Source organism: Lepisma saccharinum, chromosome 29, assembly GCF_977018435.1.
Source record: "Lepisma saccharinum chromosome 29, izLepSacc3.1, whole genome shotgun sequence".
In the NCBI taxonomy this organism is placed as follows: domain Eukaryota; kingdom Metazoa; phylum Arthropoda; class Insecta; order Zygentoma; family Lepismatidae; genus Lepisma; species Lepisma saccharinum.
Window position 1 is genome coordinate 2,180,390 of NC_139257.1, and position 102,711 is coordinate 2,283,100.

Below are 102,711 nucleotides of genomic sequence, written 5' to 3' on the forward strand. Positions count from 1 at the left end.
ATTCTTTATGTGCAAACGATTTGTTACACGTTGAACACATGCACGGTATATATCAAATGTGAATTATTGAATATCGTCCAAGATGTCGTTTCTGTGAAAATGATTTGTTACAAGTTGACCACACATGGGGTTTATTTCCAGTCTGAATAATTGAATGTTGTCTAAGGTCTTGTTTGCGTGAAAATGATTTGTAACATGTTGAACACACTTAGGGCTTATCTCCAGTATGAATTATTGAATGTTGTCTAAGGTCTTGTTTCTGTGAAAATGATATGTTACAAGTTGAACACAGACAGGGCTTATCTCCAGTATGAATTATTGAATGTTGTCTAAGGTCTTGTTTCTGTGAAAATGATTTCTTACACATTCATCACACATACAGTTTATCTCCAGTATGAATAATTGAATGTTGTCTAAGGTGTTGTTTCCGTGTAAATGATTTGTTACAATTTGAACACACATAGGGTCTATCTCCAGTATGAATTACTAAATGTTGTCTAAGGTGTCGTTTCTGTGCAAATGATTTATTACAAGTTGAACACACATGGGGTTTATCTGCAGTATGAATAATTGAATGTTGTCTAAGGTCTTGTTTCCGTGAAAATGATTTGTAACACGTTGAACACAAATAGGGCTTATCTCCAGTATGAATAATTGAATGTTCTCTAAGGTGTTCTTTCCGTGCAAATGATTTGTTACAATTTGAACACACATAGGGTCTATCTCCAGTATGAATTACTAAATGTTGTCTAAGGTGTTGTTTCTGTGAAAATGATTTGTTACACGTTGAACATACATAGGGCTTATCTCCAGTGTGAATTAATGAATGTTGTCTAAGAACTCATTTCCATACAAATGATTTGTTACACGTTGAACACACATTGGGCTTATCTCCAGTATGAATTATTGAATGTTGTCTAAGGTGTTGTTTCTGTGAAAATGATTTGTTGCAATTTGAACACACATAGGGTTTATCTGCAGTATGAATTATTAAATGTTTTCTAAGGTCTTGTTTCCGTGCAAATGATTTGTAACACGTTGAACACACATAGGGCTTATCTCCAGTATGAATATTTGAATGTTCTCTAAGGTGTTCTTTCCATGTAAATGATTTGTTACAATTTGAACACACATAGGGCTTATCTCCAGTATGAATTATTGAATGTTTTCTAAGGTATTGTTTCTGTGCAAATGATTTATTACACGTTGAACACACATAGGGCTTATCTCCAGTGTGAATTAATGAATGTCGTCTAAGAACTCCTTTCCATACAAATTATTTGTTACACGTTGAACACACATAAGGTTTATCTACAGTATGAATTATTGAATGTTGTCTAAGGTCTTGTTTTTGTGAAAATGATTTGTTACACGTTGAACACACAAAAGAATTTTCACTATTATGATTTTGTATGTGAACTACATGTTCACATTTGTGATCAAACAAATTGCTGCCAACCTTGCAAACAGTACAACCCTTAGAGTTTGAAGATTTTGTATATTCCGTTTCCCTTGTAGATTCTAAATTAGTTTCACTATTCCTTGTCCCAGAGCAGAGAGTTGTCAGCAGTATTGAGCTGCAGGTAAGAGATTTCATTGGTAGTGATTTTGATCCAAAGATCTTATTTGCAACAAAGTTAGTCTGTCTAAGACATGAATCTTTTTCGCTATCCATTTTTTCGTGTATAAATTCACTTCTAATTGATGTGCATTCCAGTGATAACCTGCAAGAAGATAGATGTGTTTAAGAAAACTTACACAGGAATATTTCACCATATGCTACAATACTGAAGTATAAAACATGAATTCCAAATAATAATACTTCTCATAATGTGTACTTGTAACCTATAGTAAAACACCATGATATCACAAAAGAAAAGTTGTTCCTTCAGCAGGCGACAAGATGAGTATTTTACCTATATATTTTTGAAAGGGCAGGAGTCCATGAATATTCTTGTGTGATATTAGGAATTTCCAGCTGGATGCGTTACACTACTGTCGGATCAAAAATTATAGATACTCGAGGTGGACACAAATTCAAACCAGTAGACCTACATAAAACGAGTTACATCAAAATTTATCTTATTCAATTCTACGTTGATCTACAGCCTGTCCAGCTTATACGTATAATAAAAGAAAAATTCATAACTTCCAAATGAAATGTCAGAATGATGTGATTTTTGTTTCATTTTAAAGAATGACTCAGATTTTTTTTTAGCAACACATTTGTGGTAGTTGCACATGCGCAGTAGCCAGAATGTCTTGAACACTGATATTATCGTTTCTCAGTAGCTATTCATCAGGTGGTAGCCAAAAGAAAAGGTGCTTTGTGTCTTAACGTTGTCTGAAGTGAAGTCAGAGACACTTGTGCAGAGACGATTTTGTGCACATTATGGTTTGGGTGCTAAAGAAGAAGTTCCATCATACATTTCAATAAAAAAATGGCAAAAACAGTTACGCGAAACCGGTTCTTTGTTGCCGATAAGTGGTAAGTATTCAAAAAGAAAAGTGTCTGATGAGAATGTGGAGCGTGTTCATGCCTCATTTAGCCAGAGTCCGAGGAAATCCATATGCCAAGCTAGCAGGCAACTGCAAATTCCTAAATCTACGATACACAGGGTACTCCAACAAGAGACTGCACCTTCATGGATACAAAATTCAACTTCATCAATGCATAAAACCTGGTGACAAGCCTGCCAGGGTTCAATTTTCTAACAAAATGCTTAGGAAAATAGATCAGGACGATTTATTCTTGGACAGTGTTTGCTTTTCGGATGAGGCAACCTTTCATGTTAACGGTAGTTAACCGACACAAATGTAGGATAGGGGTTCCAAAAATCCTCACGAGGTTCATGTGAAAGAACAAGGATCTCCGAAATTGAATGTGTGGTGCGGCGTGATGAAGACCAAAATCATCAGTCTCTTCTTCTTCGCCAAGGAAACAGTGAATTCTAACAATTACCTGGACATGTTACAGCTTATCGTCCTACCCAAACTTCCACCTGGGGCCATCCTGCAACAAGATGTAGCACCATGTCATTTCTCAAAATCTTGTTGTTAGAGACTTCCTGGATGACCATTCCGATGGAAAATGGATAGAGGTTCGAATTTTATTGAATGGCCCCACGGTCACCAGGCATCAGTCTGTGTGATTTTTGTGTGTGTGGGTATGTTAAGGACAAACTTTACTGTACACCAGTTAGAGATTTGCAAGACTTGCGTGAAAGAATTGTGGTTGCAGTAAGCAAAATGACACCGCACATGCTTCAAAACATGTGGCTTGAGGCTGACAACCGGTTTGATATTTGCAGTGCCACTAATGGTTCACATGTAGAAGTGGCCTAGTTTTCTTGATTTGTGAAAAACATTTCTGAGTTGTTATATGTTTGTACAAAGTTTGGACAAAAAAACATTTGTAAGTAAAAAAGTTGTGATACTTTCTTTAATTATACATATAAGCGGGACACGCTGTATTCTAACCATTTGGGGGGAGGGTATGCAATATATATTTTATCATAATGAAAACAAAAAGGGCCGATTTTATTTAGTTCTGAAAACGATCACTCTTTTTCAAAATCTATAAATCAAAAACAGGTTGTCTGATCGTGATGAACCTTTGCATGGTGCAGGCACAAAGGTCTTAAACACAAATCTTAAATTTCAGATTTTTATAATTTGTCAATAAACTGTTATCATCAGTTTTGCAAATCAACTTCTTCTTCATTCTGGGTAGTCCTATAAATTCAATATTGATTGTGTTTTGAAGTTCTTTGCATCTGTTATTAAAATCCATTATTTTTGTGAATTCACATTGCAAAACCGATTTTATAGAGATTATTATTCAGCAGAGTAAAGATGTACGTGAAATGTGGCTGCACCACAGTTTCCACATATCAACAGACATTGCTGTGTGCCATGTTGTCACGTTCCATGTATAGCTTTACTCTGCTGAATAAAAATCTGTATAAAATCGGTTTGTCAATGTGAATCGACAACAATAATGGATATTAATAACAGATGCAAAGAGCTTCAAACCAAGACTAATATTGTATTTGTGGGACAATCCAAAACGAAGAAAAAGTTATTTTGCAAAATTGATGATAATGGTTTTTTGATAAATTATAAAAATCTCAAAATTAAGATTTGTGTTTAAGACCTTTGTGCCTGCACCATACTAAAATTTCATCACGATTGGATAACACATTTTTGATTTATTGATTTCAAAAACTGTTATTTTGAAAAACTCCAAAAAACATTCCCTTTTTGTTCTCATGACGATAGAAATATAAGGCACACGCAAAATAAAATTGGTTACCATAGATTAAAGCGGAATTGAATAAGCTAAATTTTGATGTAACTCATTTTATCGTAGGTCTACTCATTAATTTTTAATTGAAGTCTAAACTCGAGTATCTATAGTTTTTAATCCGTAAGTAGAATACATGAGCGTTGCTTACTGAAAACTGTTCATACTTTCTGTATCCCTGCCACATAGGATCATTCAACCTGGCCCTTCTATTTTTGCACTGGTCTATTGTTTTTTTTATAAATTGTAAATAAACCACATACGATTTTCTCTGTTATCCAATAATAAACATATAATACAAATGAATTATTTCTGATATGTGCCGTAAATATGAAAACAATGATACAGAATTGTATTTCAAGTCAAAGGGTGTAGGGTTTCAATTTTGAAGGCTGAATTCTTATCCACCTAGGTCCTCATGTGTTCTATAGGACACACAAAATGTGCACTGCTTCTTGGTTGAGATCTGCTGTTGTTGACAACACATCAGAATATTTGTTAGAAGCTTTAATAGAAACATTGATCTGCGATTGAAAGGAGTAGTGCAAAAACTTTTCTCTATATGATTAATTGAAAACATACTGGTGCACTGTGGTCATGATAAGTGATGATAAGGTCCTAGAAAATGTATTATTGCACTAGCAATTTATGTTTCTTCCCACATACCTATTAATTATCTCTATTCGGAAGACCTAGACATTAGTGTAAGTGCATCAAAAATTCAATGATATTATTAATTCCTTGCAAATTTGCATTGTTTACATTCACATGTCCCATACGACACAATGGGTCTCATGCTTCCATTCAGACAGCTAGGCGTGTGCAGTACAGAGATTTTTTGTCAGCATGAGATTGGCATGGAAAATATTTTTAATCCAAACATTTGGGTCGGGAAATGTTCGAAATTTCCAGACACTGTAAAAATCTCGAATTATACATGCTATTTTCTCCAAGTGATTGTTTTTGCATTTCTAGAAAAATTAAACGTAACAATTTCCGAGAAGTTTCATACACTTAAAAATAAATAATTAAAAATTGAACAGGAGATGAAGAATGGTCATCCATAGGATGATATCTGATCTGATGTACTAATTTTACCAACAAGGACGCTGATCGAAGTGGTTCTGGAGCTATCCCACAGAGGATGCCACAGTGGGGTGATGCATCATCAGTAAACCAGAGTGACTCTATTCCATTCCATAACAAGCAAGAAAGATAAAATAATTCAATGTACTTCACCTTTGGTATTTCAGAGTTATAAGCAATATGATTGTTCCCTTGAGCACATTCCTTCTCCCCCAGAAAAATTGTATTCTGCACTCAGGGTGCCCCTCTAGGACCATGATAAGATTCAAGAATAATTCCTGGTTTTCAAGGCAAACTTTCAAAAAATTGAAGGGTACAAGCAGATGTTTTCTCTATTTCAACCTTACGTATTACCGCCTCTCACCACCCACCCACCACAAACATATACACACATGATCTGCACGCACACACACACACACACACACACAAATATATTAAAACTATAACGGGTCAGTGTGATTCCAATATATCCAAAAATTCTAATTCAATTAAACGGTATAAGGTACGGAGGTTAGATTTCACATACACAGACAAGAAATGTACGTACAAACAAAAGTCACAAATGTTACACGATATAGTAATCTATATACAATTGTTAATTGCATAAAAATTTCAAATATACCTAATCAACTTCAAGATATTGTAACTTTCAATAATCTTCCATATGCCAGATAGATTGTTCTGCAAAGGATACTAACAAACCAAACGGATTGAGAGCTAAATTGTGAAACACTTTCCACAGGGCATTAAAAAAATATGAATAAATTGAATGGGATCTGGATTAAGAAAAGTTGCAATTTTTCATGTCTAGAGAGAAAAATTCAAGCAGAATTTACCCAAAATTCCTGGTGCACTGCTTTCAGCCTCTCACCAATGAATATCTAGGAGCCATGAGGAGGGAGTGATAAAGGCAACTGAAGGATGTTGCTGACTTCATGATTTTAACTATGGGCATTGGCTAATTTTGAAAATGTGTCAAGCCCTAGCTCCAAAAAATATTTGTGCCATCATGGCAAAGTGCAATTCACATGAAATAGCTATAACATAATGCATACATAACATAAAATTTCTTAGTAGTACAAATTCTTTGTTGTTAAATTTTATTGTTCCCAAAAATATTGTTTATGTTTTTATTCCATTTTTATCTCCGAAACCAGTTGTGGTATCATTAGTTATGAATGGCATCATGTGTGATGTCAACATTACAGCCTCGATGTTTATGCAAATTTCACAATTTATTGTCGACATCAATAATGTTTAATAATTAAATACTTCGGTGTGTTCCAAAGGAATTTAAATGTATTCGTGTTTTATGGGGGATTTTAAGGAGTCTGAGACCCAGTGTCCCACACGATGCATGGTGTTTTTCAATAACTGAATATTCAAGAACAAACAATACAAAATAAACTTTGCAAGAACTTAAAATCTAGAAACATGATTTCATGAAAATTGAAAAAAAAAGTTATCTTTGGCTTCGAGGTGGTTATGCTTTGGCGGTGGTTTCTACCCTGAGAGAAGGCCTCTTAACTTTGTCGCCTAGTGAAGCCTCACTGCACAGTTGAGGATACCAGCTGGCTACATGGAACATGGATTGTTTGGATACAATTTTTCAAGTGGAAGGCTCCGTGACTGACCATGTCAAGGTCACTCCCCTTCTTCACAGTCCCCTTCTGTATCCTCTATCGTATTTCCAATGGGGAAGGGGTTCTGGCTTTTAAAAGTAGGGTAGTGTGTTATGACTTTCATCAGTATCTAACAGTGTTACCACTATGTTCTCTCTCTCTCTCTCTCTCTAGAATTGTGTCCACATATATTAAGGTAAATGTTTTTATCTTTAACTTAGTGTAAGGTCCAGGAGCAATCAGTCAGTATTTGCTATTTTGAATTTTAATAATAAGTTTCAATGTGCATGTTAAAATGTCTAATCCAGTGTGTAAATAGACGTCATTCGTTTTGCTAAACTTATAGCAGATACTAGTCGCAAAAACAAACAAGAAATTGAGTTTGAGTTTTTGATTAAAGTTCACTTTTATGCACAGATAGGCTAATTGGGGTTGGACCAACAGTTTAAAGTGGGATCTAAACCACCATGTGCCTCCACTGGATACCGAACCCAGGACCCCTTGATTACAAGGTGATGACGTAACCACTATGCCATCGGGGAGACAAAGAAGAAATGTAACTGAGTTTTACAATAACGTTTATTATGATTTATTCAGTAAAAAAAACTAGGTGCTCAAGATAAATGAAAATGGCCAGCTCAGTGGCAGAGTGCATTGAGTGATATCCTTCACTATTGCCATGGGGTTTGAGTACCGTCATGTGCATCATTGTTCTCTGTGAGGGTCACATCATAAATTTCATTCAATCATGTCTTTCTTATCTATATCATAGCAAAAAGTCAGAAGTAGCACAAACGTGACATGAAATATCAAATTACAAATGTAACATGAAGAGTAAGCCCTCCATTGTGTATGTTCTTCATGTACTTCCATTTCAATTTCAATTTCCCTTTATTAAAGAGCGAGGTTCAGCATGCAGCTGTTCTTCCATCTAACCCCAGTGGATACATACACTACATACTAAATACAATTAACAAGAAAAGAAGAGAAGAAAAAGGAAGACACACAAAAAGAACAAATACAAAAGTGAGAATAAAGGCTCCCTTACACAGAAAAAAAATACACAAAGGATACACACATTAAGCAACATGATTGTGCTTGGTGTCATATATGCAAGTCAAATACAAATTATATAAATTATATTTATTGCCCGACTAACTAACTAACTCCCTAGCCTTCTTAAACCCGAAGGTTCATGGCTGCAGCAACACAGGCCTTCCATCTTTCCCTATCTTGAGCAAGTTCTTTATACTCTTTTCCATCCCTACCGATTTCCCTTAGGTCCATCTCAACGTTGTCCCTCCATCTTCGTCTTGGCCTTCCTACAGGTCTCTTACCATCAGGTTTCCCAACAAGAATCCTGTAAACTCCTCTTTCCTCTCCCATTCGTGCCACATGGCCTGCCCACCTAAGTCTTCTTGATTTAATTATTCTAATAATATCTGGACATGAATACAAATCATGTAGTTCTAAATTATGTAACCTTCTCCACTCACCTGTCTCCTCATCCCTTTTAGGTTCAAAGATTTTCCTAAAGATCTTATTTTCAAATGCTCTCAATTTATGTTCCTCTTTCAATGTAAGGGACCAAGTTTCACATCCATATAATACTACAGGCAACATTACTGTTTTGTATATTTTAACTTTTAGTTTCTTAGATATTAAACGAGATTGATTGATTTTGATTGATTGATTTAGTTTATTTTACTTCGCGTTTTGTGCCTCTTGGCTAATTTTCGAAGATGGGGATGAGTGATGAAATTATGAAATTGATGAATGGACATTCACAAACAACCAAGCCCGACCGGGATTCGAACCTGGGACCCTTGGCGTTGCAGCGCGATGTGCTAACCACTCGGCCACAGGGTCGGGCACAGTAGCGTACGCAGGATTTCATCAAGGGGGGTGTTATTTCGAAAACTTTCTACAAATTCACATTACCATCGTTTTATTATACTTTAAATAATTAATTAATAATATTTATAATTAATTAATTAGTTTAATTACTACTAATGCAGCTGCTGTTACTACTTATATCACTACTATTATTAAGTAGTAGAGATCTACATAAATATATTTATGAAAGCAATAGAACAAAATTACATTTTTTTTTGTTTCTATGTTACGAAATAATTGTCTAGTCAACGGTTATTTGTATATAATAGGTGAGACAGTTTAAGTGTGAAGAAAATCCATAAAAACAAGCAAATATATTAAATTTATTGAAATAATCAAAATATGAAACTCATCCAAGGAGCCGCGGTGGTCTAGTCTGACAACCTCGCGGGAGATCCGGGTTCGATTCCCGGAATTGGTTAGAATTTATCCAGCCTTGTCTCCGCACCCAGCCTCATATCAATAGGTACCTGAGAGCAACCCTGGGGGATAAAGGCTGCCGGAGCATGGTGCTGATCACATCACGTGCAAAATGGCTGAGATCGAGAATGTGTGGGGCCCACCACACCACTACGTGTGCCTTCATGGCACGGTGCTATATGCACGGGGAAATTTACATTTATGGATCTAGCCCAGGATGATGATGAGGCGCGAGAATACATGTTGCTAAATTGCACTGAGTCTATGTTTTCATTCAAAAGTAATTTTATAGACATTCGAACACATTTATCACTTCTAGGTGATTCACAAAGCACTTCTTCAACAGTATTTAATGATGTGGATGTAGACTCAGCATCACTTGAGAGTTCACAAGGGGATGTGAAATCAATACCGGGAAGAAAGTTTTACAATAAGGTCGGCACACTGCGACGAAGCAAGGAATTTTCACAATTCTCGCGAGAGTCACTGCGCGACTTTTTGCAAGAAAATTCCAAATTCAACTTTGCGCCCCCTTACATTGTGTTTGGAATGTTGTGTTTTTATTCATGCTGCATGGGAATAATAATTCAAATTATTATTATTATTATTATTATTATTATTATTATTACTGTCGCAGATCTTTGACTGTAATAAATTAGCCATTTTTAATTTTTATCTACAGCAATTTCCATAATTTTTCAAAAGTTCAAGGGGGGGGGTTTAAACCCGGCAACCTCCCCCTTGTGTACGCCACTGGTCGGGCATATTAAACGAGAAGACAAAAGTTTATGAAGAGAGCAGTAACATGCATTTCCTGAATTAAGCCTACTTTTTATTTCCTCTTTAATATAATTTTCATTTGTTAATATTACTCCTAAATATTTGAATTTGGAAACTGGTTCAAACTAGTTGTTATCAATAATTAGATTTTGATTATTACCTAACACTTGGTTTCGGCCTGTAAGCATATATTTAGTTTTCTCTTTGTTAACTTCCAATCCTATCTCTTTAGCAGTTTTGAAAAATATTTTAGCATTATTCTTAATTGTATTCACATCATCCCCCAGTAAGTCTACATCATCTGCATATGCTAACAACTGAGTCACACCATTTAATTTTAGTCCTTCTTTAGTTTCTTTTACCTTCCTAACAGCATATTCTAAGGCAAAATTAAAGAGCAATGGAGATAACGCATCTCCTTGTTTTAACCCATCATGAATTGTAAATTTGTCAGACATATTAATACCCACACGAATTTTACTTTCTGTTTCACTAGTGCATATCTTTATCATACTAACAAGCTTCTTAGGTATTCCAAACTCTACTAATATATTATATAATTTATCTCTTTTGACTGAATCATATGCTTTTTTGAAATCAATGAATAGATGATGGACATTTTGATTATATTCCCACTTTTTTTCAAGTGTCTGTCTGATGTGAAAAATTTGATCTGTTACATTTTAATCCACATTGATAATCACCGATAATTTCATTAGCATATGGGGTTAGTCTTGTTAAAAGAATGTTAGATAATATTTTATATGTTGTTGAGAGTAGAGAAATTCTACGGTAATTATTGCAGTTCATTTTATTACCTTTTTTAAACACAGGAACAATTATGGATTGTTTCCACTGTTGAGGGATTTCTTCTTTATTCCATATTAAACAAATTAATTTATGAATTTGACATATTAATGAATTCCCACCATATTTAATTAACTCAGCTGGTATTAAATCAATGCCAGGTGCGGACAAAAAAACAAAATATAATTAAGGGTTGGCAATCTGCAACGTCATGGAAGGAGGAAGTTCATTCCATGCTCTTGCAGCTGAATATGTAAAAGAAGATTGGAAAAGCACTAGTTTGTGCTTTGGAAGCTCAAGTTTAAATATTCGCCTTGTTCTATTATCATGTATTTCCCTTCTGAATTTTAATATATGGAACAGGTTTTCAGTTGGGGTTTTCTTTTAAAGATTATGAGTAAAGCAACACAGATGTAATTTTCGGTGTTGGGTCACGTTCGACATTTTGTTTGGGTTTAAGAATAGGAGAATACGATCATATTTTCTTATGTGGTACACAAAACGGAAACATGGTTTTGGACTTTCTGAATTTTGGTTTTGTTTCGAACGGATAGATTTAGTCCATAAATTACGTCGCAGTAGTCTAGTATAGGAGAGATCAGTGACTGTATTAACCCTACCAAGGGGGGGTTCTCAGTCCAACTGATTCATTTTTTGCATATTACATGTATATCCATCAATGTAAAAATTCATAAGAAATGGTAATCGTTCCTTGCAATATTTAGAATGACATCACATGATTTTTCCCAAAAATGTTCATTAAAAAGTTGCTTTATTTCGTTGATATTGTTTATGGGCCTCAAAGGCCCACCCCTTGATAATTCTAAGGGAAGATTTCGAAGATGTTTTAAAGGGATTTCAATACATGAGAGGGTATATTCAATTGCTAAACTATAGTAACAATTCGAAATAATGAATGTATGGGTAGTAGAAAAAGAAAAAAAATATAACTTCGCTAGAATTTTGCAGTTTAAGCATTGTTCCAAGTATCAACATTGTAATTGAAGAAAAGTAATAAATGTCACAGTGATTTACTATAATTACTTAAAAATCATTATGCAATTTATCTTTCATTTATAATCCATAAAAAAAACAAGAAAGTAGTGTCTAATTAGTTAACTTATGTGTACAAATGACACAAAACACACATCAGCCCCCCCCTTTAGCAATGAGTGTAACAAAAAATACCTTGGCATTGCTAGGGTCTTAATCTCTACATTTATGCATTCTTTGAAACTGTATATCGACCTTAGCACAGTGTAAGCTTTTTAAATTTGTTTTTAACATGAATGTCCCAGTTAAGGTGTTTATAAAAAATAATGCCTAGATTTTTACAACTGTTGAACAAGGGATTATAAACATTCAGTTTGATTCATATCTCATTAGAATTTATCAGAGAGAGACTATTTCCCAAACCAATAACAGAGAAAGTTGATTTTTGGGGGTTAATTTTTAGACTGTTATATTAGACTTCAGTATTAACGCTGGAAAAATCATCATTGAGCAAAGCTAACTTTGCATCCAGTGAATTCGGTGGAAAGGAAATATGTAGTTGAGTGTCATGTGTCATCTGCATAAAAGTGAACCTTACTATGTTTGATTATGGTAGGTGTTTACGATGTGCTTCAGGGGACGTAAGATGTGTGGTAGTAATAGTTTAATCATTTTTATAAATATTCCATCATTACCAGAGGTTGATATTTCATTTATCACTTTCATTGTTTCAGTTTAGTTTATTTCTTGCAAGTGGAAAGTTTGAGCACTTTCGTTAAAAGTGTTACAATAAAAGAACTCTCAAGTTTTGTTAACTGTATCTTCTAAAACATCCGCTTGCTGCTTACGCTAGAAAAATGTCAGTTAATTGAATCCACTTTTCTCAAGTCGGGAGATATCTCATTGTTGATATTTTTACTGTATACACCCCATGTTTTTAATTTTTCCCACAACTCTTTGCTGTTATTGTTGCAGTAGAGGTGATGATTAAAAAAGGTTTCCTTTCCTACTGCTGGACTGAGGTTATAAATTTTCTCAGTTATTTGTAATAGTCCAAGTTTGCCTGGGTTGTGTACTTATATTTTTTTAAGGCACTGTCACGGAGTTTTATAGTAGTTTGGTATTTTCTGATATCAAGGGAGTTTTTTTTTTCATTTTATATATTTACTTTCAAGGAACGCATGCTTGTCAAAGAGATTTATTACAATTTGAGTAACGAAGTGTACTTTATCGTTGATGGTGTCAATCCATTCAATTGTTGCAGCATCCCTATCAAATATATCTTTATCAAAGGTAGAGAAGCTTCAATATGTGATAAACTGTTTAAATAATTTTGGTTTTTCGATGACAAATGTTGCCTTTACGTTAAATGAGTGTACATGATCTTGGTCATCCGTTATTACTACGTAGATCGAGGAGTGATTTCTGGTTGGTCAGTTAATGATCTGGATGAAGCCAAAGGAGTAGAGTATTGATTGTAAATATACTGTTTCTGGTTTATGGAGAGAAAGGAAATCTGTGTTTATGTCTCCTAGAGCAAGTAATTTGTGAACAAGTGGGAAAACTTCCAAGATTGTGGTTTCTAGGCACGATAATTTTGTATACAATATTTTTGATGAATTTGAATTTAAAATTTTGGGTGCGTCAGCACTAAGGCTATTTTGCACTTGTCACATTATACGGGGTCCAGCCCTATATCGTTACACAGAACAAGTCTAACGTTGCATAATTAAAACCATAAAATATTCTGACATTCGTTAAAAGCTGAGGCTATAAAGGAGCACTTGGTACAAATAAGGACAAAACACAGGACAACACAAACAAAATTATACTTGCCATAGGGCCAGTTGCCAGAGCCTTGTTAGTCTGCAGCGCAGGGTATACTACGTGGAACTGAGGTTGACTATTGGGTGCACTACATGGAAGGAGCAACCCTTACACCCCTGTATACAATATATTAGGAGATTTGTACACACCAAATATTCCCAGAGTTAAATGTTGGAGCTTCACCGTTACACTAATAATTTCGACTTCGTCGTCATTTTCGTGATTGTTGCAAGAGGGAATGATTTGACATTCAGATCTTTACGGTGATACAGAATTAGGCCACCCCACCCTTTGTGCTTCTATCTTTACGGTGATACAGAATTAGGCCACCCCACCCTTTGTGCTTCTATCTTTACGGTGATACAGAATTAGGCCACCCCAACATAAGGTAATTCGGGTACTTACATGTTGCCTTCTTGTGAAGTTTTGGATGTTCGTGAATCACGGGTATACACACTTTCTTTGACGTTAACACATCACTCAAGGAAAACTGTTTGATATAATTTCCAGTAGTGCATAGAGAAACACTTGTGGGGCAATTGAGCCCACACAGAGGAACATAAACAGAAACATAAACAATCACATAAAGGAATAGAGCTGACAAGCACAACGGACACAATAAGGAAACAATTTCAAACACATGCTCATAATACATAAGTTGCAAAAAAGTTAGCTTTTTTGAATGGACCTTTTTTCCCAATAAAAAGCCAGCTTTCTTTCTAAAAAAAATGGAAATTTTGGCTTCTCTGGCTTTTTACAATTCAGATCGCAAAATCGTACAACTTCCAACTCTGCGTGTTGGAAATTGCTCCGCTCAAAATAAGTGATAAAATCACTCTTTATTTAATTCCCTGAACTTTTGACAGATGGCACCACTGGTCATTTGCGAGATATCTTGTCATAATCATTCCATCTGGAACACGATGTAACCAGGAAGTGAAAGAGTGGGGGTATGTGTGTGTGCACATGCCATTTGTGTCTTGTGCTTGATATCAGCCATTTGTGTCTTGTGCTTGATATCACCAACGGTCATTATTTCACGCGCTCCACGGCAAATGTTCCTCGGGAACGCAGTTTGAACTTTATCGTTTGGACTTGTTCTTCGCATTCGCGATGAATTGCCGAGGTTTGTTGAGTGTAAATCACTAGGCTTCGATGTAAAATACGCATCGCAACATTTTAAATATGGTAACAGTTGACTAATTGACGCATGGAATGGAATGCCACATTTAACAGTTAGCAGCAGGAGTGGTATTGGAAATGGGCAAATGAGCTACTTCAGATTCTAACCACCAGATACACGCACCCATGTGGATTTGTCTACCAAAAATGAAGGAAGTCGTCCCCTTTCAGAACCAGGGACTTTACCGCACGTAAAATGAAGGTAGGCAAACGAATATATTGTTGTTTTTGGGGAATTGTAGTGCGAGTGGAAAGTGCCGATTTTTACTTTACAAGAAACTATGCTAATTATGTAAGGATTGCATCAAGTTGTAAAAATAACTATTTTTGTCAGCGACAAAGTTCCATCTTACATACATCATACAAAATATATATATATATATGTTTTGCTAGATAAATGATAGCATTGAAATTTGTAAAATATCACAAAGCTGCAATTTGAATGCAGCACGTCGTAAAATTAATGGCATGTCACGTGCGTGTGATATACCTCACCCATTTTGAACATATAGACGAAAGTTAAAACGGCGATCCGAATACGCATGTGCAAAACTGTTTGACATTTGCAGTTCTATATCGTGTTCATTTTTTGTAAAGACTTGTTGGGTCTTGTGAAACACGTCGCAAACACATACTTCAACTAATCGCGATGAAGTCTTTCAACAACACGATTCCCCCCTTTTATCCCCCTTTTTGATTCCGTCTATTTACTGGCAAATTGTGCGAAGTAATTCAATTACTTAGTTCCGAATGAGCATCTAGGGCCTCTTCTACAAAAAAGGAATGAAAGGGTTAGTGTAAATTTGCCGCATATTTTCTAAGTATGGGCTTTTTACAGTTTATGAATCTATAATAATAATAATGATGGTTTTTTAAAAGAGTAAAATCATTTTGATTTAGTCTGTATCACTAAAATGGTTGAAGCCTAGATAGGAAAGTAAGTTAACAAATTGTAGATTGCTCAATTTAGCTGATTTCCAAAATTTTCAACCTCTTTTATTGAATAGTTGATTAAGAGTATTTGAACTACAAAAATAAGCATAGTGATAAATGCGGTAAAATTGTTCAAACAGGTTGTACCTAGTCAAGAAGGACGTAATTTGTTGTTCGATTTAAATTTGCCAATATTATCCTAAATGTTATGAAGAACGTTGTTAATGGTTCTCTTGACGTAATCTTGTTGTGGTAATTATGAAAAGATTATGTTCGCCTTGTTGTTAACCTTTAATATTGAATAAATGACGTTGTTGAATTGTTAAAAATTGGACATCTGCGTTTGACTTCATTTACGCTGAATTTTTCCTTAATCACTACGTGCTTCGACGATAGAAAATAAATAGTAAAAGATGCATTGTAACTAGTAACAATTATAGTTTTTGGTGAAGGTAGACAAATCTAGAACAACATAAGCTTTACTGCTTCATATAATACATTTTGGAAATTCGTGGCAGTACTACGTTTCTTTAGTCTCAGAATCATATTGTAAACAGCAATATTCTGGTGTTTTTCCCTAAATTGAAGTTAAGAATAGTGAAGTTCATAGGCAACTTTGAGGTGTCCCGAAAAACGTGACAATAACATCCACCCAATCCACCGGTGGATAAAGTGAGCAGGCGGAGATTCTGCACAAGGTGCTAAAACCGACCACGGCCTTTGAGGTAGTAGAATAACGATTAATCCCAGTCACGACTGTAAAAAAAAATATATATAAAGCACCTTGCGAACTTGAACGTTACAAGCTAACATCGAGGCTGTCCAACGTGCTATGTGGCATGCAAGAGACCACCATTTCACTGTTTTCACTGTATTTCCAGACAGAAGGACAATTTCCCAGTGGATAAACCAATTTCATCAATCTAGTTCGGTAATCAATGTGAAGCCAGGGCCTGAAAGGACAGTTTGAATGCCAGAGAATATCGAAAGTGCACGTATAGCTCTGCAACAAAGCCCAAAGCGATCAGTTTGTCATCATTCCAGAACATTACAAATCTCCCACACATCCCTCCAAAGGATTGTTAAACAGGATTTAAAGTTTCATCCTTACAAAGTGCAAATGGCTCAATTATGGCCGGTGGATAAAGTGAGCAGGCGGAGATTTTGCACAACCTTTTTGGACAGAATCAACCACGATGATGCAATACTGCCCCATCTTGTGATGTCTGATGAGGAAAATTTTCATCTTAACGGTTTTGCAAATAAACAAAACTTCCGCTATTACTCTGACACTAACCCACAACTGATTCACGAAAGGTCCCAGGGAAGCCTAAAGGTCTGGTGTGCTATTGGACTGTCCAGTGGAATCATTGTATCATATTCTTTTGAAGAAAACGGGCGTACAGTGAGTGTTCATGCCGTTCAATATGTGGACATGATTAACAATTTCTTCATTCCACAACTGCAGGCACAAAGTCTTCGAGACATGACATGGTTTCAGCAAGATGGTGCTACGCCTCATACAACCCATATTTCCATGACTGAACTGAGGCGTCACTTTCCACATTGATATATCTCACGATTTGGTGATATTGAATGGCCTGCAAGATCTGTGCCCTGATTTTTTTTTTGGGGGGGGGGGCTACATAAAGAACAAAGTGTTTTCATGCCGTATCCGTAATATTGATGAGTTGAAAACCACAATCCAGGAAATGATTGCGGCCATCCCTCCCGAAATCATTCAGAACATCATGAGAAGCTTTCACGAACGTTTTCAGCAATGCATCGATGCAGATGGAGGCGATTTGGCTGATATAATTTTTTAAAAAAATAGTGTTTGTCATGTAAGTTTAAAAGTGTGATTATAAGTAATGGCAATATGTGTACAACTGATATGTATGTCTGTTGTTGATGTAAATATATGCTACACATATCTATAATAGTTTTATATTGTACTATATCCTGTGGGCCACCCTGTATTTTACAACTAACTAAAAAAAACTTACATCATGTAGCAACCAAGAGACAGATATTGGCCAATCCCAGTGGACACATATTGCATATTGGTTTAGATACAATTTTAACACTAGCTAACTGGGGAGTTGGTGGGAGGCACTTTGAAGGCCCACCACATCTATTTTATTAGATTTTTCAACCGTTTGAAAATAATAAATTACATAGTTTCCTAGGATGTTCCCAACATTTCATTATTACTTTTGTTCATAAAAACATACATGTAATGTAATTGGGAGGCAAAATGCACTTGGTGGGCATATCAGGCCAGAGTGGCTACAGACAAGCAGAAAAGAAATTCCCTGACTTTTCCAGGTTTTTTAGGACAAAACTTACATTTCTCCCTGAAAATTATAAAAGAAATTCATGTTTTTGCATATGGAAATAAGAATGTCATACAGATCCAGGTATATTAAGTACTTATATTATGAGTAGCTTCCACGAAATTGACTTCATTTCTCTCTGATTTGCATTCAAAATGCAAAATAGTGAATTTGGAAAAATATTAGCAGGAAGATGGGTACCCGCAGACAGAGGGTAGCCATGTACAGTATGTGTTTTTGTGAATTGCGATGAGATGGCAACATCTACTTATCACTGTAAGACTTCCCTCCACTAGAGATTACGTGGCATTTCAGTTGAGTTGAATGTCGTCATAGGTGTGGTCACACCAGTGCATTTTGTGTTTTCGTTGAAGACTACAGCCTACACAGATAATATTTAGGAGCATCTGACAGCTCTCTTGGTAAGTGGAACTATACTAGACAGTAACAGTTTACAAGGTATGATGTATGTTTGTAAAATGCCGTATGACGTAACTCTGTAGTGATGTCATGTTAGGCTCTGAGTATGTTAAATGTGAAACATGCGTGACTGGTACCCGCGGACAGGGCGAAAAGGGGTAGCCCCAGACAATGCTGCATTGAGCCTATAATTAGACTTACTTCAGTAACAGTCCGTTTTATTTCATTTTCAGTCACTGAGCATAAGAAAGATTCCAAAATTCAAAGGAGAAACTACAACCTAGGGTTCGTTGTCCGAGGATACCATGAAACTAGGAGTGGATAATGCATTACAGTCAAGAATGAGTGTAAGAGGAGCAGCAGAGTATTTTAGCATGGCTAAAAGTTCAATTCAATACAGACTGAAGAAATCCGAAAGTGGAAATGAATGTAATATGCGACCAAAACTCGGACAAGAAACTCAGCAAAAGGAGAAGAACGTTCTAGAAAAGGAAATCTCAACAGGAGCGAAACATTATCATCAAGCCCTTATAAGGTGGAATTGGAGCACAAGATGCAAGCAAGGAGCAATGGTAAGCCTGTGAACTGTTCCCTCAATCTCTGCCCATCCAAACTACAAAAAAAGTGTCACACATCGTTTCACCTCGGTCTTGTTTGTGCATGTGTGGTGAATGCTTGCTTATAGACTGAAGGGGCCAATGTCGCTTGCCACTTGAATGTTACACCCCAACTGTAATGTATTGCTTTGGTCTGAATGTTCTCTATACTTAATGAGATTGTTAGTTACTTCATCAGAGAATAAGATATAATTTAGCCTGTAAATTACAAAAAACAAATTGCAAGCACTGCCGGAAAAAATGCTGGCGTTTTGATAGAAGGTCCTTTGATAATCATGTTACTAGTCTGGCCCCCCCACACTTTACCTCCGCACTCGAGGTTCGGTGCACTTCGTACTCGGCTCTGATTTGTCTAGGGGTATCTTTCTTTGTACGACAATGCTTTGTACAATAATTAACTACAAGAGACAACTGATAACCTTTGCGAAACCTTTATGATCAGGGGGATAAATTACCTTGTCCAGCATCTGTGAAATTAAAAACGGAAATTTTGGATATTTTCTATAGTTTAATTAACGTAAAATTTGAAGTATATACAAGTTGTATCCGAACGTTCATTTCTCTAATTATTTATCGGGCCAAAACTCTAATTTTGATGTTGGAATCTCTATTGTTTGTAACTGGATGCTTTACATTTCATGAATTACATGTGGAGTATGCTTGTCACAAGGTAGACTTGCGTTACTCCAAGAAACGTCTTAACAGGCGCGAGGTCGCCCGACGTGTACATTTCTCAACCTCAACAAGGCACTAGGCTGCCCGGCGCACCGTAATTACTTCAAAATAACATCCAGTACAAACTACCTTTTTACCTGTAAACTGGATACCAAGGCACTAGCTTGCCCGGTATTTAATTTAAATTTCAGTCTGTGTGAATTGTCTTAAAGTCATTGAGAAAAGTTAAGCGCTGTATCTGAAAAAGAAAAGTTCACTGAAAAATGTTATTTTCACTACACACCACAACCGTCTCTCTGAAAAGAAGAGTCTCGATTTCACTGCACTAAATATCCTATTTCCACACGGTTTCTTCTTCCGGGAATCCTGGAAACCTCCTGGACTTCTCGGTCATCTGGTCATCAAGACTGCTCCCAGGTGCAGACGTATTCAGCTCCTCCATCTTTCAAAGAACATGTCCGGCTCCCGCTCTAGGGTCGACTCAGCCTCTCCTCGGTCCATCCGAAGATCCACCGGCTCCTTAGTCCCCTAGTCCTTGCGTCTGGGACTTCTGCGGTACCTTGATTTCAAGGTTCTATCGTTCGATCACACGACCAGACTTTAAAATGGCTTTCTCATTTTTCCATCTATAAGGAAACTTTCCCTTCCTTTTCCGGGCATCGAACTGCCATCTTTCAGCATTCTCTTAGCGATGAAAATCTCGTGTGCAAAATATTCATTTACTTTTATCGGTTAAAGGTTTACATAACATGAAACCCAACAGTCCATAATTTAAATCTTACATTCACATGAAATAAATTTACCAGGACTCTAAAGTGTAGCGACAATAAATCAGGAACTTAATTACTACTGTACAAACTAGCAGGCGGTCACTAGGCTTCCTTTCCATCATTTTTCACAGCCCTTCTAACCCCTCCCCTTGAGATGGATTCTCAGAGTAGAAATTAGGAACGAGTGCTTTCCCTCACACTTCTCAAATTTCTTCTCGGAATGACCTTCAGCTGGTCAACGTTAGCCAGAACTCTCTTCCCCTCACCTTCCTTTTCCAAAACAACATTATTTGGAGTAGTGAAATTCAGAATTCTGTAGATCCCTTTGAATTTCGGGAAAAAGCAAGCAGTTTGCTTATTAAAAGCAGATGAAATCCTATGCTCTTGAAGCAGTACTCGATCTCCGACACGAAGATTAACCCTTCTTCTGCCCTTATTGTAGGCCCTTGGCGCCTTTTGCTTCGTCTTTTCCTCTTTTTCTCTTGCAAATTCGAAAGCCGCGCCCATTCTTTCCTTTAACTGTATGACGTAATCCATCTGTCTCTCCGCCGTGACGTCTTCCCCGGTTCCATCTTCCCTCTGAAGCTCCATTTTCCGAGTGTCATGCGGCGTGTACAAATCACGTCCAAAGAACAAGAATGACGGCTTCAAACCAGTCATCGAATTCGTTGCATTATTGATGACAAAACTTATCGCGTCCAAGTTTTCAGCCCACGACGAGTGTTCCTTGCAGAACTTTCCAAGTGCTTGCTTGATTATCTTAATAGCTGCTTCTGATTTGTTTCCCTTCGGTCTATACGGCGTAATATAGACCGGCTTGCAATTCACAGAACGCAACGTCTGTGAATACAGTTTGCTTCGAAATACACTCTGGTTGTCACTGACAACGTATTTCGGGAACCCTGATTGAAAACAGTACTTCAAGAATGCTTGCGAGATCGTCCTCGCCGTTGTAGTTCTAAGCGGTGTCAAACTAATGTGCCTTGAGAACTCATCTTGAATGACCAAGCAGTACTTGTATCTCCCCTTCGTACTTGTAGGCAGTGGTCCAAAAATGTCCAGAAACACTTTGTATCCAGGCGCAGTAGATTTTCTCGAGTTCATAAATCCCATCTTTCTGCTGTTGTCAGGATTATACTGAAGACAAGTTATACAACTTTTGCAATATTTACTGACATCTTTGACTACTCTACCCCAAGTATAATTCTCTAGGACCTTAAACAATGTCTTTCCATGTCCTAAGTGCGCAGATAATAAATCATCATGCGAAGATTTAAGTACTTCATTCTTCAACTTCTCTGGTACCCACAGCTTCAATCAGGAGCTAAACGGTGGATAAAGTCCAGTGTTTTCGTCAACGAAACGGTAAAGCAGTCCATCATCGTCGAGACAAAAATGTTGCAGATAAAAGTCAAATTTTCTCTTCTCTCCAGAATCCTTTATTTCAACTTCTTCTCCATTTAAACATCCAATTAATTTCGACAAATAAGGATAGCTCTGTTGTTCTCTTTTCCACATTTCTTTATCGTTAAGATCTACGGGCGGCGAAGTTTCTGTCTGTCCGTCCGTCTGTCTTCCATTTACAGTGTTGCCAGCTGCATCTGTAAACATCGCTTCCGTTTTCCTTTTCTGCTTCCGGTCGAATTTCTTCTTTTGCTCAGAAAGTGGCCTAGGTTTCGCTCGGAACGGCTTCTCGTTATTCACATCCAAACGAACCTCGTAATCCTTTGCTAATCCCGGTTTATCTTGAAAAACATCAATATGCCTTGTCAGTACTGCATACAAGTCCGGCTTGTTTTCCTCTGAGATATCGGTACCCTCCATCAGCATGGCAATCCTTCTCTCTTCGTCAACCCCCTCCCCTTTGATGTCGCTGCTACGTGTCTCCGCTCCGCAAGCAGAAACGTTCTCTCGGACTCCTTCGACTCCATCCGTGGTCGAACCCAGTCCCCTTGAACCAACAGCATCAACGCCGTCACGTGTCGGCGGCGAATGAAAAGGCACGATTTTCGAAAGATCAGGCTCAATTGCCCACCCGTTACGATGGATCATGGGTATAAGTCCCAGCTTAGCCATTAATGTCCTTCCATTAACATTTCATGATTAGCTTTTGATAACACAAATATCTGATCCCGAGCCTTGTGTCCGTGAAACTTAATATTCACGTAAGCGCTCCCCAAAGATTCCACATTTCCTTCCGCAAGTATTACTTTAGTTTTGCAACCCTTCAATTTTACTCCATTTGTCTTCATTTTCTCGAAGACCTCCAAAGACACAAAGTTATTGGACGACGCCGTATCAATACATGCGTGTACTTCTACGTTAGCCACGTTGCATAAAACAATAGGTTCCCTTACGTCTTTTGCATTTACATTGTGAGTTGAAAAATTTTCCTTCTGTGTAAAATTTGCAGTTTCCACGCCACGAACTTGACAAATTCGTGGCGGCTCTACGCGTTTCTTGTTACTTCTTTCCCACGTTCATTAATCTTGTTTTGATTTGATTTGTGATTTGAAGCTCTGCAACCTTTCTGTCCACAAGTGTAGCACAATTTATTTCTCTGGCAATCTTCCTTCGAAAAGCGGTTCTGTTTGTTTTCATCCCTCACTGCAAGCCGCGAGGGTGGAGGGCGTGAAACCAATGCTCACAGGGTCCAAGAAAATATCAGATTTCTTTCTCCCCCTCTCCTCTTCGCATTCCTGGTTAAATGACTTTCTCAAAGACCAGCTGCGAATTTCATCATCTGAAACGAAAGATTTGAATCTCTGCCTTTCCAAAAACTCCGCTTGTAGTTCCAGGGCGTACTCGCTCATTTCTCTCATAGAAGTGAATGTCTTGTTGTACAAATAATCCCTAAATACCGGATTGCAGTGCGACTTCACAAAGTCAATTCTCTCCTGCGCAGAAGCCGAATTCCTTATCCTACTAAAATGCCTGTCAACCTTGCGAACGTATTCCGCCAATCCCTCGTTAGCAAGTTGAAACCTTTGCGACAAAAATAACTCTGCTTCTCTCTGATAACACTGGGGAACAGTGAAATTGCGGCACAGTGTTTGAGAGCTAATTTAGGGAAATTTCATGCTTCTGAATAATGATATAATAATATATTTCCTGAATTGGCTCTAATTTATGAAATAAATGCAACTAAACCAAAATGGCGGAAATATAAGACATACATATAAATGAACTTCCAACAACAATTTAATATTTCTTTTTGTGATTACAATCATTATTATAAAAATAAATTTATATAGTCCTATGATCATAATAAGTAAGAAAATATGTACACAATGAAGTAACGAACTATGTGAAACGTTTTCTATCGGATTTCCTGCTGTATTGCTTTTTAGGACAATCCCTCTGTAAGCTCCAACAGTAGTCGGCCATCATGTGGCGATTCCACCTTCCCTGGTACCTTTCTTCCATTATCCTTATATCCTGATGGAACCTTTCTTCCTGTTCTTCACTAAAATCACCAAGGTTCTCTGTCAATGTGGCTATGCAGAAAATGTATCTTCCCACTCATATTAGCTCCCAATTTCTCAAAATTTTTCAACATATTTCCAACTATATCGCGGTAGTTTTCTGCTCTGTGATTCCCAAAAAGTTTTTGACGACGGACACAAAGCTCAGCCAGGCCTCAGATTCGATGTAAGACATGTAAGTTGTAAAATTGGAATCATTTATAAGTGTACGAATTTGTGGTGGTCCGTCAAAGATTCCTGCCTTCAATTTTTCAATACTTAGTCCTGAAAAAGTGTGGCATATATATTCGAAACAATCACCACTTGTATCTAAGGTCTTGACAAACTGTTTTATCAACCCAAGTTTAATATGCAGTGGCGGAATGATGATTTTGTCCCTATCTATCAGCGGTTCATGAATGATATTAGCTTTTCCCACTAATATTTTCCCTTGGGGGCCAAACTTTTATCGTCCAATGTTTTTCTCTAGCACGACTATCCCACAAACATAGGAAACAGGGATACTTTGTGTACCCACTTTGCTGTCCTAGTAAAAAATTCACCATCTTCAAATCCACACACACGAGCCACTAATGTTCAGCATATTCAATTTTTTTTCTAAAACCATTTTTATGTTTTGGTATTCTTCCTTAAGCTTTGTTGAGTGTCCAATATATTGCCTAGCAATGCTTCATAAGTTGCCTAGCAACAATGTACAAATAAATAAATAAGTGTCTTAATGGGAATTTCAGCCCATTATCAAATTTTGATATTACAGAGAAAAGCGTAGAGTAATTTTACCTCCTACATTTTCCATGGTGTGTTTATTTTTATAACTGGAGTCAATTCAACTGAACCAATCATACAATTGGCAATCACAGCTGTTTTGTGTTCTGAAACTGTTATTAAACTTTATGCCGCAAAATAAAATCTTTTTTTTGTTCCCCAGTGTAATCCAATCCATGAAAAGCCTGCAAGAATTTATGCCTGAATTGTGAAAAATCACCGAACGGTTCCGTGAACAAAAACCACTCCCTCGCTTCATTTCGCAACGAAAGAGGAATAAACTGCTTCAGATCATCTTCAGAAATTTTCAGCGTTTTCGCGTAATCTTGAATCCTATCCAGATACGAAAAAGCATCTTCCTTCCCTACATTTCCCTCAAATGTCGGAAGCGGCAAACGAATTTCCTCCATTGCTACTTTCCGAACGCACCTCTGTTCCTCAACAACAGAAAGCTCTGACGCGGTCGGGCTGGACCTACTCGAGTTACCAAGCGACATTCTTGTAACTTCCCCTTTTCTGTTTCGCAAGATCATCGGTTCGATCCTCGTCCGTTTCTCTCCTCAACTTTCAAGCAAAAATATCTTTCAATATCCTGCGACAAGACCTCAAATAACTAAGTTCAATCGCGGACAGAGTCCCCAAATAAATATGTTACTAGTCTGGCCCCCCCACACTTTACCTCCGCACTCGAGGTTCGGTGCACTTCGTACTCGGCTCTGATTTGTCTAGGGGTATCTTTCTTTGTACGACAATGCACGTGGGTTGCTACAAGTCAACATAATTATATAATTAACTACAAGAGACAACTGATAACCTTTGCGAAACCTTTATGATCAGGGGGATAAATTACCTTGTCCAGCATCTGTGAAATTAAAAACGGAAATTTTGGATATTTTCTATAGTTTAATTAACGTAAAATTTGAAGTATATACAAGTTGTATCCGAACGTTCATTTCTCTAATTACACTGGTCAACAATGAAAAATTTTCAAGAATAGAAATGGGTGTTTCTTATGTATTTTGACCCCCTAAGCACGAAAATGTTATTAGTTTCTGTGTAGCACCCACAGTTTTAAAAATATTTCATTATATAAGAATTGTTATAATAAGCAATGCTATACATACATATTACGCTTGACAGGAAGATTGTGTCGTTTGTTCCCGCATGTTAAGTTCCCCCAACTGGTACTGCTGGTACTGTTTAATACTGCGGGCTCGAAACGAATGCACTGGAGTCTTAGGCTCACAGGATCAGCCAACCACCCCCCCCCCCCCCCGCTCCTTTTCCTTTACTCGACAAATGTTTAACTTACATGAGAAATGTGATATGAGCCGGAGAATTGGTACAGAGTACCTTGAAAGAGCTTCGTGCAAGGCGTATCGATTGTACACAACATGGCAACAGTGCATCTGACTCATTGTCTATTGTTTCTGAACACCATGTTCTCAGTCCTGAGGAAATGCTTCTTTTGTTTGACTGTTCATTGACGAGTGTGATTAGTGCGATGTAAATATACCTTGTGCTGAGTGTTTCGTTGTCTATTTTTTATTGGTTCAGTTGTGTTAGTGTTTGTACAATGTCACGGGAATGTTTAAATCATCCAAATAACTTTTGCTACATCTGTGGGGAGTACACTATTAAATCATGCAGACAACATGTGACACCCGTACTTAAGAAATTGTATGATCTTTATTTCGGGTGCAAGTTAGGTGATCAGGATCGAAAATGGGCACCACATATTGTCTGTGTGAACTGTTCGTCTTGTCTGAATGGTTGGATGAAGAACAAAGGTAAAGTTGCAATGCCTTTTGCTATCCCGATGGTATGGAGGGAGCCGACTAATCACGTAGATGATTGCTATTTCTGCATGATTAAAATATCAGGGATGAAGGGCAAGGATAGAAAGAAGATCAAGTATCCCAACATCAAGTCGGCTATTCGACCCGTAGTGCACAGTTCCTCCTTACCTGTCCCCGTTCCTCCAGAGACATGGTCATTGGAAGATGAAACCCAGGTCGATGCTAATACAGACACGGAGAATGAAAGCTCTGATTTCGATTACGAAGAAATGACGCCACATCTCCTGACACAAAACGATTTGAATGATCTTGTTAGGGACCTGAATCTTTCTAAGGCACAAGCTGAACTTCTGGGTTCGCGTCTGAAACAGTGGAATTTACTACAGAAAGATGCTAGGGTTTGTTTCTTTCGAAATCGTCAGGCTGCCTTCACACCATTCACTCTGTTACTGCAATGATGTGAATGGTCTATTTAATGGTATGGGACTGAAACATATACCAGTGGAATGGCGACTAGTAGTTGATGCCTCCAAAACTAGCCTCAAAGCGGTACTCCTGCACAATAGCAATGTTTATCCTCCTATTCCCGTAGCTTATGCCACTAAAATGAAGGAAACATACAGCAGTATGGAACTTTTGTTGAATAAAGTTCAATATAACATCCACAAGTGGCAAATCTGTGCTGACTTTAAAGTAATTGGGATACTTACAGGATTACAATCTGGGTATACAAAGCATTGCTGTTTCCTTTGTGAGTGGGATAGCCGTGATCGAAAAAGTCACTACGACACAAGGATTTGGCCTGCCCGTACACAAATGGAACCTGGTTGCAAGAACGTAGAAAACGTTCCATTGGTGAACTTGAAAGATATTTTGTTACCACCACTTCACATAAAACTTGGACTTATGAAGTCATTCGTTGTTGCAATGGACAAAGATGGACCTGGTTTTATGTACTTACGTCAGAAATTCCCTGCGTTGAGTGAAGCCAAAGTGAAAGCTGGTGTGTTCGTTGGCCCTCAAATTAGACGGCTTCTTCACGATCCTGATTTTGTCACAGCTTTGAGCCTTCTTGAACTGGACTGCTGGAATTCTTTAAAAAAAACTGTGTTCTGATTTTTTTTGGAAACAAGAGAGCAGACAATAGTGATGTGTTTGTCAACGAACTACTACAGTCTTACCGTAATCTCGGTTCTAACATGTCTTTAAAAATGCACGTTCTCCACTCACACTTGAATTCTTTTCCTGCTGGTGCTCTTGGACAAGTCTCCGATGAATATGGGGAACGATTTCATCAGACCATATCTACATTGGAGCAACGCTATCAGGGGCAATGTGCAACAAGTATGATGGCTGACTACTGTTGGACACTACTGCAGGATAGTAGTGGCACCCATAAGAGGCGCAGCAAACGTCCAAAAGTAATCTAGGTATGTATGAAAAATATTTCACTAGCATTTTATGGACTTTTGTGTTGATATATTAGTATTTAGAGACAAAATCATATTGTTTGAGTATCATAGAAACCTAATAGCATTACATAGCGAATAGTACACTTTACACAAAAACTGAGGGTGCTGTGGAAAAACCAATGCCAGATTCGTGTTCAACAGGTCGAAATACATGGGGATAACCCATTTTGGTGCTCGAAAATTTTACAAAGTTGAATTTTGTAGACCAGTGTTATTTATCGGGCCAAAACTCTAATTTTGATGTTGGAATCTCTATTGTTTGTAACTGGATGCTTTACATTTCATGAATTACATGTGGAGTACGCTTGTCACAAGGTAGACTCGCGTTACTCCAAGAAACGTCTTAACAGGCGCGAGGTCGCCCGACGTGTACATTTCTCAACCTCTACGGTGACAAGGCACTAGGCTGCCCGGCGCACCGTAATTACTTCAAAATAACATCCAGTACAAACTACCTTTTTCCCTGTAAACTGGATACCAAGGCACTAGCTTGCCCGGCAATCCAATCTCTTACAGCATCCGTTTCGGGAGACCTGTCCTCCGGTCCTAGCTAACCGAAGCAAAAACAGCCTCTCCCTTCCAAGTCTCAGTTCCAACAGCCGACTTCCCCCACTCTCATCTGGGAGTTTATATACGTTTTGTTGGCGTCTGTTGCCAACGGCCCTTCTTTCAAAATTTTTAAGCCCGCCTTTCTTTTGAACGTTCGAAACACGAAGAAATAACAGAGCTACATGGTATTTATACATGGATTAATACGAACCTAAAAATACATAATACATTGATTTACACTAATCACACACACATATATATATTAATACAATATTTAAATAAGGAAAAAAAACACTGTTGCCCTGACACGGGGGCAGGGTAACAATCATGAATGGGCCTCTGGAGTGGGATAAAGTAATGCTGTTGCCTTGTAATAAGAAGGGCTCTGAAGTTCAAAACTCAGTGGAGGCAGAATGCTTCAGATCTCATTTTAAACTGTAGGTTCATTCCAGATTTCTTAAACAGATTTATTTTTGCCATTTGCTGGCCGGAAATCTTATTTTCTTCTGCTTCAGTTTTAGTGCCATTGTTTTTCAATTGCTGGTCTGCAAAAGGTCCATTGCCCCAGGGGTTGACAACTAATTTAAATCTAATTTCATATTTGACAGCAAGTCTATACACAATTGAACTATGATTATACCATAGTTGATATATTAGTATTAATTAAGGGTGCATATTAATTTCCATATAAACTTTAAAGATGAGAAATTTATTTATGAGTGAAATTGTTGGGATCAGGGCATTGACTTGTAAGAAATAAATTTACTGAACTGTGGTCTCACAAAGGTTGAGAACCACTGCAACAAACAGCAAAAAATACATCACTAGTTGCTCCGTGCCCAGGTTTAGTGGCCATTTAATACATGATGTACTGGAAAGCCAGAATACAAATATATTTTACTGAACACAAAATTTCATATAAAGAGATCTGATACTATATTTTCAAAATTTATACAAAACTACTGTAGTTATGTAAATAGGTTTATACTACCATAACGATAAATAGATATATTTAATAAGCCTACCGAAATATGAAGGTAACACTCGGAAAGAACCGCCCATTCAAAAAAAAAAACAGCTTTCTTGAGACCACTGTTTATGTCTAGCTACGAATTTCAGATTGTAAATTGTATTTTATATTTAGAAATGAGTGTCTATTTTACAGTAGGGAGATAAACGAAAACCATGGAACAGGAAAAATACTGCCAACTCCTGTATTTTAATTGATTTGAGATACTTTTGTGAAAAAAAGCTCAAAAAATCCCAACCAAAAATGCCACGGAAAAAACTCGGTTTCTTTTCTCTAAAAAAGCTGTTTTTTTTCCGACCACTTCCAACTCTACATATAACCAAAGAATGAAGAGAAAATGGTCATCACGGATGTACACTTGGATTACACACTAAAGTTTGTGGCAATACATTAATAATAATATAAAAGAATGGAATGATAAAAATTAAAGATATATTAAAAAGTATTGTAATGTTAATCTGATACTAATGTTAAAATGGCTACCTAGTCCGAAGTAGTCTTGTTTATGAATCCAGATCTGTTATTACTTTTTCGATATTAGCTTGGGGTTTTAAGAAATGAAAGAAAAAATAATTTGGTATTACTATAATATACTATATATATACTATACATAGTGATTAAAATACAGACCAACTAAATGCAAAAATCCTTTTGAGTGAGTCAACTTACCAGTACTGAAAACAGGAAAATAAAATTAAACCTTCATGTAAACTTGAAGGACCAACACCCACTGACTTTTCCTGTAATTTGAGGATGTTTGTTGTGTGTGTTTATGTTTTACAAGTATTTTTTTACTTTTCTTAGTGTGTATGCATTTTTTGTTTTTATTTTTTATGTTTTTTTGCATGTTTTTTTCATATCTTAATGTTCTTAGTTTTTATATATTTCATTTTTTTGGTATCTTAATGTTTATAGTTTTTATATATTTCACAAACAGTTAGCTATAAAAATCAATTTCTAAAATATGAAGTAGAGATGGGTAAGTGGAAGAAAAGGGTTGTGCCTTATCTTCGCCATTCAAAACAAGGAATAAATAAAATAAATAAGTGAAACAAATTTAAATGTAATTTCTTCAAAATATGTGTTGGAGTAATGTATGAGGTTTTAAACTAAGTGAAATCACTTGAACTCTGTGGCATTTCGCACTTCTATTGTGAGGTACGGAAGAATCCCTCGTCTAACACCGACAGTAATCTGCCATCACGGCCTCATTCCACCGGACTGTTCCATAACTTTAATGTCTTGGTGGAACTGCTCTCCCTGTTCCTCACTCAGTCTCCCAAGATTTTCTGGGAAGTAAGAGAAAGTAGAGAAAGTGAATCTTAACACTCATTCTACATCCCAACTTCCTAAATGCCTGCAAAATCTCTTGATATTTCTCTGCTTTCAAGTTTCCAAAAAAGCCCTTAGCCACATTCATAAAAGCAACCCAGGCTGACTTCTCATCTTCATTCATGTGTCCAATGAAAGCAGTATCTTCCATGAGAGTCTGGATCTGTGGTCCTTCAAAGACACCTGGCTTCAATTTGGCTTCACTTTTATTAGGAAACTTTGAGCTTAAATACTGAAAAGTGTTACGATCATCTGGAAGGGATGTCACGAACTGCTTCATCAGTCCGAGCTTGATGTGCAAGGGTGGTAGAAGTACATTTTCCCTAGGAAGGAGTGGAGGTCGCAAAACATTTTTCTCTCCTGGCACCAGCTGTGTTCGTGTTGGCCATGATGTAGTGTTCAAGTGAATGTACTTGCCTCGACTATTCCACTCGCAAAGAAAACAGGGGTATTTGGTGAACCCTGATTGCATTCCAAATAGTATACTCAATACTTTAAAGTCTCCACAAACAGTTCCCATATGTTCACTGTACTTGATTTTTTTTCAACAACACTTTCAAATTGACTTAAGTTTCTTTTAAAACAACCAAGTAGGCGATGGGTTTGGAAGGAATGTCAATCCAGTTGTGCAAAAGTGCAAAAGGACAGCTTTTAGACTTCGTACAGAACTGTCTATAAATAACCTCCAGTCTGAAGAAGTGTATAGTACACAAATAGCAGTGACCAAACCACTTACATCGCAACAATAAACAAGGTGTCCACTGGTAGAAAAGTAAGGCAATAATAAGGTAAGTAATATTCTTTCCCTGTCTGTACCAAGCGAATGTAGTCTTGGGAGCAAGTAAATGTTTCTATTTGAGATGTGAACCCAGTAGTTTGGCCCCACATTTTAGGTAGGTCAAGGTCCCTCACTAGATCATTTAGTTCATTCTGGGTGAACAGTTCAGGTGACTGTGATGACTCTGCACAACAGAAATTTTCATCAAGTTCATTTGAAAGCAACACATCAGAATCAGAGGACACAGTTTCCAGTGTGTCAGGACGAGACAGAATTGGTACATCATCACTATAGGGCACTGGCAAAATCAGTGACATTTTTTTCCAATTTACACCACTTACATTACACAAACAGAAGTAAGAATCACTTATGTAATCACGAGGTTCCATCCAGCATATTGGCACACCATAACACAAACTTTTCCGTTTTCCTTGCATCCACTGAGTCATGTTCACATTGCATGTACTGCAAATGTAATGTGGTGCCCACCATTTGTCCTGGTTCCCCAGTTGAGAACCAAATTAGGCTTAGTAGTCTCTCTTGGAGAAACTTGTAATGTTTCATTTTGTGGTGTTGTGGAATATTTACAAGTGTAACAGAGATCATTTTTGCATTTGTGGTTCGACCTAACAGCAGAACAGCTCGCACTCGATTCAATACACACTCCAATGTCAAAATGACGACTAGCTTACAGCACTGAACCTATATAATGCCATTGCCATGAATTAAATTTCAAGGTCATTCGCATTGCCCGGGACAAACCACGAGATGGGATGGGACTTTCACAGAGAACAAAAAGGAAGGCATCTCATTTGCAGCAACAATGTACATATTCAGCAATAACATAACAAAACATTGCATGAATGAAAAATATGAAATGTTATTTCTTTAGCTTACATTTCTTTCTTTTGTAATATCAATGTAATTGATGTATTGAAACATTTTAAACATATCTTATTAAGATAAAGTAATGCTGTAATGTACACTTCCGATGTATTAGGAGTACTATGAAAATTGGCTATTTTCTAAAAACGGGAGCTAATATTAAAAAAATTAATGTTGCTTTCCGTGTTCACTCACCATGAGGAGTAAGAAAAATATATTGTTACAGAAGCAAAATGGTTGCATACCAGTGTAACGCTCAGGGGCAAATTGTGATAGATCCTTCATTCTTGTTAAGGTGTGTTTCCTGCTGGTAGCAGTGTTTCCTGCCATCATCGGTGTACCACGTGTGGCACCCCAACTTCTCTTTCGCTGCCCGCAGCATCTCCTGCCATGTTGGAATCAGCGATTCGGTTATGTAGATTCGCACTAGACTTACTTATAATGTAAGGCAGTGATTTAAGAGCAAAGTGGATGAAGAGGATAGAAGAGCCCCTTTCTCATACGTAGCATTCGAATAGGTACAGTTAAAAGCACTACACAATGAAAAATGTCCAATTAACATTGGATGCCAAACAAAAGTTACTGTAGCATTCAATATCCCAATGTTGTGGCATGAACTTAATATCATACTGGCACACATTTATACGAGGGTCACTATTTATATTTTGAGCCTTGGCAACACTGATTGAAGTTAGGCGCGATTTGACGTTTGCACGGAATCGTCTGGCATTATTGACCATAACGTACTTCAAATGTTTTGTCAATAGCTTCATTTGTGTTGTTTATATTGCCTTGGAGATTGCGCGACAACAATAAAATGGAATTAACTCGTGAACATTTTCATGCGATGATTTTTTACAATTTTCGACGTGGATTATCAAGACAAAGAGTGCATCGATCAACTTACTTCCACATTTGGCGGTGAAGCCCCATCCTTTGCCACTGTGAACGAATAACGAATAACGAATTTAATCGTGGCCGCCATTCGCTCAACGACGAGATTCGCGAAGGTCGTCCAAAATCAGTTGTTGTTCAAGAAAACATTGATGCTGTGCAAAACCTAATACTGCAAGATCATCATGTGACATACTGTGAGATTGAGGCAACCATAGGCATTAGTTCCACCAGCATATATAAAATATTACATGATCATTTAGCTGTGAGAAAGGTATGTTCTCGTTGGATCCCACACAATTTGACAAAAACTCAAAAAGATGCTCGAGTCAATTGGTGCAAACAAATGCTCAATAAATACAATCGTGGTGCTTCAAAGGACGTATATACGATTGTAACAGGTGACGAATCATGGATATATGCATATGAGCCGGAACGTAAACAGCAGTCGACTGTATGGGTGTTTCAAGATAAACCCAATCCAACAAAAGTTGTTCGCGCTCGAAGCACATCGAAACAAATGGTCGCCTGTTTTCTCGGTAAAACTGGTCATGTGGCAACTGTGCCTTTAGAGGAACGTAGAACGGTCAACTCTGAATGGTACACGACAATTTGTTTGCCAGAGGTCTTTGGTCAAATACGGAAAACAAACAAACGCCGTCGGATCATTCTTCATCAATACAATACCAGCTGTCACACATCTCGTCTAACAACAGACTTTATGAACAGTCAAAAAATCGAATTGATGGGTCATCCGCCGTACAGTCCTGATTTGGCACCCAATGACTTCTTCTTGTTCCCCAATGTCAAGAATAAATTGTGTGGACAACGATTTTCGTCGGCGGAAGACGCCGTTGATGCGTTCAAAAACCATATTATGGAGGTGTCTCAAGAAGATTGGAAAAACTGCTTTGACAAATAGTTCGAACAAATGCAAAAGTGTATTGACCATAAAGGAGAATGCTTCGAAAAACAATAAAGCAGTTTTCAATGCCAAATTCCTGTTTTTTCATTGTTAGGCTCAAAATATAAATAGTGACCCTCGTATACTGTGTTTTTTATATACCATGAGAAGTTTCTATAAAACACGTTCCAATACGTAATTGTTAAAAGTCATGAACTTTAGGTATTTTCGTATCATTTGTAGTCTACAAATTATAAAATAGATCAATATGAAGACTTCACTCAGCTCATAGTTATGGTCGTAACATGGAAGTCAACAAATTTAGCAAAAATTTTACACACATGAAAATACAAAATAATAATAATAATAATTTCCACCAGAATCCATTGCCCTCCCACTATGAAATTTTGCACATAAATGGCCAATTGGTGTCTTCAAAAGATCCACTGAAGGTCGCTGTTGTAATATGCTTGTAACAAGTTACTTTCAGTGCTTCAGTCGGACCCTTTGTCGAAGTGTATAGACTATACAGCTACGATGCCAGGGGTCCTGGGTTCGAATCACGCCATTTCTTTAAATTGAAAGGTGTGTTTGAAATATTTTTTTTTTTAAAAAAAAGTTACTTTTAGCTTTGAAAAATTCCAATAGCACAGTTTGACCTAGAGAGCTTAAATAGTTTTTGATCTACAGCTATTCAACGATTTCAAAATGTCATCAAATTTTGGGATTTTTGCTTCTTTCAAATTTCAATAATTCAAAACTGAGCCAAAAAAATCTGAAATTTGGCAGTTTTCATGAAGTTTACTGGTACTACCACTGCATCAAAAATTATCTATTTCTGAGATGTCAAGGTTCAGGCCATTGGTTGATTTTACATAAATGACCCACCACACATTGATATTCTTGTTTGAGTAACTTCTTTTATTCCTTTCCCCAGATCATGGATCAGTCAGATTGGGTGGCATGCTTGGAGTCTGGATGAGGAAACAAGCATGCTTTGTTTTGGGGTATCATTACTGACAAAGGGTTACAATAAATAAACACTCCAATGAACTAACTATGTGTATGGTGAATATGACTATAAGTTGAAGAATTTAGGTAGGGAGGGTTTCTATAAGTTATATTAGTTAGTAATTAATTTGGTACTACATTGCTTTGACTATTCCCAATTTTAATTAAATTTTGCATTCACTTTAGTTTAGACTAATTAATTGATTTGGTATATTTTACTTCACTTTTCTGCCACTTTGGCTAATCGCGAAAATGAGAATGAATGGTTATACGATGAGATGGATGAAGAGACATATATGGCTCTTTCTGAAAATTCTCAATCATGTAGTAGATACTCACTATCCACTATCTTGCTTCAATAGCAGCTGCTTCGAGTTAAACATAAACTGGATTAATTTCCTTACTGAATTGTTCACAAGGGAAAGCTTTCATGAAACTGGGTGTTGCAAAAATAATTAATAGTTGGTTGTAAATTGATTGAAGGTCTGTTGATTGTTATACAGAGGTTGTTTCCGATCTATGGTGATAATTTCAAACTGCACCTACCTTCAAAGAAACCATGTAGACAACATCGAGAGTGCTCTATTTTGTGGCCCTGCATCTTGGCAATTGCCCGACAGCAAAGTTTCCACTGTAGGAGATTGGCACGAAGTGTAGTCACATCCAGCCTCAACCAGAGGTGTTCATTTTGAGTCAACCTCCCCTCACCCTCCGAGATCGCTCTCGCCCTCACCCTCCATCGCCCTCACCCTCCGAGATCGCAGTCGCCCTCGCCCTCCACCATCCTCACCCTCCGAGATCGCAGTCGCCCTTGCCCTCCACCACCCTCACCCTCCGACATCGGAGTCACCCTCGCCCTCCGAGATCGCAGTCGCCCTCGCCCTCCACCACCCTCACCCTCCGAGATCGCTCTCGCCCTCGCCCTCCACCGTCCTCACCCTCCGACATCGGAGTCGCCCTCGCCCTCCACTGCCCTCACCCTCCGACATCGGAGTCGCCCTCGTCCCTTCACCGCCCTCACCCTACGAGATCGCAGTCGCCCTCGCCCTCCACTGCCCTCACCCTCCGAGATCGCTCTCGCCCTCGCCCTCCACCGCCCTCACCCTCCATCCGCCCTCACCCTCCACCACCCTCCACTCTCACGTCATTACTAGTGGGTTCATTTTTGCATATTTGCATTTTTACCTTGAGGAAAATTCATATGCTTTCAACGGTTTCATATATATATATATATATATATATATATATATATATATATTGATTTGGGATACTCTGGCAACGTTTTAGAGTTCTATTACAGGTGTTAGTGTATATGAGCTTAAAGTGCTTATTATTGCATATACGTATTGGCAGTAATTTCCATGCAATCATTCATTTCAACTTTGCTTCTTTTTGTGTGAGTGTGTGTGTGTGTGTCTAATCTGTGCTATATGGCCTGTGGGCTCTAGTTGAATGGGTCAAGAACATCCAGTTATTGGAAACTACTGTTTATGCTAACATCAAGAAAATCTCCTCCCACATCACATCAACCAGGGACATCTAAAAGAATGAGTCACCCACATTTCTAGGTGCCAGAAACAGTGGCAGGGATGCATTATTTGTTCATTATTTGGTGATACGTTATCTTTGTAAATCTGTGCGTGTGTCCGTGCCTGAGTGACACCTGTTTGGGGGAAGGTTAAAAGGGGAATTTCTCTTTCAGCTTGCAAATGTTCATTCTTTGGGGATGACCCCTTCCTCCCACACACACATACATACGTAAATATACATGCCAAGGTGGGGGCTGTCGCCACCCATTTGAAAACCTGAACAAATTGAATAAATGTTTACACTTTATGGAAATGTGAATAGTTCATTAAATAAGTAGATATGCAGCAGACCCGGAATACAACAGAACTCTGTTCCGGCAAATTAGTTTGGTGGCGGAATTTAATTACTTCTATGGTATGGCCGTAGACATGGGTTGGGTTCAACAAAATTTTTTAGGAGGGATCAGACCATTGATCAAATTTCAGTAATATAAATAATAACAATAATAAGAAATATTATTATACAATGTTAATCAAAATACCATAAAACTTATATAATTTAATTCCATTATTATTATCATAATTTTCATTATTATTATTATTATTATTGTTGTTGGTATTATATCCGCGAGACTTTCGTTCTCGATCCACCAGATGAACAGCATAGCTGTTTTACATTGTATATTTTACATTTAATACAGTTAGAGTACACAACATGTGTAGTTATTCTTTTTTGTTAATATCTTTTATATTTGTTGTTCAATAAAAGCTTTCAAAGTGAAACAGCTGGACATTTTATTTAAAAAAAAAAATGGAATTTTCAAAACTGTGCAACCATTTATTATTTCGATTAAATGGTAGATTATGATATATATATAATGGTTTCTTTAATGTACACTATTTCTTTCGATCTAATGAAACTTTTATTTTTGTTATTCTGTTCGAATACTAACTGAACTTTATTTCTCTTATTAATAATAAAACTGTTTTGTTATTTCTCTTATTAATAGTAAAAATGTTTTGTATCTTGAAATAAACTATGCAAATTCCAGGGGGTCCATGGATCGGTTCGGTTCGATCCTCTCCTCCCGATGCTCATAATTGTTCTTATACTTACCAAACAGTCGACAGTCGACAGACGACATGCGCTATGCACTAAGTACGTGTTTTATAGGACTGTATGTATACACTTCATAGGCCGCTGGGTGGAGGGTGGTGAACGTAACGCGCTACGAAGCTGGAGGTCCTAGGTTTGAACTCCTGTCAAGGAGGATTAAAACCTTATCAAATGGGGGAACTTAAAGGTCGGAAAGGCAATTTTGGGACACCCCAAACCCATTTTTCAGTCAGAACCAGAAAAATACACTGGAAAGACAACAGCAGAAGTGAAAATGGAGCAATGGAGGTGGGCTGTGATTCCGAGAAAAAAACTGTTTGCACAAGTTTCGAGAATTGAAAATGTTTGAAAATTCTAGCTCGATCATTTGATTGGTTTGGCCTACTTTACTTCGCTTTCTGTTACTTTTAGCTGATTGCAAATATGAGGATGAAAGATGATATGATGAAATTGATAAAGGTACATCGATCGTCTCAGCATTGTCTCTCCTTGTATTTTGAAAAGCTTCGAATAAATTTTTGAATATGAGATACTGATTTTGGTTCCTGGACGTCCATTAATACAACATGTCAGAAGTTTCGGGGGAGGTGAACCTTTGGATATCCAAAGTCCCTCTCTAAATACGGCCATGTGCTGTGACACTGGACAAAGATTTTATGTACATAATACACCATACAAAAGTCCATCCTTTGTCACATTAATTCTTATAAACAATAGATGAAGAGGAAAAGTGAAAGTTATTGTACTAAATTTGTCCCCGGAAATTTAGGAAAAATAAATTCGATTTAAAATGAAAATGAAAACAGATTTTCTTAAAATCGTACCGGCATCATTTTATAAATGGCAGTTAAATAAAAACTCCATTACGCGTGGGTGGGGTCGGGGAAGCTCAAACACGCATCCAATAGTTGTTGTTGAATTGGTGTTTTAAGTCCACTTTATGTACAGTAAGGCTAATCGGGACTGAACCTACAGTTTAAAGTGGGATCCGAACCACTTGTGCCTCCACTGGGTATCGAACCCGGGACCCCTTGTTTACAAGGCGGCGACGCTACCACTGCGCCATCGGGGAGGCCCACGCATCCAATAGATAACATTAATCACTCACATACAGCTCCTACTTTATGCGGCAGCGGTAACAAATCATATAAATTACTTGAATGTCTTATCACTCGAATACTTTTATTCTCGTTCTTTGTCTTTCAGATGTGCGTATTTTAAGACTGTTATTGCTTTTATTTTCTGTTACCTACGGAAATCTTTCTAGCACACATGTAGACACTCCAGGAAAGGAAATATGTATGTCCCTCCAAGAACTTCAAGTGGCAATGGCATGAAATTATACGATTTGGTCTTAATTGATTTCATATTTTAATTTTCGCTCTCAACGCCATCATCAACCGAGTATTTACTTTCTGAACACATAGTACGTGTACGAGTTCTGCATACCATATTTTGAGAAACCATGCTCTAGTGGTAGGTTTTACCCCCATTGACCAAGAAAATACATTCTTTATGTATACACTTGGAAGTTTTGGTATTAAGTTCCTTCCTTTAATTATACATCTCTCCAAATTTACAGTTCCTATACGGATATAAACATGAGCCTTATTGGAGATGAAAGAGAGTTACAATCCTTTCCCTGTACTCATTGGGTAGAACGAGGCACTAAAAAGTTTACATATTTGCCCTATGATAATATAAGTCATGTCATCCCATGTCAGTTCAAAAGAGGTCTTGGAACCTATGCTCTCAGATTTTGATGAAACTTGGCACATTTAATCCTTTCATGCTGGTGAGAAACTACATGTTTTTTCTCTAACTTGTCTGCTTTCATTTCTATAGTTTCTCAAACTTTCAGTGATTCATCCTTTCTTCTATTCCCAAAGACTCCAAGTGAGCTGCACTGTCTTGGAAAAATAATTCTATCTCCCTTACAAATATTCAATCTCTTTGAAATTTCACAACAATGATAACTAAGTAATAAGGATTCCAGAAAAAAAATATTTCAACATATCACACTTATATTTTAGTAGACAATTAAATTAATAAAATAGTATTATTATTTAATTTTTTGGGACCGAAAACCTGGTTTACTAAAATTTCAATTATTATCGAGAGGGAAAGGTGCAACCTCAACACAAGTATTTTTGTAATGAACTTATAAGATCTAACTTACCCAGAGATAAAATTGATAGCTTTTTCGTTCCTTCTGAAAATATGGCAACTTATTTCTGAAAATTTTTGAAAACAGCTACCAGATTTTAATTTTTCAAATTAATTTAAAATCTAAGATTCTAATTCAAAATATCATTGAAGCAAATGTTTAGAGCATACTATTTTAAATAATGTTTTCCTGGATGCACAGAGGGCTGGGCACAGGGGAGGGGGGGGGGCATGCCTCCATCCCTGGAAAATGAAGGTCAACCAAAAAGTACGTATTTTACACACATTCAGACCTCTCCGATGGTGCAGTGGTAGCATCGTTGCCCTCTAATCAAGGGGTCCCTGGTTCGATACCCGGTGGAGTTACATATAGTGGTTCGGATCCCACTTTAAACTGTAGGTCCAGTTCCGATTAGCCTTACTGTGAATAAAGTGGACTTGAGACACCAAATCAATCAAATCAGTTCACACGTATCCTTTTGTTTCAGTCACAGTCGTTTGTGTATATTATTAAAAGGGTATTGCAGGGACATGATAACTTCATATCTACAGAGTGTTTCTTTCAGGGGGCGACACTGTTGTGGAGGAATATGCCTCATTTACACCCCTCTCACCCACCAAAATAAAAGTCCTGCTGATGTCCATGAATTGTTCTTATTAATTATTAGATTGAAAGCATGCCCTTATAATTTCTTATATTGTTTTTTTACATTTATTACGAAAAAGACACATTTTAAAAAGTAGTTGATATTCTATCTTTAAATACACGGAATGAAATTAATGAGAAATATACTTTGCATTATAAGTTGTAGATTAAATAGCTTTGGTGACTTTGATGACCTTCGCCATCCACATTCATTTCTTTGCATACGAATATTCCAAAAATCTATTCCGTGACAGTTTGCGAATATTATGGGATGAATATTGTTTGTTGCTGTATGCTCAGATGGGATAATAGGAATAATGATACTACTACGACATTGGGGAGGCTCGTGTGATGCTTTTTATTCTCTTATGTTTGTAGTCATATATTTGGTTAAATTGCAGCACATTTTAATGTTGCTTATTATGTGAATTATGCATATTGTTAATGTAATTCGTTCAATTGTACCGATTTTTAACCCATGCTAGTTGATAGATGAGGGGGAAGAACTAGCTCCCCACCCACAACCCCCACCCCCATACACACTGAGATATAGAAAGGGGGTTAACAACATTGTAAGGGCACCCTTACATACAATTTCAGTAGCAGCATTTTAAAAATGATGTTTCAGATAGTCAATATGTTTCGAGCACATTACAAATATTTTCATTTTGTGGCATTCTTCAACCCAATTTCTCCTCTATTGAATGGCTTTGCTGGTTCCAGTGGCGGCGATTGGGTTCCAAAACTAGGGATGGCAAGGTGCCAATACTGAGGGAGCAAGGACAGTTTACTATCTCTTGGTAGAGAAAGTTTAGCATAGTGCGGGGGCAAAAGTGTCAAAAATGGGGGGAGTTAACTGCCCCCCTCGCCCCCTAATCGCCGACACTGTGTGGTTCTGTGCAGTGAAAGTACTATGAGGTAGGTTTTATTTTAACTTACACGGTCCATACTTTGGGATCCAATATCTCCTGTTATTCGTGATTTCTGCACTCGGAAAAACATTTTATACGTATTACATCATAGTCTAAATCTATTGAGTGCCTTCCCGATGGCGCAGTGGTTGTGTCATCGCCTTGTAATCATGGGGTCTCGAGTTCGAAACCCAGTGGAGGCACATATAGTGGTTCGGATCCCACTTTAAACTGTACGTCCAGTTCCGATTAGCTACTGTGCATAAAGTGGACTTAAAAACCAAATAAATAAATCAAATCAATCAATCTTAATCCATTGATTAAAAATTTGACATAATTCATTCTCGAGGGGTATTGTCGGTTAAGGGTCCTGGACATAACCACTCCTAAACCACCCACTCTAATATAAGTAATTCTAAGGGTACGCTTTCAGTCAAATAATCAATAATCATGGGCATACGCAGATTTTATTTTTTCGTGGAAGGGTTGTAAACAAGGAATATTCCCCCATAATAGTGCCGCACCCTGAAAGAAACACTCCGTCGATATGAAGCATTGATTGGAAGCAAATAGTTACAAGTAATAGTTACTTTACGACACTTAAATTGCAAACTTGAATATTTGTGGCGTGGGACAAGAGCTACATTTGGCAACTTTTAAAGATTTTCGTGGAATCACCCAAGCCAAATTTTCAAGGCTGACAAAGCACAGACGCCAGCTATCTCCTCGTTTCCTTGTTAAAAGAGCAGAGGAGGGGGAGAGTGCATTTAATCCTTCCCAGGACCAGAATTTGTGGCCAGGTCTCTTGTCTTGACAAAGATTTCCAGATATAAACGTTCCTCATATTGAGAATGGAATCTGCTTCAGAAAGTCGCCTAAGGGGTAACAAACAGGTCCACTCGGTTCATAGCTGCAGAACAACGAGCCCCTTTATTTGATCTGTGATAGTGATAGAGAATGCAAATACTTCGTTGCTGATTTTCTGCAGTGGTAAATGGCTACTGCTCGCAAACCAAAATCCGCGAATGAACATAGCAACACCTACAGGCATGTTGTGAACATGGATCTTAAATAGTTCTTTATTATTTCGATTTCCTTTTTGAAGTTATATTGTTCGTCTACACGCAGTGTATGCTTGCTTATAGACTGAAGGGGCCTGTGTCGCTTGTCGCTTCGATAGCGAAGAGACAGGCAACAAGCGACACAGAAGTTTCAAGCTGAAACGAGAAACAAGAGAAACTGGGGCAAGACGGTATTCAGTCCAAGCATCACACGTCAGTGCGAAAGGTTTCATGTATTATTAAGGGTTCGTTTCCAGTGACACGCATTGCTTCTCGTCTGTGAAGGGACAAACGATAAGAAATAATTCATCGCCTATTCCAATAGACCGAGCGACACGTAAGCGATAAACGACACCTGTAACTTCTCGTGTCGCCTCAGTTCGAAAGATTTCTGAAGATTGCTTTCCAAAAGATACATCTTACATGTCGCTTCGGTCTGAAAGTTCAATAAATCTGTTTTTTTTTTTTTTTCATTATTGCTATTCAATTCTTATAAGAACTTCTATGCACTGTGGAAATGGATTGTTTTCTTTAAATTCTAATCTTGCCGCTGTGAAGAAACAAAAAATATATTTTTAAATGTGTGTAGTGCGAACACAAAACCTATCCAGAACTGCAATATTTAGTACAATACACAAAAGAAAGGATTTCCTAAAAGCTTCATAAAATGTTTCTCGTGCATTAGAAACGGGAACTTTTAAAAGAATAAGCAAATAATATATATTTTTTAAAGAAGCAAAGCCCTCAATTTTCTTTATACAGTTTACAATATTTTCTTGAACTGCCCATTCCCTAGCACAATAATTTTCACAAAAACTGAATCTGTATTGTATGAATTGCATTTGTATTTGGAGTTTTAACACAACATACAATTAATAACCTTGAATAAATTGAAAAATGGGAAATAACGATGGGTTACTTCCAATTATTAAAAAGTATTTAAAATAGTTTAGATATTCGTTCATTACTCTTTGTACCTTATCCTAGACGTAATGAACGCTGGTGTGGGTTTCCAAGGAAACTAGGTTTTTCCAAGTAAATAAATGTTTGCAATTGTTTAATGTTTTATGTTTGTAATTCTCCTAGAGTTTCTAGACGGGACGAGACTTTTCACGAGCCGTCTTGTATTGTCTCGTGTCTCATCGCAACAGTGAGACGTGACAGGCATTCAGTTTCATTTTGAATTTCAAAAAGCTTGTCCCGTATCGTGTCTCATTTCGTTGTTGTTGATTTATTGAGTTGGTGTTTTAAGTCCACTTTATGCACAGTATGGCTAATCGGGACTGGACTTACAGTTTAAAGTGGGATCTGAACCACTTGTGCCTCCACCGGGTATCGAACCCGGGACCCCTTGATTACAGGGCAACGACGCTACCACTGCACGTGTCTCATTTCGTGAGCAACACTATAGATCATGTATATATTTTATTTATCTCAATTGCAAAGTTAATCCGTCAGTGGCAGCCATGGCCTTGTGAAGCTCAGTTTTATAAATTCAGGATAAAATTATTCTTTTCCGAGGATTAGTTGTGTCGAAATGTACAAAAATGTTGTTAAGAAAATTTGTTTATCTCGTCCTCTATACGCTGTGAAAGTTTGTGCATCGACATGCTGTGTATGTTTCTTATGCTACAGACTTGAGACGAGACCGAAATTTGCCCCTCGAGATCGAGATTGCTGCTTACAACTAGAGCCGAGACCGAGACTATGCAAAGTCTTGTCTCATCTCGATACCAGCTTATAAGATTCCTAATTCCAATAAAAAATTTGCAATGAGTTTGTAGTATATTGAAGAAAATTATTATGACATGTTATTTATTGTTGTTATGGGGAATTCGAAAAGAGGTTTTCTTATTTGAAACTCAATCCCCCCTCTCCACTAGAAATAATTGATAATTTGTCCCCTCCCTACAGGAATACTTTCCGCCTCTAATGAATAATATAAATATATGAAGACTTATACAATTAAGACTTATTAAAACTTTCGAACCAGCCAGAAGCATAAATAAAATGCATGTAAGTCTTCACATATTAGTTTATTCCAATTAATGATTTTTAAAACAAGTAACTCTGTTACTTTTTAACTGTAACTGTTTTAAAAAAAAGTCACTTTCCGAACCCAGCATATGTCCCTGCGATATCCATTTAATAATAAATGCAAACGACTGTGTCAAATAAAATTATATACGTGAAATATATATTTTTAGGTTGACCTTCATTTTCCAAGGAAGGGGCACGACTTCCTGTGCCCCACCTTCTGGGAATTATTTAAAATTTTATACTCTAAAAAATTGCTTCAATGATATTTTAAAGCTAAAATCTTAGATTTTAAGTTAATTTGAATAATATATACTCCGGTAGCCATTTTTAAAAAAATTCAGAAATAAGTTGTCAAATTTTCAGAAGGAATGAAAAAGTTATCAATTTTATTTCTGGGTAAGTTAGATCATATAAGTTCATTATAAAAATACTTGTGTTGATCACTAGAAGATTTGATTTTGGATGGTAAGAGAACATTTCATTTATTTATTTATTGTAATTTCCAAGTTTCCTTGCTCCGTGTTTTATGTCTAGGCACTCTAAGGGACAGTTCGTGGAGTGGTATGCTGCATCTTACGTTTCCATTTATGACCTTATGTAGTAATTTCATATCTGCAGCGTATCTACTTGATTTTGGACACTTTCAATATACTTCAAGCTTACCTGTTTTCTGATTATATTTCTTTATGCATGGTTTGTCTGTTAGAATATAAAGTCAGAGATTTAACGTATTTTCTTCTGTTCTTTCAGAGGAGTGGAAATTTGACGAGCGGAGGAAGCAATGAACAATTTCTCATCTACGATAATGGTGCTGACTCTGAAAGTCGGATCCTAATATTTGGTACGAGGGAATGTCTGGAGCTTCTTTCATAATCCGACACTTGGTTCATGGATGGAAATTTCGCCGTTGCACCATGACTGTTCAGCCAACTGTATGTTATACTGGTTCCATTGGGAGAGAGTTCTGTTTCTGTTGTCTACGCACTACTGCAAAATAAAACACAGGCAACTTACGAGGAGCTATTTGAGGTAAACATTCATTCCATTTTAATGTAGTCAGGTCAACATAAATAGGTATTTTCAGAAGTTAGTCAAGAGTTTACTTTATGACTAGGAACACAGTCCTTTCTTAGATGATTAACAGATTCCTTATTAATCATTTTTCTATCGAAAATATGTGTTCTTGGCATTATGTTCAAAAAGATTATTAATTTGCTCTTTTTGTTTAAAATATGTTCTTGATATAACATAAAATCTCTGTTATGTTTCTTTTAAAAAAAATCGCAAATGTGTTTTCTTGATTTTATTAATTTAATGGCAAATACAATATTGAAAGGGAATTTACAGGACAACTATTTTCTCTTTGCAGGCTTTACTGAGCAAGTGTCAGAGCTTCGGTTGCCATCTCTCCCCAGTGAGCGTTGTCTGTGATTTCGAAATTGCAGTTCACAATGCAGTGCACAACAAGTTTGGACATAGTGTTGCCATAAATGGGTGTTTCCTTCATTTGCGACAGAGTACTTGGCGAAAAATACAAGAACTTGGGCTCTCGACCATGTATAAAGAGAAGGAGCAGTTTTCTTTATTTTGTTGTCAAATTGATTCTCTGGCTTTTTTGCCATGACCAGATGTGATCTCCGGCTTGAAGTACCTCAAAGAAATTGCTCCTTCTGAGGCCGAAGAACTGGTAGACTACTTTGACGCGACTTATGTATCGGGAAGTTTCAGAAGAGTTGGAACACATGTTGACAACTCGTTGAGGCTCAGAAGCGTCCCTCCACGCTTCCCTCCTCATACTTGGAACACTCACGAGGCAACGCTAACAAACAACCCTAGTACAAATAACATCTGTGAGGGATGGAACAATAAGTTTTCGCATTTGGTGGGCTACAAGCATCCTACAGTGTGGAAGTTAATCAGGTGCATCCAACAAGATGCAGCAGTGAAAGCGGTTATTCTGCAGGCTGAGAGAGGACAACTGCCAAAGAAGAAAACCAGGAGAATATATACCGACATGCAACACAGACTGCGAAATTTGTACATTGATTACAGTGCTAACAAAAGAACATTGGAGGATTTCTTACGAGGAGTTTCACATAACCTAAAGTTGCAATGCATGTAAAATGACGAAATCAATGGTGATACATATTGATATTGTTAGTTAAATAATTGTAAAGTGACGAAACCTATGGTGAATATATACTATCTTTGTTACATACTGCATCAATGTTTTTCTTCCTTCCGAATTACATATGATTTGCTTATAACAATTATTTATATTTCCCTAGTTTTGGAACCCAAACACAACCACTGGATATGTACAATAAATAAGAATTGTTGCTGTAAACCAAGTGAAAGTTTCAGAATACGTGCCTATGACTTTTGCCTTTGTGGGTACATGCAGCCGTTCGCATTCTAAAAAGGAAGAAGAATAAGTCTGTAGTAGTCGTACTCTGATACTTTGTTACGTTCATGCAATCATGTAAGATTGATCTCGAACTGTACCACGAACATTTTATTAGGATTGGTAACCTTATTCGGTAATATAGTGTATAAATTATCATAAATTAATTTCACACGTATCAGGTATTGCATTCTTAAGAACCTGATGAATACTCTTTACAATTTACATGTGAATTAATTTTATCAATTATTTATCATTTGCTTTTTGTTTCTTCTTGTCGGAATTTTTACTTTCGCCATTCTCACTTTTGCCATTTTTTCCGTTTGCCGTTTTTTCCTTTTGCCATTTTTTCCCTTTGCGATTTTTTCCCTTTGCCATTTTTACTTGGCCATTTTTTCAGTTGCCATTTTTTCCTTTGCCATTTTTACCGGACACCATGTGAACGGAAGAAAGGATGAATCACTGAAAGTTAGAGGGGTTATAAATATGAAACCAGGAAAGTAAGACACAAAAGAAAAGGTCCTTCCTCACCACCATGAAAGGATTAAATTTGTCAAATTTCATCAAACTTTGAGATCATGGGCAGCATGGTCTGGTTGAATTGACATGGAATGACCCATAAACCTTTCAAATCCAGAAGGGACACACATTCCTAAGCACTAAATCACATTTAAAACATGGATTTTAAAAGATGAAACAAATTTGAAAAAAATAATAATAAAACGAAGGCATGTGTTTTTTCAACATTGATTATTTTTGTTTCAAAAATCGTGGCTAGAAGTTAGTTGGTACCTGCGTGTGGCTTTATTTTACATATGGATTCAAATATCTCCGAATATTACTACCCTTATAAGGTCTTTATCCATTAAGAGCTTTAAACGTATTGGATTGTTTTTCTGTGTCTAAGTAAAGCTCTTCTAGTCAAGTGAAAATATCTGCTGTTAAATAAAGTACCAGCAGTCTTCCCTTCCCGCGGACACTTTCTATGAATCATCCAGCGCATTCTTCATGGTTCCATAGGCACGCACACTGTCTACAAGCAGGGTGGAATGTGCAGATGCAGGTAATTCTTAGAATTAGGCTTCAATTTCATTAATGCCTTAATGCCTCAGAAATAGACATTTGACGCTCATAGAAATTTATACGAGATCATAACGAATAAATCGTAATATCTCTTTTTGAGCTTCAATTCCATTCGATGTCAGGTCAAATAGTATTCGATGTAAATTACAACGGGAACAAAATATTATCGAAAAATTGATACATTATATTGGGTGAAGTAAAGTAAAAAAAAAAAGTTAAAGTGCTCCCCTGTGCTTAGCACCATGCCATGAAGGCGTATAGAGGGTGCGGGGGTAACGCTCCACACTTCCTTGATCTGGTCGTGAGTGGGGGTGATGTGATCAGCATCACGCCCTGACCGCCTTTACCCCCCAGGGTTTCCCCCAGGTACCCATGTTATTCGATGCTGGGTGGGCGCCGGGGCCCCTTACAACGTTAGAAAAGTTCCCGGATTTGAACCGGCCAGGGATCGAACCCGGGACCTTTAGCATGGTAGTCAGACGCGTTACCGACTGAGTCGCTTATTGGGTGAAGGAAATTTATAATTATTCTTGAAACAAAAATAAATTAAATTTAATCCTATCTCCTCGTGTCTCGATCTGGCCCCACCATAACCCTCACCCTCCATCGCCCTCCACTTGCCCTCACCCTCCAACACCCTCCACTTGCCCTCACTCCGCACGCCCTCCGAGATCGAAGTCGCCCTCGCCCTCGCCCTCCACCGTCCTCACCCTCCGAGATCGCAGTCGCCCTCGCCCTCCACCGCCCTCACCCTACGAGATCGTTCTCGCCCTCGCCCTTCACCGCCCTCACCCTCCGAGATCACAGTCGCCCTCGCCCTCCACCACCCTCACCCTCCGAGATTGTTCTCGCCCTCGCCCTCACCCTCCGAGATCGTTCTCGCCCTCGCCCCAATGGTGCAATGGTAGTGCCGTTGCCTTGAAATCAAGGGGTCTCGGGTTTGATACCTGGAGGATACACATAGTGGTTCGGATCCCACGTTAAACTGTAGGTCCAGTCCCAATTAGCCTAAATCTACAGGCTGCAGAAAAAAAATATTTTTGAGAACTTTTTGATATTGTGCCACAAATTGCCGATCAAATATTGCCTAAATTTAGAAATTTGCCTCTTTCTGCTCAAACTTAATGGTTATACAGGTAACCAAGAAAGTTCATGCGGTTGTTACAACTGCCCGTAGTTTTCGTGGGGTAGTACGCAGTTCAGCCTCCAGGGGTACATGTATGTGTGATTGGCGGAAAGCTCATTCCTTGGCACGTCGGCTAACGTAGATAACAGGTCGCAGTCGATAGTTCGGGAGCAAGTATTCGCAGTGAACCTTGGCTGTGTCGAATGCAGTAATCAGGGCGTGTTTACTGTATGAGTACAAGTTGGGCACAAAAGGAGCGGAAGCAGCAAGAAAAATATGTGAAGCGTTTGGAGAAGGTACAATTAGTGAACGGACAGCGCAAAAGTGGTTTCAGACCTTCTCGAGTGGTGATGAGACACTGGCAGACAAACCTCGATCGGGCAGACCGAAATCTCTCGATGTGGAGCAACTGAAGGCAGCAATTGAAGAGGATTCAAGTCAAACGTGTCAAGAACTCGCTCAACGATTTGCGGTAAGTGCTGAAACAATTCGTGTGCACTTGCATGAGCTTGGCAAATCATGGAAACTGAGTAAGTGGGTCCCACACGAGCTGACTGCTGCGAACCGTCTCCAACGACTGAACATTTGCGCTTCCTTGCTCACTAGGAACAACAACTGTCCAATTTTGGACCGCATTTTGATGTGTGATGAAAAGTGGGTAATGTACGATAACAAAAAACGTTCATACCATTGGCTATCGTCAAATGACACCATACCTTTAACTGCAAAACCTGCTCTTCATCAGTGGAAGGTGCTGCTGTGTGTCTGGTGGACTACAACTGGGATTGTGCATTATGAGTTCTTGGAAAGTGGTAAAACCATCAACAAAGAGGTGTACTCTGCGCAATTGCAAAGAGTGGCCGAACAGCTTGCATAAAAACCACCTGCATTAGTGAATAGGAAGCGTGTTCTTTTCCACCAAGACAATGCTAAACCGCATAGAGCAAAGATGACCCTGGAGGTGATTTCTTCTCTCGGCTGGGAACTTCTGCCACATCCAGCGTATTCACCCGACATCGCTCCATCAGACTATGGACAACATTTGTCTATGGACAACCATATGTGCAATCGACATTTCCAAACTCGCGAGGAGGTTGAAAACGTGGTGGTGCAGTTTTTTGCGGCCCTACACAAAGACTTTTTCAAACATGGCATCTACAGGCTTGTACAAAGATGGGAGAAGGTTCTAGAAGCGGATGGTGGATATTTTGCAGAAAAAATAAAAGGTAAACACATTTGTTTTGGACCTTTTCTTCTTTGTACTAAAACCGCATGAACTTTCTTGGTTACCTGGTAGCTTACATGTGGAGCAAGACCCAATTCAGTGTTTGAAATGCATAAATTTGTGATTTCAAATCGAGCATGCAGAATCGTAAACATCCTCCAAGATTCTTGACCCAATTCATTATTTCTGTATGACTGCTTATTGTATTAGCAGGTTTTAGTTTCTAAGTTCATGAAATGTGCAAGCATTGGAAGCCTTTCAGTACAGCATTTTTATCTAGTTGAGAGACCTGCTTCAAAGTTGGCTACTCTCAGCTGGCATTGAAGTGCATTGTTACTAAGTTTATGAATTCTGGACTTTGAAACTTTTCAGGGCAGTCAACTAAGTGTACACATGCATTTTCTGTTATGTCGTTATAGCCATGAAATGTGGCATGTGGTAAATTAATGACTTTCGACAAACTTGGCCACACAAATGTGATCAGCAGGGAATGGATTGACATGTAAATACATATTTATGTATGAAGCTGAAATCAGTTTCTTTTTTTTATTATCTTTGTGCATCATGGCATGAACACTCGAAACATTCACATTTAATTTTCCATATTTATAGACATATTAGGTTCTGGCTCATATTTTACATATTTGAGTTATATTTACATATTATTTCTCTATTTCAGAACATTTCTCAACATATACTCCATATTCACGCAATAACTACATGTCCCCGTGTAACAAAAAGGGTTGGGTGAATTTATTGAAAATAATTGACAAAGTCCAAAGCGACGTTAAACAAACCAAAGTTTATGACCTTCTTGATATCCTCTATTTGCGTAAATTGCAAGTTTTCTGTCATCCGAACAATAACAACTTGAAATTTCTGTTTCGTCAACAATAGAGAATGAGGGAGGACTTAAGCATCGGCTCCTGGTTGTTACAAACATTATTTTGACAACATTGGAAGAGAGTCCCAAGTCGAGCAGCTTTTGCTAATTCCACCCTCGATATAGTTGCATGGCAAACAGCAACGATCTTGTGGCACACGTATAGGATTCACTTCTGCATTATCTTCAAGACAGTCACAATAATAGTTACAGTGTGGATAGAAGTGCAAGGAATTGTTTTAAAACTCAAGAATTACATACATAGTGTTTAATATTGTTAAAGAGGTATTTTATATACAATTTTAAGCCCATATTTATTATTTCCATATTTTGGTGAAAATAACTAAATATGTATTTACATATTTAGCACATTTTTAACTACATATAAATCCATTTCCTGGTGATGAGGGTATCCTTTAGTGATATGTTGAAGGAATTCCATCAACATGTATCAGTATCTATGTGTCAAGCATTTGCCCAATTCATTGTATCCCAAAGAACTTTCACATTTCTTTTAAACAAATTATCCTGGTATGTGCACAAATGAAACCAAAAAATAACAGGGTGGTTACAGACAAGCAGAAATGAAATTCCCTGACTTTTCCAGGTTTTCCAGGACAAAATTAATTTTTTTCCCTGACAATACAAACTAAACTAAATCGATGTTTTTGCAAATGGAAATAATAAACTCATACAGATCCAGGTATGAATTTGTTAAGTACCAATATTATCTTCTATGAAATTGACTTGATTTCTCTATTCTCTATGAATTGAATTCAAACAGCAAAATAGTGAATTTGGAAAATTACAATTCACAAGCTAGGGAAGGATTACAGAATTTTATCATACTCAGTAAGTTTAAAATAAAATACTTTATTATCTTTAAAGTTATGACTAAATGAGATAAGAGTGAAGAGTGATTGATTAAGAAATACAATTTGTAATTTATCAGTCTCCTTATACATTCTCGGTATTACATGTTGATATTTCCACTGAGGTTTGGAACCCTCTGCTTGCAAGAACCATGAGTGCGGACTCATTTTTGATGCATAAGGCTACTTCTCGCTTCTCTGTAAAGCAAACAACTTAACTCTTGCATATAAGTGAAACAATTGAATTGTACAAACGAAAATGTCATATTTCCTTCCATTATCAATGGGATTTCTGCTTCAGGACAGTATAACCAAGTGAAGTACTGTGAAACAGACTACATGCAGTCATACCATTATAGCTGACGAAAAGGATATGTAGTTATTAGAAATTTAAAGCAAGAAATTTATAGAATTGCATTGTATAGGTACCTGATTTAGCTAAACACACATTAAAATGGGAACACTCTGTTAATAAGAGCTTCTGAAAGTTCATATACGAGGGGCATCCTGAAGAAAGCTCCACTAGTGGTCGGAGAGTGACACACACACACAGACATGCAGGCAGGAGAAGTGGCATGTAGCTGTAATCTGGTACAGTTGCAATGCAGCCGTTTTAGGACAGTTCTAGGTTAAAGATTGCAGCTCTCATAAGAGTCTCCCACCTACTGCGATGTAGCAGGGTGGCTACAAGCAAGCAGGAATGAAATTCCCTGACTTTTCCAGGTTTTCCAGGAAAAAATTTACATTTTTCCCTGACAATTGCAAACTAAACTAAATCTATGTTTTTGCAAATGGAAATAATAAACTCATACAGATCCACGTATGGTTTTCTTAAGTACCAGTATCATCTTCTATGAAATTGACTTACCTTCTCTATTCTCTATGATTTGAATTCAAACTGCAAAATAGTAAATTTCGAAAATTATTACAATTCACAAGCTAAGGAAGGATTACGGAATTTTGTCATACGCAGTAAGTTTAAAATAAAATATTTGATTATTTTTAAGGTTACGACTAAATGAGATAAGAGTGAAGAGTAATTCATTAAGAAATACAATTTGTAATTTATAAGTCTCCTTATACATTCTCAGTATTACATGTTGATATTTCCACTGAGGTTTGGAACCCTCTGCTTGCAAGAACCATGAGTGCGGACTCATTTTTCAATGCATAAAGCTACTTCTCTCTTCTCTGTAAAGCAAACAACTTAACTCTTGCATATAAGTGAAACAGTGTCATATTTCCTTACATTATCAATGGGATTTCTGCTTCAGTACAGTATATCCAAGTGAAGTACTGTGAAAATGACAACATGCAGTTATAGCATTAATGATGACGAAAAGGGTATGTAGGTTGCCTATTACAAATTAACGCAAGGAATTTATAGAATAGCATTGTATAGGTACCTGATTTAGCTAACCACACATTAAAACAGGAACACTAATAATATAAGCTTCTGAAAGTTCATATACGAGGGGAGTGCTGAAAAAAGCTCCAATGGTGCCTATACGCAGCACTGGTGGTCGGAGAGCGACACACACACATATGCAGGCAGGAAGAAGTGGCATGTAGCTGTAATCTGGTACATTTTAGGATAGTTCTAGGTTAAAGATTGCAGCTCTCATACAGTCTCCCACCGACTGCGATGTAGCCTACATTGCACGCTCAGAATTTGGCACAGAGCCACCAGCAATCGTGTGAGGTGTGCAGACCAGATAGTATGGTCAGACGATGGTGCAGACAATTCACGGAAGGCCAGTCGAATGTGCACAACCCCATACAGCTGAGTACACACGGGCCCTTTGCATCACTTCAGGTGAGAGATCTTGAACCACTCCCTGTACAGCCCTGACCTTGAATGTACTGACTTTCATATCTTTGTTTAACTGAGAGGTTTCTGGCAGGACAAGGATTTGACAGCTACACTGTGGTAGAGGTAGTTCCAGTCTGTGCCGTCAGACACATATGCCATGGGCATACAAAATTGTGCCATGCTACGACGAATGCTAGAACAACGGTGGTGATTATGCCGAAAATTAGGTTAGGACTCACTGTTACTAATGCAATAACTTACAACTGATATTCTTGTTTTATCGGTAGGTCTAATCGGTAGGGACCTTGATTTTTTTCTTTTCAAATTGGTGCATTTTCTTATTTATTATTTTTTACTATACGGTGTTATTTTCCCCAAAATTAACATTTTCATTTTAGCACATTTTCTGGCAAATATCTGAAATTATACCTTCATGGTGTTTTTAAACTACTGTTTCAAATTGTAAGTCACATGGCTTATGCCTCTTCGTGAGTGTTTGATATCTTGAAAGTTATTTTGGGAAAGTTATTTTCCATACCCCCTTTTTAATTTTAAGCTAAGGATTTTAGATAATGGAATTTTCCCCGTATATACTGAAGGGTGCATAATGACCATAAGTGGCGACACACCCAAAAAAATTAAAATCAATCAATCTCATGTGACAGATACAGATATATTATGGCACTAAAAATTGGCATTATCATTTTTTTACTTGTTAGTGTTAAGTTTCCCAAAATTCGCGTTTTTATTTTAGAACATTTATCTGCCAAATATATATGTGCTTTTAAACTATTATTTTAAATTGTAGGTCACATATACATAAGTGGCCGCGGTGGTTCAGTCGGTAACGCGTCTGACTACCATGCTAAAGGTCCCGGGTTCGATCCCCGGCCGGTTCGCCCGGGAACTTTTCTAACGGTGGAAGCGGCCCCGGCGCCCACCCAGCGTCGAATAACATGGGTACCTGGGGGAAACCCTGGGTGGTAAAGGCGGTCAGGGGTGTGATGCTGATCATATCACCCCCACTCACGACCGGATCAAGAAAGTGTGGGGCGTTACCCCCACACCCCCTATATGCCTTAATGGCATGGTGCTATGCACAGGGGAACACTTTACTTTTTTTACTTTACTATGGTCTACATATTTTCGAGATAGTTTGATATGTTGGAACAGATTTTTGAGGAAGTATAAGTAAAGTGCTCCCCTGCACTTTTCCATGACGATGTATAGGGGTGTGGAGTTAGGGCCCCGCACTTTCTTGATCACGGCTGAAGGTGGGGGTGATGTGATCAGCACCACACTCCTGGCTACCTTTATCCCTCCAAGTTTTCTCAGGGTACCAGCTTCATATGATGCTGGGTGGGCACCGGAGCATTTTGAATAGGTGCAAAACATCCTCGTTCTCCCCCGCACAGTAGTCAGACGCCCTAACGACTGAGCTCCATTATTACTCACTCGACAAATGCCGATGGTGCGCACTTAGCTTGGTAATTCAAAACATATCTAATGCGACAAATACGAAGATGTGGCTCCCGTTTGACGGTAGATACACACACGATCTCCTGTTAGAACCCTGTCACTTTGCTCTATGATGCAAATGGATTTGATAAAAGTTGAAAAAATCGTGCGAAATACAGGATTTAATGTAGCTGTCGGAATTATTCCATGTATGTATAACTCTATAGTTTACTCTTTGAGTAAAATGTTGGAAAACTTGCATGTTCTATGTACACAAACATGGCCTAGAAAAGACAAGAATGTTGGATTTCATAGAATTTTTTCGTTGTTTTAGGACATTTCTTTAAAAAAATCGCTAAAAACTCTAATAATTTGCATTTTATGCCAAATTCGCATTATTTCGAAATTTCGAACGGGCGAAAAATGTGTCCAGACATCACAGCACATTCATAAACACAACTTCGCAGCAATTACCATTTTTCACGGTTTTGGCGTTTGCAAAAAATCAATGTCCCTACTAATTGGAAATTACCTTCTGGCCACCCCTCGTATAAATCAGTAGATGGAAAGTGAAAATTTAACAGGGCTGGCAGAGAAAAGTCAATTCTTGAAGAAAGTGATTTGCTTTTATGATTGAATGATTCGAGTAAATACGAGTATGATATTAAAATATTTACGTATTTATTATTAGTATTTTATTTCATAATATTGGACATTAACCTTACTCAGTGAGAGATTAGTGACTATCTCTCACGAGTTTAAAGAGACAGGACAGAGAGTGGCGTTAATTTCAAGGCAATACTAGTGTTGCAGTAAATTTGAGGTTGGGAGCATGCACCTGCCAATTTTTATAACGTTCATCAATGCAGATTTATGTTTCACTTTTTCGTGATAGTATTCAATATATTGTAGTGTGACGTCGGGTAAGGTACGGGATCGAGTCACGCCGGGACGTAGCTCAGATAAATACGATAGGTCTTAAGTTTGACTTGGCTAACCACCTCTACCCTTAAGGAAGCTGATGAAGGATTGTTGGGAGCCTGTGATGTTGAACGCTACTCACCCCTTGCTGTAGGTCTGGCCCTCGGCTTCTGGCATCGGTGACGGTGACAGGTGCCCACTGGAGAGATCGAAGATGACGGTAAGAGACTGCAGGCAATTCGGCGACTTGTCTTATGGCTTGCAGATTCTTCGGCTGGCTTAATCCGGACTGCTTATGGACTTCTCGCTTGTCACCGCCTCGTAGTGTCGCGATCTCTAAGCAGGCCGTCGTCCTCTTCTCGTCGATCAGTTTGGTGGTGATATTGGAGCGAAGTGAGAGAGCGATTTACCGTCTCCAGCGGTTTTATACATTGGATTTGAGTCATAATTTGGTGGACTTTGCACCTCCACTGTGCACCTGGGGTATCCCTGGATGCAGATGGAAATTTACAGTGGAGGTGCACTCACCGCTGGCCAGGGCCGTTGCCTTGCTGACTGTGCAGAGCCAAGTGGAAAATTCTTGTTGCTCGGCTCTGCATCCGGTGGAATGTGGGGTGAATGAGCGTTCAACTTGCGAGCTTCAGAGCAATGTTTGAGGCAAATTAATGTTTCTACCTTTATGCTCCCAATTCCTTCATCAATATATCCCATTTGGTTGGATTCTTCTTCATATCTAAGAATAGAGCAATGTCATTGTAAACGTATGTTAACTTGTGCAAAACCAGTAATACGTCAGGATGATGAAAGGAAACCTTTGTAAGCACTGCTACATTAAATAAGGCGAAGTGAGCCAGAAGAGTAATAAAATTCCAGCAGCATATTTGTATATATTCTTGTTTATGCATGCGATTTTTGTTGGATGTTGCAGTCCATGCAATTTCTGTCGCATGTTGTAGTGAGATAATCTGTCGGGTGGCGATATTCGACAAAAATCGTATGTATCAATGGAACCTATTTGTTTCCATGTTCCTTCAGTTTGCCGAACAAAATGCCTTACTATGACGTCTGACAACTATCGGACGGCCCCATCTGTTCGCATCCCCTCCATCTGGTGACAAGTCCCCTTACTACTCCCATACGAACAAGAAAAAATGATAATTCAATGCATTTTCCACGTAATATTAAAAGGCTTAACATTTACTCCAACGATGATACCATATGGTATCATCAGAGTAAGGTCGTACTGGCTCGATGATACAATATGGCATCATGGTGCTGATTACAAAATGAATGTGCTTTTTGGACCTTCATACTCTTATGTTTGGGTGGAAACTCTGGCACAGGTCTGGAGCAAGCCTGGGAAATTCATATTGATGACCAACCTCCTCCCTCTCCGCAACATATCCATGCCACATTTCCGAACAGAGTTTCACATTTTGGCTCATTATTCAACTTGTATGGCACCCAGGAATATGAAACATGTTTCATTCTCTTTGGAAATGTCCATTCTTTGAAGAGAAAACTAAGGTTTGCGCCTTCTTCCCAAAATAGCAGGAGAAGAGGGGGGCAAACTCCAGATTTTTATGTTTTTTCATTGAAATTCAAGGGTCGCACCCTCCAAATCCCCCTTCCTCGGTTCGGCATTCTAAATTGTACACAGTTGCATACTCTGATGTTTTAGCTGGAAAACAAAACTTATCCGAAGTAGATTGCTCCCATAGTGCCCGAGTTATAAACAATTTTCTGAGCAATATGCAAATTACCTATTTTTCGTAAAAAACAGAGTTTCACATTTTGGCTTATTATTCAACTTGTATGGCACCCAAGAACATGAAACATGTTTCATTCTCTTTGGAAATGTCCATTCTTTGAAGAGAAAACTAAGGTTTGCGCCTTCTTTCCAAAATAGCGGGAGAAGAGGGGGCAAACTCCAGATTTTTATGTTTTTTCCATTGAAATTTGGGTTGTCGTGCCCCCAAGCCCCCTTTCCTCAGTCCGGCATTCTAAATTGTACACAGTTGCATGCTCTGATGTTTTAGCTGCAAAACAAAACTTATCCGAAGTACATTGCTCCCATAGTGCCAGAGTTATAACAATTTTCCTCCAAAAATGCAAATTACATATTTTTTTCATGATTGGGAAAAGAGAGACGCGGTAGTATATAAATACGGAGAAACTAGTACTCACTTTTATCCGCGAAGCTGTTTTTTCTTCTTTTTCGATTAATTTCAGTGGCCACTGCCACCATCCTCGTTGGAACTTGCTGCGCTGTTGCTTGGCGTGCGTCTTTTGTTCGTAGTTCTCTGGCTGCCGTTAGGTGCGCTGTGCGTCTTGGTGCGTCGTCTGCTATTTCCGGGCGATAACTGCTGCAGTAGTGGAATCCAAGTATGGTGTGCTTGCCCGCTATCGATGTTTAGTTCGTGCGGGAAGTGCATTATGGCGTGCGTTTCCTTGATTTTGGTGTCTATGAGCGTGTTGGCAGTGTGTTTGACTCGAACCTTTTGAATTTTATGGCTATTGTATTTGATATGTCTAGCAAGACCAGTAGTGGGTTGGGCTTTTTTCGCGTCTGCTAGGTGCTGTTGGATTCTTTCATTGACAGATCTGATGGACCTGCCTATGTAATGAGCCTTGCATTCACACTCTGCATCATATACACCTGGGTTGTCAAGGGGGGAGAGGAAGTACCGTTTGTGCTTGCTCAGTTTATCAGTTATTTTGGAGTTGGGTTTGTGCGCTACTTTGATGCCAAAAGGGAGAAGGGCTTTGGCTATGCGGTTGGAAGTGGTGGGATGGTAGGGGAAGGCAAACCATTTATATTGGTCGCTGGGGGTTGGTTGTGGCTGGGTTGCTTGTGGATGGGTTGATTGTGGTAGGTTAGGGTGTCTGACCTGTATTTCCGCCTTACTGCACCAAATGGAAAGTTGTGATTCAGTGTAGCCATGTTTCAGGGCTATTTCTGTGATGGTGGCTATCTCCTCTCGTAGATCCTCTTCTTTGCCACAGTAGGAGAAGGCTCTTCGATAAAAGTTTAGCCACACATTGGCTTTTTGCTTAGGGGGATGGCTAGAGAGAGCATGTATGTACTGGTTGCCTGCATCCGGTTTTCTGTAGACGGTGGTTGTGAATTTGTTAAGTGCACGGCTGATGGTGACGTCCAGGAAGTTGATTTTACCAAGTTTTTCATGCTCTACGGTGAAGTTGAGCCTGGGGTGGATGTTATTTAGTTTGTTCACTAGGAGGTTGAGTTCTTCTGCCTTTTTGTATACCACTATTGTGTCGTCCGCGTACCTTCCATATCGGATGTGTTGTAGTTCTGGAGCGTGGAGTATCTCTTTTTCAGCCAGGTGCATGACGATGTTGGCTAAAGGAGCTGATAGCGGGTTGCCCATCGCAAGGCCCTCGGATTGGTTGTAGAATTTATCTTCAAACTGAAAGTAATTGTGTTTTAGACAAACTTCCAATAGCCTGGTTATCTCTTGTACCTCTAGGGCCGGGATTCTGTTAGTTGTCAGCCATCTTTCCACCGAACGCAGTGCTAGGTCTATGGGGATTGAACTGTACATATCTACTATATCAATGCTGGCTAATTTTGCACTGTCAGCTTGCACTATTGAAGTTACCAGATTTTTAGCATCGGCACTGTTGCGGAACACGTATGTAAGTTTGTGGTTGAAATGAGATATTTTGTTTTTTAGCCAGTTTGTTAGGTGAACTGTGGGGTAATTGAAGCCAGCTATTATAAGTCGCATGGGGATTCCAGGTTTATGAGTTTTGGGAATGCCATAGGCAATGGCAGGTGAAGGGTGGGGATTGAGGAGGAATTTGTGGTCTTGTTCACTAAGTATGGCACTAGATTTCACAGCATTTTTCACAATTCTATTGTACCTGTCTGTGGGGTCTTTTTTGATGACCCTGTACGAGTCACTGTTTAGGTTGTCTATCACTTTTGTGGAGTAATCACCTTTGTGCATGATTACGAACTGGTTTGTTTTGTCAGACTTTAGACACCAAACATCATTGGTGTTCAGCCATTTGCCAAAATCGGAAAGGACAGAAGAGATTTCTTGGTGCACTGGATTAGGTTTCCTGGTTTTACTGTTGGTCATCACTTTTTGAAAAATTCCGGCTGCCAACACGCTCATAGACACCAAAATCAAGGAAACGCATGCCATAATGCACTTCCCGCACGAACTAAACATCGATAGCGGGCAAGCGCACCATACTTGGATTCCACTACTGCAGCAGTTATCGCCCGGAAATAGCAGACGACGCACCAAGACGCACAGCGCACCTAGCAGCGCACCTAACGGCAGCCAGAGAACTACGAACAAAAGACGCACGCCAAGCAACAGCGCAGCAAGTTCCAACGAGGATGGTGGCAGTGGCCACTGAAATTAATCGAAAAAGAAGAAAAAACAGCTTCGCGGATAAAAGTGAGTACTAGTTTCTCCATATTTACATATTTTTAGTAAAAAAATAATCACATTTTGGCTTATTATTCAACTTGCATGGCACCCAAGAACATGAACCATGTTTCATTCTCTTGAGAAATGTCCATTCTTTGAAAATAATACTAAAGTTCACGCCTTCTCCCCAAAATAGTGGGAGAAGAGGGAGCAAACTCCAGATTTTTTTATGTTTTTTCTATTCGAATTCGGGGTACGTGCCCCACAAAGCCCCCTTCCTCGGTCCGGTGTTCTGAATTGTACACGGTTGCATGCGCTGATGTTTTAGCTGCAAAACAAAAGTTATCCGAAGTAGATTGCTCCCATAGTGCCCGAGTTATAACAATTTTCCAGCAAAGAGTGTTCGAATTTAAAATTCCCGCCAAGAACCCCAGGCTAGAGAAATTTCTCTCTCTTCCCCCCTCCTGCCATCACTGGTTTCAGGCGCCGTGGTTGTGTTGCGCATAAAAGGGGCCTAAAAGTTGAGGCCGAAACTTATGAACAAGCTGTCCTGTTCCCGTACAGTTATATAACGATATCTTTCACAAAAAAAAAAAAAAAGAGGACAAAATTCCCTGACTTTTTTGACACCTCAAATTCCCTGACTTTTCCCGGTTTTCCAGGTCTGTCACCACCCTGTGTAGCCTACCTGTAGTAATCAGATTCTTGCATCCTCAGAATTTGGCACAGAGCCACCAGCAATCGTGTAACGTGTGCAGATCGGCTGTCGTGAGTGATAGTATGGTCAGATGATGGTGCAGACAATTCACGAAGGCCAATCGAATGTGCACAACCCTATACAGCTGAATACAATCATTGGACCAATCCCTGTACAGCCCTGGCCTTGCATGTACAGACTTTCTTCTCTTTGCTTAACTGAAGAGGTTTCTGGCAGGACAAGGATTTGACAGCTACACTGCGGTAGAGATAGTTCCAGACAGTGCTGTCAGACACATGCGACATGGGCATACAAAATTTAGTGCCATGCAACAACAAATGCCAGAACAACGGTGGTGATTACGCTGAAAATTAGGTTAGGACTCACTGTTACTAATGCAATAAATTACAACTGATATTCTTGTTTTATCGGTAGGTCTAATCGGTAGGGACCTTGATTTTTGTTATTTTTTTTCAAACTGGTGTATTTTTTAATTTTTTATTTTTTACTATTCGCTGTTATTTTCCCCAAAATTCAAATTTTCATTTTAGCGCATTTTCTGGCAAATATCTGAAATTATAACTTCATGGTGTTTTTAAACTCCTATTTCAAAATGTAAGTCACATGGCCTATGCCTCTTCATGAGAGTTTGATATCTTGAAAGTTATTTTCCATACCCCCTTTTTAATTTTAAGGTAAGGGTTTTAGATAATGGAATTTTCCCTGTATATACTGAATGGTGTATAATGACCATAAGTGGCGACGCACCCAAAAAAATTAAATCAATCTATCTCACGTGACAGATACCGATATACTATTATGGCACCAACAATTGGCATTATCTTTTTTGACTTGTTAGTGTTACGTTTCCCAAAATTTGCGTTTTTGCTTTAGAACATTTTCCTGCCAAATATACCAAAACTTAATGCTCCATTGTGCTTTTAAACTATTATTTTAAATTGTAGGTCACATGGTCTACGTATTGTTCGTGACAGTTTGTTATGTTGGAACAGATTTTTGAGGAATTAAAAGTAAAAGGAAAGTGCTCCCCTGCACTTTGCCATGAAGGTGTATAGGGGTGTGAAGTTAGGGCCCCACACTTTCTTGATCACGGCTGAAGTTGGGGGTGATGTGTTCAGCACCATGCTCTTGGCTACCTTTATCCCTCCAAGTTTTCTCCAGGTACCCGCTTGATATGACGCTGGGTGGGCACCGAAGCAGTTTGAATAGGTGGAAAGGATCCCGGTTCTCCCCTGCAGGGGATCGACCCCGGATCTCTCGCATGGTAGTCAGATGCACTAACGACTCAGCTCCATTATATCTCGCTCGACAAATGCCGATGGTGGGCACTTAGCTTGGTAATTCAAAACACATCTCACGCAGTGCAACAGATACTGAAGATGTGGCTCCTGTGTGACTCGATCTCCTGTTAGAACCGCCCGACCCTGTGGCCGAATGGTTAGCACATCGCGCTGCGACGCCAAGGGTCCTGGGTTCGAATCCCGGTCGGGCTTGGTTGTTTGTGAATGTCCATTCATCAATTTCATCATTTCATCACTCATCCCCATCTTCGCAAATTAGCCAAGAGGCACAAAACGCGAAGTAAAATAAACTAAATCAATCAATCAATCAATCCTGTTAGAACCCCTACACTTTGCTCTGTGATGCAAATCGTTTTCATAGAAGTTGAAAAAACAGTGAGAAATACATGACTAAATGTGGCTGTTCGAATTATTCCAAGTTTAGTAAGCATTATAGGTTAATCTTGAATAAAATGTTGGAAAACGTTTACGATCTATGTACACAAACATGACCTAGAAAAGTCAAGACTGTTGGATTTCATGGAATTTTTCTTTGTTTTTTTGGACATTTTTTTAAAAAAATCGCTAAAAATGCCAACAATTTGCATTTTATGTCAAATTCGCATTATTTCGATATGTGTCCAGACATCACTGCACATTCATAAACACAACTTCGCAGCAATTACAATTTTTCTCGGTTTTCGCGTTTGCAAAAAATCAATGTCTCTACTAATTGGAAATTACTTTCTGGCTACCCCTCGTATAAATCAGTAGATAGAAAATGAAAATTTAGCAGGGCTGGCAGAGAAAAGTCAATTCTTGAAGAAAGTGATTTGCTATTATGATTGAATGATTCGAGTAAATATGATATTAAAATATTTACATATTTATTATAAGTATTTTATTTCATAATATTGGACAGTAACCTTACTCAGTGAGAGATTAATGACCATCTCTCACGAGTTTAAACAGACAGGAATTTCATTGCAATACTAGTGTTGCAGTAAATTTGAGGTTGGGAGCAAGCACTTGCCAATCTTTATAACGTTCACCAATGCAGATTTATGTTTCACTTTTTCGTGATAGTATTCAATATATATCCCGTTTTGTTGGATTCTTCTTGATATCTAAGAATAGTGAAATGTCATTGTAAACGTATGTTAACTTGTGCGAAACCAGTAATACATCAGGATGATGTAAGAGTGGTTTGGTTTGAGTTGGAGTTTTAAGTCCACTTTATGCACAGTAAGGCTAATCGGGACTGGACCTACAATTTAAAGTGGGATCCGAACCACTTGTGCCTCCACCGGGTATCGAACCCGGGACCCCTTGATTACAAGGCAATGACGCTACCACTGCGCCATAGGGGAAGCCCTAGGATGATGTAAGAAAACCTTCATAAGCACCTACATTAAAAAAGGTGAAGTGAGCCAGAAAAGTATTAACATTACAGGAGAATATTGTCAATGAAGAAGAAATTCCCTGACTTTTTTGACACCTCAAATTCCATGACTTTTCCCGGTTTTCAAGGTTTTCCAGGTCTGTCGCCACCCTGAATACGTAAAAATTTTAACAGTATTAAATCTAACACTTCTAACAAACATAAAATTACTATCAGCAATGTAGACAATCTGATGCATGGGATTCGTACCACAGCAAGGTCACTCATGTGAGAACAACAATCTAAATTACAACACATAATAAGTAATCCACGATATGCATAAAACATCACATAAGATATAATGACATCAAAATATTACCACATAATAACATTCACTACTTTCTTGTAATGCATCTTAGTGAACAAAAACTACAGAATGTTAATATGTAAAACAAAAACTAAAATGCAAAATTTTACACTTTCTTGCAAGGGTATGGATGGTCACCAGCATCACGCTACATTTTGCTACAATTCCATATTTTGTTTTCAAAGATAGGAGGGAGGAGGACTTGGAATCCATACTTCATTGTTTAATAGCTGTTTGCATGGAACTCAATGCCTCTTCACATATATAAGAAGCAATTTTGGATATAAATTTACAATACCGGAGTATCTCCGATTGCTTTCAAATTCGGCATACTCACAAATTCAGGCCTCGTAATCACGAATCTGCAGTTAAAATTTGGCGGTCACATCTACAAATTGCAAACTAACGGGCAGAAATTACCGCTCTGATTGTCCATACACTAATATGGTAACCATGTTTGATGATATGAACAAGTGACATGCGAAGGTTGCTCAAGTGTTGTGCAATAAGTGAGACTGTTGATTTCCATGTGAGAAAATGGCATCTTGCGTAAAGAAAGAAAAAATGTTTGGTTTGTAAGGTTAGGTTAGGTTAGGCAATCATAGTTAAAATTCAGGGTCATCATGAACATAGTTTTTAAACACTAATCATCGCCAAAAATAGTTGTTTTCTTCATAAATCAATGGTGTTTACTCTGTTCACAGAACCACTTATTTCGGCTTATTTTGCAATTACTAGTAAGCCGAATTTGAAAGCAATTGGAGATACATCCAGTATTGTAAATTCACTCCCAATTTTGAATACAACTGTACATTCAAGGTGAGCAAATTTTTCAAAGAGAATGACGAAAGTCATGGGAATAAAAAACTTAAAACAATTCAGGCGCCAGCCCCATTTTCTCAAGAGCCGCTTTTCTTTTTCAAATGTAGTTGAAAAAAAGCCAGGAATCCAGCGATCTTAATATGATCTTAAAACATTAAATTTATTAATTAATAAAAAATTGGATTGAAAGTAATTTATTCTTTTGCAGGAGTGGTTTTCCTAAAGAAGGTTCTACAAGTAACAGCATGAATAACAATGCAATACATTCTAATGTACAGCCAACTCTACATTCTAGCAACAGTAAAGGTAAAAAAGGTAAAGTGCTCCCCTGTGTATTGCACCATTCCATGAAGGTGTATAGGGGGTGTGGAGTTAGGGACCCACACTTTCTTCATCACGGCCAAAGGTGGGGGTGATGTGATCAGCACCATGCACTGAGCTGCCTTTACCCCCCAGGTACCCACTTTATACGATGCTTGGTGGGTGCTGGAGCCACATGAGCTCGTGGAAAAAATCCCGGTTCTCCCACACGGGGTAGTCAGATGCTCTAACTGTGTCAACAGTGCAAAAATTTATAATGGCATGTGTGAATTATTCCAGATTACTTTTACACGTGATACAGAAAATAAATAAGAATTTTAAAAAAATATATTGTACTGATTTTTTTAAAACAAAGGTAACGGATATTTCCGTAAGCGAACTCAAAATATTGTGTGTGTGTGTGTATATATATATATATATATATATATATATATATATATATATATATATATATATATATATATATTTTAGAACTGAATTGAAAATTCAGGCAGCTGGTAAGAATTTTCAGGCACTATGACAAATGGGAGCCCTGTATTTTTCTACCCCTGATGAGGATATTGTGGTACTCATTGAAAATACTTCATGCACTCACCTGTCTGTCTCTGCAGCCGGACATTCATTTTCAATTGTGATTTCACTCTTCACATCTTCTGACTCTACATTAACAGTGTCACTCTCATTACTGTTGAATGGAACAGCACCAAACTGTTTATCCTCTGGCAAGAATTCACTGAGCCCAGAACCAGAATGCAAATATACGTGAAAGTAGCTATCAGAAACATCCCCTGGCTCGCCGACTTTCATTAGTTCCTCCTTTGGTTCAGATTTATTAAGTGATGATAATGATGGCTGCCAAGTGCTTCCATTTGACTCATCATGAAGAGGGATATCTTGGGACTCGCTCTTTACTGAACACGTCATGAGGTCAGGTTCTACCTTAAGTAGTGGGGGCAAAGGGGCAGATTCCATCTGTGATGATGAGGGTGAGGCACTTGAATCTGAAAATATGTTTTACACAGAAACTTCAGATGGTGTTCAAATTGAAGACAAAATACAATACAACACACACAAACACATGCTTTTGAAAGAGAAGATGTCAACTGGTAATCGAACAGAGGATTTTAGAATTATGCAACACATTCATGGATTCCTAAGTCTGTATCATCTACTTCAATATTAATTTTATCTTCCGATTTCACAGAATGAAGAATAAAATTATCTTAAATTCAACTGTGATCTGGGACAGCATTATTAAGATTCCAATCAAACTTAAAGAATGTAAAAATTACTAGAAGGAAGTGATGTTTCCAATCTGCTAGATTTGGGTTCAAATTCAGTATTATCTTCTGAGTGTGTGGCCCTGTAAATAGCTATTCTAATAAAATACACACCAATTTGGGTTTGTACGTGGGTAGTTCAATAAAGACTAGCCTCAACCTGTTTCACATATTTCAGAGACAGGGTATTTTTTGTGAAGTGTGATTGGGCGCCTCCAGGATCACTCAGCAACCCAACATTGTTGAGTAGCAAGAATCCTGGAGGCGCTTGCTACCTGGTTGTTGAGACGGAGCGACCGCGGCTTCACTCAACATAAAAATCTCTCGCTACCTGTGGTCAACATATTCGTCTGACGTCTGCTAGTTTCAAGTAAGATGGCGGAAATTAGGTGCGTGGAATATGAATTCGATGGATTGAGGTATTCAGTAACGGAGTCTGAAGATATTCACGACCGATTGCAAAAAGGTAAGTAAAGTATATATCTCTAAGTTTAATAATTTTTAAATAATTTGGCCCAAGTGCACCTTCAGGCTGCGCATACGGTATACTTAAATAGTAGCATCTTTCCCGCCACTTTATTCTCTGAGTTATCACCAACCAAATACTGCAGTTAAATAATTTATGAACCCGGCACTGTTCACAACATTAAGTTTTTACGAAACTGTTAAGCATGCTCATGCAAATACGTGTCCATATTGTGGCCGAGCGTATTAAGTGGTCGACTTGAGATCTCGCTACACAAGTTCCCGGGCCCGAGTCCCGGTATGGGCATGGATATCATTTGTGAATTGATGGTATAAATGATGTCATTTATGTCCCTTCATGTGTGTCCAGCTTCTTTTGCAAGGAAGATTTACATCACGTATCGAGACTATTTCCCGTGTGAAATACATTACATTATTTTTTACTGGTGCGCCATATCAAGAAATACACTGTTTAAGAAGAGAGTTTTTTGATAATCAGGGGGTGAGGGATATTCCCATCACTTAGATGATTATCGTGAAAAAGTTAATAATAAATACTAGTAAAATACTATTGTCGTATATTCCTGTTTAAACGCGCGCTCGTGTAACCTTATTTCTATTGCTTTTGTGTACAGAATTTTTTCTCGGCTACAAAACAAACATAAAATAATACTTGCTTGAAAAGGATCACATTTTTTGGCAAGTTTTCAGTTTTTTTCTGTAGAAAAGACGGCTTATGCATGTATACATCCCATACATATGTGCATGCATTTTTTTCACACAAACAACCGTGTAGTGTGTATAGGCAATAGAGGCTTCATACACTCACACGTGTATACGTGTCAATGAGATGCAAGGATGATTTGAGCCTGGATACTGTTGTGTGAATTATTTATCTTTCAACACAATTTAAAATTGTGTGAATAACGTGTCAGTTTCCAAATGCTTGGTGTTAATAAATATGGTATGTCACGCAAAAAAATAGTGTGGTAACATTTTGTTCGTTGAAATACAAAATTCACCCTGAACAAATTACATATTACAACACATTCCTATGTTTATAAAACGTTGTTTGTATCACTTCTGCATGTTAATGTATGCCCCTTGTAACCCAGTGATAACAGTTATTAAATTTGCATTTCAGATTTTGAGTTTGCAACTGCATACCTTAAGAGATGTGCTGGAGCTGCTGAATTGACAGGAGTGACTGACAGTTCCCTACAAGGTAGGTTAAATAAAGTGTGTGCACTGGATAGAAATTTATGTGACCTTGTTAGTAGGTTCCATAACTCATATGACATTGTGTATGAGTAACCAGAAGCTTGCATAAATGGCTTGGGTTAAGTGTGGTATCAAATGTATTTCAAAGGAACATCATGTATGTTTGTACGATGTGCAAATATAAAAGACCATAAATGCTCACCACCTTGTAACAAAAGTGAATGAAAACAATAATACACTGTGCAGGAGAATATGTTCTGGTCAGAAGTGATTTTGGAAACAGTAAATTTGAAGAACCTGTGTGGGCCCAAGTTCCTTTTGTTTTATTGCGATTTCATCATTCTATGAATGCAATTTTTACATGGTTCGATTTCGATGTACGTCTGTTAACACATACTGCGGAGTTTTAGCGATTACTTAAGGTTTTGTTCAATATATGCTTTCGTGGTTAGGTTAGGCAGGTTAGGTTTGGTTCCCTTAGCATTAAAATAAAGTCCCTAAATGCATTCTACTAAAGTTCTGATTTACATCTACATTCATTCCCACGCTTCTACGATATTTACTGTCGCTTCTCGACTGAGAATATCTTGTCCATGAGAAGTGCATAATGTAATTATCAATTTTGTTTTTGAACATAAATAACTTTTTTCGAGTCCAAACATTGCTCATTACTTTAAAGAAGGTTCAAATTTTGTGTGACAATGGTTTCCAAAATCCTATGATAATTAGTCTTTGTGCTAGGAGAAATCATAAAACAATCGGAACTGTTACCGTGTCAGAACTAGGGCTGAGCCAATACCGATCTATCCGTTGACATTTTCCACTGATACCATTGTTTTTGAGTCATTAGCAGCTTGTCCAAGAGCAACATGCTCCTTTTCAAAGGTTCATTCACCCTTCCTTGTGACATGTGGGAAATGCTGAACAAATCCCCACCCTTGTGGGAACCAGATGATTGACAAGATCAAAAGCTGCAACCAAACTTCTTTTGGACATGTAAAGGTTATGTGCAAATGAAATAAAGCATTCATTTCCAATTCCTGCTTGCACACTCTTGCAGTAAGAAAGGTGAAAGTTTCTGATACCAGCATTACTCTCATGCTGGGTTGTTTCCGGGCCAGATGATTGCAGGGCCATGTTCGAATTGACAAGCACTCCTTCCCATTTAGTCCTTCGAATCTACATGTCCCCTTGAAGTACGGTTGCCACTTTCCCCACCAGGTGTCAGCTCTATCATCACCTACAGCGATCTGGGGTGCAGGCGTACACAGCAGAAAGCAAACATCACAATGATTTCCACCAATTTAGTACTCATATTACAAATGTGGCATGTGATTTATTATTTTACAATTTTTCTACGTACAGTGTTATTGATAAAATGTCCAAGTAGCACAGAGTTTTACATAGTCTATTCAGTAAATGTTGTTTCATCAAAGTAAACATTGCAAGTGCAGGGCAACAGCAAGTTGAAGCATGCACCTTCCAGCTCTTCCCTCCAACTTCATGTATTTTTGCCAATTTAAACAACGGTGGTAGGCAGATTCCACTGGTGGAACAATGCTCTAGGTGGCATCTGCTGCCAATTCGGACGCTGCCCAGAGTTCTTCAGACAGATGAAGAATTAGTGTTTACATGAAATTGAAGGAGGCACACATTCCACCGATTTTTTATGTGACTACAACACTTTTAAAATTCTTGCAACATTTCAAAAACTTTTCTTTGCATCCTCTGGGTCTAGAGAGAAGTCCACATAAAATAAAACACGAAGTGTCACAAGACATTTTAAGGTGGTGTAATGCTATATGAGAATAGCTTGGGAGTTACTTAATGTCCATAAAGGAATGTGATGTGATCAGTTAGTATGACTGTCGATAACAAACCTTTGTTATTTTAAATCGGTATCGGTGGGAATCAGAATGTCAGCATTGGTTGAAAGTGGTGTCAGCTCAGCCCTAATCAGAACTGTTTAAAGTGACAGTTTCACTTTCAAACATCACATACCTTTGTTTTTTTTTCTGGCAGGTTCAGCTGGTGGCAGAAGCTTGGAGCTGTCAAGCTTGGAGGAAAATGCAATGGAGGAAATGCAGTGTAAGTGATCATAGCGAGTAAAAACTTGTATTTGCATCTAACAAAAATTGCATATCAAATGAACATGTGGTTTCACAAGAAAGTTCAGGTCTAGTAGATTCATTACAAAGAGATTGTGTAAACTTCAGTGAACGTATGTGTTTTGCAAACACAAAAGGAAAGTACAATGTAATGAATGCAATAAGCATAAAAGTTGATTCACAGCATATTGTTTAGAGTGACCATGCATATATTTTAATTGGCCAAAGGTCATATCATGTGAAAGTAGTTCATTGCCACAGAACAAAAAAAAATCGGCCATCCCTTTCTTACATATTGAATTTTCTGAATAAAATATTTCCTTGTAAATAATACCTTGTCCAATATCAGTGTTAAGAGACTTGATGCACTTTCAATGTTGAACAATAGCTTGTTTTAAAAGAAGTAAATAACTACCCCCCTTTTATTTGTAGCACTAACTGCTATGCCAAATCAAAATTTATTTAATAAACTAGAGAGTAATGGTAATTTTTTTTTTCTAGGCACATTTACATGGAAGCAGGAGTCAACGAAGCTGCTTCTGGAGGAGTATAGGAAGAGGGTACGTAAGTTCAGAGACCCCAAGGTAAAAAAGAATTTGTTGTGGAGGGAAATGCGGGATGTCTTCTGTAGCAAAGGTTACGATGTTACAGAAGACATGCTGAACCGCAAATTTCGTAATATGAAGAAGACCTTCACTACAATTTTAGATAATAAGAAGGCTTCAGGGAGAGGAAATGTAAGCTGGGAATTTTTCAGCACATTCCTGGAACTGTTCGATACAGATCGAACAGTAAATTTCGGTCCTACGTTGGCCTCTTCCTGTGGCCTTCCTATGTCTACTTGTTCCTTGGGGTCATTGCCAGTGCCTTCCTCTTCCTCCTCCGGATTATTGGTGCCAGTGCCTTCCTCCTCCTCTTCTTCTTCCTCCTCCTCCGGATTATTGGTGCCAGTGCCTTCCTCCTCCTCTTCTTCTTCCTCCTCCTCCTCCACTCCCCCCTCCAGCAGCAAAAGCTCCACTTCACATGGACATATGTCGAAAAGACGGAAACTTGATGTCCATCGGAAAAAAATGGAGGAGCTAGCAGCAGCAAGAGTGCAGGAGATTCAAAAGTTAAGGCTGGCCATCCAGGAAAACAATGCTCTCAAAAAGGAGAGCAACGAGATCCAGAAGTGCAGGAATGACTTGTTCAATCAAATGCTTCAGAAACTTAGCAAATAAAGTTAGATACATCTAAATTTTTCCAATCAGTCTTTTGCAGTTGTTTGTTTCCATGCCCTGTAATGATTTGATCTTCATTTTATAATGTTCCTGTTTCCAGGTTATTGACAAAAGCCGTAATGAGCAATGTTCAGTAGTTCCCACAAAGCATGCCTATAATTAGGGACTTTGATTTTTCAGTGTTATTGTTTCGTCAGTGAATTTTTATTTTAGCACATTTCCCTGCAAATATATGTCTAAAGTTATAGCTTTATGTATCTTAAACAAGTATGTATTTGAAATTGTGTCTGTTTGTGACAGTCTGATACATTGAAACTGATTTTTGAGGAAGCTATTTTCCATTTGTTCCGCAGTGACGAATAGGCATGTGATCCACAAATACGATCGCATGAGGCCACTGGCTCCTGCCAAAATCACGCCACTAAGCTTGTCAACGCTAAATGCTTCTGTGACATACACCGATGGTCTTCCATCAGAATCCCAACTTTGCTCTGTGATGCAAAGCATTCTGATAGAAAGTAAAAAAAAACAACTTTGGGAAGACAAAAATTTACATGTGATTTTATGGCGCTGAATTATTTCATGTATTAAATGCATTATAGTTTTCTGTTGGATAAGATGTTACAAAACATGCATAATATTGTACATTTTGTACTTTCAAACCTAAAACACAAGAGTCACAATTCGCAATTTTATGGAAAATATGCATTATTCAATGGCTTCAAATATGCACATTCATAAACACTATGGCAGCTATCATTATTTTTGGTGTTACCTTGCAAAAAATCGAAGTCACTGCGTATAGTATAGGGTTCATAACAATGTGTATGTAAAACAAGGAACATAGTAATTTATCTAGTACTACAGACAAAAATAAGGAAAGACCGCTGAAGAAACGTTCGCAACATTAATTTGCTTACCTAACCATCATTCGCAGGTGACACATGTTGCTTGGGAATGAGCCAAACAGCAGCATCTTAGCATGACAGGCTGCACAATACAGCTTCCGATTGGTGAAATCCTCAAACCACACAGTGTTACATGTGGTCCAACACCATGCTCATTCAGATTGCTGTATGTAAAGTGAGGTTTAATATTCAAAACAAATTCCTACCCGGCAGTTGAGATCTGCATTAGAAATTTGCCAGATAATATTTAAACATCCCTCTCTGAAGTATTTATAAGACGTTGTGATATATGGACACCAGCATGTATGTGTATTTCGTATCATGCCACAGACGTGAATCGAACCCAGGACCCAGGCATCATAAATAAGCTAATCACGTTATAAAAAGGGTCCCGCTGAAGCATTGAAAAAGAGCTTCTTAAAAAGCTCATCGTGACAGCAACCTTCAGCGGAGTTGGAAAAACTCCGCTGGCATTAAATTAAATCAGGAATCAGCATTTTTCCTCAGAATTGCCGTTGCCAAAGGACGCTATCAATTAACGTCAATTCACTTATCGTGAGAGAGCTCCTGAGTTATTGTTAATTAAGAAGGAGGAACGAACAATTGGAAAGTTGAAGAATATTATTTAGAACCTCGGTATACGTGAGTTTAAAGTTTAGGATCCCCGAGAAGCGCTCCTTCGTCAGTCTTTATTACAGGGTAAGACCACATCGAAGCAAGAACTTCCAAGGAACTTCAGGTAACGAACATTCCTTATGTCCTTTCGCACCCTGCCTGTTCAGTCTTGCTAGTTTTTTTAAATATATGTCCGAGTTCTTATTTCACGGGGCTAGTCCCCTTGCAGTTTGTGTCTCGACGTTGCTCTTCAGAGCTATCCCCTTTCTCTTAAAGTGAGTGGCTAAAGGCGGTCATAGCCTATCAATGATCCCCAAATATTTAGACTTTATACGATTTAAACTCCCTACTCAATTTAAGCATACTTGCCATTTTGTTTCTAAATCTTAACACTTGATAATCATCAAAGCAGCTACTCACAAAGAGAGTGGATGCTTCCTGCATGAGGAAGTTTCAACCTTTTGAGTTATATGAAAATGGGTTGAAAGCATTGAAAATTTTTCTTTTCCTTTAATCTCCATGCAAAAACCTTTCAGCTTTTTAATTTTCTATTTAAGTTCACTTCATGCTGAAATAGCCTATTCAGGACTGGACCAACAGTTTTAAGTGGAATCTAAACCAGTGTGTAAAACAAAATATCCAAATTCTTTGCATAAAAGCATATTTTGGAGCTATTGACTAGCCCATGCGGGACTCCACAACACACCGGTCACTCCTGCTACAGTGGCACCGTACTACTCACCTCCAGTAAACAGTAATCCAAACCACTATCTGCCTCCACTGGGTTATCAAACACCTTCATTAAAAGTGAAATTGATGGCATAAGTGTGCAGAACATCCCGCACCTCAAGTAGTATGTCGGAATACGCGAGATGTGGAAAATGTTGCTAATTTTAATCAACAGAATGCAAGAAGCGACTAATGTCCTGCTGTCACTGGCGAGTATTTATCTATCTATTTGATGGAATTTCGAATGAACACTCCCAAATAATTACCTGACAACACTAAAGGCTGCCATGTGAAAACATTGCCAGTTTTTTTTGTCTTATGTTCAAGGGCATGAAGCCATTATCTCTGAATGAATATTGTTTTTAAAAAATATTGTACAGCTTAACTATAACACAATTAAGATAAGTAGTAATAAGAATCGACCACAAGATATTGAATTGAACTTAGCAAGGTGAGCAATGTTGAGTGCAAGTATTTTTTCATAATGTGTAGAAAGATGAATTGTGTTAGTCTTAGGCATAGTATGCACTTGAAGTTTGTCCATCCTATGACTCTGGATATTTGTAAAGTCAAAACTCAATTGCTGTCAGGAGGCACCTATGTACAGTACACTTCCTTAAAAATGGCTGTCATATTTTACTTCTTTTCCCCCTTTCTTACAAGCACCCAGATAAAGCAATGAAGTGCCATAAGTTATCACTACATTTTCTGGTTTATTGATTTTGACCACTTTATACATTTATACACTTGAATATAACCATGTAATGAAGTATTATCTTTATCGTATGTTCAACATTATTAATACAAAGGATAATGTTTTGTGTCTTGCAATACTGCTTTCTTAAACGAACCAGTGCCACAAGCAACCACTCACAACACAAGTGTAAGTTGTTCCAAAAAGCATCTCATCGTAGAAACATTTCCACCTATTGATAAGGCATAACTTATACCTGGAGGTGTGCATATTTGGTTTTTGACAAAAACTACCTTGTTTTGTCACAAAATCAACTGCAAAATAAGACTTTCTAAACGTGAAATCTGGAGTTTATTTACACACACTTTCTGAAGTTTGGATTATCCTGCAAGTTATGCAATTCACTAAAAATTGATTAATTCTGCTGTAAATATTTAACAAAAATGGACCCCTGTATAAGGAACAAACTTAATATTCTGGTAATGACATAAATGTGCTATGAGAAGGATTATGTTTATTTTGTGTAATAAGTGCAGTTTTTAAACCAAATTTAATATAATAGTCACAATTTTATATACCACTTTAGATCTGATATTTCACTGCTATAACACAAACCTTTTAACTTTATTTACCACTTTTGACTTGTTTTTTAACTGAAATTTTGCTTTTTTATTCCTCAAAAATATGTGTGTCTACTTGTACCACATGCCATCTTTTCACTACATAGTGAAGTCCAGTTTTGGGATGTACGTACTGTTTTCCTCTAGCTTTCACCACATCACGTGGCTTCATCAGGAGATAGGACAAGAATAGCCTAAGTTTAAAACATGGGGAGGTAAGTTAGGTTAAAAAGGTAAAAGTGCCCTGCCACTCCTTCCTACTCCCAACTCTCGGTGGCAACTGGTTGGAGGAAAACAGTAAGTATATGCCAAAAAAAAATGGACTTCACTACCAGGGTGGCCACTCTAGGACCATGTTCCCGGTTTTCAAGGCAAACTTTCCAAAAATTCAAGGCTACAAGCAGAAGTTTTCTCTATTTGAACCATATATATTACCACCTTTCATTATCCACACACAAAAATATATTAACAACGTAAAATAAAACATCTGTGTTATTCTAATGTATCCAGAAATTCTAATTCCATTCAATTAAATGGTACATGTATTTAAAATATTTAAGGTGTGGAGTTTACATTTGCCACTCCACATACTTGTATGCAGACTCGAAACACATCTCAAACACAAGTAACAATTGTTACAGGATATATTAATCTAAGAGAAATTGTTAATTTTGTAAGAATTTCAAACTCGCATTTACTTTATACTTCACAATAGCTTATCTTTCATCTGCCAGACAGATTGTTCTGCAAAGGACAGAACTGATTGAAAGAATTATGTTTTATTTTTCATGCAGATTTTGTTTCCTTCCAACATAAAAATAAAGACTAAACTGAAAAACTTCCCTGATGGCATTTATAAATATGTATAAATTCAATGGCATTCTGGATAAATGTAAGTTGCAATTTTTCATGTCTACGGAGAAAAATTCATGCAGAATTCACGTATAATTCCTGGAATTCCCGGTGAGTAGCCATCCTGACTACTAAGTACTTTCCACCTTTATTCACTACTTTTTTATTTTCTTCAAAGCCTCTAAATCTACTTCACAAGTAATTAGAACAAATATTTTCATCCATTACTACTGAAAACACTTTATTCATTCATGTAATAGATATGATACAATATATAAAAGTTCATGGATTATGACTGATGACGACGTAGATATGGATACAGTTTTAAATGTAGCTATAGAACTTACAGAAACACTAGAAGATGAAAATATTACAGGACCAGGAAGACTGACTCACAGATACCAAAATTTCTTCAAAGTAACAGTTCCTTTTTTACAATGTTGTTGACTTCACTCATAACATACACTAACCCTAATTATGATACTATATACAACGTTGTTGACTTCACTCATAACATACACTAACAATAATTATGCTACTATAACAATGATTGAAAAAGTAATTTTAAGAAATATGAGAATTGAACTACCTTCACTGCTTAACAAAAAAAAATATTTCAGGGTGATTACAAATAAAATTCCCTGACCCTTCCAGGTTTTCCAGTACAAGAGCAAAAAATTTCCTGACCAAACTCAGGGCAATTAGTGAACATGTGTGGAAGAAAGTTGCTATATTTCGGATAAACGATTACACTTAGAATCCATTTTTTTTTCAACTTCACATGTAAAAGTGAGGAGAAACTGAATAGTAATTGAATAATGGGTAGAGGAATATAGTTGCTACGTAATGTAGTACTTGAATTATATAAACTAGGGATGGGACCGATTAATCGTTACTCTATCGGTATCGGCCGATATAGGCATATCGGTGTATCGGTTTATCGGTAAAATTTCCGATTATTATATTTCCGATATCGATAAATATCTGATAGTTTAGTGCAAAATTCTGCCATTTTGTTTTAATTTTTATGGATAATCTCCATGCCCTACTTTTTTAAAAAGTAAATGTCTAAATATGCAATTTCTCTTGCACTGAAGTCACTTTGAAACACACATTTTTTTTAAGGTCAATGAACCTTTCAGGTTCTTCCGGGACCATTTCTAATTTTATATCGGATCGATAGAATATCGGTTATCGGTATATTTTATATCGGTATTGGCCAAAATTTCATATCGTCCCATCCCTAATATAAACTAATGATTAATGAAGAATTATTTTCCTTTTAATAAATAACAATTGTAGGGGTAGACAAATCTGAAACAAATTTGGGCTTCACCCTGTTTTCAAGGAACCATGATACTTTATTGGTGCAAATATGGGCTGAGAAACACCATGAATATCACAAAGATAAACTTCACATTTGTAATGAGACCTTGAATACATAAATTAATGATTTATTTAAGACTGTATTAAAAGTAATTCACTTTTTAAGAGACTAATCAAAATTGCCATCAGTCAACTTCCAGTCATCCTTAAAAAATTACATTTTCTGTGTATTAGATTCCCAACAAAAAAAAAGGTCCTTTCTGAGTGCCTTTTCATCGTATCACTCACTCATCCTTTCTTCGCAACTAGCCAAAAATGGCAGAAATGCAAAGTAAAGTAAAGCAAATAAATAAGTTTGCACTTGTCACTTAAAGAAAAGAGTACTCAAAACTCCTATGAGCGAACTTTAAATATGAAGAAATTGTTTTTTTTTAGAACTTAATTTGAAAAATCAGGTAAAACATTTCAGGCACCATGATGACCAGGTGGCCTCTATTTGTATTATATGTAACGATAAAACACCCCTAACCGAAAAACAAATTGCAACAGAAAAGTAGTAAATACCTAATCCAAATTAATGTAGTATGTACAAGTCAAGGAGTTCAAAACATGACCTCTTTTCCCAGAATATTTAATAAACAATTTCTACTGTAACTATAGTTTGTGCACAACAAACTGAAAATTGCTTGCTTGTCCTAGTGCTGCAATTTTCATCACTTTTCCAGGTTTTCCAGATTGTAACCACCCTTCATATTTTAAATTTACAGTAGAGTAACAATGTAATTACGCTTTTGCTCACCTAAATTTCCATGCTGCATTTCCCCTGCTGCAAATTCAGGCCCATCTACAACCAACTCATCGTTTGCCTCATCCACAACAACTGGTGCAGTGTCATGCAAAAGGATGAAGTTGTGGAGCATACATGCTGCCCCTATTACCTTATTGGCAAACTCGATGCTGTTAACATCCAACATTTTCAATCTTCTAAATTTCCCCTTCAGTAATCCAAATGCACGCTCTATTGTCGACCTTACGCTCGACAATTTATTATTGTACCTCTGCTGTTCTTCCAAGAGGTGGCCATTGTCTCGGAATGGTGTGATAATGAACTGCAGCAGAGGATATGCAGCATCTCCTATTAGGTGATGGTTTGGTTGAATGTTGTGAGTCATCAGCTTTTCATAAATGGGACTATTTCTGAACACTCTGGCATCGTGCATCCGTCCTGGCATCCCAACAAAAATGTCTCTAAATTTTAAACTGTTATCACATATACCCTGTAAAATCACAGAATGGAACCCCTTTCTATTGTAGAAGTCAACACTATTACCCGGAGGTTGTTTAATTGGGATGTGTGTCCCATCAATGGCCCCAATAATTCCTGGGATGCCTCCAGATTTGTTTTCAAAGACCTGAAAAGATGAATGCAAAATGAATATAGGGGCATATCAGGGTTACATTTCACATATAAAATGTATGGTTCTAGACATGAGATGGATTACAATGTTCATAATGAATCAATTTCATAGAATTATGAAGTACTTTATGGTGTCAACAAAAAAAACTTAATTGTGATGACAGTTTGAAAACATGAAAAGCATTAACAAAAATGTGTGACATTTTAAAAATTTGTCAATGTTTGACTTCACTCGTCTGTGAAGCATATAAGCTACAGATGCCAATAATTTTTGTTTGTGAAATATGCAAATTATATGCCTTCAACATTCAAACTTTATTGAGATTTCATCATTCTATGAATGCAATTTTTACATTTGATTTCGATTTATGTCTGTTAACACATACTGTGGAGTTTTAGCGATTACTTAAGATTTTGTTCAATATATGCTTTCATGGTTAGGTTAGGCAAGTCAGGTTTGGTTCTCTTAGCATGAAAATAAAGTCCCTAAATGCATTCTACCTACTAAGGTTCCAATTTACTTCTATATTTATTCCCACTAGTCTACCATACTTACTGTCGCTTGTCAACGAAGAATACCTTGTCCATGGGAAGTGGGCATGCTTGCGAAAGGTAATTTTTAAGTTTTACTTTCAACATAAATAGCTTTTTTTGAACCCAAACAGTGCTCATTACTTTAAGGAAGATTCAAATTTTGTGTGACAATGGTTTTCCAAATTCTACGATAATTAGTCTTTTTGCTATGAGAATTTGAAAAAAAATATCATAAAAATATATTACCAAAATATATTTTTTCTTAAAAAAATTATAATTACTGAATTAAATTATGCACATCTGAACTTACTGTGGCTATTTCCTGCGACTGTGCTGCATCTGGCCATGTGATATATTCGTTCATGGTGTCACACATAGCTCCAACCACTTCATTAAATATATAGTGGGCTGTGCTATGTGACAGGCCAAAACGGTCTCCTGCAGCAAGGAAACTCTCTTGCTTAGCCAGCAGCCAAACAGTCATCATCACCTTCTTGTCCACTGGCACAGCATGTATTTTCTCCTCTCCAACCTTCCTAGCCAGTGATGTTATCAAGGACTGCAAAGAGAAGCAAAATTTGAACAATGAGAGATTGAATCGAACATTATTACTGAAAACAACATGATTACTTATAAACATAACACTGTTTACAATTTTGCAACTTCTGCTCAATGACCAACATTTCTGTTCTTAAATCTCATATATTATTCTCAAATGTAATAATTGCATTACACTATTTACGAATAATGATCCAATTCCAAAAGCACATTTTCAAAACTAACTTTTCTATCAGTTTTAGAGTATCGTATGACATACCTCAGGTTTACAACCGATAAGGTCACATGCACTCACACAAAAGTTCAGTGTTGTGTTGAGCTTGTACTCCTATACACACATAAATACTAGTTTAAAATCATAATATAGATGCGTAAATAAAATTAGCCACAACCTTTTTACCCTCAATGGCACTCCTCCATGATTATTATTGTTTTGGAGAAAAAAAGGTAAAGTGCTCCCCTGTGCTTAGCACCACGCAATGAAGGCATATAGGGGGTGTGGGGGTAACGCCCCACACGTTCTTCATCTGGTCGTGAGTGGGGGTGATGTGATCAGCATTCCCCAGGTACCCATGTTATTCGACGCTGGGTGGAGAAAGACTTGTCAAATTAGGAATATGACATTTTACCCCATTGTATGTTTCGTTAGATCTGCACATGTTCTACATCGAACTTTACCACATACTTTTATTTGGAAAGGATTCTATCTGTAAGTAGGCAAAATCAACTGTGCAATATATGTCAAACGGGAATCATACTCGGGATCGGGCTACACTCCAATTTATGTCCTTATTGCCTTTTGGTGGTAACCGATGGAAGTTAACAACACTGCAGGCTCGTCTTTGTGTCCACGTTGTAAATGCGTGTGCTTTGCTCGTTTGCATTCTGCATGGTGATTGCTTCTTTGTGTTCGCGGTGCATTGTGCGTGTGTATGGTGTGTGAAGAACAGGTTCCAAAAACTTGTAGAAACTAACCTAACCACGTGCCAATGGTTCGTATTTTCTAGACGTGACCGACAAATTTTAACTTCAGATTCGTGATTAGGAGGCCTCAATTAGTGAGTATGTCAAATATGAATAAAATCTGAGAGGGGTCCGGTCATCTCAAGTTATACCAATAAGTGTTAGTGTAACAACCACGGCGGTAGTTTTGCAACATGACGTGTGAGCGGTCTTTTTTTCTTTCAATTAATTTTCTGTTTGCCTAACCTAACTGAACCTAACCTAACCTTCCGTGAATGGTTTGTGGATCAATTTTCGCTTAAAAACCTTTTGTGAATAGTTTGTGCAGCATTTATCGGTTCATAAGTTTGGAAACACTGCACATCAGCTGACGATAGACAACGTGAGTCAAGATTTGCCCGCCGAATTAGCAACGACCAATAAATAATTATGATGTTAAAAATAACGTTTTTGTAAAAAAAAAAAAAAAAAAAAAAAAAAAGTGATCCAAAGTTGAAAAATGTTCCGCTATGCATATGAGGTAAGTAGAAATGAATTTTATTTGAAAATAAACGAGTTAAATGTGTCTTCGGCATATCTAACTGGTACCAACCTTTCCAACGATATATGACACGTATTCCTTAGGAAAAGGACGTAAAGTAGTCTTACCCACAGTTAGGTTAATCGGAATTCGACCTACAGTTTAAAGTGGAATCCGAACCACTATTTGCCTCCACCGGGTATCGATTGCAAGGCGCGTCATTAATACCGAGCCATCGAGGAGGCGTTAGTCTTTACTTTTCCAATGATCACTAACGTAGTGAGGTTACAAAATGGGACGCAAAAATTATTACGTAATACTAATTATTATCAATAAAAATAATAATAAAATGTACAACTTACCTCCATGGTTTGTCTAGTCATTCTAAAATGGCTTGTGAACTCATCCACGTTGTACAAAGGAACAGTCTCTTCGAAGAAGTTTTGATTTCTAGGAGGCTGTCTTCTTGGTCCTGCAATAATTTCACCTTCTACTGGTTCTGTAAGTTCTACAGCTGCATTTAAAACGGCATCCATATCTATATCGTCATCAGATTCATAATCCATGAACAGTGGGATCATATCGAACAAGATATCACGCTCTGCCATTTTTCCTGACACGTAATGTGATGTTCAATTGTTATCAGCTGTGTAAGTCGCTACTTCTCAACACTTGCATCCAGGAATAGCCATAAAACAGTGTGACGTAGCAGGTCAACATTTGCTACTATGTTGAGCGATCCTGGAGGCGCCCATTGTTGGCCCCCACTATGTACTTGGATCCAACATGGCGGCCAAGACATTTTTCTTTATATTTGCCAAGTAGGTGTTGGAAACACTTATCTTCGAGTGCGCAGCAAGTATGGCTGCAGGACGTCGTTTTGTGTCTAGTTTTATCTCTTGTCATCTGTGTGACAGGGAATGTGTAATGTATGTAAACTTATGCGTCTGTCATTAAACATGTAGTTTACATATGGTGAGTGTTCTTTGCAAATTCACCTACCCAACCACCGAAAGTTTTTGGATACAAATCGGAACTGGGGTCGCTCCCCGACATGGTCCTCCGGGCCGGATTTGTGACATTCTGTGAAAGTGATTCTGGTGACTTTGTGTTTTTCTACATGCAGATTTGTGAACTGTGACTGAGTGTGCATTTGTGTGACAAAGACAGTCTCTGTTCAGAACTTATCACACGTTTCGTATTTTTCGTTCGTTAGTTCCTCGCCCGCGAGACGCGAACAAAGAAACTGTCATCAAGGCGTGGTGCTGACCTAAACAAGCATCTTTCGTTACCAGCGTGTAGTGCAATCCGGTTTGCCAATTTTCGGTCGGTTCGCGGTTCGTGAACGCGTTAAAATGGAGCGAATTCTCGCAGCAAAGACAGTGCTAAAACGTGAGATTACGTGTCTCGAGAATCGTGTCAATTCCGGGACTTTAGACAATGCCACGGTGTCTTTGTGTGGTGATAAACGACACAACTATCAAGTGTCTGCAAGCAACTATTAATTGATGTTGCTGCAAGGGACGCTAGTGAGTTCGAAAGGTATGAAGGTGAATTAGGTGTGGAAGAAGACAGACTTGATCAAATTGTCTACAAGCTTCGGTCAGTACAAATAACGGCATCAGGAAGTCTTACATCAGTGACGTCATCATCACGTGACAGCCCACCCCAGGAACATGTAGGTGAAGTTAAACTACCAAGATTGGAAATTCCTTCCTTCAGTGGATCGCTAGAGGACTGGCTAAGTTTTCATGATTTGTTTAGTGCAAGTGTCGACAAGAACGCGAACTTAAGTGGTGCACAAAAACTTCAGTATTTGAAGGCTTCTCTCAAGAGCGAGGCTGCCTTGCTTATACAATCGTTAGCAGTGACAGATGAAAACTATCAACACGTGTGGGTGTTGCTCAACAACCGCTATTCTAACAAGAGGGAATTAGTTAGCAACACTGTCCAGCGACTGGTGAATCAGCCGCAAGTGAATGAGAACAATCACACAAGTTTACGTCGTCTTATCGATACTACAAATGAGTGCATTCATGTTTTAAAGGTGCTCGGTGTACCTGATGAATCTTGAGATACGATTCTTGTTTATCATACAACAAGAAAGCTCGATTCTGAGTCAAGAAAACAATGGGAACTCTCTCTCACGTCGCAAGAAGTGCCTCGTTTTTCCGAGTTGACCCAGTTCCTGGATCAGCGTGCACGTGCATTGTCGTCAATGGCAAGTGAAAACAACAATCAGCGGAAGGCGGTGAGTCATAATAAGCCTTCAACCTCTTCCTTTGTAACATCAGCTGTTTCCTTCTGTCCGAAATGCCGCACCAAGCAACACAAACTACACAAGTACGAAGAGTTTCTTCAAATGTCCGTGCCACAAAGGCACAGTTTCGTGAAAGATAAGGCGCTTTGCTTTAATTGTTTTGAACAGCACAAATCAAGAGTATGTACATCAAACGGGTGTCGCATCTATGGAAAATATCACCATACTTTAATTCATTTCGACAAAGCTAACAAAAATGGGCAGTCGACCAGTTCCTCTCCCCCACAAGTGTCGTCTGATGTTGCAGAAAACAAGTTAGCTAAAACCTCTGGTGTACCACAAGTATTGTTGTTTACTGCTATTGTTAATGTTAAAAACAAACAGGGTTACTTTCAGCCTTGTCGTGTGCTCTCAGACTCGGCGTCGAAAGTGTCCTTTGTGTCGGAGACGTGTTAACAAAGGTTGCAGTTACCTAAGCAATGCACAAACATAAATGTTTCTGGCATAACTGAAAGGGGTGTTTACACAGCCAATAAAAGGTAAAGGTAAAGTGTTCCCCTGTGCTTAGCACCACGCCATGAAGGCGTATAGGGGGTGTGGGGGTAACGCCCCCACACTTTCTTGATCCGATCGTGAGTGGGGGTGATGTGATCAGCATCACGCCTCTGACCGCCTTTACCCCCCAGGGTTTCCCCCAGGTACCCATGTTGTGGGCACTGGGGCCGCTTCCATCGTTAGAAAAGTTCCCGGATTTGAACCGGCCGGGAATCGAACCCGGGACCTTTAGCATGGTAGTCAGACGCGTTACCAACTGAGCCACCGCGGCCTACCGTTTACACAGCCAATGCTATAGCTAATGTTCAGTTTCTGTCAAAGTGCAAGAGACAACTGTACAGTGTAAGGGCTGTGGTAGTGAAGAAAATTACAGGTAATTTGCCAAGGGTGCAAGCACCAGGGGCGTGCACTTGGTCACACATACAGGGCTTACCCTTGGCTGATTCTACATTTAACGTGGGTGCTCCTGTGGATATTTTACTAGGCTGTCACATTTTTCCTTTATTGTTGGGAAGTGGACGCTGCGTGGGACCTCCTGGAACTCCATCAGCATTAGAAACAGTCTTCGGTTGGGTGTTATCAGGGCAAATTGATGGTTGTGTTGGTAATGCAAATACCAACTCAGTCTCATCTTTCCCTGTGTCATGTGATTTGAATACTAACGTACGTAATTTCTGGGAACTTGAAGCATTGCCAACCCTTAATCATTTAACGTCAGAAGAGAAAAAGTGTGAAGCACATTTCATAGCTACTCAATGAGTGAATGGTCGATATGTAGTTAGTTTACCATTTAAGAACGATGATGTGGTGTTAGGGTTTTCAAGAGAACAGCAGTTAAGAGACTTAAAAGTCAAGAACGCAGACTTTCACACTTCCCTGAACTTCGTAAACAGTATAATGCTTTCATGACTGAGTATAGAGAACTTGGGCATATGGAACTAATCCCCCCTGAAGAAATACATAAGGCGCCTAGTGAAAGCTATCATTTTCCTCATCATCCTGTATTTAGAAACAGTACGACTTCACCTATTCGTGTAGTTTTTGATGGCAGTTGTAAAACGTCTACAGGTGTTTCTCTTAATGACACTTTAATGATTGGCCCTAAGTTACAAAGTGATATCATTAGTGTGATATTACAATTCAGAATACATCAAGTAGCCCTAACTTCTGACATCTCAAAAATGTATAGACAAGTGAAAATTAATCGAAAGGATACAGACTTTCAGAGAATTGTGTGGACCATTTCAAGACTTCAGATTATTGACTGTCACTTATGGAACTGCTTGTGGACCATACTTAGCTATGAGGTGTCTGCAACAATTACGTGAAGATGAAGGTGCAAATTTCCCCCTTGCTTCAAATGTGTTACTTAATCATGTGTACATAGACGATTTCTTAAGTGGGAGTGATTCTACGGAGGGTGCTTTAGAACTGTACCATCAACTAACCCAACTCCTGCTTAAAGGTGGTTTTGAACTTTGCAAATGGTCCTCTAATGATCCTAAGGTGTTAGACAGTATACCAAGCGAATTGCTTGAAAGAAACGTGTCGTTTCAATTTAATGACAGTGACTGTAAGAAAACATTGGGGATTCAGTGGTGTCCTTCCTTGGATCATTTCTCCTTTAATGTAGTGAGTCCAATTGTGCATTCTGTGTTGACCAAGCGACTTCTCCTCTCAGAGATATCTAAGTTGTTTGATCCTTTGGGCTGGCTATCACCTACCACAGTGAAAGCCAAATTATTGATACAAGAACTGTGGAAATTAGAACTTGACTGGGATGATGAACTTCCAACTAATGTAGTTGATAAGTGGGTTAGTTAGTGCAGTGATTTACCAAATTTGCAAACTATTAGAATTGAACGTTGCATCATTCCAAAAGACTGTATCGAGCTTCATTTAGTCGGGTTTTGTGATGCATCTGAAGCAGCCTATGCAGCGGTTGTTTACCTTAGATGTGTGTGTGCTGATGAACAAGTCCAGGTTAAACTTGTTGCCTCAAAAACAAGAGTGGCTCCTCTGAAAAAGATAACACTTCCACGACTGGAACTTTGTGCTGCATTATTGTTGGTTCACCTCATTACTTATGTGCGAAAAGCATTGCCAGTCAACTTCACAACTGTTACCTCCTATTCGGACTCCCAAAATAGTTTTAGCTTGGATAGCTTCATGTTCTAGTCGTTGGAAAACTTTTGTGGCGAATCGGGTTTCTAAAATACAAGAGGAAGGTGATATAAAGTGGTGTCATGTCAGCAGTAAAGACAATCCTGCCGACTGTGCAAGTCATGGGATTCCCCCTTCCAGCTTAGTGACACATTATTTATGGTGGCAAGGGCCTCCATTTTTACATGAGCTACAATTGCTTGAAAACAATTGTGACATACAAGAAAGTAGTGAAGTGAGTGTAGAACAGAAGCAGTCTGTTGTAAGCCTTGTGTCAACACAAGACAACCCATTATTTGAGAGGTATTCTTCTCTAAATAAACTGCAACGTGTAGTAGCCTGGTGTAAACGGTTCATTTTCAATGCCCGCAACAAAACTAACAAACTGCATGGTCCATTGAGCACTAAAGAGTTGTGGGACACACTTCTGGTGGTAGTGAAAATTGTGCAACAGAGTGAATTTGCCAGTGAAATTAATGCTCTTAACAATGGTTTACCCATATCTTCAGGGAGCACCTTGCATAGTTTAAATCCATTTTTTGATGAACTAGGTGTTCTCAGGGTGGGCGGCAGATTGAATCACAGTAACATTCCATACAGTGCCAAACATCCTATTTTGCTGCCCAAAAAGCATAGATTAACAGACTTAATTATTGCATATGAGCACATTATTTTTTTTCATGCAGGGCCACAACTGGTTCTTGCAACGCTACGCCAGAAATTTTGGATAATTCATGGTAGTGACAGTGTGTGTCAATTAGTGAAAAAATGTGTGACGTGCCATAGATATAATCCCACCACATCAAAACAACTAATGGGAAACTTGCCATCACCAAGAGTAACAGTTAATAGGCCATTCCTACAATGTGGAGTGGATTACGCTGGACCAGTAATTCTTAAGGAAATGAGTGGTCGTTCTCGTCAAAGTTACAAAGGCTACATCGCATTGTTTATTTGCTTTTCCTCTAAGGCTATTCATCTTGAAGTAGTGAGTAGTGCAACCACTGCAGCCTTTTTAGCTGCTCTTAGAAGATTTGTGTCTCGCAGAGGAAAGCCACGTGACATGTACAGTGAGTGTGGTACTACTTTTGTTGGTGCAAACAAAGAGCTAAAAGACATCTTAAAAACCGTGAACAATTGGAAGCACAATGAAGAAATAGCTAATAATCTGAGCAGTTTGGGAATACAATGGCATTTCAACACACCTCTAATTCCTCATGCAGGAGGATTATGGGAAAGTGGAATAAAATCAGTGAAATTCCATCTTAAAAGAATTGTGGGAAATACGTTGCTCACATTTGAAGAATTGTGCACTGTGTTAGCACAGATTGAAGCATGTTTAAATTCGAGACCACTCACAGCAATTTCCAGTGACCCAAACGATATGCAAGCTCTTACTCCAGGACACTTTCTGATAGGAGATGCATTGGTGTCAGCTCCAGAAAGAGATCTTACCACATATAAACTTAACAGACTTTCACGGTGGCAACTTACACAAAATTTGATGCAACATTTCTGGAAACGTTGGTCTCGAGACTATCTCACCCAGCTGCAACAATGTTCGAAGTGGAGAACACAACAGAAAAATCTTCAAGTTGGTGATTTGGTTCTCATCAGAGATGATCAGCTTCCTCCACAGCAATGGAAACTTGGAAGAATATGTGATGTTCATCCAGGTACTGATGGACTCGTAAGGACTGCTACAGTAAAAACCAGTACCGGCAATTACAAAAGACCAATTGTAAAGCTATGTCTTCTGCCATTTAATAATGATTGTGAAAATTGAACATTTGCTTTCAATAATTTCAAATTGTTCTAGGGTACAATATGTGTAAAATTGTTTTTCATATTTTTTGTTTGCAGTGTACCATTTATTTTTTTTATTTTTTTGAAATTATATATTTCAAGGTGGGCGGTATGTTGGCCCCCACTATGTACTTGGATCCAACATGGCGGCCAAGACATTTTTCTTAATATTTGCCAAGTAGGTGTTGGCAACACTTATCTTCGAGTGCGCAGCAAGTATGGCTGCAGGACGTCGTTTTGTGTCTAGTTTTATCTCTTGTCATCTGTGAGACAGGGAATGTGTAATGTATGTAAACTTATGTGTCTGTCATTAAACATGTAGTTTACATATGGTGAGTGTCCTTTGCAAATTCACCTACCGAACCACCGAAAGTTTTTGGATACAAATCGGAACGGGGCTCGCTCCCCGACAGTGATGCATATGTATGCACTACATAAGAAAATTCAAGCCCTAAATCTAGGCTAGATTTTCTGTTAGCTGAATATACATAGAGCAGTATGGTGGAGAAATTTAAAGTCAGAGTTGTTCTTGAAGGGGAATCTCCAAAATAAATTCGCAAGGCGATGTTTGTTATGTCAAAGCATAATGACCCATCCTACGGCATTGCAAAATTCAGGCATAAGATATTTTAGATGTGGTCAGATCCTCATTGAGTCTGAGCACATTCCAGGTCTTTCTTTCAGTCATTGACTGATTGATTGAGTTGGCATTTTAAGTAAGTAAGTGTAGTATACACGGCCAGATGTAGGCTCAGGGAGAACATTTAATCTATCAGTGAATACAAAACTGGTTAAAAAATAATTAATTATTGTGCCAGAGTGGGCTTCCTAAAGATGGCTCCACCGGTAACAGTATGGCAAACTGTGCAGGACATTATAATACGTGATTGAGTCTACCATATCACTGCATATTTTAAAATTTGGCTACCAACGGTGGCTTCTTTATTATTGTGATTTTATTCTACATATGATACAGAAAACACAAAAACACGACAAAGCACATGCTGTACTTGTTATTTAAAATAAATATGGGTACATGAAATTTCCACAAGTGAACCTGAGTTATTAAAGAAAATGGACTCTACCTGGAAATTCAAGTGCCAGGTGAAAATTTTCAGGCACTGTGGTGGCCTGCACCCTGTATTTATTTATTGAGAAAATTCCAGATACAGCACAGGTGGCCATTTTACACTGAAATTGTTAACAATCTGAAAGCAATAATAATAATAAGAAAAAATAATAATAATTAAGAGTAACAAAACAACATAAAAGTGAATAGCAAATGAACAAAAAGTAAAAGATGGCACTATGTGATATTAATTACAAGTATTTCTTCTGATAGAAGACCGAAAGGCAAACTCGGAGGGAAGTATATCAATATTTGAGGGGAGATCATTGTACTGTGCTGCAAGTCTGTAAAAGAGAGATCTTTTCTGAGTTTCTAGTCTAGGCTTTTTGTATAAAATAATCTTGTGTTGCAAGTTGTGTGCATAGGTACTCGAAAGTGGAATTCCTCAAGGAGTGTGTTGCAGCAGATTTTGTCATTCACAATTTTGTATAAATAACTGAAATCATTCTGCAAACGTCTCTGATAAGCAGTTTGTAAGTTTAGAAAAAACAAGAGATGCGGAGATGAAAAATTGCATAATGAGGGAACCCTGTATCAAACTATAGGCTAGGAAAAAGTGAAAGACTGGATTGATTCTAGAGAGATGACATGCCATGACCAGATGGGAGAGCAGAATTCTATTATTGGGGAGATGAATGATTTGAAGTACAAGGTGAGGGCTGAAATGTCACTAATCTCAGTGAAATGGTAGAGTAAACCTAAGAGCCCTTTTTGTGGTGCATAAAATAAAAAAAAAACCTGGCCTGGATCATTGTTCAATGTTTGTGTATTGTAATTTAGATGTATTATATATTTTCAAAAATAATATTCAGTGTATGCTTATAAATTATTTTCCTGCAGTTTACGGTTATTACAAGCATAAGAAAAACAGTTTTTCGTTATGAGGTTTCAGGATAACACACCCTCCCTTCTTCAGACATTTATTTCATTCTGACTAAAGATACAGTTATAACAATGGTTAGCAATTTTTTTTTAAAAAAAAAATCCGTTATAAAATGAATGATGTCAATGTTACATTGTTATAATATAGTAACTTAACTGTGAAAAGAAGTAGTCTGTTTTATTTTTATTTCAGATAAAAAAAATTTGATCACATTATTTTTTTAATTTAAAATTATGAATCACAAATATCATCAGATAATTCAAAGTCATCACTGTCTTCACAAAGTCTCTTGAAGTTTTCTGTTACACTAAATTTTAAAGATGGTGGCTTTACTTAATTTGTGAAAAAGAAAACTCTATACTGGATCTATGTTACCATTTTCATTATTAAATATATTCCAGTGTTCTTCTGCAATAAACAAAGCTTCCCAGACATTCAACTCTATGTTTCCCGTCAATCTTTTTAAAACCCTTCTCATTTTAATCAAATGCTTCTCTAAGATGATGTGAGCTGACAAACCTGTTCTTGGGTTTAGTTTTATAATGTCCAAAACGTGTTCATGCCATCGTATTGCCATTTTCCTTGCTGTTTGTCCTTCATAAAACTTTCAACATGAAAAACTTATATTATATATTCCTAAAAACTAAATATGCTGACCAAGGCAGAAATGTATTTTATTATAAAACTTAAACTAAACGTAATGTTTCAACCTTCTAGTAAGGTCTTCTTCAGACTCTGTACCAAGTACAAATATAACCAGGTACACAACAGGACAATATATATATACACAAAATACTCCCCTCCAGACTATTAGAAAGTAGTTCTGGAACAATCTAGAAGGTGGCTTTCCCTTGTCAACTGTACTTTCTTCTGAAAGGGAATATCGCTGGACTTTATCTCACGCTCTATTTCCTTCATTCTTCTTCCTTCTTCTCTCCTGTTTCTCTCTTGTCCTTTCCACTCTTCTAACGCCTTCTTCCATTCTTTGTTTAACTTCAGTCCCCTATTCCAGTTCATTGTCTCTTCTTCACCTTTCTTCTCTATTTCCTTGGACTCCTTCCATTTTCTCACTAGCATTCTCTTCTCCCTTCCTATCTGCTTAGCCTCATCCCACTCTGTCATGTCCTGTTTCTCTCATGTGTTTAAATATCGCATTACTCTCTCTCTTAAGTCGTACATCATCCCTATGTTGTTCCAACCTGTCTTTCAGCATCTTTTTCGTTTCTCCTATGTACACACACTGACATTCTTTACATTTCACTTCGTAGATAACACCTTCCTCTTCTGTTTTCCTTTTTCTTGTTTGCATTCTTCGCTATTCTTATGATGCTTCTCCTTCCCTTCCTGTAAGTTTTAATGCCCACTTTTCTAAGCACTTTGCATAGAGCATGAGATAAAGAGTCCAGCAACATTCTCTTTCAGAAGAAAGTACAGTTGACAAGGAAAAGCCACCTGCTAGATTGTTCCAGAACTACTTTCTAATAGTCTGGAGGGTAGTATTTTGTGTATATATATATCATCCTGTTGTGTACCTAGTTACATTTGTACTTGGTACAGAGTCTGAAGAAGACCTTGCTAGAAGGTTGAAACATTACGTTTAGTTTAAGTTTTATAATAAAATAAATTTCTGCCTTGGTCAGCATATTTAGTTTTTATATCATGGAAACAAGGCTTAATGGTGTTATTTATATTCCTGTGGTATCCACATCTGCTAGAGTTTCTCATTTTGAATTCATTAGATATACATTCCAAACTTCTTGGTGATCTAAAAACAATTTTGAAATTAAATCTTCTAAAAATTTTGGCAATTTGATGTGAAAATCCCTTGTGGAACGGAATGCACACAAATTTATTTTTAAAAGATTTTTCATCTTTGTCTGTATTTCTCTTTCCTTTAGTTTTCTTGTGACTTATTTTTTGAATTGGTATATCCTGTTATTGTGAAAGCCATTTTCTTAGAACAAAACTAAGGAAAATAATTCTACAGCGCAAGCAATGCATACATACAAGAAAATCTATTATGCTTATAAAGTGGATATCTTTTGTAGAGAGGTAGTTCATAAGATTGTTCATAATGGTGTCAAGTTGTGTTTGGGTAATGCAGTAGCGTGCGGTTACCATTTAGATAACCGAAACACTGAATATATCATTTTTAAAAACAATAGTCCATCAAGGAGCAGGCAGGCTTGCATGATAAAAACACCGCATGCCACTGCTTTGTGGCATTTTAGTCTTTCACGGGCTCCTCTCGACACTTTCGGGGAGTCTAAGTATCCTTGGAGTTATGCAAAATTGAAATTTTTACCACTTTGAATGCTCGCCACTGGGGAAATGTGAGGTAACAAAAACGAGGCCTGTTATTTGCTATGTAGCAGAGCTGTACAGATGCGTGGCATGGCAGATCTTTGCTGACTTGGAACCAAGATGAATGCAACTTACACAGGCTGAGTATAGTGCATCTTGGTACAATTTCCTTCTGACCCAAGTGGCATAATAAAGGCCTTTTTTCCTAATTTTTAATTTTTTAAGGATGTTTCTCTAATTGGTTAAAGTTGTGAAATATAGTTTATTATTGGTAGATTGCACTGGAACACAGGGGCCATATAGAATCCAGGCTCAGTTACATTAAACTCAGGTAATATTTCTCTGACAAACAGACACACTTATTGACATTTTATATATTCCATTCGTTACACATTACCTACTTGTATGAATGACTTGAGACTTTGTTAAAGGCATGCATATGTAGGTATTTAAATATGACAATCAGATTACAAATATTATAACCATTTTTACTAATATTAACAAGCGAGAATTTCAAATGTATTTGTTTTTCTTCTGAGAACAAAACAACACAATATATTAACAATGTGTGAGATTTCATATTTTGGATGCATGCGACTTACTCACTATCATATATAAGCATAAAATCAAAATTTGTTATTTACTTAAGTACAGTGGGTCAAAGACAATGTTTCGGTGGCAACTGCCCCTTCTTCAGGTCAAGAAGTCGGCTTTACGGTAATCCACAAAGCTTCGTCATTTAGAAAGGATATAGGTTTTTTACGTGGACAGGTTGAATGCTAGGATAACAAATGACTAAAACAGGACTATTCCTACATTTTAAAATCCCTTAAAACTCACATAAAAACTGTTAAAACCCATGTTACTTTCCGATCACAATTCACATGTTGACTGGAACTGGTATGTACTCAAATGAATATACCCACTGTACGTAAGTAAATAAATTTTGATTTTACGCTTATAATTGTGTGAGAATTAAGGGTCCAGGGGGATATTAAAACTTTCAAAATTTACCAAAAATTATGACAAAAGAAGTTGCATAATTTCCATTTTTTTTAAAAAAAAATAGGGGCTGAGTATTACATATCCTCAGAGAGTGATTTTGGTTCTGTTTCACTGCAAATTTGGTCCATCCAACCTTAATAGGATTGATGGGAGAAGTGAAATTTTGGAATATTTTCCCATAAGCTAGCAACACTGTTCCTCTTTCACATCATTATTATTTTCCCCCCAAGAAGTATCAGCCAATTTTCAATGAAACTTTGCATGGTTGTAGGAATGTAACACTTGTAAATACAACATTTTTTCATTAATTATCGTCTGCGGTGGCCACACCGGCACACTAAATACCAGCTTCTTTTTAACCCTTGGTTAGGCATGCCATTTTCTGTAACATGCACAGGCACTTGGCATAGACCTCTCTCGCAAACCTTCAGCTATCTACAGGGAGGTTATTTCACTCGTTTACCGTCAGACCGTCGAGCACCCCCTTCATGCAACAGTTCCCGGCAAATTGACTTGCAAGAAGCCCGTAACAGAAACAACTTGCTTTGTAATGTTTCCACTTTTCACAATTACAGTTGAATTACAGTTACAATTGAAATAAGCATGTACCTTGTCGCAAGGATGCTGGAAAAGGTGTCCTCCCAAATACAAATATTTCTGGCAGCTTATTTCTGTCATCTAATCTTAAATTAGACATCGCTACTTTATCCTCAGTTGTCGTGACAGTGCCAGCAGCTTATCGGGGGTCGGGTGAGTTGTCAGCCGCGAGAGGGCGCTTCATATTGAACGAACGCGACACCTGTCACCAGTGATGCCAACCGTACGGACATCAACCTACACATATGGACTTTTCACTATATTTTGCCCCGCGTAGGGACAGATTTTACCAAATACGGGAAAACGTAGGGACTTTTTCAATCTTGGAAAACAACATTTTATTGTGCAAAGCTTACTCGCCAGTCAGTTGCACTTTCTTCGTGCTCGGTTTGGAATGAATGGATTAGTTTATCTGGATACTTTAGTGAGGAGGAAAAATAAGAACTAACCAACAAATCTCCATCACAATTTTGAAACCTGTTATCGGTTACCAAGAACTTTCACGACAAGTTCTTTTTTTAAAACATTTCCACTCTCGCGAAAATAGTGCTAACATTGCCACATTCTAACGTGGAAACTGAAAGAATATTTTCAATGTTAAGTGATACAACAACAAAAAAGAGAAATAAAATAGGACCAGAATTGTTCAAGACTGCAGGAAATACAGCATCACCAACCAACATGTACCTCTTCACAGCAGCGGCATGTATGACTTCAAATAACATAATCAACAGTAAACGACTCAACGTTATTCATTAGGGGTGTGTGGGATCCCGAAAAGTCAGGACCGGGATTGGGAAAAAAACTTCCTGTCCCGATCCCGACTTCAGGAAATGACTTCCCGACTTTTCTGGATCCCAAGCAGTCGGGAAATACCAAATGGTCACTTTAAAAAGTCGTTAATTCTCGACGTTTTCTGCATTGTAAGTTTCTGGAACTTATCGGAAATTGTAAGTTTTTATTTAAGAAATGCAAAAACAATCACTTAAAGTGAAAAGCAATTTTTTTTTGTCCCGAATGTCGGGGTTTACAAAAATTCCCGTCCCGACCCAAAAAATTCTGTCCCTCACACCCCTATTATTCATTAAGGCAAGAATTTACAATACCGGACCTTTCTGTAATTTCTATGCTACGTCTTATACTCACGAAATAATTAGTCGTGATGATTTATCTCAAGTTAACATGTTGGGGTGAGGTGAAAAAATGTTCATTAACGTGTAGAAGTTGTAAAATAAGCTTTTCAATTCTCGCAATGATTCTCCGTATACAAGTATGGTAGCCATATTTGTTGATATGAACAATTGACGACGTTCGCAATTAGTTACGCTGTCTACAGCGTTACCCCACTGTTGATTTCATACTTGGAGAGCATGGGTCGTGTAAGAATGGTGGAAGAGAACAGTAAAAATGTTGTTAATGTTGTACAGATTGTTAGGTGGAGTGTGCAGGAGGATGGCCGTGGGCTAATTAATAAACTTATATTGCCCAAAGACTGTGCTTACATGTGACAGCAACAATCACGATGTAGAAGAACATGTGGAGTATGGACTGATTTGATTACAGGTAAGTTTGGCAATAGTGCATCGATCGTAAAATTGCAGGATACAAAAATGGCATCTTCGATGATGAACATTTGCCGTTAAGTGCTATGAAAATAAGATTTTTTTATCGGTTCGTAATCACAATTTGCGCAAAACCATTCACGGATAGCCCCACTGACCATTCAGGTAAGGTTAGGTTACGATAGGATAGGCAAACATAGTTAAAATTTGGGGTCGTAGTAATATCAGGAATGTATATTTCGTTTGTTTTTTTAAGTATTGGAAACACAAAATTTTCCAGTAAAGAATGAGCAATCATGCGGATCGCGGACCAATTTCACTTATTTTGCAATTTCTACACGTGACCCCCAAATTTTAACTTAAAATTCGTGATTAGGAGCCCTCAATTAGTAAGTATGCGAAATATTACAAAAACGGGGAGGGGTCCTGTATCGTAAATTCGCTCCTTCATTAATTGTGGAAGCACCAAGCAGAAAGATTTGGTAAGTAAATGTGTATATTTTATCTTCTGTTTTGCATGCTCATGGACACTTCTGTTTGCGTTTATCAGTAACGTGTGTTTTTTTTATACTGTGTTATTGAGTTCTAGTGCTCGTGGTTTATTGTGTGTTAATTGTTATTCATTCATTACTTATGCCGCTAAACAAATATAGTCTTGAACAAAGAGTTTTTATGTACGATAATTACGTGAAAACGAACTCTTGCAGAAAAGTGTACAGGGAATTATGAGAGACAGGATCTCTTGAACCTAAGAAACGTGTTGTATTGCTGTTGAAGGAGGTCATTTTCAACATCTCTTATACCACAGGAGGTTAGTGATCATCATTATTATTACTTTTAAATATCATTTTACGCTTTCGGTTTGCTTTATGCGCCGGGATGCTGTCTTCCCTTTCTGTCAACTGAGGATAAAGTAGCGATGTCTAATCTAAGATTAGATGTCAAAAATATTTGTATTTGTGAGGACACCTTTTCCAGCATCCTTGCGACAAGGTACGTGCATATTTCAATTGTAATTGTGAAAAGTGGAAACATTACAAAGCAAGCGGTTTCTGTTACGGACTTCCTGCAAGTCAATTTGCCGGGGACTGTTGCATGAAGGGGGCGCTCGACGGCCGACCGTCTGATGGTAAACGACTGAAATAACCTCCCTGTATAAGGTATGAAATATAAAGTAAGTTATACTGATCTTGAGTGTAAAATGTTATTTTTTTTTGTCCTTTTTGTCATCAGCTGCAATTTTGTGCTGCTTTTTAATAATGATGGAATATTATAAAGTTAACACGAGTCACATGCTTGGTGTACAGTGGTTCCCACCTGCCTAGATACAAAACAACCAAAGCAAGGCATGTTCACTTTTGGTCACACAGCACTTTCATATTCACATTCGGCATTAATACATTGCTACGTGTCCTCCCTTCGCACACTAACCCATTTCTGTATAACATCGGAATCTGCAGTGTTCTCTGTCTTTCGACGCATTGATACTTTTCTTGTTACATGTTTAGGCACATGGGGGACAACTGTACACCAAGCACACAACTGATGTTAGGATTGTAAAACAGTGTGTTCAACGAAAAACTGGCCCCCTGGTACATGTTTAATAGTTGGCCCATTTGCCTGCTTCATTGTTATGCTAGTCTTGTATGTATGTGTACTTGTAGCGGGGAGTAAGGGGGTGTGAGAGGAGAGGTAGAGGAGATGGAAAATGGGAAACACGCAAATGGGCCAACTATTGAACATGTACAGCGGGGTCGGTTTTTCGTTGAATGCACTGTACTATGTGGCTTAGAAGAACACAAAGAAAGAACGTTCAGCTAGCCAAAAGCAGTCATGCACAGTATAATTCACAGTGTTGCAATCTCACAATGAATATCGATGGGGGACATTGTTCTTCTTTTGCCATTAACTTTCTCTATTCTAGGGATGTGCAATGAATAAATTTCACCTCCACTAAAAACCATGTCATTCTGGGAAGGGGGGAGGGAAATAACTCTCTACAAATATTAGTTCACAAGCTACATTTTTTTGTACATTGCAGCATATCTGAAAACTGCACACTTGAAATGTTCCCATTGGAAGAGGTTGTGGCCAATAAAGATAAAAGGTAGAATTCTGTAGGTTATGAGTTATTGAAATGTATGTTAAACAGTGTGTTCAGTTTGGCTCTGGGTCGAGACAGGACATGACTGCAGATGGTGAGGCATGGCGATTCATAACATGCCGCTTATTATTACGCACATATCTTTAGCATGCGGACAATTATATTGACATTGCGTAACGAGTACTAACATGTGCTACAACAGTTGATCAAAGTAGTGGTGAATTGCATTCACACATATTTTGATTGATATATTTGTTCTGTTTGCAAGTTGATTTCTTGTCACTGTTAACCCAGCAAGAAGCATGCAGGGTTAAAAAAATACCCAGCCTGTAAATAATAATATTTTCAATGATTAACCTAATGCTATTAAGTTTGAATATTTTTATTTCATTTTTAATAAATTGCGAGCATTGAACTAGTCATGTTTTGTTTAACAGAACATCTAACTTCAGTCGTCCAGTAGATTTTATTCTCACAGATTAGTGAGCTACAAAGAAAACATGTACCCCATCTCACCCCCTTTTTATATTTTAATTGAATAATAAAATTCCTGGAGATTTCTATATAACCTTCAACTCTTTTAGGTTCAAATGGGCCCAAGTTCCTTTTGTTTTATTGAGATTTCATCATGCTATGAATGCAATTTTTACATGGTTCGATTTCAATGAACATCTGTTAACACATACTGCGGAGTTTTAGCGACTACTTAAGGTTTTGTTCAATATATGCTTTCGTGGTTAGGTTAGGTTTGGTTCCCTTAGCATTAACATAAAAGTCCCTAAATGTATTCTACTAAGGTTCCGATTTACTTTTACGTTCATTCCCACGCTTCTACGATATTTACTGTCGCTTGCCGATGGAGAATGTCTCGTCCATGAGAAGTCCGTAAGGTAATTTTCAAGTTGTTTTTTCAACATAAATAACTTTTTTCGAATCCAAACAGTGTTCACTACTTTAAGAAAGGTTCAAAGTTCTTGTGACAATGATTTCCAAAATAATTAGTCTTTGTGCTAGGAGAAATCATAAATCAATCGGAACCGTTACCTTAAAATGTTCTGGAAGACTAATGTGGTGATTAATAGCTGTTCTCTGGTTGTGGTCATGCTACTGTGAATACAAAAGTAACATTGTAACAGAGAAATCAGCATCTTGATGAAATGAATTTGGTACCAATGCGATCTCCACCAAACACCTCTCGCTCATTTATTTCGTCGTTTCTAACATTTGTACTTACCTATAGACCGTGTTAAAAATGTAAACATAAACATTGCTGAGGTCTTGCCCGGTCCCCCCGGAACTTCCGGTTTAGGCCAGTCCCCGTTGTTGCCAATGCAGATTCACCGGCATTCGAAGTAAGAAATGAGCGCTTGTTTTCATCAGTTGTGCGACGATAGTCAAGAAAGGTATTTGTTAAAGTTCTACTATGAAGGACTGGATGTCTAGAATCCGTCGGATGATCAACTGCAAAGCAGATTATTAAAAATATGACGTGTCTTTGTGGCCGCCAGTTGTATAGCATACTACATACAAGTGTCTCATGTACACGCACGACGAACTCAAAACGTACAAAAGTTTAGATATATTCAATTATTTTGTAAATGGAAAAGTGAGATAAAGATAATTGTATAAAACTAGTGATATTATTATATTATAAAGTAAAGCAGAGTAAAGTAAAGCTTTAGTGAATCTTTGGCAACAAATCTGCAGAAGTAATGACACATAACAAATGCTAAAGTAAATATATGTGCTTTCAACGTCGCCTTTCCGCCTGAGGGATTTACGGAAAACCTATGATATGGCATGCCACTTTCACTTGCACGAATATACTTCAAACAACAAGGGAGTTTTCAGACTGAAGCGACAAGCGATATCGGAATTTCGCACAGAAGCATTGGATCTAAAGCAAACCATTCACCAGCCACGTTTGTGCAAATAACAGGCCGGGGCAACACAATGCACGGTATTGATAAAAAGGCCCAGTCCGAGCGACAAGCGACACCTCCAATTTGTCGTGTCGCTTTAATTCGGAAGGTGTTTTTTTTTTCCTCCAAGAAACACGTATCGCTGCAGTCTGGAAGCTTCCTTTCGAACCAATTCATCACGAGAAAATGCACGTCTCGCTTGGACTGGACTGTTGTTTTGTCAGCACCATGCATCGTGTCGCCTCGGTCTGTTGTACTCGTATGCAAGGTGAATTGTTTCCTTTAGGGGCTTCGGGGTGTAGTCTCCGTACCACTTAAAAGTGAATCCTCAGTGATCAATGAAATTTCTCGAACCGAAGCGACACAACAAGCTGCACGTGTCGCTCAGATTCCCAATGGCGTGTATTGTGCCGCCTGAGACTTGATTTCCCATGAGCGGTAAATGCTTATTTATAGACTAAATGGGCCTGTGTCGCTTGCCACTTCGGTACGAACCACTGCTGTTGCGTGTCTGTTTGAAACCTCACTAAGAGGCGTGCTTTTCACCACAACGCAGATAAACGATCAACATGCTTAATAAAATGCAAGTCGTACAAATACTTTCCGGGTACCAATCCTTTCTTCGTTCTGCTTGTATCAACAGGTTTCGTCTTTCTACGTCCTTCGGAAACCTATGAAGTGATACTTGACTCAATCAATTTGTTCCCGTTCGAACTGTGAAACCATATCCTACACAGTTGACACCCTATTTCCTTGTAAAATAATCTCCACCTTGCTCTTTCATATTAACGTCCATAGCACCTTAAGCGTAACCGGATGTTCAAGGGGGACCAGACGAGTGCGCATGCTCCCCAGTAGCTCCGCCTTTAACACCGTCTATTCTGCATTGCACAAGATTCTTTAAGGCAGCATTTTGCTTTTTTCACGAAAATAATTTCAATTTTTCACATTAACAGTAATTATTTCACTTCCGTAACACACAATATTGTGGATACAGCTTGAGTCGTATCGTGCATCATGTGGGTATGAAGAGTTTCCAACCATCGTAACCGAAAAATACCTGAATTGCCCCACAAACCATTGACGCATAGCCCCAAAATGCATTCACGGATAGTCCCAAAAACCATTTACGGATAGCACCACAAACCATTTCCAGCAAGGTTAGGTTAGGTTTGGTTAGGTTAGGTAAGCATAGTTAAAATTTTGTTCATAAAACAATGCGATACAGTTTTGAAAAAAAAAATCACCTTCACTTCTTGCAAAACAACAGCGTGGTTGGAAACACTGACAGGGGGTTACGTCATGAAATGTACGGAACATTCAGCTCACGTAGAGGAAGCGGCTCGGGTACCCTTTTCTACACCCTCGATTTTTCGCACATTTCAAATATTCTCGTTATGAAAATTAGTTCTTCATTAGAAACCATGTTTCTAAATAGCGCGGAAAGTAATTTTTTTAGATCTACGTGCTAGGAAACTTACGTTTTTCAATATTTAGATTCCTTGTGTAATGTCGAAACGGTTTTGCAGGTATTTCATCATGGCGCATCTTGGATTCATGTCACAGGCGCACGTCTGAACATTTTCATTTTCTTCTTATCTTTGACTTGTGCAATGGGATCATTTGCAATTTTTTCTTGTTATGAATGACTTGTGCAATGGGATAATTTGCGATTTCAATATATTATTTATGTAATTTATTGGTGGATTGGATATTTGAGACATTGCAATTGTTTTGTGCGACTTTAGACATTGGAATTGATTTGTGTGACATTGAATTAAGACAAAAGGACTAAATATGAGATTGACACACGTGAAGGACAGAGGACTTTGTTCGACGAGACATACGGGACATTGTACTTGACTTATAGGGAGATGGTCTGCTGCCCCACGAACCATTGGCGCTAGCCCCACGAACCATTGGCGCTAGCCCCACGAACCATTGGTGCGTGGATAGGTTAGTTCAGTTAGGTTGAGATCGATAGTTAAAATTTGGTGTCATGTTAGTTACACGATCTAGAAATTGGAAATAATTGCGAACCATTTCAAACGACAAAATTTCAACTTTAAATGGCTGTACAGTCGTAAATACTTCTTTCCGCGCTCCAATTTTTTTTTATTCACAAATAGGATCAAATAATGTTCATAATGAAAAAAAATATTTAAAATTCGAGGGTGTAGAATAGGGTACCCGACCCGAGGAAGCAACGGTCATTATGCGTCGGAGATATTTTTCTTCAAAAATACATGAATTCCCGGTCGAAT

General features: G+C 38.0%; 3 protein-coding genes across 3 annotated transcripts; 2 read left to right on the forward strand and 1 right to left on the reverse strand.

Moving 5' to 3' along the window:
- Positions 1-1,182: 1,182 nt before the first annotated feature.
- On the reverse strand, positions 1,183-67,108 carry LOC145981517 (uncharacterized). The gene is made up of 2 exons (XM_083114813.1): positions 66,723-67,108; positions 1,183-1,724 (listed from the first exon to the last, which is right to left on the reverse strand). Exons 1-2 carry the CDS (start codon positions 67,097-67,099, stop codon positions 1,277-1,279), a joined length of 825 nt encoding a protein of 274 aa, XP_082970939.1. The 5' UTR covers positions 67,100-67,108; the 3' UTR covers positions 1,183-1,276.
- A 19,166-nt stretch (positions 67,109-86,274) lies between these two features.
- Positions 86,275-86,796, forward strand: LOC145981155 (uncharacterized). The gene has a single exon (XM_083114283.1). The coding sequence runs from the start codon at positions 86,275-86,277 to the stop codon at positions 86,794-86,796; it is 522 nt and encodes a 173-aa protein (XP_082970409.1).
- Positions 86,797-87,058: 262 nt separating this feature from the next.
- Positions 87,059-88,921, forward strand: LOC145981156 (uncharacterized). The gene has a single exon (XM_083114284.1). The coding sequence runs from the start codon at positions 87,059-87,061 to the stop codon at positions 88,919-88,921; it is 1,863 nt and encodes a 620-aa protein (XP_082970410.1).
- The last annotated feature ends 13,790 nt before the right edge of the window (positions 88,922-102,711 follow it).

What these genes read in the sequence shown, in the direction of transcription:
- LOC145981156 (XM_083114284.1), top strand. Translation starts at nt 87,059, where the DNA reads ATGTGCGAAAAGCATTGCCAGTCAACTTCACAACTGTTACCTCCTATT.
- LOC145981517 (XM_083114813.1), bottom strand. Translation starts at nt 67,099, where the DNA reads ATGGAATCTGCCCCTTTGCCCCCACTACTTAAGGTAGAACCTGACCTC. An exon ending in CCGGCTGCAGAGACAGACAG is followed by an intron (nt 1,725 to 66,722) that starts GTGAGTGCATGA and finishes ATCTTCTTGCAG; the next exon opens with GTTATCACTGGAATGCACAT.
- LOC145981155 (XM_083114283.1), top strand. Translation starts at nt 86,275, where the DNA reads ATGAGGTGTCTGCAACAATTACGTGAAGATGAAGGTGCAAATTTCCCC.